At 45.7% G+C, this 139,543-nt stretch overlaps 8 protein-coding genes across 12 annotated transcripts; 2 read left to right on the top strand and 6 right to left on the bottom strand.

The window, feature by feature from the left end:
• The first annotated feature begins 29,039 nt into the window (after positions 1-29,039).
• PAIP2 (poly(A) binding protein interacting protein 2) lies at positions 29,040-54,427 on the top strand. Of its 3 annotated transcripts, XM_055331457.1 has the most exons (5): positions 29,048-29,172; positions 42,278-42,487; positions 49,034-49,197; positions 50,986-51,165; positions 53,405-54,427. In XM_055331457.1, the coding sequence occupies exons 3-5, from the start codon at positions 49,060-49,062 to the stop codon at positions 53,459-53,461; spliced, it is 375 nt and encodes a 124-aa protein (XP_055187432.1). In that variant the 5' UTR covers positions 29,048-29,172; positions 42,278-42,487; positions 49,034-49,059; the 3' UTR covers positions 53,462-54,427. The 3 variants fall into 3 exon arrangements, with proteins under 3 accessions (XP_055187430.1, XP_055187432.1, XP_055187433.1); XM_055331455.1 differs by lacking the exon at positions 42,278-42,487 and having other exon boundaries at positions 29,040-29,172; XM_055331458.1 differs by lacking the exons at positions 29,048-29,172; positions 42,278-42,487 and adding an exon at positions 29,798-30,045.
• SLC23A1 (solute carrier family 23 member 1) lies at positions 52,393-66,558 on the bottom strand. The gene is made up of 16 exons (XM_055331454.1): positions 66,470-66,558; positions 65,095-65,156; positions 64,328-64,462; positions 63,714-63,871; positions 62,917-63,005; positions 62,689-62,756; positions 62,340-62,521; positions 62,107-62,227; positions 61,695-61,851; positions 61,240-61,387; positions 60,593-60,698; positions 60,305-60,434; positions 60,063-60,206; positions 59,528-59,623; positions 57,098-57,364; positions 52,393-52,915 (listed from the first exon to the last, which is right to left on the bottom strand). The coding sequence occupies exons 1-15, from the start codon at positions 66,549-66,551 to the stop codon at positions 57,117-57,119; spliced, it is 1,926 nt and encodes a 641-aa protein (XP_055187429.1). The 5' UTR covers positions 66,552-66,558; the 3' UTR covers positions 52,393-52,915; positions 57,098-57,116.
• Positions 66,559-68,546: 1,988 nt separating this feature from the next.
• Positions 68,547-70,621, bottom strand: MZB1 (marginal zone B and B1 cell specific protein). The gene is made up of 4 exons (XM_055332830.1): positions 70,404-70,621; positions 69,438-69,565; positions 68,957-69,067; positions 68,547-68,857 (listed from the first exon to the last, which is right to left on the bottom strand). The coding sequence occupies exons 1-4, from the start codon at positions 70,605-70,607 to the stop codon at positions 68,701-68,703; spliced, it is 600 nt and encodes a 199-aa protein (XP_055188805.1). The 5' UTR covers positions 70,608-70,621; the 3' UTR covers positions 68,547-68,700.
• A 657-nt stretch (positions 70,622-71,278) lies between these two features.
• On the bottom strand, positions 71,279-75,874 carry PROB1 (proline rich basic protein 1). Its single transcript, XM_055331102.1, has one exon. It carries the CDS (start codon positions 75,774-75,776, stop codon positions 72,702-72,704), a length of 3,075 nt encoding a protein of 1,024 aa, XP_055187077.1. The 5' UTR covers positions 75,777-75,874; the 3' UTR covers positions 71,279-72,701.
• A 151-nt stretch (positions 75,875-76,025) lies between these two features.
• On the bottom strand, positions 76,026-82,868 carry SPATA24 (spermatogenesis associated 24). Its single transcript, XM_055331104.1, has 6 exons — positions 82,710-82,868; positions 81,486-81,551; positions 81,122-81,252; positions 80,967-81,037; positions 77,963-78,065; positions 76,026-77,854 (listed from the first exon to the last, which is right to left on the bottom strand). The coding sequence occupies exons 1-6, from the start codon at positions 82,824-82,826 to the stop codon at positions 77,725-77,727; spliced, it is 618 nt and encodes a 205-aa protein (XP_055187079.1). The 5' UTR covers positions 82,827-82,868; the 3' UTR covers positions 76,026-77,724.
• Positions 82,869-89,335: 6,467 nt separating this feature from the next.
• Positions 89,336-117,316, bottom strand: DNAJC18 (DnaJ heat shock protein family (Hsp40) member C18). Its single transcript, XM_055331103.1, has 8 exons — positions 116,409-117,316; positions 114,568-114,751; positions 106,033-106,178; positions 103,158-103,343; positions 102,122-102,228; positions 101,048-101,157; positions 98,026-98,198; positions 89,336-93,211 (listed from the first exon to the last, which is right to left on the bottom strand). Exons 1-8 carry the CDS (start codon positions 116,446-116,448, stop codon positions 93,087-93,089), a joined length of 1,071 nt encoding a protein of 356 aa, XP_055187078.1. The 5' UTR covers positions 116,449-117,316; the 3' UTR covers positions 89,336-93,086.
• Positions 117,317-122,141: 4,825 nt separating this feature from the next.
• On the bottom strand, positions 122,142-130,443 carry ECSCR (endothelial cell surface expressed chemotaxis and apoptosis regulator). 3 transcript variants are annotated; one of them, XM_055331099.1, is made up of 9 exons: positions 130,325-130,443; positions 127,110-127,154; positions 126,754-126,804; positions 126,556-126,615; positions 124,419-124,532; positions 123,917-124,015; positions 123,653-123,689; positions 122,680-122,776; positions 122,142-122,514 (listed from the first exon to the last, which is right to left on the bottom strand). In XM_055331099.1, exons 1-9 carry the CDS (start codon positions 130,383-130,385, stop codon positions 122,506-122,508), a joined length of 573 nt encoding a protein of 190 aa, XP_055187074.1. In that variant the 5' UTR covers positions 130,386-130,443; the 3' UTR covers positions 122,142-122,505. The 3 variants fall into 3 exon arrangements, with proteins under 3 accessions (XP_055187074.1, XP_055187076.1, XP_055187075.1); XM_055331101.1 differs by lacking the exon at positions 124,419-124,532; XM_055331100.1 differs by lacking the exons at positions 126,754-126,804; positions 127,110-127,154.
• A 6,195-nt stretch (positions 130,444-136,638) lies between these two features.
• On the top strand, positions 136,639-138,300 carry SMIM33 (small integral membrane protein 33). The gene is made up of 2 exons (XM_055332663.1): positions 136,639-136,737; positions 137,911-138,300. Exons 1-2 carry the CDS (start codon positions 136,639-136,641, stop codon positions 138,298-138,300), a joined length of 489 nt encoding a protein of 162 aa, XP_055188638.1.
• Positions 138,301-139,543: the final 1,243 nt, after the last annotated feature.

Raw genomic sequence — 139,543 nt, 5'->3', positions numbered from 1 at the left:
GGGGTTGTTTACCCCGTGAGGCCCCAGGAGGGCAGCCCCAGTGGCTGGGCCAGCTCTGGAAACCTGGATTCAGCCCCTGCAGTAACTACGGAGCTCTCAGCCTGCAGGGCCTGGAGGCTCCGGGGCGGGGCCGCTGATCTGCTCAGCTCGGGGCAGGAGCGTCCTTGCTGTCCTGGGCCCTCCCGGCCTCTGCCTGTCCGAGGCCAGATCCGGGGCTGTGCCCCCGGGGCCCAGTGCTCCCGGACCTGCGCTGTTGGATTCTCGCTCCGGCAGCGCAGCCGCCTCTCTGCGCAGCCGCCGCCCGAGCCCCTCCGAGCTGCTCCCGGGCCGAGCAGCCCCCTCCGCGGAGCCGCCGCCCAAGCCCCGCCCAAGCCCCTCCCAAGCCCCTCCGAGCTGCTCCCATGTCCCGCCGTGCGCGCTGCAGCCCTTTAGGGAGCTCCGCGCACTCTCCTGCGCGCGCAGGTGTCTGTTAGTGTCCCAGGGAGCCCGAGGGCATCCCCGCCCTGCTAAGGTCCTGCTCTAACTCCCTGCGGTCGCCTTTCAGCCCGGGAGGATTGGTGCAGCTCCTGCATCTCCGGACGGGGCTCTCCTGTCCTGGGGACACTCGCCCCGGCCTCAGCCCGGCTCCTCGCGCCCCCCCCCTTGGATGCCTTTTGTTTCTTTATTTCTTTTTCCCCGTCTTCCTACCTTGATAGAAGCGCGAACTCTTCTCACTGTAGCATTCCAGACGTTCTCTCTTTAAATCTCAGGCCGAATTCGTAGATTTTCAGGATGATTTGAAGGTTATCTAGGTAATTTGGTGGGGACAGGTGATTTGGGGACCCTACTCTTACACCATCTTGCCCCTCCTCCCCAGTTGTTTGATCTTGATAGTCTTTTTAATTATGAAATAATGCCCTTCTTCATCTCTTCTTACAGTATTTGTTCTTTCTTTTCTGAAATTTAAATATTTTATGTATTTATTCATGAAAGATACACAGAGAAGCAGAGGCAGAAACATAGGCAGAGGGAGAGGCAGGCTCCCCAAAGGGAGGCCGATGTGGGACTCAATCCTGGGATCCCAGGATCACACCCTGAGCCAAAGGCAGATGCTCAACCACTGAGCCACCAGGTGTCCCCAGGATTTGGTTTCAAATCTCGTTTGTCTGATATTAAGTACGGGTCCTCCTGCTTTCTTTTGATGTCCATTAGCGTGATAGATGATCTTCCATCTCCTGACTTTCAATCTGCTGGTGTCTATAGGTCTAAGGTGAGCATCTTGTAGGCAGCATACAGATGGATCTTGTTTTTTTAATAACGATTTTATTTATGAGAGAGTGAGAGAGAGGCAGAGAATTAGGCAGAGAGAGAAGCAGGCTCCCCACCAGGAGCCCAATATGGGACTCCATCCCAGACTCCAGGATCACACCCTGAGTCAAAGGCAGAGGCTCAACCCTTGAGCCACCCAGGCATCCCGGATCATGTTTTTTAAGCCACTCTGATACCCTATATCTTTTGATTGGAGCATTTAGTCTATCAGCATTCAGAGTGATTATTGAAAGATATGAACTTAGTGCCTTCGTGTTACCGGTAGAGTTGGTGTTTCTGGTGACGTTCTCTGGTCCTTTCTAGTCTTTGTTGCTTTTGGTCTCTTTTTTTCCCCCACTAGAAGAGTCCCTCTTAAAATTCCTTACTGGACTGGTTTAGTGGTCATGAACTCCTTTATATTTTGCCTGTCTGGGAAACTCTTTATCTCTCCTTCTATCCTGAATGACACCCTTGCTGAAGAAAGAATTCATACAAATTGGACTCCAATAAGAAATTTTAAAACAAAAAAAAAGAAATTTTAAAACATAAAATAAATTTTTGCTATTATGATCAAGGAAAATGGCATTTTATGTTCAGAAATTTTTAATTTCTTCCTAGGGAGATTAAATACATTTTGATGGTTATTCTTAAAAAAAAAACAAAAGAAAGAATTCTTGGCTGCATACTTTTCCCATTCAGCATATTGAATATTTCCTTCCACTTCCTTCTGGCTTGCCAAGTTTGTGGACAGATCTGCTGCAAACTGTTTCATCCTCCCTTTTTCGTTAAGGACTACCCCCCCCCCGAAGCCCCACCTCCGCTGCTTTCAGGATTCTTTTCTTGTCTGTGTATTTTGTGACTTTGACTCTGATGTGCCTGGGTGATGGTCAGCTTCTGTTGAATTTATTGGGAGTTCTCTGTGCTCTCGATTTCAGTGTCTGTGTCCATCCTCAGGTTAGAGAAGTTTACATAATATGTTGAAATAAAACTTCTGCCCCCTTTTCTCTCTCTCCATCTTCTGAGTCTCCTATGAAATGAATGTTTTTGTTTTAATAAGTGGCTGGGTTCCCTCAGTCTGCCCCTGTGGTCCATAACCTTTCTTGTCTTTAAGGCTTCCACTTGGGACTGCATCTCAGTTATAGCATTTTTTAACATTGGCCTGACTAGATTTTAGTTCTTTTATTTCTACAGTAAGGGATTCTCTAGTTTTCTTCTGTGCTCTTTTTCCAGCCCAGCTGCTATCTCTATAATCATTGTTTTAAACTCTAGTTAGACATCATATATGTGTATTGATGAACTTCCTGGCTGTGAGTAGTACCTCATGTTATTTTATGGAGGTGAATTTCTCCATCTCATTATTTTTTCCAGAAAAGAAAGAAGGAAGAAAAAGAAAAACCAAGAAAAACAATAACAACTGCCCTCCCAAAAAAACACCAGATTCTGTGTTTATTTTGGCCTTCTTGTTAAAAGATTCTAAATCCCAAAATAAGAAACACAAAGTACCATGAAAGTAAACAAAAATAAGAAATATATAAGGTACATACATAAAAATTAAAAGAAAGCAATTAATAAAAAAGAATCAAAGAAAATAAATGAAAATAAAGCACAAAGTACAAAGGAAGCTAGACTCTACTTTCCCGGCAGAGCTGAAGCTCTGCAGCCTCTGTGGTCCGACCACTTGGTGGCAGCGAGTGGTCTGTCCGGGGTCCCGGGACGGGCCGGTGGCGCTGATTGTCAGGTGCACATCTGCCTGGGAGATGCACCTGCAGGGTCAGAGGCGGGGTGGGCGTCAGCGCCTCTGGCCTCCAGCGGGCGGCGCTGTGCTGCTCCCTGAGACTCGGCGGGATGCGGGTGGGGACGCTGGGTCCTCCGGCTCTGGGGCTGAGCATCCCGCCCCCCAGTCTGCAGGGGCCTCCACAGAAGAGCCCCCAAGCCCCCTGGGTCTCCGCCGCTTCTCTCAGAACCCTGCGTTCACTCTGCCTGCGTCCGAGCTTCTTTTGTTTTTTTTTTGTTTTGTTTTGTTTTGTTTTGTTTTTTAATTTTTTAAAATTTATTTATGATAGTCACAGAGAGAGAGAGAGAGAGAGAGGCAGAGACACAGGCAGAGGGAGAAGCAGGCTCCATGCACCGGGAGCCTGATGTGGGATTTGATCCCGGGTCCCCAGGATCGCGCCCTGGGCCAAAGGCAGGCGCTAAACCGCTGCGCCACCCAGGGATCCCTTGGTTTTGTTTTTTTATCTCAGACTGTTGTGCCCAAGATTGCGAATCCGAGAAACCACCAAGGAGCCGACACGGATGCAAACACACGAGGGTTTATTTACAAGCTCGAGCTTGTGTCCAAGTACACCCGACACAGCGGAGCAGGGACTTGGACCCCGAGGTGGGTTCTAGCTGAGTTTTATGGGCTGGTCTAGGGGGACCTCCAGAAGGGGGGGGAGGAATTTCTCAAGTTCTGTTTACATTCTGATATGGGGCTTTCAAGGGCATTGAGCTCTGTTCTCATTCTAATATGGGGCTTTCTGGGACCTTAAGTTGTAAGCTGTTTTTTTTTTTTTTTTCCAGGACCCGCTGTCTATGAGTCAGGAAGACAGGGGCCACGTCCGCCATGACAGGAGCCCGGCTTCCTCAGGACCCGCTGGAGGACCCTGGAGGCACTGTTTGGAGTCACATCCACATCAGCAGGGGCTACTCAGAACGACAAGGTAAGTGAATGGGGAGAATTGAGAGTAGGGTTAGGGTTTAGGGAGAGCAATAGGTGGTTAGAGTTAGGTGAGATGTTATGGGTTAGTGATCATGGTTATGCGTACGAGTTACTGGTTAGGGTGAGGGATGGGGTAAGGGTCAAGAGTTAGGAGTTAAGGTACGGTATTGGGGATTAGGAAACTGAGTTAGGGTCTAGATTAGGGTTATGTTACAGATAGGTTATAGGGTTGAGGGTTAGGGGATAGGGGGAGGGAATAGAGTTAGAGTGGGGGATGGGGTTAGAGTTTAGGGTTAGGGGTTAAGGCAGGGTTAGGGTTATGGGTTAGGGTTAAGGCTAGGGGTTTGGGCTAGGATTAGGGTTAGGATTAGGGATTAGGGTACTGGTTAGGGTACGGGTTAGGGTACGGGTGAGGGGTTAGGGTTAGGGTACGGTTAGGGTTAGGGTACGGGTTAGGGTACGGGTTAGGGTACGGGTACCAGTTAGTGTATGGGTTAGGGTTAGGGTATGGGTTAGGGTTAGGAGATGGGTTAGTGATAGGGTACGGGTTAGGGTACGGTTTAGGATTAAGGTTAGGGTAGGGGTTAGGTTTAGGGTACAGATTACTGTACGGGTTAGGGTTATGGTACAGGTTAGGGTACCGGTTAGGGTCAGGGGTAGGGTTAGGGTTAGGGGTTAGGGTTGGGTTAGGGTAGGGTTAGGGTTAGGGGTTAGGTTAGGTGTAGAGTTTGGGTTAGGGTAAGGGTTAGTTAGGGTTTGGTGGTTAGGGTAGGGTTAGGGGTTAGATTTAGAGTTAGTGTTAGGGGTTAGGGTTTGGGTTAGTGTTAGGGTTTGGGTTAGGGATTAGGTTTATGGTTAGTGTTAGTGTTTGAGGTTTAGTGTTAAGGTTAGGGGTTAGGGGTAGGGTTAGTGGTTAGGGTTAGGGAAGGGTTAGGGTTAGGTGTTAGGGTTAGTTGTTAGGGTTAGTGTTAGGTGTTAGAGTTAGGTGTTAGGGTTACGGGTTAGGGTTAGGTGTTTGGGATAGCGTTAGGATAGGGTTTAGGGTTAGAGTTTGGGGTTCAGGGTTAGGGTTTATTTAGTGTGAGGTTTAGGGTTAGTGTTAGAGGGTTAGTGTTAGGGTTGGAGGGTTATGCTTAGCGTTAGGGTTTGGTTTTTTGGGTTAGTGTTAGGGTTATGTTTAGGGTTAGGTTTTATGGTAAGCGTTAGAGTTTAGGATTACCTTAAGGGGTTAGGGTTAGGGTTAAGGTTAGGGGTTAGGGTTTGGGTTAGGGTCAGGGTTAGGGTTAGGGTTGTTAGAGTTAGGGTTGTTAGGGTTAGTGTGTTTAGGGTTAGCGTTAGGGTTAGCGTAGGGTTGTTAAGGTTAGGCTTAGGGTTGTTGGGTTTAGGGTTAGGGTTGTTAGAATTAGGGGGTTAGGGTTAGGAGATTAGGGCTAGGGTTAGGGGGTTAGGATTAAGGTTAGGTTTAGGGTAGGGTTGTTAAGGTAAGGCTTAGGGTTGTTAGGGTTAGGGGGAGGGTTGTTAGGGTTAGGTTTAGGGTTAGGGTTAGGGTTGGGTTCGGATTAGGGTTAGGGTTAGGGTTGGGTTAGGATCAGGGTTAGGAGTTAGGGGTAGGATTAGTGTTAGGTGGTTGGGTTTAGGGGTTAGGGCTAGGTTTAGGGTTTAGTGTTTGCGTAAGGGTTAGGGTTAGGGTTAAGTGTTAAGGTTAGCGTTAGGGTTTAGGGTTAGGGTTAGGTTTAGGGTTGTTAGGGTTTGGGTTGTTAGGGTTATTTGTTAGGTTTAGGGTTAGGTTTTCGGGTTAGGGATAGGGGATAGGTAAGGTTAGGTGTCAGGGTTAGGGGTTAGGATCAGGGTGAGAGTTAGGGGTAGAGGGAGGGTTAGGGTTAGGGTTAGGGGTTAGGGTTAGTGGTAGGGTTAGTTTTAGGAGTTAGGGGATAGGGTTAGGTTTAGGGTTGTTAGGGTTAGGGTTAGGGTTGTTAGGTTTAGGGTGTTTAGGGTTACGGTAGGGTTAGGGTTAGGTGTTAGGGTTAGTTGTTAGGGTTAATGTTAGGCGTTAGGGTTAGGTGTTAGGGTTAGGTGTTAGGGTTAGGGTTAAGGGTTAGTGTTAGGGTTTGGGTTAGGTGTTATGGTTAGCGTTAGGGTTTAGGATTACCTTAAGGGGTTAGAGTTAGGTTAGGGTTAAGGTTAGGGGTTAGGGGGATCCCTGGGTGGCGCAGTGGTTTGGTGCCTGCCTTTGGCCCAGGGCGTGATCCTGGAGACCCGGGATCAAATCCCACGTCAGGCTCCCGGTGCATGGAGCCTACTTCTCCCTCTGCCTGTGTCTCTGCCTCTCTCTCTCTCTCTCTGTATGACTATCATAAATAAATAAATAAATAAATAAATATTAAAAAAAAAAGTTAGGGGTTAGGGTTTGGGTTAGGGTCAGGGTTAGGGTTGTTAGGTTTAGGGCGTTTATGGTTAGCATTAGGGTTGTTAGGGTTAGGGTAGGGTTGTTAAGGTTAGGCTAGGGTTGTTAGTTTAGGTTTAGGGGTAGGGTTGTTAGGGTTAGGGTTGTTAGAATTAGGGGATTAGGGTTAGGAGATTAGGGTTAGGGGGTTAGAGTTAAGGTTAGGTTTAGGGTAGGGTTGTTAAGGTTAGGCTTAGGGTTGTTATGGTTAGGGGTAGGGTTGTTAGGGTTAGGTTTAGGGTTAGGTTCGGGTTAGGGGTAGGGATTACGGTAGGGTTAGGTGTTAGGGTTAGGGTTAGGTTTATTTTATTTTATTTTTTTATTTATGATAGTCAAACACAGAGAGAGAGAGGCAGAGAGACAGGCAGAGGGAGAAGCAGGCTCCAGGCACCGGGAGCCCGACATGGGATTCGAACCCGGGTCTCCAGGATCGCGCCCTGGGCCAAAGGCAGGCACCAAACCGCTGCGCCATCCAGGGATCCCAAGGGTTAGGTTTATTTAGCGTGAGAGTTAAGGGTTATGGTTATGGTTATGGTTATGGTTAGGGTTTAGGTTTAGGATTAGGGTTAGGGTTGGGTTAGGATTAGGGTTAGGAATTAGGGGTAGGATTAGTGTTAGGTGGTTAGGTTTAGGGGTTAGGGTTAGGTTTAGGGTTTAGTGTTTGCATAAGGGTTACGGTTAGGGTTAGGTGTTATGGTTAGCGTTAGGGTTTATGATTACTTTAAGGGGTTAGGGTTAGGGTTAAGGTTAGGAGTTAGGGTTTGGGTTAGGGTCAGGGTTAGGGTTAGGGTTGTTAGGGTTAGTGTGTTTAGGGTTAGCATTAGGGTTGTTAGGGTAGGGTTGTTAAGGTTAGGCTTACGGTTGTTAGGTTTAGGGTTAAGGGTAGGGTTGTTAGGGTTCAGGTTCGGGTAGGGTTGTTGTTGGGGTTAGGATTGTTAGGTTTAGGGTGCTTAGGGTTAGATTTAGGGTTGTTAGGGTTAGGGTTAGGGTAGGGTTAGGATTAGGGTTAGGGTTAGGTGTTAGGGTTAGTTGTTAGGGTTAGTGTTAGGCATTAGGGTGTGGTGTTAGGGTTAGGTGTTAGAGTTATGGTTAAGTGTTAGGGTTAGGTTTAGGGTAGGTGTTTGGGATGGCATTAGGATTAGGGTTTAGGGTTAGAGTTTGGGGTTTAGGGTTAGGGTTTAGTGTGAGGGTTAGGATTAGTGTTAGAGGGTTAGTGTTAGGGTTAGAGGGTTATGGTTAGGTTTAGCGTTTCGTTTTAAGGGTTAGTGTTACGGTTATGGTTAGGGTTAGTGTTATGGTTAGCATTACGATTTAGGATTACCTTAAGTGTTTAGGGTTAGGGTTAGGGTTAAGGTTAGTGGTTAGGGTTTGGGTTAGGGTCAGTGTTAGGGTTAGGGTTGTTAGGGTTGGGTGTTTAGGGTTAGGTTTAGGGTAGGGTTAGGGTTAGGGTTAGGTGTTAGGGTTAGTTGTTGGGGTTAGTGTTAGGCGTTAGGGTTTGGTGTTAGGATTAGGGTTAAGTTTAGGGTTAGATGTTAGGGTTAGGGTTAGGCGTTGGGGTTAGGGTTAGGTGTTATGGTTAATGTTAGGCGTTAGGGTTAGGGTGAGAGTTAAGGTTAGGCTTAGGGTTAGGTTTTGTGTTTGGGTTAGGTTTATGGTTAGGGTTATTGTTAGGGTGAGAGTTAAGGTTAGGGTTAGGATTAGGGCTTAGGGGATCCCTGGGTGGTGCAGCGGTTTGGCGCCTGCCTTTGGCCCAGGGCGCGATCCTGGAGACCCGGGGTCGAATCCCACATCGGGCTCCCGGTGCATGGAGCCCGCTTCTCCCTCTGCCTGTGTCTCTGCCTCTCTCTCTCTCTGTGACTATCATAAATAAATAAAAATTTTAAAAAATTTAAAAAAAAAGGACTAGGGCTTAGTGTTAGGGTTAGCATTAGATGTTAAACCATCTTTCAACTAGCTGTGTACTTACAGGTGTGAGAATGTAGGAGCATTCTAAGTGAGGAGGTTCCATGAATACTGCTCTACTGCATCTGGAGACACACCTTCCAAGCCTGTATTTTTCCAGTTGCATCTCACGAGCTTCTGACAAACATCTCTAGTGAGTATGTTCAAAATTCCATCTGCAGAAGAGGGGCAAGTTTGGGGAAGAGAAGGGTCCCCAAATCACCTGTTCCCACCAAATTACTTAGATAACCTTCAAATCATCCTGAAAATCTATGAATTCGGCCTGAGATTTAAATAGAGAATAGCTGGAATGCTACAGTGAGAAGAGTTTGCGCTTCTATCAAGGTAGGAAGACGGGGAAAATAGAAATAAGGAAACAAAAGGCATCTAAGGTGGAGGGGCCCCTCAAGGAGCCGGGCTAAGGCAGGGGCGAGTGCCCCCAGGACCGGAAAGCTCCGTCCCAGAGAAGTAGGAGCTTCACCAATCTTCCCGGGTGGAAAGGAGCTCACAGGGAGTTAGAGCAGGACCCCAGACGGGTGGGGATGCCCTCAGGCTCCCTGGGACACTATCAGACACCTGTGCCCCCGGGAAAGCATGCCACAACCCGCAGCTGAGCTTCCTAACAGGCTGCAGCATGCACACAGCTGGACCCGGGAGCAGCTCGGAGGGGCTCCGGTGGCGGCTCTGCAGAGGAGGCTGCGCAGCCGGGAGCGCAAATCCAACAGCGTAGGCCCTGGAGCCCAGGCCGTGGGGGGACACAGCCCAGGATCCGATCCCCGCCCCCAGGACAGGCAGAGGCCAGGAGGGCCCAGGACAGCAAGGACGCTCCTGTCCCGAGCTGAGCAGATCAGCGGCCCTGCCCCGGAGCATCCAGACCCCTGCAGATGGAGAGCTCTGTAGTTACTACGGGAGCTATATCCAGGGCTCCAGGCTGGCCACCGCCACTGTGGTTGTTCCTCCTGGGGCCTCACGGGGTAAATAACAACCCCCACTGAGCCCTGCACAGGCAGGGGGCTGAGCAGCTCCCCCAAGTGCTAACACCTGAAAATCAGCACAACAGGCCCCTCCCCCAGAAGACCAGCTAGGCGGTCAAGTTCCAGGGGAAGTCAAGGGACTTAGTATACAGAATCAGAAGATATTCCCCGGTGTTTTTTTTTTGTTGTTGTTGTTGTTTTGTTTTGTTTTTGCTTTTTGATTTCTGTTTGCTCTCTCACCCTTTTTTCCCTTTCTTTTTCTTTCTTTTTCTTCTCTCTTTTTTTCTTTTTTTCTTCCTTTTTTCATTTTCTCTTTTCTTTCCTTCTTTCTCTCCTCTCCTTTTCTCCTTTTCCCAATACAACTTGTTTTTGGCCACTCTGCACTGAGCAAAATGACTAGAAGGAAAACCTCACCTCAAAAGAAAGAATCAGAAACAGTCCTCTCTCCCACAGTGTTACAAAATCTAAATTACAATTCAATGTCAGAATGCCAATTCAGAAGCACTATTATAAAGCTACTGTGGCTCTAGAAAAGAGCATAAAGGACTCAAGAGACTTCATGACTGCAGAATTTAGATGTAATCAAGCAGATATTAAAAATCAATTGAATGAGGTGCAATCCAAACTAGAAGTCCTAACGACGAGGGTAAACGAGGTGGAAAACAAGTCAGTGACATAGAAGACAAGTTGATGGCAAAGAGGGAAACTGAGGAAAAAAGAGACAAACAAGTAAAAGACCATGAAGACAGATTAAGGGAAATAAACGACAGCCTGAGGAAGAAAAACCTACGTTTAATTGGGGTTCCCGAGGGCGCCAAAAGGGCCAGAGGGCCAGAATATGTATTTGAACAAATCATAGCTGAAAACTTTCCTAATCTCGGAAGGGAAACAGGCATTAATATCCAGGAGATAGAGAGATCCCCCCCTAAAACAATAAAAAACATTCAACACCTTGACATTTAATAGTGAAGCTAGTAAATTCCAAAGATAAAGAGAAGATCCTTAAAGCAGCAAGAGACAAGAATTCCCTGACTTTTATGGGGAGGAGTATTAGGGTAACAGCAGCCCTCTCCAGAGACCTGGCAGGCCAGAAAGGGCTGGCAGGATATATTCAGGGTCCTAAATGAGAAAAACATGCACCAAGAATACCTTATCCAACAAGGCTCTCATTCAAAATGGAAGGAGAGATAAAGAGCTTCCAAGACAGGCAGGAACTGAAAGAATATGTGACCTCCAAACCAGCTCTGCAAGAAATTTTAAGGGGGACTCTTTAAATTCCCCTTTAAGAAGAAGTACAGTGGAACAATCGACAAAAACAAGGACTATTCATAGATTTCATGATGACACTAAACTCATATCTTTCTATAGTAACTCTGAACGTGAACGGGCTTAATGACCCCATCAAAAGGCGCAGGGTTTCAGACGGGATAAAAAAGCAGGACCCATCTATTTGCTGTCTACAAGAGACTCATTTTAGACAGAAGGACACCTACAGCCTGAACATAAAAGGTTGGAGAACCATTTACCATTCAAATGGTCCTCAAAAGAAAGCAGGGGTAGCCATCCTTATATCAGATAAACTAAAATTTACCCCGAAAACTGTAGTGAGAGATGAAGAGGGACACTATCTCATACTTAAAGGATCTATCCAACAAGAGGACTTAACAATCCTCAATATATATGCCCCGAATGTGGGAGCTGACAAATATTTAAACCAATTAATAACCAAAGTGAAAAATACTTAGATAATAATACACTTATACTTGGTGACTTCAATCTAGCTCTTTCTACCCTCGATAGGTCTTCTAAGCACAACATCTCCAAAGAAACGAGAGCTTTAAATGATACACTGGACCAGACTGATTTCACAGATATCTACAAAACTTTACATCCAAACTCAACTGAATACACATTCTTCTCAAGTGCACATGGAACTTCCTCCAGAATAGACCACATACTGGGTCACAAATCTGGTCTGAACCGATACCAAAAGATTGGGATTGTCCCCTGCATATTCTCAGACCATAATGCCTTGAAATTAGAACTAAATCACAACAAGAAGTTTGGAAGGACTTCAAACACGTGGAGGTGAAGGACCATCTTGCTAAAAGATGAAAGGGTCAACCAGGAAATTAAGGAAGAATTAAAAAGATTCATGGAAACTAATGAGAATGAAGATATAACTGTTCAAAATCTTTGGGATGCAGCAAAAGCAGTCCTAAGGGGGAAATACATCACAATACAAGCATCCATTCAAAAACTGGAAAGAACCCAAATACAAAAGCTAACCTTTCACATAAAGGAGCTACAGAAAAAACAGCAGATAGATCCTACACCCAGCAGAAGAAGAGAGTTAATAAAGATTTGAGCAGAACTCAACGAAATTGAGACCATAACAACTGTGGAACAGATCAACAGAACCAGGAGTTGGTTCTTTGAAAGAATTAATAAGATAGATAAACCATTAGCCAGCCTTATTAAAAAGAAGAGAGAGAAGACTCAAATTAATAAAATCATGAATGAGAAAGGAGAGATCACGACCAACACCAAGGAAATACAAACGATTTTAGAAACATATTTTGAACAGCTCTACGCCAATAAAAAGGGCATCTAGAAGAAATGGACGCATTCCTAGAAAGCCACAAACTACCAAAACTGGAACAGGAAGAAATAGAAAACCTGAACAGGCCAATAACCAGGGAGGAAATTGAAGCAGTCATCAAAAACCTCCCAAGACACAAAAGTCCAGGGCCAGATGGTTTCCCAGGGGAATTCTATCAAACGTTTAAAGAAGAAACCATACTTATTCTATTAAAGCTGTTTGGAAAGATAGAAAGAGATGGAGTACTTCCAAATTCGTTCTATGAGGCCAGCATCACCTTAATTCCAAACCAGACAAAGATCCCACCAAAAAGGAGAATTACAGACCAATATCCCTGATGAACATGGATGCAAAAATTCTCAACAAGATACTAGCCAATAGTTACCAAGAGTACAGTAAGAAAATTATTCACCATGACCAAGTAGGATTTATTCCCGGGACACAAGGGTGGTTCAACACTCGTAAAACAATCAATGTGATTCATCATATCAGCAAGAGAAAAACCAAGAACCATATGATCCTCTCATTAGATGCAGAGAAAACATTTGACAAAATACAGCATCCATTCCTCATCAAAACTCTTCAGAGTGTAGGAATAGAGGGAACATTCCTCAACATCTTAAAAGCCATCTACAAAAAGCCCACAGCAAATATCATTCTCAATGCGGAAGCACTGGGAGCCTTTCCCCTAAGATCAGGAACAAGACAGGGATGTCCACTCTCACCACTGCTATTCAACATAGTATTGGAAGTCCTAGCCTCAGCAATCAGACAACAAAAAGACATTAAAGGCATTCAAATTGGCAAAGAAGAAGTCAAACTGTCCCTCTTCACCGATGACATGATACTCTACATAGAAAACCCAAAAGCCTCCACCCCAAGATTGCTAGAACTCATACAGCAATTTGGTAGCGTGGCTGGATACAAAATCAATGCCCAGAAAGCAGTGGCATCTCTGTACACTAACAATGAAACTGAAGAAAGAGAAATTAAGGAGTCAATCCCATTTACAATTGCACCCAAAAGCATAAGACACCTAGGAATAAACCTAACCAAAGAGGTAAAGGATCTATACCCTAAAAACTGTAGAACACGTCTGAAAGAAATTGAGGAAGACACAAAGAGATGGAAAAATATTCCATGCTTGTGGATTGGCAGAATTAATATTGTGAAAATGTCAATGTTACCCAGGACAATTTACACGTTTAATGCAATCCCTATCAAAATCCCATGGACTTTATTCAGAGAGTTAGAACAAATTATTTTAAGATTTGTGTGGAATCAGAAAAGACCCCGAATAGCCAGGGGAATTTCAAAAAAGAAAACCATATCTGGGGGAAGCACTATGCCAGATTTCAGGTTGTACTAACAAAGCTGTGGTCATCAATACAGTGTGGTACTGGCACAAAAACAGACACATAGATCAATGGAACAGAATCCAGAATCCAGAAGTGGACCCTTAACTTTATGGTCAACTAATATTCGATAAAGGAGGAAAGACTATCCACTGGAAGAAAGACAGTCTCTTCAATATTGGTGCTGGGGAAATTGGACATCCACATGCAGAAGAATGAAACTAGACCCACTCTCTTGCACCACACACAAACATAAACTCAAAATGGATGAAAGATCTAAATGTGAGACAAGATTCCATCAAAATCCTAGAGGAGAACACAGACAACACCCTTTTTGAACTTGGCCACAGTAACTTCTTGCAAGATACATCCATGAAGGCAAAAGAAACAAAAGCAAAAATGAACTATTGGGACTTCATCAAGATAAGAAGCTTTTGCACAGCAAAGAATACAGTCAAAAAACTAAAAGACAACCTACAGAATGGGAGAAGATATTTGAAAATGACGTATCAGATAAAGGGATAGTTTCGAAGATCTATAAAGAACTTATTAAACTCAACAGCAAAGAAACAAACAATCCAATCATGAAATGGGCAAAAGACTTGAACAGAAATCTCACAGAGGAAGACATAGACATGGCCAACACGCACATGAGAAAATGCTCTGCATCACTTGCCATCAGGGAAATACAAATCAAAACCACAATGAGATACCACCTCACACCAGTGAGAATGGGGAAATTAACAAGGTAGGAAACCACAAATGTTGGAGAGGATGCGGAGAAACGGGAACCTTCTTACACTGTTGGTGGGAATGTGAACTGGTGCAGCCACTCTGGAAAACTGTGTGGAGGTTCCTCAAAGAGTTGAAAATAGATCTGCCCTATGACCCAGCAATTGCACTGCTGGGGATTTATCCCAAAGATACAGATGCAATGAAACGCCAGGACACTTCCACCCCGATGTTTCTAGCAGCAATGTCCACAAGAGCCAAACTGTGGAAGGAGCCTCAGTGTCCATCAATAGATGAATGGATAAAGAAGATGTGGTTTATGTATACAATGGAATATTACTCAGCCATTAGAAATGACAAATACCCACCATTTGCTTCAACGTGGATGGAACTGGAGGGTATTATGCTGAGTGAAATAAGTCAATCGGAGAAGGACAAACATTATATGGTCTCATTCATTTGGGGAATATAAATATAGTGAAAGGGAATAGAAGGGAAGGGAGAAGAAATGGGTAGGAAATATCAGAGAGGGATACAGAACATGAAGACTCCTACCTCTGGGAAACGACCTAGGAGTGGTGGAAGGGGAGGAGGGCGGGGCGTTGGGGTGAATGGGTGACGGGCACTGAGGGGGGCACTTGACGGGATGAGCACTGGGTGTTATTCTGTATGTTGGCAAATTGAACAGCAATAAAAAAATAAATTTATTATTAAAAAAAATAGAAAACCCAGAAGACTCCACCCCAAGATTGCTAGAACTCAAACAGCAATTCAGGGGTGTGGCAGGATACAAAATCAATGCCCAGAAATCAGTGGCATTGACACACTAACAATGAGACTGAGGAAAGAGAAATTAAGGAGTCAATCCCCTTTACAATTGCACCCAAAAGCATAAGATACCTAGGAATAATCCTAACCAAAGAGGTAAAGGATCTATAGCCTAAAAACTATAGAACACTTCTGAAGGAAATGAGGAAGACACAAAGAGATGGAAAAATATTCCATGCTGATGGATTGGAAGAATTAATATTGTGAAAATGTCAATGCTACCCAGAGTGATTTACACATTCAATGCAATCCGTATCAAAAACCATGGACTTTCTTCAGAGAGTTGGAACAAATCATCTTAAGATTTGTGTGGAATCAGAAAAGACCCCGAATAGCCAGGGGAATATTGAAAAAGAAAACCAGAGCTGGGAGTATCACAATACCACATTTCAGGTTGTACTACATCAAGACAGTGTGGTACTGGCACAAAAACAACATAGTTCAATGGAACAGAATAGAGAACCCAGAAATGGGACCTCAACTCTATGGTCAACTAATATTTGAAATCAGGAAATACTATCCACTGGAAGAAAGACAGTCTCTGCAATAAATGGTGCTGGGAAAATTGGACATCCACATGCAGAAGAATGAAACTAGACCACTCTCTTTTACCATACACAAACATAAACTCAAAATGCATGAAATATCTAAATGTGAGACAAGATTCCATCAAAATCCTAGAGGAGAACACAGGCAACACCCTTTATGAACTCGGCCACAGTAACTTCTTGGAGGATACATCCACAATGGCAAAAGAAACAAAAGCAAAAATGAACTATTGGGACTTCATCCAGATAAGAAGCTTTTGCACGCAAAGGATACAGTCAACAAAACTAAAAGACAACCTACAGAATGGGAGAAGATATTTGAAAATGACGTATCAGATAAAGGGATAGTTTCGAAGATCTATAAAGAACTTATTAAACTCCACCAAAGAAACAAACAATCCAATCATGAAATGGGCAAAAGACATGAACAGAAATCTCACAGAGGAAGACATAGACATGGCCAACACGCACATGAGAAAATGCTCTGCATCACTTGCCATCAGGGAAATACAAATCAAAACCACAATGAGATACCACCTCACACCAGTGAGAATGGGGAAAATTAACAAGGCAGGAAACCACAAATGTTGGAGAGGATGCGGAGAAACGGGAACCTTCTTACACTGTTGGTGGGAATGTGAACTGGTGCAGCCACTCTGGAAAACTGTGTGGAGGTTCCTCAAAGAGTTAGAAATAGACCTGCCCTACGACCCAGCAATTGCACTGCTGGGGATTTATCCCAAAGATACAGATGCAATGAAACGCCGGGACACTTGCACCCTGATGTTTCTAGCAGCAATGTCCACAATAGCCAAATTGTGGAAGGAGCCTCGGTGTCCATCGAAAGATGAATGGATAAAGAAGCTGTGGTTTATGTATACAATGGAATATTACTCAGCTATTAGAAATGACAAATACCCACCATTTGCTTCAACGTGGATGGAACTGGCGGGTATTACGCTGAGTGAAATAAGTCAATCAGAGAAGGACAAACATTATATGTTCCCATTCATTTGGGGAATATAAATAATAGTGAAGGTGAATAGAGGGGAAGGGAGAATAAATCGGTAGGAAATATCAGAAAGGGAGACAGAACATGAAGACTCCTAACTCTGGGAAATGAACTAGGGGTGGTGGAAGGGGAGGAGGGTGGGGGTTGGGGTGAATGGGTGACGGGCACTGAGGGGGGCACTTGACGGGATGAGCACTGGGTGTTATTCTGTATGTTGGCAAATTGAACACCAATAAAAAATAAGTTTATTATTTAAAAATGTTAGATTTAGCAAGAGCAGACAGGGTATTCATAGGGTAATGTTTAGGGTTAAGAGGAAGACTTGGTGAGAAGTAGGATAGCAGTACATGTAAGTTTAGGGGTAGATGTGGAGTCAGGGTTAGAGTTAGGGGTTAGAGTTAGGTGTAGGGTTATTAGTAAGAGTAGGGTTATGTGTAGAGTTAGAAGTAGGGGTAGGTTTTGGGGGTGCGTTTAAGGCAAGTTAGGAGTAAGTTTAGGTGTATTGTTACGGTTAATGGTACAAGCAGTGTTAGGATTAGGGTATAGGTAGGGTATGTATATGTTTATGGATAGTGTTAGTAGTAGGATTAGGTGTAGGGTAGAGGAAGGTGTAGTAGATGTGTAAGTGTAGGAGTAAGGGTAGGAGTGTTAGGTGGATGGCTAGATGTAAGTGTAGGTGTAGGCTAGTGTGAATTGGCGTGGTAAGGTTACAGTTAGGGTTAAGGTTTGAGGTAAGGGTAGATGTAGGGTTAGCGGTAGTGTTAGGTTTAGGAGTGGGTGTAAGAGTAGGGTTAGCTTTAGGGTAGGGGTAGGTTTAGGTGTAGCCTTACAGATAGTGTTAGGATTAGGTTTATGTGTAAGGTATGGGTAAGTGTAGTAGATGGGAAAAGGTAGGGGTAAGGGGAAGTGTAGGGTTAGGGGTAGTTTTAGGCTTAGCAGTAGGTGTAAGATTAGGGTTAGGGTTTGAATAGTGTAGGGTAGGTTTATTTTTTATTTTTATTTTTTTTCTTTTTGTAGGGTAGGTTTATGCTTAGGTTTTAGGGTATGTGTATTGTTGGAGTTGGGAGTACGGGTAGTGTTAAGGGAGGCATTAGGGTTAGCGCTTGGGTTTGGCATAGGGTAAGGGGACTGGTAGGGTAGGGATAGGTGTAGGGGCATGTGTCAGATAAAGCATAGAGGAAGTAGTATGGGTAGTTATAGGTGTAGGCTTAGGGGTAAAAACAGCATTTAGTGTTAGGTGTAGATGTAGGGTAGGGTTTGGATTAGTATTAGGTGTAGTGTTAGGAATATTATATAGGGGCATGTTGAGGCTTAGGAATACTGTTGGGTAGGGCAGGGATAGGGTTAGTGTTATGAGTAGGAGCAGGGATAGGAGAGAAGTTTGTGGTAGGGAAAGGGTTATAGGTAGGGGTTGGTGTTGGGTTAACATCATTGTAGGCATATGGATAGGGTTATGGGTAGGGTTAGGGTTAGCCATAAGATTAGCCATAGAGACAGGTGTAGTGTAGTGTTAGGTGTAGGGGTTGGGGGGATAGAGATAGGGGTTATTATAGTGATAGGTGTAGGGGTCTGGTTAGCCATATGGTATTCGTAGTGTTAGGTGTAGGGGTAGGGTTTGGTTAGATATGGAGGTACAATGGAAATGTGCTGCACTGAACTCCGAAAATCAAGCATTCCTTGAATGCACCTTTCACCTTGTCCCTATCATAAGTAGAGTCAGAATCTATCTCAAAGCAGTTGCGAAGGCACAATGTAAATTCACCCTACATAGCCCTGTGAAACAAGCATTCCTTAAATGCAGCTTTCAACTACCATCTCACATAAGAGAGTTAGTTAGGACCTCTTCCAAAAGTAGCTGTGGAGGTACATTGGAAATACCCTGTACTTAACTGAGAAACAAGATATCCTTGTATGCTGCTGCTTTCGCTAGCCTCTCACGTAAGGGAATTAAAGCCTATCTCAGGGTAGGTGTGGAGGTGCAATGGAAATGTGCTGTACTGTAGGGAAGGTGTAACCATTTGATTAGGAGTAGGAATAGACACAGTGGTAGGTGTAGAGGTAAGTGTAGGTATAGGGGTAGCGGTAGTCAGAGAGGTAGGGGAAGTGTTGGGTGTATGTGTAGTTGTAGGGTTAGGGGTAGGATTAGGTGTAGGGTTAGGGATAGGGTTAGTAGTTAGGCGTAGGGATAGGGCTAGAGGTAGGACTAGTAGGGTTATGGGTAGAGGTATGAGTAGGTGTGGGGTAAGGGAGGGTTAGGGTAAGGGTAGGGGTAGGGGTATGGGTATGGGTAAGAATAGGGTAAGGGTTAGGGTTAGTGGATGGATTAGACGGGTTAGGGATAGGATTAGGGTTAAGGGTAGATGAAGTGTTAGGGATAGGTTTAGGGCTAGGTGTAGGGGTAGGCTGCTGGTAGAAGTAAGCATGGAGTAAGGGTAGGGGAAAGAGTAGAGGTAGGCCTGGGGCTACAGACAGTGATAGAGGTAGGGGAGTGGTAAGGTTATAGTTAGGGGTAGAGGTTGGAGTAAGAATAGGAATAGGTTTAGAGTTTGAGGAAGAGGTAGGATTAGGGGAAGGAGAAGGTTAAGTATAGGGTCAGGGGAAAGGATAGGGTTAGGGGAAGTAGTAACAAAAGGCATAGGAGTATGGCTAGTTTGAGTTTAGGGATATTGTTTGGAGTTGGGGAAAGGGTAGAGTAGGGTTATGGGTAGGGTTGAGGTAGGGGTCAATGTATCAGTAAGATAAAGTTAGGGGTAGTGGTAGGGGAAGGTTTAGTGGTAGTGGTAGGGGTAGGGGTAGGGTTAGAGGTAGGGTTAGATGTAGGGTTGGGGGAGGGGTAAGACAATGGTTCGGGGTAGGTGTAGGGTTAGAGGTATGGTTAGTTAGATTGGGGAAAATATAGGGCTAGGCATAGGGGTAGTGGTTGATGTGGGGTTAGGGATAAGGGTAGGGGTACAGGTAGGAGTTGGGTTAGCAATAGGGAAGAGTCATGGTTAGTGAAAGAGGTAAGTGTTGGCATAGGGTTGTGGGGAATTTAGTGTGGGGTGAGGTAGGGTTTGGAGTAGGATTGGTGTGAGAAATAAGATTAGGGGCAGGGGTAGGAGTAGGGCTAAAGGAGGGTTAGTCTTAGAGTTTGTGGGAACTTTAGGGATAGCTCAAATGTAAGTGGTAGGGGTAGCTATAGAGGTAATGGTTAGGAGTAGTGGTAGGTGTACACATAGAGGTATAACTAGGGGTAGTCAGCGGTAGGTTTAGGAGTTGGGAGAAGGGTAGGGTAGGTGTAGGCATAGGTGTTGGAGTAGGTTTAGTTGTAGGGGTAGTTAGGGGTTGGTGTATGGGTAGGGATAAAAGTATGGTTAAGGTTAGGTGTAGGATAGGCTAGGGAATGAATAGTGAAGGGTAGGTGTGGGCTTATGGCTGGGGTATGTGTAGGATTAGTGTTAGTGGTAGGGGCAGGTTTAGGGGTAGTGTTAGGGTAGGGCAAGGTTAATGGTAGGGTAGGTTAGGTGGTCTGGTATGGGTAGGGATAGGAAGAGGGTTTGGATTAGGAATAGCAATAGGTTTAGAGGTTAGGAGTAGTGTTAGGTGTAGGGTTAGATTTAGGGGTAGGGGGCAGCATAGGTGTAGGGTTAGGGGTAAAGGTAGGATTTGGTGAGTGGTACAGTTAGTGTTACATGTAAGTTTAGGGGTAAGTTTAGAGTGAGGGCTAGGATTAGGGGTATCAGTAGGGTTAGGAGTAGGTGTAGGGTTATGGGTAAGAGTAGGATTAATTATAGGGGTAGAGGTATGGGTAGGTGTACGGGTATGTGTAAGTATAGATTATGGGTAAGTTTATGTGTATGTTTAATGGTAATGTTAGGAAATGTGTCAGGATTAGGGTAGGGTTAGGTTGAGGTGTAGGTTTATGGATAATGTAAGGAGTAGATTTAGATGTAGGGTAGGGGTAGGTGTAGTAGATTGGTAACAGAGGGGTAAGGGTAAGTTCAGGGTTAGGGGTAGGGCTAGGTGTTGACGAAGGGTTAAGTGTAGTGATGGGTTGGGGCTAATGGTATGATTATGGGTAGGGTTAGGTGTAAGGTTAAGGGTAGGTTTAGGGGTAAGAATAGGGATAGGAGTGGTTTAAGGGTAGGAGTAGGGTTGTGGGTAGGTACAGGCTGTGGTGTAGTGGTAGGGATAGGTATAGAGATAGGTTTAGTGCTAGGGCAATGTCTGGGTGTAGGGTAGGAGTAGGGATAGGGTTAGTTGTAAGTGCAGAGACAGGGGTTGGGCTTGAGGTAGGTGTACGTGTAGGCTAGGGTGAGGTGGAACGATAGGGCTAGCATTCAGGTTAAGGTTTGGGGTAGTGGTAGGTGTTAGTTAGGGGTAGTTTTAGTTTTAGCAGTAGGTGTAAGATTAGGGGTAGGTTTAGGGGTAAGAGTAGGGTAGAGTTACACTTAGGTGTAAGGGTATGTGTAGGAGTAGAAGTAGGGGTAGGGGTAGCATTAGAGTTAGTGTTAGGGGTTGGGGTTGGGGTACTGGTAGAGTAGGGGTAGTTGTAGGGTACGAATAGGGTAATGGGTAGGTTTAGGGTTCAAGGTAGGTGTAGGGGTAATTGTAGGGGTCAGTTTAGGGGTAGAAACAGGGTTTAGGCTTAGGGGTAGGTGTAGGTTAGGGCTTGGAGTGGTGGTAGGTGTAGTGTCAGGGGTATGTGTAAAGGTAAGTTTAGGCATAGGAGTAGTGGTAGGGGTAGGGAATATCAGTTGAAGTAAGGGTAGGGGAGAGAGTATGTATATAAGTTAGGTGTAGGAGTAGGGTTATATGTAGACATAGTCTTTGCAGTAGGGGTAGGGTTAGTGTTTGATGTAGTTGTAGGTCTAGGGTTAGATTTGGGGTTGAAGTAGCGTTAGGTGTGGGGGTGGGCATAGGTGTAGGGGTAGGGTTAGGGTTAGGTGTATTAATGGGGTAGGGATAAGTGTAGGGATATGGTTATGGGTAGGAATAGGTTTAAGGTAGGGTTAAATGTAGGGTGTACGTGTAAGTTTAACGGTGTGTATAGGTGTAAGATTGGGGTTAGGGATAGGGTTCAGCGCTAGGTGTTGGTGTAGGGGTAGGGGTATGAGTAGGGCTAGGGTACAAGTCAGTGTAGGGTTAGGGTTAGGACTATGCAATGTGGTAGGTGTAGGGGACAGGTAAGGTTGGGTTTAGTGGCAGAGGTAGGGGTAAGTGTAGGAGTAGGATTAAGAGTTGAGGTAGCATTATGGTTAGAGATAAGAGAGGGTTAAGTATATAGTCATGGGTAATGGTATGGGTAGAAGGAGTACCCATAGGGGTAGGGGTAGGGCTAGTTCCTGGGTTAATGGTACGGTCAGTAGTCGGGATAGGAGTAGAGTAGGATTATGTGAAGTGTTAAGGGTAGGGGTCAGTATAGCAGTAAGGTAGGGTTAGGGGTAGTAGTAATGGTAGGGTTAGTGGTAGGGGTAGAGTTAGGGGTAGGGGTAGGGTTAGAAGCAGAGTTGGAGTAAGGTTAGGACAACGGTTAGGGGTAGGTGTGAGTTACAGGTATGGTTAGTTGGTAGGGGTAGCAATAGGCATAGGAGTTGGGGAAAATGTATAGTAGGATGTAGGGATGGTGTTGGTGTAGTGTTAGGTTAAAGGGTAGGGGTATGGGTAGGAGTAGGGTTAGGGGTATTGGAAGAGTTACGGGTAGGGGTAGGGGTAGGGGTTGGTGTAGGAGCTGGGAAGTTTTAGGGTTCAGGTGACCAGGGGTTTGAGTATGGTTAGGGTTATAGGTAAGGTTAGGGGTAGGAGGAGGGGTAGGGGAGAGTTAGAGGTAGGGATAGAGGTAGGGTTACGTGTAGGTAAAAGATTAGTGGTAGGGGTAGGCATAGAGGTAAGTTTATTGGTTGTGGTAGCAGTAGGCTTAGGAGTTGGGGGAAGGGTAGTGTTAGGTGTAGGTGTAGGTGTAGGAATAGGGGTAGGCATAGGCATAGAGTTAGGGGTAGGAGTATGGGTAGGGGTAAGGGTATAGTTAGGGTTAGGTATAGGAGTAGGCTAGGGCCAGAAATATGAGAATGGTAGGTGTGGGTTAGGTGTAGGATCACAGATAGGGGTATGTGTAGGGATAATATTAAGATTAGGGGTAAGGTTAGGGGTAAAAGTAGGAGCTGGGTTAGAGTTATGGGTAGGGGTAGGATTAGGGTTAGTGGTAGTTTTACTGTTGGGCTAGTGGTAAGTTAAGGGGTACAGGTAGGGCAGGTTAGGGGCAGATAAATGTGTAGGTGTTTCAGTAAGTATAGAGATAAGGGTTGGGTTATTGGTAGGTGTAAGGATAGGATTAAGTTTAGCAGTAGGGCTAGGGGTACTGGTAGGAGTAGGGGTAGCGGTTGCAATAAGGGTAAGGGATGGAGTAGTGTTAGGTGTAGTTGAGGGTCTAGGGTAGTGGTGGGGCAGAAGTAGTGTTAGGTGTAGGGGTGGCTATAGGGTTAGGGTTAAGTGTATGTGTAGGGGTTGGCATAGGTGTTGGGGGAGGGTTATGGTTGGGGGTAGGGTTAAAGGTAAGGGTAGGTGTAGGGTATGTTCAGTGTGAGTTGTTAGTGTAGGTGAGGGGTAGGTGCAGTCATAGTGGTAGGGGTTGGGGTAGCGGTCGGTATAGGAGTAGTGTTTGGATTTGTGTTAGGCTTACAGATAAGTGTAGGTGTAAGAGTTGTTTTAGAGGTAGGGTTAGTAGTAGGAGTAGTGTTAGGGGTAAGTGTAGGTGTAGGGGTAGGAGTAGTTTAATGTGTAGAGATAGATGTATGAATAGGGATAGAAGCAGGCAGAGAGGTAGGAGCTGGCACAGGGGTAGGTGTGAGGGTAGTGTAGGGTTAGAGTTAGGGTAGGGTAAGGCATAGGGGTAGTGTAGTTGTGGGGTTAGGGATTGAGCTAGGATTAGGTGTATGTTTAGTGTAGAGGTAGGGGTAGGAGTAGGGGTAGGATTAGGTTAGAGGCAGGTTTAGGGTTGGGGTATGGTTAGGCATAGGGGTATGAGTATGGTCAGGGTTATTGTTAGGCATAGGGTAGGTTTTGGGTTAGGTTTTGGGAGGGGTTAGTTTTATGGGTATGTGTAGGGGTAGGTGTTAGAGTAAAGTTATGGGTAGTGGTAGGTGTAGAGTTTGTATAGGGGAACGGTGGGTAGAAATAGGGGTAGGGTAGGGAAAGTGGTAGTGTTACGTGTAGGAGTAGGTATACGAGTAGTATTAGGTATAGTAGTTGGGGTAGGGTTAGGGTTACTTGTAGGTATAGGTATAAGGGGAAGGGAAGGGTAGGTTAATGGTTCAGTGTAGTAGAAAGCATACGGCTATGTGTAGGATTATGTTTAGGGGTTGGAGTAGGGTTAGGAGTAGGTGTAGGTTTTGGGGTCTGGGTTAGGGGGTAGGGCTAGGGTTAGGGGTTGTTATTGGGCAGGGGTAAGAGTAGTTATAGGGTTGATTTAGTAGGTGTGGAATGGTAAGGGGTGGGTTTACAGGTACAGGAAGGGGTAGGGATATGATTAGATGTAGGGGTAGGGACAGAGGTAGGGTTCAGGTGAGGGGAACTTGGAGGAGTAGAGGTAGGTAAAGGTAGTGTTAGGGCTAACTCTAACTAGCTTCTCACCTCACGGAGTGGGAACAGGTGTCTCAGCAGTGGTGACCGCACCAAGGGAAAGCAGGCTACTTTCCTCTGAGGACAAAGCTCTCCCTGATTATCTTTTTTAAAGATTTTATTTATTTATTCAGAGAGAGAGAGAGAGAGAGAGAGAGAGAGAGGGAGAGAGGCAGAGACACAGGCAGAGGGAGAAGCAGGCTCCATGCAGGGATCCCGACGTGGGACTCAATCCCGGGACTCCAGGATCACACCCCCGCCGAAGGTGGTGCTAAACCACCGAGCCACCACCCAGGCTGCCCAGCTCTCCCTGATTATGCTCACCACTAGGCCTCCCTCTCCTGGAGGCCTGTGAGACCCCCCCCCCCCAGCAGCTGTGGAGGCGCAATGGAAATGAGCTGGCCTGAGTTCTGAGTCTCAGGTCTTCCTAGAAGGCTAGCTTCTCGATGAAGGAAGTTCAAACCTGTCTCCCCACAAGGTGCAGAGGGGCTGTCCCAAGCGCTGGAGGGCCTCTGGGACAACACAGTTCCTGAGTGCAGCTCCCCACTGGCCCCTTCTGTGAGGAAAGTCCAACCTCTCAGCCCAGCAGACAAGTCAGGGCAGTGGGAAGGCTGTGGGCTTCAGGCTGAGAACCAAGCCCTTCTGGAGGGAAACTTTCAATGAGCCCTCACACCTGAGGGAGGTGAGCAGCTAGCTCCAGCCTTGGTCATTGAGGGCCAGTGGAGAGGCCAGGTACTTTTCACTGAGAAAGCAGCTTTCCTGGTCTTCAGCTTACACTGAGCCTGTCACCGGGGTGAGTTAGCACACCCTCTCCACAGTTGGTGTGGAGGTGAAATGATAGATGCTGCTCTTCAGGGAGATATTTGCATTTATACCCACATGCTTATTTTTACATATATAATTTTAGAAGATTGTGACATTTTGCAGCCTTTTTTCTTTTTTAAAGATTTATTTATTTGAGAGAGAAAATGAGGGGAGGAGGGGAGAATCTTCATGCAGTTTACCTGCTGAGCACGAAGCCCAATGTGGGGCTCTGTGCAACCCAAAATGGATCTCACATGATGAGATCATGATCCAAGCCAAAACCAAGAGTTGGATGCTCAACCTACTGAGCAACCCAGCTTTAAAAAAATTTTTTTTAAAGTATCAACCCTACCAAAGGCTATACATCTTGTTAGTAACCAATGTTTTATTCTGTTGCATCATAACTCATTTGACAATTCCATATTGATAGATTTTTTTGTTTCTATGACTAGCCTTACATGTTTCTACATATGTCTATTTTCCTTGGGCAAATTCCTGTACGTGGAGTGTTTGAGTCAGAACATCTGCACATTTTACATTTTATTAAAAGCCTGCAGGAGGGCAACTGGGTGGCTCAGTGAGTTAAGTGTTTGCCTTTGGCTCAGGTCATGATCCCAGGGTCCTGGGATTGAGTCCCACATTGGGCTCCCGCTCAGTGAGGAGTCTGCTTCTCCCTCAGACCCTCCCCCCTGCTTGTGCGCTCTCTCTCTCTCTCTCTCTCAAATAAACTATTTTCTTTAAGAATCTGCAGAAATGGTGTGCCTGGCTCAGTTTGTGGAGCATGTAAATCCTGATCTTGGAGTCCTGAGTTCAGACTCCAGATTGGGCATGAAACCTACTTAAATAAATAAAAGTCTGCAGGAAGGTAGTAGTTTACACTGGGAGCTTATTCACAATCATCCTGGACCTTCGTTAGTCATACTCTCTTCTGATTCCTACTTCAACCTCCATCTCAAGTTAGGATTCATTTTACTAACTGAACTAAAGAGAAGGATTTCTGCAGTGTTTTTTTTAATTTTTTTTATTTTTATTTATTTATGATAGTCAGAGAGAGAGAGAGAGGCAGAGACATAGGCAGAGGGAGAAGCAGGCTCCACGCACCGGGAGCCTGATGTGGGATTCGATCCCGGGTCTCCAGGATCGCGCCCTGGGCCAAAGGCAGGCGCTAAACCACTGCGCCACCCAGGGATCCCTCTGCAGTGTTTTTAAACTGGACTTCTAGGAGTCTCATAGAAGTGTCTGTCTTTGTCATTGGCAAATTGTTGTTAGCTCTATAACAGCATTTTCCATTTACAGACCATCACGACCACCATCCAGACATGCCATGAACATTATGAACCCCATTTTGCAAATGAGCAGAGGGATCTTAGAAGGAAGGACAGCCAGAGGATACCAAGTAAGTACTCTGGGCCCATCAAGCTTTTCTCAAGCACAATGGTGAACTCTGTGAGCTGGGAATGGTATTTTTTATTTATTTATTTATTTACGATAGTCACAGAGAGAGAGAGAGAGAGAGGCAGAGACACAGGCAGAGGGAGAAGCAGGCTCCATGCACCGGGAGCCCGACGTGGGATTCGATCCCGGGTCTCCAGGATCGCGCCCTGGGCCAAAGGCAGGCGCCAAACCGCTGCGCCACCCAGGGATCCCTGGGAATGGTATTTGAACTATATACTAAATTTTTTCTTTCATTAAGTTCTGTCTCCAAGGTGGGGCTTGAATTCACAACCCCAAGATCAGGAGTCCCATGCTCTATTGATTGAGCCAGTCAGGTGCCCCAGAAATTGAGATCTTAATCCCTTTGTGTGAGAAAATCAATGCAAGTCTTTGAATGGTTCAGATTAAAACAAACCAGGAGTAGGGCACCTGGTGGCTCGGTTGGTTGGGCATTGGGCTCTTGTTTTTGGCTCAGGTCATGATCTCATGCTTATGGGATCAAGCCTCAAGTTGGGCTCCACCCTTGGTGGGGAGTCTGCTTGAAGATTCTCATCCTCTGCCCCTACCCCTGCACATGTGCATGTTTGCATGCTTGCTTTCGCTCTCACCCTCTCACAAATCTTTTAAAAAAATAAACCAGGATTTATCAATGATATTTTTCAATATTATCAATGTAATCAAGTAGTTTACTAAATCACAAATTCTAATCTTTTCAAGATTGGCTTCTAAGTAAGGGAGTCAAGTACAGATAATGTAAACCCCACTTTTTAAAAAGATTTTTCATTTCTTCATGAGAGACGGAGAGGCAGAGACACAGGCAGAGGGAGAAGCAGGCTCCCTGCGGGAAGCCCAGTGTGGGACCTGATCTCAGGACCCCAAGATCAGGCCCTGAGCCAACGGCAGATGCTCAACTGCTGAGCCACCCAGGCGTCCCTAAACTCCACCTATTTTGATTTTATTTTCCTCCATCTGGTTCATGCCTCTTCCAGTCTCAAGGCTGATAGTTTATTTTTCAGGTTCCTTGTATGAATCATACTCCACAGACCTGTAAAACAGCACTATCTCCTTCCTCCCAGAGCTCTTTGCTCAACAAGCAACAAAGTCAAACCCCTCCTCCCAGTTTGGGCTACAGATATGAAAATGTGGCCAAAGAGGTTCACCTAGGAACTATGGCAGAACAACTTCTTTGGGCCTTTGGAAAACCCCTAAAGCAGACTTTTTTTTTTTTTTTTTAGGCAGACTTTAAATGAATGAAATGGACCTAAAGCTGAGTCTTATGAATCTTATGGATTCCTTCACATGAAGGGAATTTTCCTTAGTAGTCTTATTTTTTCAGATTTTTACATTTCTTTGAGAGCACAAGAAAGAGATAGCATGAATGGGGGATGGGGTGGAGTAAGAGGAGAGGGAGAAACAGACTCCCCAGTGAGCAGGGACTCCATGCCTGAGATCATGACCTGAGCCCAAGGCAGACCCAACTGACCCAGTCAGGCCATCCCTCTTTTCTTAGTTTTAGTAGATACTAAAAGCATTTTTTTAAAAAAGTAAGCTATGCACCCAATGTGGGTCTTGAACTTGGGACCTCAGAATGAAGAGTTGCAAGCTGTAATGATTGACCCAGCCAGAAGCCCCTTATGTGCTTTTTTTTTTTTTAATATTCAAGTTTTACCGGAGCAAAAAGGTAAACCTCAATCCCTCATTTTCCTTCCCCAAAGGTAAGAAATTATTTTGTATGTCCCCTTTCAAATCCAGAGTCTACATATTCAAACATCCAATTTTTTTACACATGCTATACACTGTACTTTGATTAGTATAAATAAAATATTTCGGCTTGCCAGTGATGACTGCAAAGATTAATGTATGGGGGGGGGCAGTGCATCCAGGATGATGGACTAGGAAGCTCTTGGACCCTGAGGTTCCACCCTTCTATACTGTCTCTGGACTGGATATTTCTTCCCATACCCACAAAGAAGCTTCCATAAGCTGCCTGGGAAACAACTATTCCTAATTTGAGACTGTGACAAAGATCTAGCTTCAGAGGGACATAGGGTGGCTCAGCTGTTGAGCGTCTGCCTTAGGCTCAGGTCGGATCCCAGAGTCTTGGGATCGAGTCCCACATCGCGCTCCCCACAGGGAGACTGCTTCTCCCTCTGCCTGTGTCTCTGCCTCTTTCTGTGTGTCTCTCATGAATAAAGAAGTAAAATCTTAAAAAAAAAAAATCTAGCTTCAGAAAGCGCGTGTGCACCTGAACGTGTCTAAATGAAGGTAGTTTTAGAGCTCAGTATCCTCCTGTGAATCGGTCTCATTTACTTCTGTTTATTACATGTCTGGTTCAGGATCTCTGAATGTCACTAGGTGCATGTCACCGTTAGTGTGACACGGTGCATCATTTTGGTGTGGGTATGAGCGTGTGAATGCGCTGTCGTTATCCAGACGTTCCTGTTTGGTGTTAATGTATTTTAGGTAACTGTTGCGGTAAGGTCTATTTTTCAGTCCCCAGCTCCCCCACTCACTGCATGCCAACACTCCTGAAGGATGGGCGGGTGCCGGGGCACAGGCTCGGCCCAACTCCGCTCTCCCAAAGAGAATCCAACAAGACTTCCGGGAGTCCACCAGGAACGCGGAAAAGGCCCCTGCACTCGCACCACGCGTGCAGCCTGGGGTAAGAAGAGAACGCGGGGGTCGCGCGTTCTCTCGCGCGCCCTCTAGTGGTCCCAAAGGGCAGCGGGGACAGAACGAGGGGGCGGAGCCGGCGGCGGCGGAAGTGAAGTCACTTCCGGGCTGGGGTGTTTGTTTGGACTGGAGAAGGGAGGCGGCGGGCGACGCGCGCGTCGAGCGGGGGAGCGGCGCTGCCTGTGGAGATCCGCGGAGGCCGACCGGATTCGTTGGCTGCCGTCCCCGCTGCCGTGCACTGGGTGAGGGGTTCCCTCGGGCAGAGCGGCCAGAAGGGTGCGGCGACCCCGGCGGTCGAGGGACAACACCGCGGCAACGGTTGAGGGACCTGGAGGGTCCCCCGGGTTGTTGGCCGCCAAGTCTCGTATGGCTTTCCTTATTCCTTGCACCTTTAGTCGCGTCCGAGCGATGAGCTGGGACTGACTTAGGCTCTTCTCTGAGAAATGGCCGTCGCTTTTTTTCTCATTGTCATTATTATTTATGATCTGGATCTCGCAGCACTCTATCCGGGTCTTCGATGGCGCGCGAGGGTTGCCGGGATAGCACTTTCTCGTGCCTTCCCCCCCTCCACTTCTTCACCTCCTCGCTAGTACCCTTTTCCCCTGCCCCACTCACCCCCCCCCCCGCCGCTACGGCAACAAAGCTCATTGTTTCTCCCCTGTTTACGCCTGCGCGTCGCCACGCGGAGCCCCTACTTGCTGCGCTTGCGCACTGCTCCCGTAGCTGGGGCCGGGGAAGAGAAGGGGCGGAGGGACTGGCGGGCTGACGAGCGCTCTAGGGGAGCCTTCTGCGGTCGTCCTCGGGCCAGTGCCGTTCTGATCCGCTTTCTCCCGCTTCTTCACCTTCACTCATTCTTTATTCTTTCTTTTATTTTTAGTTTATTTTTATTTTATTTTCGTTTCCCATGCTCAGGATAGGAGGGCTGGACCTTTACTCCGGGAGGGTTGTGAGCCAGATGAACTTTAAGGCCCATCCGATTCATATTTTTGGATTCCCGTCCTCTTCATTTCTCTTCCACTATGTGCCTACTCCCCACTGCCACTAAAATTACGTGGCCTGTGGTGAAATTTGTCTTTTCAAGACATTATTGAAACAGCCAGCAGTTTGGTTTTCTGGTGAGTCAAAAAGGGGCCTTTTCTGCTTCCTTTTGTTGCCTTGTTTGCCCAGATTTTGCAGCCCCATCACCTCACCGAAACCTCAAACTCAGGAAGGGATTTGGCTTCTGATCTTCCGTGGGGAAAAGTCTAACAGCTGACAGGTTTTGACATTTATTTCAAGAGAAGATAACTTCCCGTTTTCGTGTGCTGCCAAATACTGTAGTTTCATGGCATGATTTTTCACAAATTGCTGTTGAGCAGGTGGTGTTTGCATTTTCTTCAGAATAGCCTTTGATATTCCAACCGCTACACGGTTATGTTAGGAAATAAGAAAAGGATCTAAGGATTTTTAATGTGTTTGCTGGTTTGTGCTTCTGACTCCGGTTTGTGAAAGGCTATTTGGGACAAATTAGCTTGTTTATGCTACTTGTTAATTGTGAATTTGTACAAGACTAATCTTTTCTCACAAATAAGTGTCTACAACAAATAAAGATAGGTGACTTTCCAAAAATGACAGCCTATTCATCTCTTCAAGGGTTGGGTGTTAGGCAGTGGAAGCTCCCTGGGATGGTTAAAGGCTTGGGAGCTGGGAGGGTTTTATTATATATATGTTGCTACTGATGAGCTTGAATTGAGGTAGATGATCTCTACCCTCTTCAGAACAGAGTAAGTTTATAGGAGGCTCTTCCTTCAGTAAGCACTGTACACCTTATTCAGGTTTATCCCTTTATGACTCTAGTGAATGATGCTCCAATTTCAATAGAAAATATAAACATTTGTAAAATGTTGTTAGCGTAGCAATTTCATGGATGTTGTGAGCGGTGAAAGAAGGTAGAAAATAAGGCCTCAGGCCCCTTCCTTTGGTGCTTTTACATATTTTTGTAATTTACAGAGTTACTCATTATCATAACCTTATGATACAGGCAGAGCAAGTTTTATCTTGCCCATTTTGAAATGGAGGAAATAAAAGTTTGAGAGATTATTTTATTAGGTACGTATTTTTATTCTAATTTAGATATTTAAAAAAAGATTTATTTATTCGTGAGAGACAGAGAGGGAGAGGGGGAGAGAGGCAGAGGGAGAAGCAGGCTCCATGCAGGGAGCCTGATGTGGGACTCGATCCTGGGACTCCAGGATCACGCCCTTGGCTGAAGGCAGGTGCTAAACACTGAGCCACTCAGGGATCCCCTCTAATTTAGATTTAAATAGCCGTATGTAGTTATTGGCCACCGCATTGGATAGTGCAGACTTAGAGGTTTGAATTGTTTCAGCTTATTTTTTAACCTTCTATATTTTTACATTTATTGATTTGTAGAGTGAGTGGGGCAGTAGGGGGAGAGGAGAATGGTGGAGAGAAAGGAAAAGAATCTTAATTAAGCAGGCTCTACACCCAAGTGCAGAGCCCCACACAGGGCTCATTCTTAATGACCCTGAGATCATGACCCGAGCCGAAATTAAGAGTCAGATGCTTAACCGACTGAGCCATCTAGGTGTACCCCCATCTGCTTATTTTTTGTATCAGTTTTTATGACTAAGGATGGCGTTTCTGATGTGCTTTGAGCTTTTGTCAGTAGGGATGTGATACGCAGTGCTGAGCCATCCTTACTCTCACCGGATCACCTTTGTTACACCTAGTTGAGATTAGGGCTAAAGTCCTCGTTTTTTGATGTTTGACTCCTACGGGTTTTTGAAATTTTATATTTTTTACCTTATACCTTGCTACAGCAACCTTTGATCTAAATGTTTAATAAGCACCAAAATAGATAATAGTGTCATGGGCCAGGCTCTGTGCTTAGATTCTGTAATTATTATCCACTTAATAGATGGGGAATCTGAGACATGAAGGGGTTAAATAACTTGCCCTTGGATTCTAGAGCCCCTGCTTTTAATCATTAATGTATACTGCCAAACATTAAAACGAAAAATTCAGTACTGCTTACAAATTTCAGTGGAAAACAAGCTGAAGTAGAAATTTCTTTATCCTTTCTCACTAGCTGCTAGAGAGATAACTAATTATGATAATAATGTGTCTGCAGTTAAGGTTAAGAAATCACAGTACTTCAGAAGAGAGCCTGGTGGAATAAGAAAAGGTGCCTGTGGAGTCAGATTAAGGAAAGAAGAGAGGACTCTATTTGAATTTTTTAAAAATTTTATTTATCTGAGAGCATGAGCAGGAGGAGGGGCAGAGGGAGAGGGACAAGCAGACTCCCCACTGAGTGTTGACCCTGACAAAGGGCTCCATCCCAGTACCCTGTGATGATGATCTGAGCCAAAATCAAGAGTTGGCATTTAATGAACTGAGAGCCACCCAGGTACACTTCTATTTGAATTTTAATGAAAATTCTTTAGAGGTGAAACAAGGGGGAAAAGTTTGTAAGACTTAAAAGATTTCCATATTTAAATTTTTTCTAGAGGGATCCCTGGGCGGCGCAGCGGTTTGGTGCCTGCCTTTGGCCCAGGGCCTGATCCTGGAGACCCCGGATCGAATCCCACGTCAGGCTCCGGTGCATGGGGGCCTGCTTCTCCCTCTGCCTGTGTCTCTGCCTCTCTCTCTCTCTCTCTCTCTCTCTCTCTCTGTCGTGTGTGACTATCATAAATAAATTTAAAAAAATTTTTAAATTTTTTCTAGAAACCATTAGGTGAAAGAGGCATTTTGGGAGGGAAGAAACAGCAGAATATGTGAGTTAGTAGATTGAAAGCATTAATGGCATTAATAGGAAAAAACTGCTCTCACCTAACCAAAATCTGGTGAGATTTCTTCATGTGTTAAGCTCTCATGTTAGACTCTCACCAGAACAGGATCTTTATAAAAGAAAGAATACAACACTGAAAGCTGGAATATTTGCAGATGATAGAAAGGACAAGTGTAAATCTGTCTCATGTAAAATTACTATTCAAACATGAAAGCAAAAGCCATTTTCAGACATGCAGTGGCTTAGAAATAAATACCTTCAGGTAACCTTTTGAGGAAATATTAAGCCAAAACTAACATGTCAGGTTAGGGGAAGATAAGGAATAAAAGAAACAATGACAAGCAATGATTCTAACACACTGTAAACAGACAATGTGAATTTTAAGTGTTTGGTTCAGAAATTCTTCTAAAAGATCTATACCTAAGGGAAAACGAAATAGTATGAAATTAACACTGCTTAAATTAAACACGGAGATAGGGAGGAAGGAAATGGGGTTAAGTAGAATCATAGTAAAGGTTCTTGTCTGGGAGCAGGAATTGGGTTGGATAGCCTGAACAAGGGAAAGCACTCTCAGTGTCTTAAATTGGGGCACCGGGTGACTCAGTCGCTTAGGCCTTCAGTTCAGGTCATAATTGCGGGGTCCTGGGATTGAGCCCCTCATTAGGCTCAGCAGAGAGTCTGCTTCTCCCTCTGCCTCTCTCCCTGGCTTGTGCTCGCTGGCTCTCACTCACTCTCTGAAAAAAAAATTTTTTTTTTTTTTTTTAAATTCATGAGAGAGCAGGAGACGCAGGCTCCATGCAGGAAGCCCAATGTGGGTCTCGATTTCAGGACTCCATCCCAGGACCCAGGCATCACAACCCTAGCCAAAGGCAGACACTCAACTGCTGAGCCACCCAGGTATCCCTCAAATAAATAAAATCTTTAAAAGAAAATGTCTTGAATTAGTTGGGGGTATATAGAGCCTGGTTTTAATTCATAGAGATCTATGTAAATCTATCCTAATTTCACAATAGATATGTCACATTATTCTCCTGTACACCTTAAACGTTACGGTGCTGATATCAATTATATCAGACTTGGGGGAGAAAACTGATACTCCTCAGTAGTTTGTAAGTCACAGAAAATAAATGCAGTATCTTAAAACCTCTATTAAAAAATGGGAAAATAGGGGCACCTGGGTAGCTCAGTCAGTTAAGCATGTGCCTTCAGCTCAGGTCATGATCACAGGGTCCTGGGATCAAGCTCCGAGTCGCACTTCCTGTTCAATGAGGAGTCTGCTTCTCCCTCTCCCTCTGCCCCTCCTGCTCGCATATGCACATACTCTCTCTTCTGAAATAACATCTTTTTTAAAAAGTAAAAAATAGGAATGCCTGGCTGGCTCAGTTGGTAAAGCATGTGACTTGGTCTTGGGATTGTGAGTTTGAGCCCCACGTTGGGTGTAGACATCACTTATATGTAAAATTTGGGTGTGGGAGGGAAGTACAGGAATAGAATGTAAGAAACTCTAAGAAAGGGGTGCTTAGGTGGCTAAGCATCTGCCTTCAGCACAGGTCATGTTTCTGGGGTCCTGGGATCCAGCCCTGAGATCCTCACTTTGGCTCCTTGCTCAGCAGGGAGCCTGCTTCTACCCTCTCTCCCATGCTCAAGCTCACTTGCTCTGGCTAACTCTGTCAAATAAGTAAATAAAAATAAAATCCTTTAACAGAAAAAGAAACTAGGAAAAATAAACATGAACTTATGATGGAAGACATTAAACCAAACATCAGTTTTCAAAAAATGATAAATTTCTATGAGCTGGGTCAAATAATCTCTCAACACCACTTTCAGAATTTAACAGATAAAGTAAATATTGTGTGTGTGTGTACCTTAAAGTAGAAATCACATATTTTTCTCTTCAGGCCCAAAGGACATTTTGCAAAAACCATAGCTGTCTGCAAACAAAATTGTAATAAGTCCCAAAAAATGAAGATTCTTTTGGCAACATTTTATAACATAATGAAATAAAACTAGAAGTCAGGGACCAAAGTGTAACCAAAAGAACCTTAACCATGTGGAAATTTATTTATTTTTATTGGAGTTCAATTTGCCAACATATAGCATAACACCCAGTGCTCATCCCACGTGCCCCCCTCAGTGCCCATCACCCAGTCACCCCAAACCCCCACCCACCTCCCTTTCCACTACCCCTTGTTCGTTTCCCAGAGTTAGGTGTCTGTCATGTTTTGTCACCCTCACTGATATTTTCACTCATTTTCTCTCCTTTCCCTTTATTCCCTTTCACTATTTTTTATATTCCCCAAATGAATGAGACCATATAATGTTTGTCATTTTCCAATTGACTTATTTCACTCAGCATAATACCCTCCAGGTCCCTCCACGTCAAAGCAAATGGTGGGTATTTGTCGTTTCTAATGGCTGAGTAATATTCCATTGTATACATAGACCACAGCTTCTTTATCCATTCATCTTTCGATGGACGCCGAGGCTCCTTCCACAGTTTGGCTATTGTGGATATTGCTGCTATAAACATTGGGGTGCAGGTGTCCCGGTGTTTCACTGCATCTGTATCTTTGGGGTAAATCCCCAGCAGTGCAATTGCTGGGTCGTAGGGCAGATCTATTTTTAACTCTTTGAGGAACCTCCACACAGTTTTCCACAGTGGCTGTACCAGGTCACATTCCAACCAACAGTGCAAGAGGGTTCCCCTTCTCCACATCCTCTCCAGCATTTGTTGTTTCCTGTCTTGTTAATTTTCACCATTCTCACAACACTTGGAACTTTTAAAAATATTCTTCCATATAATCTGTGGTTCATTATAAATTAAATAATTTGTAATTAGCTAAGATTGATGAGAACTACGTTCTGTATAGGAGATTTATAGATTAAAATTTTTTATTAAATGAAAGGTTGAAAAACATTTGTCAGCTTGAAAAACAGTAAATTGGCTGAAATTAAGTAGAGAGGAAAGGAAAATAGAGTGAAAAAACAAGTTAAGGGCAGCCCTGGTGGCGCAGCGGTTTGGTGCCGCCTGCAGCCCGGGGCGTGATCCTGGAGACCCTGGATCGAGTCCCGCGTCAGGCTTTCTGCATGGAGCCTGCTTCTCCCTCTGCCTGTGTCTCTGCCTCTCATTCTCTCTCTATGAATAAATAGAAATCTTAAAAAAAAAAATTAAAAAATAAGTAGAAAAAAATCAATGGAATTAAAGTACGGGCTTATTGAAGTTGAATTTTTAATAGATAATCCATTTTAAACTCAAAAGATGTAACAAAACATCTCTTGCCACCTACTAATCCCTGTAGGTAATGAGTATTTTTTTTAACAGCTCTCATGAGCTAGAAGTCACTCATTTAAAGTACAGGGCAGGGATGCCTGGGTGGCTCAAGTGGTTGAGCGGTTGCTTGAGCTCAGGGCGTGGTCCCAGGGTTCGTGCTTCTGGTATTATATTTTGAGTACATACTTTAATTAATTCGCTCAGGACCATATGTGCTGTCAATCTTAATCCAAGTGTGCATTGTTTCACGAACTCTTACTTGTATCCATTAATAGTGTTAGTCTGAAAAGCATTCTAATAAAGTTGGGAAACACTAGATATGAGGAAGGAAGAGATCAATTTATCAGAAGCTAAGGGAGGGACACCTGGGTGGCTCAGTAGATAAGCGGCTGCCTTCAGCTCCTGGTGCAATCCCAGAGTCCCAGGATCAAGTCCTGCATCAGGGAGCCTGCTTCTCCCTCTGCCTCTCTCTCTGTCTCATGAATAAATAAATGAAATCTTTAAAAAATAAAGTATACGGCAGAGTGATTTTTAGGATATTCATAGAATTGTATATCCATCACCACAATCAATTTTAGAAGCTTGTTACCCTTTAGCTTTCATATAATACGTGGCACTTTGTGATGGACTCCTTTCACTTACTGTTATGTTTTCAATGTTTATTTAAGATATAGCATGTATCAAGTATTTAACTTTTTTTTTTAAGATTTTATTGATTTATTTATGAGAGACACAGAGAGAGAGGCAGAGACACAGGCAGAAGGAGAAGCGGGCTCCCTGTAGGGAGCCTTATGTGGGACTAGACCCCGGGACTACGGGATCACACCCTGAGCCAAAGGCAGACACTCAACCATTAAGCCACCCAGGCATCCCTGTTTTTTTAATTATCGAGTAAAATTCTGTAGTATGGACATAGATAGTATTTATATAGTTGGTGGACCACTGGGTTTTAATAACTTTTTGGCTATTATGAATAATAACTGCTGTAAACATTTGTGTACAAGTTTTGTGTAGGCATGTATTTTCATATTTCTTGGGTATATATTTAGGAGTATAATTGCTGGGTTCCATGTTTAATCTTTTGAGGAACTGCCATACTATTTCAAAGCAGCTGCATCATTTTAGCGTTCTATCTGCAGTAAATGAGGGATTTCTCCACATTCACCCCGATACTTGTTAGTATCTATTTTTTTATTACAGTCACTTTAGTGTAAAGTGGGATCTCATTGTGATTTTGATTTGCGATTCCCCTATTGTTGATAATATTGAGCCTCTTTTCGTGTATTTATTGGCCATTTGTATGGTTTTTTTTTTAAGATTTTTCTTTTATCAGAGTACATATACATGCTCTCTTAAGTAAATAAATCTTTAAAATTCCACCATGTTCTCTGAATTCCCATTTTACTTTCATGTCAACACTTGAGGGCTTTTATTTATTTATTTTTTAAAGATTTTATTTATTCATGAGAGACACAGACAGGCAGAGACACAGGCAGAGGGAGGAGCAGGCTTCATGCATGGAGCCTGACGTGGGACTCGATCCTGGGTCTCCAGGATCACGCCCTGGACTGAAGGCGGTGCTAAACCGCTGAGCCACCCGGGCTGCCCCACTTGAGGGCTTTTAAAGGTTTCTTTGAAAATATGTCATTCAGGGACGCCTGAATAGCTCAGTCAGTTAATCATCCACCTTTGGTGCAAGTCATGGTCCCAGCTTAGCAGGGAGGCTGCCTCTCTCACTCCCTCCTGCTCATACTCTCTTTCTTGCTATCACACTGTCAAGTAAATTTTTTTAAAGTCATCTAACACCTTAATTTTTATTTTTTTAGATTAATTTATTTCAGAGAAAATATGCAAGTATAGGGAGGGGCAGAGGGAAAGGAGAAGCAGACTCCTTGCTGAGCAGAGAGCCTGACGTGGAGCTCACTCTCTACCTTGAGATCTTGACCTAAGCCAAAACCAAAAGTTGGCCACTAAACCAACTCAGCCACCCATGCACCCCTCCTCCAGCATTTTTTAGTGTTCATTGGAAAGACTGGTATCAATCCTGATTAAGTTGTAAAATTTAATAAAATTCCAGTCAGACTATTATGGACAAAAAGTTTATATGAAGAGGTGCCTGGGTAGCTTAGTCAATTAAGCATCCAACTCTAGATTTTGGCTCAGGCTATGATGTTCATGGTAGGATCAAGCCCCATGTTGGGCTCCAGGCTTAGGGCAGAGTCTGCTTGAGATTCTCTCTCTGCCCCTACCTCTGCTCGTGTTCTCTCTCTTTCTCTCTGTCCCCCCCAAAATCCTTAAAGTTAGTATGAAGAATATATGAAGATTTTCACTGCCCCTGCCCCAAAGAAAGAAACCAGGAGGTGGGAGTTGTACTACTAAGTATTAAAACTAAAAAAAAAAAAAAAAAAAAAAAACTTACTGAAAAGCTACTGTAATCAAAACAATAAGATACTGTGCTGAAATATTTAACAATGAATGATCACGATGTTTGTAACTTACATTTGGATTTTTTTTTAGGTACTTATCTATTGGGGTGCATGGGTGGCTCAGTTGAGCGGCTGCCATCCTCTCAGGTCATGGTCTCAGAGTCCTAGGATTGAGCTCCGCATTGGGCTCCCTGCTCAGCAGGGAGTCTGTTTCTCTTCCTCTGTCCCTCTCCCTGCTCTAGCTCTTGCTCTCATTCTCTTTCAAATAAATAAAACCTTAAAAAGAAAATTTTAAAAATAATAAAAATAAAAAAATTTTTAAAGAAAATAAAGATTTATTTATTTTAGAAAGAGAACAAGAGCGTGGATAGAGAGAGGGAGGACAGAGGGTGAGAAAGAATTTCAAGCAGACTCCGTGCTAAGCTCAGAGCCTGACGGGGACCAAACTCTTTGACCCCCCAAGGTCATAACTGTAGCTGAAATTGAGTCGGGTGCCCAACCACCTAAGCCCCTGCAACTTAGGTTTAAGCAAAAGAAAAATTCTGTAAAGAAAACGACCGGGGATCCCTGGGTGGCGCAGCGGTTTAGCGCCTGCCTTTGGCCCAGGGCGCGATCCTGGAGGCCCAGGATCGAATCCCACGTCGGGCTTCTGGTGCATGGAGCCTGCTTCTCCCTCTGCCTATGTCTCTGCCTCTCTCTCTCTCTCTCTCTCTCTCTCTCTCTCTGTGTGTGTGACTATCATAAATAAATTAAAAAAAAATTAAAAAAAAAAGAAAATGACCATTGGCAGTTGGTGAATGTAGACGAAAGGTACAAAGCATTCATTGTACTATGGCTTAAAATTCTCAAGGTAGTTGAAGATAAAGCAGTATACATTTTACAATTACAGAATAAATATTCTAGAAACATAGTACAAGTGGGAATTTAATTATAAATATGGGGAATAAGCCTTGGTTAAATAATGGTGTGTGATGTATTCATGGGAAAATATAGATCCTTAACACCATACTTAGTCTCATGCGAATTAAAGATTTAAATGTAAAAAAAAAAAGTGAAACTAACGAGATAAAATATAAAAATAAAACCTCAGAGTAGGAAAAGACTTCCTAAGCAAGTAAGCAAATCCCAGAGGGTGTAAAGGAAAAAACAGTGAGATTCTACTTTGAGTCTGATTGCAAAACTGAAATATATTAGTTGCATGTAAACAAACAAAATGAGAAAAAGAACAATGAGTTGTAATAAATGTGAAAAGTTCAAAAAAATAAAAAATAAAATAAAATATATTAGTTATGTCCAGAACTGTTAAGGATAGAGAAGTGGGAGCACTCAGTGTATTTCAAGATTGTACATTACCACATTTGGGCTAATAATCAGTCTTAAAGTTACAAATGCTCATGGCTTTTGGCTTTTGACTCCTATTCCCACTTAAAGTGTATTATACAGATAGCATAAATAGAAAAGGATATGTGTGCAAGGGTGATCAGAGTAGGATTGTTTGTAACAACAACAAAAAGCTGGGAATGTAGATGTGCATCGGAGGGGAGAAGTAGTTAAGTAATTATTAGTAATTATTAGTGCTGCTTCATCCATTAAAAAGTGAGATATAAACACCTGGGTGGCTCAGTGGTTGAGCATCTGCCTTTGGCTCTGGTTGGGATCGAGTCCCACATCAGGCTCCCTGCATGGAGCCTGCTTCTCTCTCTGCCTGTGTCTCTGCCTCTCTGTGTGTTTCTCATTAATAAATAAATAAAATCTTAAAAAAAAAGTGAGGTATACCTGTACATGTTGACTAGTATGGATCTTTATTTACAGCATGATTCTTTTTATTTATTTATTTATTTATTTATTTTTTATTTATGATAGTCACAGAGAGAGAGAGAGAGAGGCAGAGACATAGGCAGAGGAAGAAGCAGGCTCCATGCACCGGGAGCCTGATGTGGGATTCGATCCCGGGCCTCCAGGATCGCGCCCCGGGCCTCCAGGATCGCGCCCCGGGCCAAAGGCAGGTGCCAAACCACTGCGCCACCCAGGGATCCTACAGCATGATTCTATTAAAATATAAAAATCCTCTGTGTCTGTTTCTATAAGCAAAAAGATATGAAAGGATACATACTAAGCTCTTAACACTGATTGCCTCTGGATAGGAGTGGAGATGGAGAGGAAAAAATGTATATTTGTTAGACCTGGGGTTTTGGTTTGGTTTGGTTTGGTTTTCTTTTGTTTTGTTTTGAAGTAGGCTCCACACTGGATATAGAGTCCAATACAGGGCTTGAACTCACGACTCTGAGATCAAGACCTGAGCTGAGAATAAGTGTTGGACAGTTAACCCAATGAGCCATCCAGGTGCCCAGTATTAGACCTGTTTTGTACGTCTACCTTGTATTTGTTTCTTCTCTAAATAGTGTATGGTTTATATATACATTCTTTCACTTTGATGGTTTCTTTTCCAACAAAATTTCCTGTATACGAACACCTGCTGTCTAAACATTTTGTAATGGGCCAGCCCCGGTGGCGCAGCGGTTTAATGCCGCCTACAGCCCGGAGTGTGATCCTGGAGACGAGGGATAGAGTCCCGCGTTGGGCTACCTGCATGGAGCCTGCGTCTCCCTCTGCCTGTGTCTCTTCCTCTATCTCTCTCTCTGTGTCTCTATGAATGAATGAATGAATAAATAATTAAATATCTTTAAAAAATGAAAATTTTTTAATGATTCTTGAAAACAAAGCAAGTATAAGGTGATACACTACTGTTTTTACTATTTTGTGGTTTTCATTTAGGGAAATCTTATTACAAACAACTACTAGATATATTAAACTAGTTCTGAGTTAGTATTACTGTTTTTTTTAAGGTTTATTTTTTTATTTATTTAATTTATTTATTTATTTTTAAGATTTTACTTATTTATTCATGATAGACATAGACAGAGACACAGGCAGAGGGAGAAGCAGGCTCCATGCCGGGAGCCCGACGCAGGACTCGATCCCGGGACTCCAGGATCATGCCCTGGGCCAAAGGCAGGCACTAAACTGCTGAGCCACCCAGGGATCCCCAAGAGTTATTTTAGAGAGTGAGAGAGGGTAAGTAGAGGGAGGGGCAGAGGGAGAGGAAGAAAGAGAATCCTCAAGCAGACTCCCAGCTGAGCATGTGTCATAACCTGAGCCAAAACCAACAGTCAGCCACTTAACCACTCAGGCACCCCAGGATATTATTTTAAAAATTGTTTGCATGAGGGGCACCTGGCTGGCTTAGTTGATAGAGCATATGACTCTTAATCTCGAAGTCCTGAGTTCAAGAATAATAAATCTTTGCGTGAGATTAAGGATGAAAATTATAATTTCTCAAATTATAATTTTTGAGTTATTTTCTGATAATTTGAGAATTTTATAGCATGATCATGGTTTTGAAGTAAATAGTGAACTTTTAAAAATTGGGAAATTACTGGCTTTCTTAGTTCATTTCCACCAGTTTTGTTTTTAAGATCTTATTTATTTCTTAAGATTGATTGATTGGAGAGACAGCTAGGGTGTGCTTGTGGGAGGAGTCTTCAAGCCCCACTCCCTGCTGAACCTGGAGCCCCACACAAGGCTCCATCCCATTACTCATGAAATCTTGACCTGAGCTGAAACCAAGAGTCTGACATCTAACCAACTGAGCCACCCAGGCACACCTAAGATTTTATTTTTAAGTAAACTCTGCACCCAACATGGGGCTCAAATTTATAACCCTAAGATTGAGAGTTTCACCCTCCACTGACTGAGCCAGCCAGGTGCCCCATCTCTGCCAGTTTTAAAGGGTCTGATTGAACCTAGCAACAGATCGGTATGATTTAGTTCCCAGTTGTGTTATTTTTATTTTTTTAAAGATCTTATTTATTCACGAGAGAGACAGAGAGAGGCAGAGCAGGCTCCATGCAAGGAGCCCCTCGTGGTACTCTATCCTGGGACTGCGGGATCACGCCCCAAGCTGAAGGCAGACACGCTCAACCGCTGAGCCACCTAGGTGTCCTTCCAGTTGTGTGATTTGTCAAGTCATAATCTGCTTTGTGTTCTCAGACATCACTCAAGCAAATCAGGTACTTCTCTTTTATTTCCAGCATTTCTTATATGTTTTTGTTTTGTTTTAAAGAAAAACTTTTTCCTAGTTAGAGAAGCTGGGAGCTCGCAGACTCTTTGGAATCTTGAAGCTGCTGCTTTCTGGCTGCCTCCAGATAGGATGATGATAGGCCCCAGCTATATACCCTTTACTGTATATTTTTAAGGTTATATTTGGGATGCCTGGGTGAATCAGCGATTGAGTGTTTGCCTTCAGCTCAGGGCTTGATCCCCGGATCTGGAATCGAGTCCCATATGGGGCTCCTTGCAGGAAGCCTGCTTCTCCCTCTGCCTATGTCTCTGCCTCACTCTGTCTTTCTCTGTCTCTCATGAATAAATAAAAATGTTTTTTAAAAAGTTATTTCCCTAGTAATCACCTTAGTTTGTGACATCAAGCTTAAATTAATACCAGTTTAGTTTCAGGAGTACACAAAAACTTAGCTCCTTTATAGCACTGTACACCCCTCATGTTATTGTCAAAAATTATACATTGTGTGCCCATTAACATGCATAATAATTACTGTTTTATGCATTTGTCTTTTAAGAGAAAAGGGAGTTAAAAGCCAAAAATACATTATTACTAATTTCTGTATTTGTGTCGTTACCTTTTTCATTGTTCTTTATTTCTTCAGACGGATTCAGGTTAATATTGCTGTGTCCTTGTTTTATTTAGCCTGAAGGACTCAGGCTTATAGGACAGGTGTACCGGTAATGTGTGCTTTCTCCGCCCCCCCCCCCCTTTTTTTTAAAGACTATTTATTCATGAGAGAGAGAAGCAGACACAGGCAGAGGGAGAAGCAGGCTCCATGCAGGGAGCCCAATGTGGGACTCAGTCCCGGAACTCTGGGATCATTCCCTGGGCCAAAGGCAGCACTAAACTGCTGAGCCACCCAGGGTTCTCCACCCTCCACCCCCCCGCTTTTTATTAAAGATTTTACATATTTATTTGAGAGCATGAGTCGGGAGGGGAGGCACGGCAAAGGGGGGGTCAACAGACTCCTTGCTGAGCAGGGACCCCTTCTCCCCACATGGGGCTGGATCCCAGGACCCTGACATTGTGACCTGAGCCGAAGGCAAATGCTAACCCACTAAGCCAGTGAGGTGCCCCTCTCATTTTTTAAATTTATCTGGAGATGTCTTAATTTCTGCTTAATTTTTGAAAAATAGTTTTGTTTTGAATGTCTTTCAGCACTTTGTCTTCTGACCTCTGTGGTTTCTGATGTGAAATCAACTGTTAATCTTATTTTGGAGATTTCGAAGTGTCGCTTCCTTTTGTCTTTCAATAATTTCATTATAATATGCCTTGATGTGGATCACTTTGAGTTTATCTTAGTTGGAGTTTGTTGAACTTCTTGGATGTGTAGAGTAACACATACAGATTTCATCAAATTGGAGGAGTTTGGGGCTGTTGGGTTTTTTTGGCTTTTGGGTTTATTTTTTTTTTAGGATTTTTTTTCTATTTTTTAAAATTTTACTTATCAGGGGAAGAGGGGCAGAGGGAAAGAGAATCTGAAGTCTGATGAGCCACCCAGGCACCCCTAAGATTTATTTTTAAGCAGTCTCTACACCCAACATGCGGCTCGAATTCACAACCCTGAGATCAAGAGTCACATGCTCTACTGACTGAGCCAGCCAAGTGCCCCAAGGAGCCATGTCTTCTGGCCCTTTGTCTTCTCCTTCCAAGATTTTCATTATGTGTATGTTGTTACATTGGATGATTTCCCATTGGTCTCTAAGGTTCTTTTTTTTTTCTTCATTGTTTTCTTTCTTTCCTCAAGCTCAACAACCTCAATTGACTTAATCTTCAAGTTTGCTGATTTCTTTTTCCTCCTTTTTTTTTTAAATTTTTTTATTTATGATAGTTACACACACAGAGAGAGAGAGAGAGGCAGAGACATAGGCAGAGGGAGAAGCAGGCTCCATGCACTGGGAGCCCTATGTGGAATTCGATCCTGGGTCTCCAGGATCGCGCCCTGGGCCAAAGGCAGGCGCCAAACCGCTGCGCCACCCAGGGTTCCCTCTTTTTCCTCCTTGAGCAAATTTGTTGTAATCCATCTAGTAAATTTTCCATTTCGGTTATTGTACTTTTCAACTGAGAAATTCTTTGTTGTTGTTTTTTATAATTCCTCTGTATTAGTATGCTCTATTTGATGAGACCTCATTTTTATGGCTTTTTGTACCTAATTTAAAGTTTAAAAAGTCCAGTTATTAAAGCTACAAGGAGCACATAGGTGGCGCAGTTGGTTAAATGTCCATTTCTTGGTTGTCCTGGGATGGAGCCCCATTGGTCAGGCTCAGCACAGAATTTACTTAAGGCTCTCTTTCCCTTTCCCCTCCCCACTGCGCATGTGCTCTCTCACTTGTGCACTCTCTCTTTCTCTAAAATAAATCTTAAAAAAAAAAGAAGAGTCATGTGCTCTACAGACTGAGCCAGCCAAGTGACCCCATACCCAATTTTTTAAAAACAGGAGGACACACAGAAGATGAAATATAAAGAGTGTGGTCCAAAAAGGGTCAAGAATAAGAAAATTAAAAATTTAATACATTGCATTAGAACACCTTGTGTTCAATGATTGTAGGTCTATCAGAGTTTTGAAAGTAAGTGATCCTTATCACCCTGATTTTCACTTTGCTTGGCTGTAGACAGAAATGTGGTCTGGTAAGGAGTTGTTCCTTCCCTTGGCTCTCTAAGGTATATGGTCAGTGTCCAGGTTTCAGTTCTTTTTTCTTGATTTCAGTTATGATTTGTTTTCCAAATATTGCTTGATAAGGTAATTTTACCTATGGTCCTTTATGGACTCTTTCACTAGGATCTATACCAAAGCCACAACTTGTTTGATAAGGGGATAATGCGCAGAAAGCTGACTTACGCCTTGTCAAACAGAGATTAGGCCCTTTTTTTCTAAACTCTGTTTATATTCTGTTAATGGTTGGCATCAAACAAAGGGGGAAGGGAATCCCCTGGGATTCTCAAACTATAGAATTTGCTGAGGCAGATTTTTCTTGTTTACACAAGGCTTGTGCTCATAAATTATATGGAAAATTATTTTTCTTTAAAAACATAGTTTGCACTTCTGTGTAGATGTACGTTCAGTCACTGAGGCTTATTTCAAAACAAGTTAGAAGTACTTCTAAATGGACGTGTCTCAAACATATGGTTGCTACTTAACTACACAATTCCATTTGAATATTGAATATCCCATAGTCTGGTAAATTTTTTTTTTTTTAAGCTATAAGTCTCTTGTTAATATTGTGGTCTTCTGAAAGGAAGTATTTAAGGGGTATAAGTTGGGATAGGATACATGTTGGGAACATAACAAAAGCTGTTATTAATTGCAGTGTCTTTGAACCTGCTGATCAGCTCATGCAAAGTAAACAGTTCATTCAGTGCAAAACAGGATTGACTCCTGCTTTTCATAATATTTGAGGCTAATCTAAAATGTAATGCCTAACATAGGAGAATGAGTAATTTTCTTCAGAGGAACTGATTGCTCTTTAGTAAGAACTTGTTATCAAAATAAAGGATTTTATTTCATACAAGATTAATGATAAATAAATCAAAGATATCCATTGTCTGTTTTCTGTCCTGCTTTTATAGTGCCACTTTTTCTTAACCCAAGTCATGTTTTCATCCTACCCACTCATAAATCTCAGTCTGTCTCTGCCTCTCTTTCACATGTATACAATAATAAGTAGAGCAGAAGTTGAGTAATTTTTAGCTGAGGACCTCTTACCTAAAAATGTCACTGCCATGATGGTATTGTCAGTAGTGTTCAGGATTTCAGAATATGCGAGTGTGTGTTAGGCTAGAAGCCACCCCCCTCCACTCCCACCTTAAACTAAATTCACATTATATGAACAGAATGAGGTTATATTTTACATACTTTTAAGGATAAGTCCATAAAATGAATCCCAGGAGGGGTAACTGACTGGCTGAGTCAGTAAGCTCTTACTGCTCTTACTAGTCAGTAAGCTCTTACTCAAACTCTGACTCTTGATCTCAGGGTTGTGAGTTACATCCCTACGTTGGGCTTGGAGCCTACTTGAAAAAAAAAATCTAAAGGACCAGCAGTACACATAGGGCTGGTGCTTTCTGAACCTTAAACCCAAGGGAAAAACTACTTGTAGTAGGAGGTTTTAGTTTTAGTGTTTTACTTCATTATGGTAACTTTGGAGTAAAAAGGCCTGAAGTTTGTTTTTGTTTGGAGGGTGGAGGAGAAGGGGAGAGAGAGAGAGAGAAGCTTAAGCAGGCTCCACACCCAGGACAGAGACCAACTTGGGGCTCAATATCATGACCCTGAAATCATTACCTAAGCCAAAATCAAGAGTTGGACACTTAACCAAGTGAGCCAACCAGGTGCCCCAAACCTGAAGATTTCAAAACTCTGTTCTCATATTAGGTATGCTGATTTCTCCCTTTGGCGCAAGTCACTCTGCTGTTTGATTTTATGTACAAGTGACTCCTATTATATGTAAATATAATTTTAGGAATTTCATACTTAATGAATTAGTAGAATATTGTAGAATCTAAACCTTATGCTTCAGACTTTGAGCCAGCAATGTATCAGCTGGGTTAGACCATGTCATCACCTATTGAGTAGTATATAAGAAACCAGACCTACTATATTTAGATACTGCTCTGCTTTTACTCACATAAAAAGAGATTAAGTGCTTGAGCTAGTTGGAGTTTGGTAGTCATTTGTGGGTACGGATTTGCTAATGCCTGGAAGATGAGTGAGCCTATAGCCCAGGTAAGGAGGAAGTTACAGGTCTTTAGGTCAATTGATGCCCCAGATTTCAAGGCTAAGAGAGGAAGACTGCTTCTGATTCCTGCAGGAAGAGGAAGCAGGAGAAAAATCCAAACATGGAAAATGTTCCCCATGAAAGTAAAGAAGAAGAGCTTACTCCAGTGCAGAATGAAAAAACCTACCCCTTTGGGAGGTGGTAAAGGCCAAGAGCCTGGAGGAAATATTAGAGTGGATTGCGCCCTACCTGCCCATGATGTTAGGATATGTCCAATAGGCTTGTCACTAACCTTGACGTGATAGATGGAGATGCTGATGATATGGAATGGTTCATAGAGAAGAGAGCATTAAGGAGGAAAATTAGGAAGCTTCATATGAGGTATAGCTTTCACATTGTTTAAGATTTTATTTATTCATGAGAGACACAGAATGGCAGAGACACAGGCAGAAGGAGAAGCAGGCTCCATGCAGGAAGCCCAATATGGGACTCGATCCCGGGATCATGCCCTGGGCCAAAGGCAGGTGCCAAACCGCTGAGCCACCCAGGGATTCCCTTACATTTTTTTTAAAGATTTTATTTATTTATTCATGAGAGAGAGGCAGAGACACAGGCAGAGGGAGAAGCAGACTCCTGTGGGAAGTCCAATGTGGGACTCAATCCTGGAACTCTGGGATCATGCCCTGAGCTGAAGGCAGATGCTCAACTGCAGAGCCACCCGGGCGTCCCTAGTTTTCACTTTTTTTTTTTTTCTTAGTTTTCACATTCTTAGAGGAGATCCCTCCTCACCATGACAGTCATGATGAGTTTTACCTTGAATGCTGTCCCTACTTCCCAAAGTTGCATTTTCTTAATGTACCCTCTACTGTGAACCTGAGATGTTAATGTCATTTTTCTTATTGGAGATTTCATTTGGACTTAGTCTAGAAGTTTTTCTGTCAGCAGGGTAGTTTGATCAACTTGGATGGAAAGATATTGATTATATACTGTGAATGAAATAAAACAATTTAAAAAGCAGTCTGGAGATACACTATCTCATTTAAAAGCATGCATATTACGTAGATTAGATGCCTGAAATTCATTGTATAGTGGACAAATCCAGACATGGAACTTGACATGGACCCAGATTGAAAGCAAATAGAGACTGTGCTATGAGGTCAAAAGATCTGAGGGGTTATTAAGAAGTCTGTTTTCATTTGTAGTCTCTGGGCTTTTTAGTACCAGTACCAGTTTTTAAAAGTAGAATTTTGCTTTTCATAAAGTCACTTGATGACTTAAGTCTTCCAGACCATGCTTGTTTTATAAAGCAAGGCATAGGGAGTATTTTATTTTATTTTATTTTTATTTATGAGAGAGAGAGAGAGAGAGAGAGAGGCAGAGACACAGGAGGAGGAAGAAGCGGGCTCCATGCTGGGAGCCCGACGTGGGACTCGATCCGGGACTCCAGGATCCTGCCCTGGGCCAAAGGCAGGCGCCAAACCGCAGAGCCACCCAAGGATCCCCATAGGGAGTATTTTAAACATCAGATGATTTAGGAATTCCATTCAAGCAGTTGATTACCATCATTGACTGTTATCAGAAAACATCACTAAATGAATCTAGGCTGTTCTTGGCTATTTCTTAAACATGAAGATCATTTGAGAAAGAAACAAACTTTCCAATTGCTTGATTTCTCATGTTCATTAATATATCATGTGTAACTGGTACCTAATCATGATGCCTAGTGGTATTAGGTGCTAAGAACTGAAAGAATGACTGACAAAATATACTATTCTTCTTTTAAGGTTAAAAACGACAACTAACGCCAACCATGAAAGATCCAAGTCGCAGCAGTACCAGCCCAAGCATCATCAATGAAGATGTGATTATTAATGGTCATTCTCATGAAGATGACAATCCATTTGCAGAGTACATGTGGATGGAAAATGAAGAAGAATTCAACAGACAAGTTAGTTTTTGTTTTTTTTTTTTTTAATTTATGATAGTTACAGAGAGAGAGAGAGAGAGAGAGAGAGGCAGAGACACAGGCAGAGGGAGAAGCAGGCTCCATGCACTGGGAGCCCGATGTGGGATTCGATCCCGGGTCTCCAGGATCGCGCCCTGGGCCAAAGGCAGGCACCAAACCGCTGCGCCACCCAGGGATCCCCGACAAGATCATGTTTGTATACAAAACTAACTTGTCGGGGGATCCCTGGGTGGCGCAGCGGTTTGGTGCCTGCCTTTGGCCCAGGGCGCGATCCTGGAGACCCGGGATCGAATCCCACATCGGGCTCCCAGTGCATGGAGCCTGCTTCTCCCTCTGCCTGTGTCTCTGCCTCTCTCTCTCTCTCTCTCTCTCTCTGTGACTATCATAAATAAATAAATAAATAAATAAATAAATAAATAAATAAATAAATAAATAAATAAATAACAAAAAAAAAAAAAAACATGATCTTTCTCATAGCCCCTGACAGCCCTCAGTGTAATTGTACTTATCCCTGAAATGTGTTTATCTGGTCCCTTATATGTGAAATATATGGATTTATGTGCCACCACTCCTATTTTATTTGTATACTGATTACAACCAAGTTTGTATGCTCACTGAAATAACTAACCTTAAAGAGCTTTTTTTCACGGTCCCTCCCCAGATATTCTCATTCAGGAAGACTAGGGTGGAGCTGGGGAAACTTGTTTTTTAAAAGCCCCTAGATCGGGGGTCCCTGCCTGGCTCAGTTGGTGGAGTAGGTCACTTTTGATCTCAGGTTTGTGAGTTCAAGCCCATGTTGAGTGTAGAGATTACTTTAAAATAAAACCATTAAAAAAAAAAAAAAAAAAAAACCTTCCCAAATGGTTCCAGTGTGCAGTTAGGTTTAGAAACTACTGCTTGCACCAATCAGATTGCTCTTAAGAGAATATAAGTTTAGGAGCAGACAGACATAGGTGTACTAGGGTATAGAATTGTGCTGTTTTCACCTGAGGTTCTCAATCTGATAAGCCTGAAAACCTGACACCACTGTTCTCTTTAGAGAATGCTCATACGTTGATGAATGTTGTCTTTTATTGCCATATTTCTGTCATCTGTTTCCATCTTGTGTCCAGTTTCTCTCTGATCATGGCTTTGGTAATCAGTAGCCAATTTGATTTTGCCATATCCAGTGATGGATATTCAAGAATAAAACAATGTAGTCTTATTTCAAATGAGAATGATTTGGGCTGTTTTGGGTTTATTTTTTAATTTTTTTTTAAGATTTTATGTATTTATTCATGAGAGAGAGGGGCAAAGAAGCAGGCTCCCCGCAGGGATACCAATGTGAGACTCGATCCCAGGACCCCAGGATCATGACCTGAGCCAAAGGCAGACGCTCAACCACTGAGCCACCCAGGTATCCCTGTTTTTGATTTAATTATCCATGCCCATGCCCTGACAGAATTTTAGTCATTTTTGGGTGGGTTTAGGGTTTGTATAGTTTTAAAGTATCACAGGTAATTCTGACAAATTCCTCAATGAAAACACTCCTTTGTTACTTTCCCACCACCCTCATTGGAAAAAAGAATATTCTGCTAAGAAAGATAGCAAAACCCTAAACAGATCTTCCCTAGTCTTATGGTAGACACTTTTTTTTTTTTGGCATAGAAGCAAAGTAGAAAGTTACAATATTGTGGTTTTAAATACTTTAATTCAAGATATTTTAAGCCATTCCTAGTGATGTCCTATCAAAACGTGCTATAAGTTATTGTTTGCATATTATAAATCTAGATAGAAGAGGAGTTATGGGAAGAAGAATTTATTGAACGCTGTTTCCAAGAAATGCTGGAAGAAGAAGAAGAACATGAGTGGTTTATTCCAGCTCGAGATCTCCCACAAACTATGGACCAAATCCAAGACCAATTTAATGACCTTGTTATCAATGATGGCTCTTCTCTGGAAGATCTTGTGGTAAAGTTATTTTTCATCTTATTAAAACTAGCTCATCTTTCCCATAAGATGGGAAAGCCAGCAATCATCTGTTTAAGAAGAATTATACATTCTTCCCCTTCGGAAATTGTACTGCTTACTATGGACACAGGGGCCCCCCAGTCTCACTTATGACATGGAATGACTTCCGACAACACTCTGGGGCTAGTTTCAGACTAACAGACTTCTTGCCACTGCTTTTAGTTTTAAGAACTGTGTTGCCCTAGAATATGAGGATGTCTTAAAGCATTAATCCAAAGGAAGTACACAGTATGTTCATGTGACTTGCCTATACAAAAGTAGCATGATGAAGAAGTTTTGCTCTTCATTTTGCCTTAAACATTTGGCAAAGTTTGCAGATTTTTATCTGAAAGGTGATAATTTGGAGTGTTGTTTTTTTTTCTGACCCAAGATTTTCATTGAGTTTGCCTAATAATTTCCTTTTGAACTGGGATTTAACGGACTTCCACAAGCTCTTGACAGAAAAAGAACACAAACCTATTTGCATTTTTAGCTACTCTCCGTGTCTCATTGTTGGGGTGGTATATTTGCAGTAAAAGGTTTTTTAGGAATTATGATAAACATCAGCACTAGAGTAGAACCTAATGAGTTGTTTACTAAAATTAAGATAAATGATTTGAAGTCATAATGTTGACCTTTCTGTCCATATTGACAATCTCTAATTGTTTATACAGGATAGTTCTCTAGAATTTACTCCTAGACTCCGAAGTATTTTTTGCAGTTCTCTTTCACTGTGTAGTGATTTCCTACCCTGGCGATAAAAACAAAAATTAGTCCTTCAGCTACATCCCAGACTTGCAGAATCAGTTGTCTAGGCATGTAAATTTTTAAAAAAACTTCATAGAGCGTACTGCCAGCTTGCCCATCAGGCATTTGGGAACCATTCTTCTAAAAGGCTATGTGGAGAACACTGAAATTTACATTGTAGTATAGACTTGTTGCAGTAAATTACAGTCCAGTTGAGCAGATGTGTGATCTGAATAGTCTTTTGAGATAAACTTACTTATGGCTGCATTAGTCATTCCACAATAATCCTGCTTGCTCTGATAAGTAAAATCCTTTGCTGGTCATAATGTATAACTTTAATGTGGACCCAGTATAATTGTCTAGAAAGGGATTTATTCAACTCAGTCTATTTGAGATTGTTCTTTCCTTCTCATTATTTTGTAGCTGACAAAAGATAACACATTCAAGAACGCTGCTTTTTTATTTAAACCTCACACTTTTAAAGTTTAGATACAATTCCCTTGAGAAAAGTGAGAATATGTCCTGTCCATGGAAACAGTTGTATATATATTAGGAAACTAAAGTTAAATTATTGCCCCAACATGTTACTTAATATGCTTTAGTCTTGAAGTAAGTGATATAGGGGTACAGATTTTATCTAAAAGCTTATTAGCATTCCTACATTTCAGGGCCTGGAATACATCTTGATTTCTTTTCATCTTTTATCAACTATGGTGGAGTCAAATCTCCAGCTATTCTCAGTATGGTGACATATCTGCCTAGCAAAGTAAAGATTTAGAGGTATAGAAGAGTGGTTCTTAGAGACTTTGACCCATTCTTCCCCTAACTTAGACAAAAATAAAGTCCCAGAGAGAGTGACTTATCCAGGCTTTCATAGGAAATTAGTTAGGAGCAGAACTGGAATTCCATCTTAGGTCTTCTGATTCCACATGTAGTTTTCTTTTCCTGTTATAAACCTTGCTTCCTGTGGGAATTAGAATACAGCAATCTTATGAAGACAACTCCATATTTTGAATGAGGATCTTGAACAAAACTCTAATGCATAAACAGTTCCCCAATCTACTTTGTCATTTCAACGTTAAGTATTTTTGCATAGTATGAAACAGTTAAAATCAAACATCATACTTAAATGAACAGAATTCATTATTCTATGACTCCTTTTTAACTTGTGTAAAGTTAGTGGGTTTCTGGTTACACTTGAGCAAGTTTAATTTCAATTCCTGTTTTACCTATAGAAGGTGATAAGTTTTCATATAAATATATAATTTATATCTGGTTCCTTCTTTCCTTGCTATAGATAGATTTTTGGGGGTTAAGTTTAACCTTACAAGCTGAGTTCTTTTATCTTACATTCTTTGGAAGATATTTTTGCATGTGGATCTGGGTTGAATGCTTCTGAGTATCTGAAACCATCTGTTAATGAACTTGCTTTTTTTATGTACTTATTTTCCAGGTCAAGAGCAATCTGAATCCAAATGCAAAGGAGTTTGTTCCTGGGGTGAAGTACTAAAATATTTGAGTAGACGGGGCCCTCTTTTGGTGGATGTAGCACAATTTCCACACTGTGAAGGCAGTATTAGAAGACTTAATTGTAAAAGCTCTCTCTTGTCACTGTGTTACACTTATGCATTGCCAAAGTTTTGTTAGTCTTGCATGCTTAATAAAAGTGCTGAGACTGTTATTAAGTAATAAGCTGTCAAACATTTACTGAAAGTAGAATTGGCCCCATGGCTTGATGTGAAGACAGCGAGGAAAGAAGCACCAGTCAAGTTGTGACAAAGCCCAAATTAAAATGACCTCTAAATCTTAGTGAATTGTCTTTTTTTGAGGATAAACTAGTCCCTTAGGGTTAGCAAAAACTTGTTAATAATGTCTAAACCTTTTTTAAATGAGTACATTTAAATTAAGTTTTAGTTAGGCATATTTCTCAGTTTAGACTTAAATTTGCATTTGTAACTATCAAAAACAATCTCCTTTTTCTGAAGAAGGCCTTGTTAGTTAATTTGAAATAATTCAGTATAGACGAGTATGTCTGGTTACTGAGGTTATAAGGTAGTAATGAGATGAGAACTAGTCCTGGCTTCAATGGTATATAATCACATAAGACATAGTGAATTCTTCTAGTGTTACAACTGAGGAAGTATGTAATTTGAGAATTGCATCTTCTAAGCAGTCACTGCATCATAGCTATGCCTTTGTGAAGTGTAACATTTGACCCACCACAATCCAACCGAACAAAGTAATGGTAACATGATTTGAGTGGTGCTTTTCCTTGCTTTGTTAACCATCACTACAATAGTCTACAGCACAACTTTTCTTTTAACAAAGCTAGAACAGTTTTGGCTTCTTAAACTTCATACTTGAGTAGGTTAAGCTGCCATACGTGTTCAGTGTGAATAGTGTTTAAGTTGAAAATATTGTAAAAAAATTATATTTTTTCAAAAATATTTAAAAAAATAAATAATAGTAGAACTCAGCTGATGCTTGTGTTTATTGGTGCTGGAATGCAGACTCTCCTGTGGTGATTGATACTCACTTTAATGTGGGCTCAGTACTTCAGGACAACCCTGCTGGCAAGATTTGCTAAGAGAGCAGGCTTTATTCGATTCCATAGTGTCAAGTAGGTCATTATGCATGTATCTGTCCAAAATACAGTAGTAAAATAAACCCCATATCCCATTCCATAACCCACTTTGATTGCCTCAGGCTGTAGTGTCAGGGCAGTTGTAGATACCCGTGTTAGGAAACTTTTTGGTTGATCAATATAATGGTAACCTTACTCTGGTATAATTTCCATTGGGTTCTGCCCTTTACAAGCCATTGCTGGACTGATTTGATATTTTGATTCACCTGGGTCATCTCTGTTTTCCCCTCACACAAGCTTATTTATAATACGATTGTGGCTAGTCTTTATTTTGGGATAGGCTGTCAACCAACTAGCAATTCCCTGGTTCTACATAAAATTCTGCCTCATGGCCCTTCTCAGTTCTTGATACTGTCCTCTGTGCTTTTCTTGAGTTTGTTGGGCTCAAAATTAAAAAGGCCATGTAGTCTATTCTGGCTCACATTCTCCATGGGGGTGGGGGGGAGCTTTAGTATGCCCAGGTGCCCCAGTGTTTTTTAATAGCTCCCTTAAAAGACGATAAACAGGTAGGGTTTTTGTTGTTTTAGTCATCTTGGAGTGCCTAGCTAGCTCAGTCAGTAGAGCATGTGACTCTTGATCTTGGGGTCATCAGTTCAGGCTTCAGGCTAATGACCCCAAGATCAAGAATCTAATGCTCTATTGACTGAGCCAGCCAGGCACCCCAAAATAGGTAGATTTTTAGGAAACTCTAAAGCAGAGATAATCCTACTTGGCTCTCTTTCTTTTTGGAGCCATGATACAGCCAGTCAGTCCCCTCTGTCTCTAACAACTAAGTACCACAAGTGGCAGAGCAGGGTGCCAAATGTGTGAAGCTTACAGATCCTCTAAGTTCAGATAGGGATAAATGAGTTAATTTCCACATACTGCCAAATTACCATAATGTAGTATAATTGGAGATTATAAATTTGAATTAAAGAGGCATTGTAACCTAATGATAAAGAGCATAGGCTAGCCAGACTTCTTAGTTGTGAGTCCAGTGATCATGGACAAGTCACTTAATCTCTCTGTGCCTTAGTTTTCACCTGTTTAAGATGGTAGTATTAATAGGGGCACCTGGCTGGCTCAGTCAGAAGAGCGTGTGTCTCTTGATCTCAGGGTCGTGAGTTTGAGCCCCAGGCTGGGTGTAGAGATGACTAAAAAAAATAAAAATTTAAAAATAAAATAAAATGGCAATACTAATTGTCTCAGGATTGTGTGATTAGTTAATACACATCAATGGGACGCCTGGGTGGCTCAGCGGTTGAGCGTCTGCCTTCAGCTCAGGGCATGATTCCAGAGTCTTGGGATCGAGTCCCACATCGGGCTTCCTGCATGGAGCCTGCTTCTCTCTCTGCCTGTGTCTCTCATGAATAAATAAGTAAAATCTTTAAAAAAAAATTAATAATTAATACACATCAAGCACTTAAGACAGTCCTTGACACATAGAAAGTTCTGTTTAAGTGATTGTTCTAGGTTTGGCTTTCATTTTGTTGGAACCTTGGTTGTCAGGGAAACTGCATATTACAACTGCTTAGTTGTTTAACTGGAGAGTCAGGCATCTGCATTACAGGTAGAGATGGCACGTTTCAGAGCATCAGCTATTGCTTTTTTTTTTTTTTTATCTGTTATTCTTTGGGGACACCTGGGTGGCTCAGTGGTTGAGCATCTGCCTTTGGCTCAGGTCGTGATCCCAGGGTCCTGGAATTGAGTTCTGCATCAGGCTCCCCGTGGGGAGCCTGCTTCTCCCTCTGCGTGTCTCTGCCTCTCTGTTTCTTTCACGTATAAATAAATAAATAAAATCTTTTTAAAAAACAATAGGTTTTTTTTTAACGACTTTATTTATTTGACAGAGAGGGAGAGAGCAAAAAAAGCAAAGGGAGTAGCAGAGGAAAAGGGAGCTTGATGCAGGGCTCAATCCCATGACCCTAGGATCAGGACCTGAGCCGAAGCTAGATGCTTAACCTGACTCAGCCATCCGGGTGCCCCAGCTATTCAATTTTGATGTCATTTAAACAGATCCTCCCATCAGGGCCTATGTCGCACAACTTACGGTAATCGAAGTCATCCTGTTTTGCTTTTAGGAGTTTTTGTTACCACTATTGAAACAAGGCAGCATATGTAAGAGAATTTTCCCTGTTTTTGTGCAGTGTCAGTAATTCTCAATCTATTTCATGTCATAAAGTGTGAGGTTTTGGGGAGGGGGGCTTATTTTTAGCATACTGAATTGCAAAGATAGGGCTACCTATGGCTAGAGTTTGTCTCATATGGGCTACAATTTCATGCCTAGATACTCGGAAAGCTGAAGGGATCCATATGTCAGCATACTTGTAACCTCAGTGACACACAACAGTTGAAAAGTTCTACCCTCATTATGAAATAGCTAAGGAGTTACACTCACACCTTTCCCTTGAAGAGTCAAATAAGTCACAAAAATGGAAACTGAGTGGTTTTGATTTTCTTTGTTTAAAGAATATTGTGACTTTTCAACCCTTCCACAAAAGACAGTCTTAACGTATGTCCTACCTTTCCTAGGAGTAATTTTTCAGACTTTGGTGCATGCAGATCCAGTTTGTATATTTTCTGGAGGGTCTTCTGGAACTGGAAGCTGGGCTTTTGACCTTGAGGAAAATCCTTTGAAGATGGGGCAGATAGGAATGTATTTCAGAAAGGCAGTCCTTTTTACTATGCTCATCCCAATGGGGAAGTCATAGCTCTTGAGGCTCGTAGACATCTCACTGTTGGCATGGGCCCCAGCCTTCCACTGTATCAGACCTCGTTCCTCTAGGCTTCCTGCAATAGGACAGTGAGATTAGCAGGGCCAGCAGCCCTCCACTACCTCCCCTCCATACCTCTATAACCTTGTCCTGAAACAGATTTCTGGAATCCATTGTCTTCATTCTCAAGTATTTTCTGGGACTGAGAGGTTACTGAATCCATGATATCTCGGCTCTTAACTTGGCCAGAGCTCTAGGAAACCCTAAAAGTTGCTGGTTATAATTAGTATCTGTTGTGTATCTAGAGTGTGCCAGGCTCTGTGCTAAGTGCTTTAATTTCATTATTTCATTTCTTCAAAAAATATGAAGAAACTGGCAGAAAGGTTAAGTAATTGTCAGCTTACATCTTTAGTATCGGGGTAACATGCTAAGCTGATGAGGGAGGACCTAACTGTGTCCAGTCTCTGCTTTGGGAGCAGGGAGAAATATTTAGAAACACTGTAATCAGTACTAATATTTGAATATTAGGGTTCCATATTAGGAAAATAAACTTTTTGTAATACAGACCGCAAGAAGTCAAGCCAAGTAAAATCTTTGTTGGAAGTATGGATATACAAAATATATTTACATCTAGGGGAATGTTCCCTCGGGAGGTGGAGGGGTGCGTGAGGTCTCAGGATCTCACAAGAGGGCTGGGGTGAAAGAAGACTGATGGAGCATTTGCTAAACTAATTTGCCCTTCTGTGTTTGGGCTGTAGATGAGGAAAGAGCAAATGCAAAGCACCCTGTTAGCAAAATGCCCATCACACAGAAGAAAGTGTGATTGCATGGATAAGGAGTTAGCTAGACCTGAGTGTGAATTCAGGTTGTATGACCTTAGGCAAGTGATTTGACCACTCTGAACTTCAGATTCCTCATCAATGTACATTGAAGGACTACTGAGGATTATGTAGCATAACATACATGATTCCTAGCAGAGATGGTTGCTGATAGGTAGTTGGGTTGAAGGACAGGGGTGTGAGGAACTCAGGACAGTCTGAGGTTGTTAACATCTGGGTAGCTTAATCCAGCTTTCCAAATCACAAGCCCCTGTATATACAGCTGTCCACCTGATGCCCTCCATCTCCCCAAGTTCCCTGGGTATTGTGGCTGCCATTTGTCTGGTCCACAACCTGGTTTCCTCTAAGCAGAGAGGGGCGGGTACCTCCCATTTGCCCAAGGGGTAGCTGGTACCAAGAGTTCTCTCATCGTCTGATGCTAAAATCCCTAAAAGGACCATGGCACCTAGGCCCTTCCTGCCCATGCTTCAACCCTGCAGCTGTATTTGGTGGGGGGTGGAGGGCCATCATCCTGCTGCTTCCATCCCTAATTGCCCTGGACTGATGCAGTCTTTAACCTCTGCCTCCACAGAGCTTTCCCTGATCTCCCAGGTCCTCTGAAAACCTCCAACAGGCTGTATGGTACAGTGGCTGGGACACAAACCATAGACTGCATCCAATGGACTTTGTTAAAATCCCAGATTTGCGACCTTTTAAATCCGCAAATGTTGTGAACTTTAGTGAGTCAGCCTCTCTGATTCTGTTTCCTTGTGAAATGGGGTTGATAGTCTCTGCCTAACAGGATACTTGTTGAGACTGAAGTGAGACATAGTGTCATGCCTGACCCACAGTAGATCTTTGGTAAATGTTAACTATGCTTGTTACTTGTTAGAGCAACTGGTGGCATTTAGTTTCTGTATTTTACAGGGCATGGGCCTGTCAGGTTCTCAAGGACCCATACAAAGTATCTTCCACAATCCCTGCAAAAAGCCGTTATACCAAAGGGAAATATTAGGGGCTCTCCTAGTAGCCAGTGTGACAGGTTGGTTGGCAAAACCCACTCCAAATATGCCAGCAAACTGATGCTTCATTTGTATCTGCCCTAATGTAAGAAAACAAAGGCTTCCAAAGGCACCACTCAACTTGATGACTATCAAGAAATAGGAAACAAGTCATGGGGCCCAAGGCCTGGGAATAACTCCTAGACTTGCTCTCTTGGAGACCTATGAGGCATGTCTGTGCTTCTGTCTAGCCAGTGGTCTCCTTCCAGCCTGTGGGCACTCTGCCAGCCCAACTGTTCCTGCTTCTTGCAGGGCCTGCATTGCGTGGGTCCTGGCCACACTTCTGACTGAGGGGCCATCTGTTGGAATGCATATGAGCCCAGCCTAGTTCTGTGTTTCCCTCCCAGGGCTTACCCATACCTGGCACTGTGTTGTCCAGTATGAAAGCGAGGCACCCACCCACGAACATCTCTGTGGTCAGCAGCACAGTCAGAATCTGGTCTACTTCAGGAATGCCTGTGGAATAGGACAAGGCCAATGGGCATGTTGGCAAGTAGACATGCGATGAAAGCATACAAATCCCAACTTTCACACCTATTTGGACCTCTGCCTTTCTCATCCTTACATTCAAATCCCAGTTTTGTTGTCTTGGGACAAATAATTTAATTCTCTGAGCCTCACTTTCCTCCTGTCATGTGGAGAAGGACAGTGGTATCTGTTTCCTGAGCTGTTGTACCTAATAAGTGAGCACATGTAAAGCTCCATGCCTGTCCATAAAAAGTGTATTAGTAAAGAACAGCTGCTCAGTAGCTTCTCAGCTTCCGCTTCACATCCAGAGTTGGGCAAGATTTGGGATTCTGTAATATGGTACCTTGGGGGGGTGGGGAGCCATGCCCTGAGTTGAGTCCACCACACCTCCTCCCTCCAACCCACACGTTCTGACTGGCTTAGGTACCTGTGTTGATGGCACCAGGGTTGGACTCCAGGTAATTGGGCAGCGTGAGCCCAAAGAACATGGAAAATCCGAGCACGAACAGGTTACGGGAGGAGTTCATGTCCACGAACTGCAAGTTGGACAGCCCCACAGCCGTAATCATGCCTGAGGGCACAGGATAACTGCTGGGGTTGCCATGTGGGCAGGGTGGGCTCCACCATACCAAGACTGCGAGGCGATGCCCGGCCACACGCAGCACTCACCAAAAAGGGTGCAGAACATGCCCCCCAGTATAGGGTCGGGAAGCGAAGCAAAAAGGGCAGTGAATTTGCCAATCGTGCCCAGGACTAGCATGATCGCTGCGCCATACTGCACCACGCGCCGGCTGCCTACCTGCAAAGGAGCCAGGGGCAGCTTAGGCCCTGGGGCCAGGCTGGGCAGGGTGAGTTCCAGGAGGGGGGAAGGCCTGTTATAACAGCCAGCACAGAGGGGCCTGGGCTTGTTTGCACCAAAGACAGGGTAGGGCTTTGTGCCACTCTGTTCTGGGGCACCTTGGTAATCCCCAGAACGCCAATGTTGGGGCTGGACGAGGTAGACCCGTTGCCTGTGCCCAACAGCCCTGCAATAATGCAGCAGATGCCTTCAGTGAAGATGCCCCTGTAAGGAAAAGGCGAGTTGAGAGCTTAGTCCAGGCTCTGCCCTGGGTTGTGTCTTCCCCTCACCCTGGGCGGGCAGCTCGCCTTCTTGCGACTGTGCCAAGCTGCAGTTCTCTGTCCATAATACTCCCCACTCCAAGCCAGAGGTAGATCTGGGAGCCAAGAGCCCATGTCCAGAGTGCTAGTCCCAGTGCCCTGAATTTAATCCCTCTGGTGACCCTGGGCATCAATTTCCTCATCTGTAAAATGGGGATGATAAGGGTACCTGTCTCACAGTCATTAGTATATTGCAAAAGAGAATGCATGTGGACAGGGCTAGCTAGGCACATGAAAGCTTGTCGATGACCATAGTTTCCCTTAGGCTTCATTATCTCAGCTATTCAAAACACTTGGTGAGGAGAGCATCCGCATTTCATAAATAGAACAAGGTCTGGAAAGTACTACTTGATCAAGTCCACACTTGGTTTTCAACCCTGTCTCTATGATTGCTTCCTGAGTGGCCCCTGAGAGGATCAGATGTGGGAGAGGGCAGGTGGCTGTACCTGTTGATGGCATGTACTGGAGGGGGCGGTGCGCCAGCCAGGCGGGCACAAGCATAGTAATCTCCGATGGACTCAATGATGCCCGCCAGCGTGGCACTGAACATTCCCAGAACAGCAGCCGCTGTCACTGTGGGCAGGCCCCACTGACCTGGATCAGAGGGAGATTGGAGGGTGGGTACAGTGCTGCTGGCTGGGTCAGGGAGGGGACTAGGCTAGGCAGTACATGGGAGGGGGAGTGGAGTTTAGGGACCTCCAGCTGGGGCGGGAGCTATACAGTTGTGGGAGCTTATTTGGGATCACTCGGAGTTATGAAGCTGGAGTGCAGCTTTGGGGAAACAGCCTGCCTAGTATCCTATAAATGGACAGCTAATGCTAATTACATCATCAACTGGATTGTTATCAGGGGCCTCATAGGTAATCTGACTGGAAGCAGAAGGGCCAGTAGGGTGGCTCACAGGGGTAGGGGATGCGGATCCAGGGTGCGATAGTCATGATGTCCCCTCGTGCATCTGTTCGTGCCTGGAAGCCATAAGCTGTAGGGTCTGAGGGCAGCACATTCGTCAGGGTCAGGATATAGCAGAGCAGCCACACGCTCATGATGGCCAGCACAATCTGAAGTGGGGTAGTGTGAGGGGAGCACTGAGGGCCCTGCAGGTCTTGGTCCAGGCTCACCAGCCCCTAACTCAGGCCTAGCCCCAGCCCTTACCCTGCTCTAGCTCAGACCTGGGCCCCTATACCTTCTCTAGGACCTTATCTGTGCTCTGGCTCTAGCTCCTCTGCTGTCCCGGGCCTGCCCCCAACCTTTGCCCTGGACACAGGTTCAGTCCCTGCCCTAGTCCCAGCCCCAGCTGCCTGTCAGCTCCTCACTGGAAACATCTTGAAGATCTGGACACGGAAGAGAGTGAGACCCTTGCCCCAGCGGTAGACAGGCAGCAGGAAGGTGAGGTTACGCAGGTACTGGGAGAAGAGGACGATCAGAAGAATGGAACTAGGGGCAGAAGACACAAAGGAATGATGGCTGGTAGGCTGGGCTGGGTCCAGGACATGAAAAGGGTGAAAGTGCTGGGGCTGGGCAAAGATCAGGCCTGGTGGCCGCTCACCAAGCTGAGATGCCCCAGTGGGAGCCAGCTCGGTCACCAGCGGCTTGGAAGACAGAGAGGCCAATGAGGGAGACGGTGGGGGTGACCGTGAGAGGTCCTATGTAGCTGAGAAGGGCCCCAGGCAGCCCCATCAGCCCGATCACCACCTCCACCATGCTGGACACCATGATTGCACCCTGGACCTAGAAGAGCAAAGATTAGTGTAAACCACTATGTAGAGGCTCTGACTTCTACATTTTAAAGAAAGCTCCTGGACCACCTCTTTGAATCCTCCAACTCAGCAATGGCCCTCACTCCCATCTAGCTCCCTCCTCAGGTCCAGCCTCTAACATCCCAGGTGCAAACCCACCTCTCGTATCCGCGGGTGCCAGATATGAGAGGTGTTCAGGGGAAGACTCCAGTTACCGTAGATCTCCTCTGGGAGCAGAGACAGGGACACACACATGGCCAGGGAACAGAGAGAGGAAGAGAAGGTGCTCCATGAATGTACCCCACGGTCTAGACTCGGGACAGTTGTCCACACTTCCGGGCTCCTGGGCCTCCCCTCTCCATCACAGCCCCCGAAAAGTGTGCCCACCTTCTGGGGGGCATTTCCATCTCTCCAGGGCTAGGATGGCTTTGGCTGGGACCAGAAATGCAAAGGCGCTGGCCTGGAACAGCGGCAGTCTAGAAGGAGAGGCACAGAACGGCGGGGGCGTTGGGTGGGGTGGGCAGGGACACAGAGACAGGGGAGATGGGGAGAGAGGCGCACAGAGAGAAGAGAAAAATCACACCCAGAGGCCAAGACACAGAGGGACAAGGGCCAGGGCAGAGCTGAGAAAAGTCACTGTGGCCCTAGGCAGGACTCGAACATTTTGGAGGCCCGAGGAAGAAAACAAATGGAGTCTTTGGCCCACAACCTTCCCTTTTACCTTCTCAACCCCAGCTCCTGACGGTTGAGGAGCCACATGCAGGGAGATGGACAGCTCAGCTCTTGTATCCAAGCTCCACTCACAACCTTCCTCCATCCTCCCACCACACAACTATCTTTTGGCCACCCAGGGGCAGGGTACCCTCAGGAGGATGGGCCATTGAAGGGGCCCACACAGAACCTAAAAGCCAGGATTGGGTGGGTTCTGATTATCCAGAGTGGGGCTTAACGGGGAGAGCCCAGCTAGGGTACATTCCCTTAAGCCCACCGACTCCCTTCCTCTGAGGAGCCTCAGGGGCCCAGGGTAGGATCCCAGCTGCCTGCCTCTAAGGATGGCTGGGGTAGCAAGTGAGAGCAGATAGCGACTTTTCTCTCCCTAAAAAGAGCCCTCAGAGAAACCACCTGCTCCTGCTGTGTGGACCACTATATATTGGGGGTGGGGAGGCCAGGGGAGGGCAGCTTACCGGATTCCCAGTGTGGTCTGGATAAGGGTGGTAATGCCCACGCAGGTGAAGATGGTACCGATGAGCTGGCTGACCATGTATTGGTCACGGCCCACACACAGCGCCTCAGCCAGAAGGAAGGGCACAGCAATGGTACCGCTGAAGCATGTCAGGTAATGCTAGGGGATGGGGGAGAGTGCATGGAGCAGGGCCCATCGGGATCACAGGGACACCCTCAAATTCTCATGTCTGCCTCAGTGGACCTGACCCCCTGCTAACCCTAGCAGTGTGTTCACCTGGGACTGAGATTCCTACGTGGGATTCCCAGAGAGCTACTGGTCACACCTCTTTCTGGTTTACTAATCTGCCCCTAGGTTATTCCTGTGGCTTTGTAGAGTGGGTCCTCCTCCCTGTGACTGACGTTCTATTCCGTCTGGCTGGTGACACCTGTTCCCAGAGATAATCTCTCAGGCCCCATCAGACCCCTCTCCCCACCCCAGCTCCATGACAGTTCACTATTGTTGACGTTAGGTTTCTTTTGCTCTTACCCAAGTTAAACTTGTTGGCCAGGAACAGGGCTGGGATCCTGGGGAGAGTGCAGAGTCAGGGTGGGGAAACCCTATGAGAAAACCCACCTGGAAGCCCAGTAGAATGCACAGGTACCAGGGTGGCACATCCTCGATCTTGTATAACATATCAAACTTGGGTTCTGTGGGCAGGGACATTGTGGGATCCCTCGAGGAGGTCCCTGCTGAGCCCACGGATTCATGCTAGGGTAGCAGGGAGAAGTAACTCAGGGTGGAGTGATGGGGACCAGCAGAGTCCATTCTGCCCCAGAATCAATCAGGTAGCCTGAGTGGCCTGTAGGATCCTCAGAATGGGGTCCAAGCCCCACCCTCCCTCTTGGTTCATCCAACCAGCTGTCTCTTGACCTGGCTACCTGTGGCTCCCTCCTCACATTCTTTTGTGCAGGGATGAGTCCACTTTGCTGGCTGCTGGAGGCCTTGGGAACAGGGCATTCTGGCCAAGGGGATGGCCTCTAAGAAGGCCCCAAGGGGCAACAGGAGAGGGGGACAAAGGGCTGAAGTCTGTGGACAGGCCCTCTTGGACAGCCTCTGGTCCCACCCTTGCCACTTGGAGGTCCTTGGGGTTTCCCTGGAGGTGGGTAGGTTGGGTCCCTGCTGGTCTTCAAGCAGGAGTCAGCCAGTCCCAAGCTGACCACTCCTGCACCCTCATGGCCACCCGCACCCCATCCCCCAGTTGCTACTTTCTGCCTGGGATAGTCACTCTCAGTCGAGTTTGTCGGAACGTTTGTCTCTGCCTTCCCAGGGGGAAAGCACTAGCAGGCTCTCTAGCCACCACCCAAGCCTGTGCCCACCCAGGTCCCACCCATTCCCAGCACCTGTGTCCGGCTCTCCAGGTTCTCCTGGGCCCTCATCTTTGGGGCACAGGTGTGAGCGGTTCCTGAGGAAGAGAGAGGATGGCTTTACGAAGGCCAAGGAGGACTTTAGTCCACACATCAGACATCGTTTGAAGTAAATCTGTAACCAGATCTCCAGCTCTGATTGCGAAAGGCAGGCCTGGGCGGAGGTAACGTATTAACTACGGCCATTGTGGTAAAGGCCACCCAAGCCTCTGCCACATTTACCTTCTGTGCACTTGCCCATCCCAGCCTGCACCTGAGCCTGGGCAAGGACCCTGTTCTTATTTCTAAGAGAGGGCAGGGTGGAGGTGAGGAGTGGACAGTTCACCAAGCCCTGGGTGGTGCAGAAGAGAATGGCAGTGGACACTTAATTAGGTCACACTCTGAATAAAACTCTTCCCCACTTTTTAATATCAAGTTAATAATTATCATCATCATAGTCATTCTCCATAATGAGGAATCACTGCCTGCCAAGCAACTGCTATGTATTGCTGTGTTCAACCCCAGGCGTTAGGTGGTGTTAACCTCATTTACCGCTGAGGAAACAGATCTAGGAGATGTGATCTGACTGAGGTAGCAAGATTTTAGACACCATTCCAAAAACTCAGGTTGGCCTCAACCCCTGAGTTCAAGCTATAAATTAGCCATTAAATCCAATAAAGGGCGCCTGGGTAGCTCAGTGGTTGAGCGTCTGCCTTTGGCTCAGGGTGTGATCTTGGGGTCCTGGGATCAAGTCCCACATTGGGCTCCCTGCAGGGAGCCTGCTTCTCCCTCTCCCTGTGTCTCTGCTTCTCTCTATGTGTCTCTCATGAATAAATAAAATATTTTTTAAAATAAAAAAATAAATTCAATAAAGGGCTGCCTTCCCCACACATGGCCACTTACCCCTCAGCATCACAGAGGCACAAAACAGATGGGCCTCTGGAGGAGAAGCTGCCCAAGCTGGTCCAGCTTTGCCTGTACCCTATGTCAGGACAATTCCCTTCCCCTCCCAGTCAGGACTGGCTGTATAATCTGCAGTGCAAAATGAAGATTTGGGGCCCCCATTCCAAAAGTATTATGAGTTTTCTTTTTTAGTATTATGAATTTTAACACAACAACAACAGAGTATTAAATAAAATTAAACCAAACCTTTCTAAGCACTGGGCCCTGTGTGAGTGCATGTCACCCAGCCACTGAAACCTGCCTTGGACTCAGCCTGTCCTCTCTTCCAGTCACAGGCCTGGAGCTGCCTGAAGGGACTTGGGGAGGGTCCGAGGAGCTAGGGCTCCTCAGCCATGAGGACAGGGCCTAAGGTTCCTGGTTCTGCCTCTCTCTGTGCTGCCCCAGGGCAAGCCCCCCAGGGTCCACCTACTTCTGGGTTGTTGGGCCCATGGCCAGGCCCTGCTCCAAGGGCCCGTAGGCAGCTGTGCTCTCCAGCTAGGCAGCAGCTTCATGCCACAGCTATGAATCTGGCAGCCTGTCCAGCCTCCAGCTCTTCCTCTGTCTGCCTATCTCCTTGTCTCCTTCCTTGGTTCCTGCTCCCAGGTGTCCCAAAGTTGTCTGACCAGTTTGAAGCTTTGAAACTGCTCCTTAGCACCTTCTTCCCCGCCTCTCTCCACTCCAGTACTCCCCAGTGGGCTGTGGAGACAGAGCCCCACCCCTTACATTCTGGTGCACAGTCCCATGGACATTCAGTTCAACCCAAACTACACACGCCATATACACAGAGACAAAGCAGGCAAGTTGCACATGGTTTCTTTCTTATTTTTTAAAAGATTTTATCCATTTATTCATGACAGACATAGAGAGAGAGAGAGAAAGAGAGAGAGAGAGACAGGCAGAGGGAAAAGCAGCCTCCATGCAAGGAGCCCGACATGGGACTCGATCCTGGGACCCCAGGATCATGCCCTGGGCCAAAGGCAGGCACCAAACCACTGAGCCACCCAGGGATCCCCCACACATGGTTTAAGATACACAAACAAATGGACCCATAACACCCAGACTGTGCTGCAGAGTGTGTCTAAATGACTCCATAGGAACACAGAGCCACCCAGGTCCTTGTCACAGGCTCCCATCTCCACACCCAGTACTACTGACAACTCAGCTGGCTCCGTGGGTACTGGCTCTCTTCCCGTAACTAGGGGTTCTCTCCTGGGGTGAAGGCCAGGGAGGAGGGGCCTCAGGCAGATAGGGAGCAGCAAGTAATGGAATGCAAGGGACCAGGCTGCAGTATAAATCATGCAGGCTGGGGAGGTCAGGGCCTCTCCAGAGCACACCCACTTCTCCAGCAGTGACCTTCCTCCACCCCCAGAATCAGAATCCCCTATCAGCCCTGGCACTACTCAGCTTGGGACTTGGTCTGAGCCTCTTTTCTTTTCTTTTTTCCTTCCCTTCCCTTCCCTTCCCTTCCCTTCCCTTCCCTTCCCTTCCCTTCCCTTCCCTTCCCTTCCCTTCCCTTCCCTTTCCTCTTTCCTTTCCTTCTTTTCTTTCTTTTTTTTTGTGAGAGAGAGAGAGAGCGTGTGTATGCACATACATACATACACACAAGTTGGGGGGCAGGGTAGGAAGAGAGGGAGATAATTTTTTTTTTTTTTGAGGGAGAGAATCTTAAGCAGACTGTGCTCTTACGTGGAGTCTGTTGAGGGCCTCGATCTCACCACTCTGAGTCATGACCTGAGCCAAAATCAAGAGTCAGGTGCTTAACTGACTAAGCCAACCCAGGTGCCCCCTCCTTGACTTTCTAAGCCTCAGTTTCTGTGTCTCTCAACTGGGGATTAGAGTATTTGTTCTGTCCACCTCCCAGGGCTGCTTGCCCACAGGTTCCCATTCTTAGGCGGGGCCCAAGTGGGGTGTTTTCCTCCAGTGCTAAGGAAAGGTTCCAGGTCCAAGGAATTTCTGGGGAGAGCAGGACTTAGAGCCAAGATACTGAATCCAGCTCGATCCAGAAACTCTGCCCTGCCTAGTCCCAGGCAGACACATAGGGCCCAACCTTGTCAGCTGGGGTCAGAGGGAAAGTCCAGACGTTGAGCAGCTCCTGGGCATAGACCCAACTATACTAGTGTTCAGGGAGGGGCCCCAAACAGTACAGAGTGGCTGAGTAGGTATGCCTGCCAGGCAGCCTGCTCATGGAGTTTTCACTGGTTTTTCTCTTCTTTTGTGATGGATTTGCAGTTTCACCATCCATGCAACTAGGTCCATCCTTTGACAGCTCGCTCACATTTCTAGCCATGACACACCTCACCTACCTCTGGGAAATTGTGGGGAAGCAAGTATATTTGGCCCTCCCTAGGTACAACATCAGCAGAAATGCCAATGTCTGTCCTCCCAGCCCTACAAGAGCCTTTTGCAGAGAAGGAATCAAGAAATCTAGGTCATTGGGTTTTATTTGAGTCCAGAGGGGAAGGCCTCTCCCCTACCCACCCTCTCCTGCCCCCAACATATACCTGGCCCCAATGTCCTAAAGCTGGAAGGAGGGAGGGGGCATGGCAGCATGGAAAAGCATGGCCCCCCTGCCCTCCAGGTAGCCTGCAGAGAGGAGTGGGGCAAATCCAGAGGGCACCGCAGCTCTCCTCAGGGCCTGACCAGGAAGGGGAAGGAGTTGAACTAGAGCTCCGTCCTTGTGACAGGTGCCTCTTCTGAGCAGGCCCCTTGCAGTCCTCCACACAGCAATGCCTCCAGAGCCCCTTGGCCTTGTTGGTGGGCTTCATAGATCTGGTCTTCTCCAAACTCGCCCAGGTAGTGCAAACATGTCATGGAGAGCCTAGGGGAACCCAACAGGAGCTTCAGACCCCTGCCTGCCCCTCAGGGGGCTGATCAAGGCTCCAAGGTCTCCATCCCACCCCACCCTCACTCCTGTCACCTGGTGGGCCAGGGGCCCCCTGTGATCATCACACTGATGCTTGGCTCTGGCCCCTTACTGAGTCCTGGGCCTGTGAGACGTTTCACCTGGTTCACTTCTCGAACCCCATAGCTGGAAGCAGCAGGAAGGAGAAGCATATAGCATTAATGGGAGCCCTGCCAGCAAGGGATAATATCTCTGCATGAAGCTGGGCACACTGGGCATTTGCTGAATTCAGAGCCCAGATTCTGATCCTCCCTGATGGGAAACAGAACCAAAGAGGGAAAGCCCCTGGCCTGAGGTCACACAGCAACCTTGTCCCCAAGCCACGTAGCATTCTACTTGCCCCCAGGTCTAGATCTCAGACTTCATCCCAACCAGCCCCCTACCTTGGACTAAAGCCCTAGTGGACTATGTGTCTGGTGTGAGTGGGAGAGTGGGAATCTCTACCCATCAGCCCTACTGCTAGAGGAGGGTGGTAGGGGCCAGATTCTTGACTCACCCCTGCCAGCTCTGGGAACAGCTCTTGTCCAGGACATCTATGTATACCGACTCACTCAGCTCCCACCGCCGCCCGCCTGAGTCAGGGGTGGGAAGTTTGGCCTCTGCCTTTGCCAAATGTTGCCACATCTAGAACAAGGAGGGGTTAAGAGCCAGGGTTTCAAGACTGCTCAGTGGTGGGGGAGGGTCAGGCAGGAGCCTGGGTCTCTGGGAGAGAGTGAGGTGGCAAGGGAGACTTTTAAGCAAGAAGCTCTTATCAGGTAGCCTCACAGCCCTCCCCCAGGTTCTGAAAGCTGGGACTGGGTCTGCTGAGGTAGGATCCACTTCCCAGGGTTGGAGTGTGTGGGTAGGAAACACTGAAGTAGGAAGTTAGGCCTGAGCACTGGGGCTCCTTCCCCAGTGCACACCTGCCCATCAGCCATGCTATTTTAAACCATGAGAACAAGGAAAGGAAAAAAAAAAAAAAACCCAAAATAGAGCCCAGTCTTCAATGACACGTGTACTCATAGGCTTGCCTTGCTCCACAGAGTTACTTAGGCATGCTGGATAGGTTTCTGTGTGAACTCAAGACACACACATACTCATATTCATGCATTCAACCCATGTGCATACATGCACAAATACACCAGTACTCCCCAGTCATGTTTTGGGAAGGAGTCTAGACCTGAGGATAAGCCTGGAAACGGAGGAGTCTGAGAGGATAGGCTGGTGACTCCCTGGGGTCTCAAGATACTGTGGGGTGTCCCAGATTATTTCCTTTCTGTTGGGCAGAGAGATGGGTAAACTGAGGCACGGGGGTTTGGGTGAGGTGCAGTTGGCAGTATCATGGAAAGCTGAGTCTAACTCAGGGCTCAGGGTGGGGGTTTGGAAATCAAAGCCAGTGGTAGAATCTGAGGTAGATGGAGGGGACTGGCTTCAGGAGGGACCTGGACAGGGGCAGGGGAACTGTATGGGGGGAGGTACTCACCTGGTAGGCCACTGCCCTGCAGGCATCACAGCGCAGGTGAGCAGGCATATGAGCTGAGTACTTCTCTTCATCGTCCAGCTGTGGGGCAGTGGCTGTGAGTGGGGCCCTGTCCTCAGAGCCCCCCGGGATGGCCCAGGCTCCCAGCAGCAGCAGTGTCAGTGGCAGTGACAGCCTCATGGTCAGTGGAGATGGCTCAGTGAGCATGTGGCTGGGGTGCAGGTGTGCATGTGCATGTGTACAGAGGAAGCCACCCCGGAAAGCCTGACCCAGACCAATGGGGAACCAACACCTCACCCCTCCCATTTTCTTCCTTCCTCCAGGGGCCTAGAGATGCCACGTGTGCATCTCCTCTCCTGGGATCCCCACTGCAGCCAACTGGGCTCCATTTCACAGATAGGGAGCAGTGACATAGGGGGCAGCTGGGCCTGGGCAAGGGCACTTGGGGGTGGATCCCTCCCCTGAAGTCTGGCCACTCAGTGGGCACTGAACTGAGTACCTTGAGGGAAGAGGTGATTTGTGTCATTTTTATGAGCATAGGAAAGCTTAGACAGAAGTGATGAATCCAACACCATACACTAGAAGGGCCATACTGAAATGAGGCCCCAAGCCTGAGTAACTAAAGCCCATTGGCCACCCAGACACCAGGATGAATGAGGTTGCCAGGTATGGTTGCCAGCCTAGGGCTTCCTCCCTGGGAGGTGAGTTTGCTGAGGCCAGGATGTCACATCCATGAAAGATACACGTGGGCTCCTTCCCTGAGCCCTAGGGCCGCCTCCACCCAGACCATACCCAGGCAGAGAAGAGTGTTAAAGGGGGTGTTAGAAGTCGCAGCAGTAAATTAGAAATCAGACAACTTACACCAGTTGTTCCAAGCATCGTGGCTCATTGGATCAGTGATTTATTGCACACCAGGATGAGGTGAGGGGACCAGGGCCCTCCATGCCATCAGAACCAGCATCCCTGGCCATGAGAAGTTGTTCAGGTTATTCTGACTCATAGCTCTCCCAGTCAACTTTCAGCTGAAGGCAGGGAGTCTGGGACTTCAAGGGACCCAGACCGCCTAGGGGCCTGGAATTTAAGTAAGGCATCAATCTCCATCCCTAACAACTGCTCCTAATGGGAACTGTTCTTCCCCAAACTCATCTTATCACATATCAGTCAACAAAGCCCTGACACTTCAAGCTCAGAACTACACACAGACTCACATGTCCTACCCCATGCATCTCTCTCAGCCCTCCTCAGACGCTCCTATCTCAAGGCAATTAGCACACAGGCTCTGGGTCCTGTTCCCTCCTTGCTGTGACCAGTCTGCCGAGCCAGGCCCTCTCTGGGCATGGTTGCCACATCTGTTACTGAGGGAGTGCAATCAGCAGAGGGCTCCAAGTCTCCCTGCCCTGCTCCCCACCCCCATGGCATCCCTTTTACTGGCAGCCCTAACCCACCCTCCACTACTCCCAGAGGGGTCAAGAGGCTGAAACATCCTCCCTGTTTGTAAGTCCTTTCTGATGAGTCACTGCATCTGGCCCCCAACTTGGGTGGGAATGGCTTAAACCTCCACTCCTGGCCCCAGGATGAGCCAGCTCAGCTCTGATGACTTTGAGAAGCCAAGTCAGATGCTGAGGTTGAGGGGAGGATGAGAAGTGGGGCTCCCAGCTGGAGACTATAGCTGCCTCCCTACCCAATCCCCATCTCCAGGCTGACCCTCCATAGCCCCTTCCATATAACTTCCCTGCTCTACCTCCACCTGCCGTCCCCACAGCTCCCTTCCTCAGATCCAGCCTGACCCAGGGGCTGCACTAGCCTTTCCCACACGACCTCCCAGGCCAAGGCTCAGATCCTCTTCCAAAGAACAAGAGTTGCTAGCCACAGTCCTCCCTCCATCGCACCAGCGCCCACTAGCCTACTCCACCGCAGCTGGATCCACCTTCAGGGAGGGACACATCCGCCCTCTGCTGATCCTATTTCTTGTTGCTCCTGGTGAACTCCGACACCCCCTCAAGTCAGTTCCTAGGAACAACTCCAGAGACTCCTCACAAACACACAAACACACCACACTCTGGGGATGCCTGGGAAAGGAGTATACAATTTTGTTGGGGGAGAAAGTAGGCAGCCACTTTCTGAGTTCCAGCTCCATCAGTCCCAAAGTCTCCGATATACCCTCTGGAGGTGACTTCCAGTGTGAAGACTGGGTGGGCTGGGTAAAAGAAAGAGGTGATAGAAGGAACGGGCAGGGGACTAGATGCCAGAACCCCCAAGGCTATCAAACAGGCCCCAATGCCCAGGATAGGCCCTGGGGCCTCACCCTGAGAACAAGGACCCCTTGCCGGGCTGGGCCGAACTCGAACTGTTGGGCGGAGCACAGAGGAGCAGAGGGGGTGCGGGGCTGGGGGTTCCACTCACTGGCAGGTAGTACATCCCGTCCAGGGGGCCCGCCTCGGAGGCCCAGGGTACCTGGGGGCCGCTGAAGCCCGGTGGGGCCAGGGACGGTGGCCCTGAGAGGCCCGGGAGAGGCCCATAGGCGGGCGGGTAGAGGCCAGAGCCCAGGGCCAGCGGGGTGTAGACGCGGCGTGGTGGCACCTGGGGCGATGGCGGCAGCAGCACCTCTACGTATTGCCCGCTTTCGGGGTCGAAGAGTAGCCGCAGCCGAGGCTGCCGCGGCGCCTCCACAAAGTAGCAACGGCCGCTCTCGGGGTCCACCAGGACCTTCCCCGGGTTCGCAGTCCCTGGGGGCCTGCGTGCCCCGTGGAAGGGGCCTTCGAGGGGCCGGTCCGTCGGAGGCGCTGAGGCAGCACGGGGTTGGGGCGGGCCGGTTCTGCCGGCCGACGCCTGGGACTCCCGCAGGAGAGACGACTGGATCGCAGTCGCCGGCTCGGGAGCTACAGGAGACGTCTCCGGTTTGGGTGCTGTCCCGGCGCTCGAGCTGGGGTGCGCCTGAGGCGAGCGGGGGCACGGTGGTCGGGGTGGCTGGGGCCCTCCGGGGCCCGTGGGCGGCGGCTGGGGTGGCGCGCGCGCGCCGCCTACGGGGCTGGTTCGCCCCTCGCCGTCGGGGACCAGGCGCCGCGCCTCAGCCTCCCGGTTCTCCCCGCCAGGACCGCGCACAACTCCCCCGGCTCCCTCCGGCCGGCGGCCCACGGCCAGTGCCGCAGGCAGGCGGATCTCCGTGCGTGCGAAGGGTTTGGCCGTGCTGTTCTCCGCTCTCCGCCTCAGGACCCCGTTGGGCCGCGGAGCGTCCCGGGGGACTGCGTCAGGGGACGGCTCTGGGGGCTCGTAGGGGTGCGTCACGACCGGAAGAAAGTCTTTGAGGTAAACCGAAGTGTAGTGCGCTGGGGCTGGCGACGCCAGCGCCGGCAACGCTTCCGTCCTGGGCGCGCCGCCCTCCTCCGCGCGGGCTTCCACAGGAGGCGCAGGCAGCCGCAAAGCCGCGGTTCCCGCGGGGAAGCTCGGCGCGTACGTGGTCTTCACCATCTTGCGTACGTCGCGGGGCCGCGGGATGGCCACGCGAGGCCGTCCCGAGGCGGCCTCTCCGGGGCCCAAGGCTTCCCGGGGCACATGGGCATCCACAGGGCCCACAAGGCGACTGAGGGTCAGCTCAGGTGCGGCCGCCTCTGGCGACGGCTGACTGCCTCGGAAAGCAAGATCCTGCACCTCCCGCAGGGACTGACCTTGCGCCTCCGTGAGTTCCAGGGCCCCAGGTGTGGACGGCCTAGGCAGCTCCAGCTCTTCCATTCCTATCCCATTCAGAGCTTTAGACGTAGATACTATGGATGAGCCCTGTGGTGTGGGACCCCACGTGTCTTGGGGAGATGGATTCCACGTCCCATTAGTACGATCTGGAGCCTCCCACGAGGAGGACAAGGCCGGTGGATACGCGCTCCTACCGCCCTCTGCGGTATTCCCAACTGCCGGTTGAGGAACCTCCCATAGGGAAGGAGCTTCAGGGGACGGGCTTCTTGTCCTGGCGACGACACCCTGATTCCACTGGGAAACAGTCGGTGGGGAGGGGCTTCTTCTGCTGACAGTTTCCTCGACAGCGGGATCCTGATTTCCCCATGCACGGGATGCTTCGGGGAACGACGGGCTACTCACCCTCCGAATAGCCCGATTCCACGGGGGCTGCTGATTCTGGGGGGACGGGCAGTGAGGACCCCGTACGGTCCCATTTGGAGCCTGCCACAGCGGGGACGAGCTCCATGGCCTCGCAGCCTTACTCGGAACTTCCCGAGGGCCCCTCGACTCGAAAGGCGGACTCTGTGCTCTCAGAATGGCTCGATCCGGAGTCTGTCGCGGGGACCGAGTCTTAAGTTCCTGACTTTGTGCCTCCCGAGTCTTCTCCCCTGACTGCAGGAAGATGCTGGAACTAACCGGACCCAGCGGCTCGGTGCCCGGCGCGGGCTTGTCGCGCCGAATCGCGCGCTCTCGGAGGCTGGGCCACGGCCGCGGTGCCTTGGCGGGTGCTGAACCATAGTGCACGCGCGGTGGCCGAGACCTGGCCTCCTCCGGGACCTTTCGGGTACTGCGGGCCGTTTCTCGGCTCGCACACTCTGGCCGCCCCGTGGGCCCGAAGGTGGCGCTGCTTGGGGCAGGGGCTGCAGGGCTCAGTTTTCTGGCCAGTGCTGTCTGCACCAGGCCAGCGGCTTCCTGCAGGCGGCCCAGCGACTCGTCCAGGGAGCCAGTGCGCAGGAGCAGCCGGGGGCGCGGTGGTGCTCCCGCCTCCCGCGGCGGACTCTGGGGCCGGGGGCGCAGCTCGATCTGACGCTTGGGCACCGTGCGGGACCTGGCGGGAGCCTCACGCTCCTCCAGCGCCACCTCCACACACTCGAACTGCGCTGGGGTCCCAGGACTCGGCCCGCGGGGCCGTACCTCTAGGTAAGTGGCCCAGCGGGAGCCACCGTCGGGGGCCTGGGGCGTCGGTGTTGCGGGAGCCGGAGTCGCGGGCCCGGGCGGAGAGAGGCTGCGGAAGGCGCGGGCAGTGAGTTGTTGCACCTCGCTATCCGCCGCGTCGGAGCGGCCGAACAGGGCCCCTGCGCCGAAGATGACTTCCATCTCCCCCGACGGCAGCATGCGCAGCTGCGGCTGGGGCGGCCGCGGGCTGGAGCCCCGGCCTCGCGGGAAACCCGAGCCGGGCCCGGGCTGCTGGCGGCTATTCTGGGCGCTGACGGACAGGCGAGGCTGCGCGCCCGCCCCCAGCGCAGGGGCCACCCCGGGCCAATGCGCCCGGCACTCTGCGTCCGGCCCAACGTCCGGGGGCCCTGGAGAACCCGGAGCCGTGTGGTAGGAGCCTGACGAACCAGAGGAGTCCTGACGCCGGGCGGGGGCCGCAGGCAGCTGCGCCGGGAGCCCAGGCCGGGCTGGCCGGGCGAGCGCGGTCAGCATGGCGGGGCTGGGCGCCGCGCACTACCTCCCTCACGTTTGCCTCCGCCGGTGCTGCGGCTGCCCACATTGTCCCCGCCCCGCCCGCGGATGTCGTGGGGTCACCGCGCCTTAAAGCGGCCGCGGCTGCGGTCGATCGCGAATCAGTGGCGTCGCCCACAGGACAGCCTTGGGTCCTGGGCTTTACTTTTCCGACGTTCCCCTCTGGCGCGGGCCAGAGGCCTAGGATGGCTCTCCAGTCTTGGGCTGACAGGAAGGTGAGGGAAGGGCAGGTTTGAAGCCAGGAGCTAGGCCTAACTCTGCTCACAGGCTAAGAAACAGGCAGAGCAGGGCCCAGCCTGACGTCAAGCACCATGGCACGTGGGTCAGAATGGGAGCCAGGGGACCAGGACCAGACTTTCGGGGTCTTCTGAGCAATTTCATCTTCCAGTTAGCCCCCCAGTGTCTTCCTACCACCGGAGCACACCCCTTCTCTCTGGCCCTCTCATCACTTGTCCCAGCTAGAGTATGTAAGGGTTCACCCACCACCTTCCTTGACCCATCACCCCATGATCTTTGATGGAGCTTTGCTTGCAGGGATCCCCCAAGTCCCCAGGTTGTACTAGGGCCTCGGGAAGCTGTACCTGGCTGGACCCATTGCCTTTAGTGGGACCATACTGGAAGGGCCTGGGGTGGCTAGCTCTAGCTTTCACAGATGGCCTTGGCACCTAAAACAAGACACTGATGTGGGGTCTCTTAGGAACCTTTGGGGTAGCCATGACCCCTCTCTGAAGCCCTTCTGAGGCAGAAAGAGCTCTGGCACTTGCAAGGCCCTCACTCCAGCCCCCACCACCTCAGGATTCACCCCAGGGACAGGTGCTGGTGGGGAAGCAGTCACCACTTGTCACTGCCCTGGGATAATGACAGTGAGCACCATTTGCCCTTAAACTTCCGGCTTTAAGTTCCTGCTATGTTTCGGGCCCTAGCTGGCCTTGGGGCAAAAACACAGCAACCCCCCACCCCATGCACTCACACTGACTCAGGTTAGGCTAGATTGACAAATCTGACTCAGCCTCTGAGTGGGTCCCCTGACTGGGTGTGTCCCCATGATCATCTAGCCATCAGTGATGGCTTGTGAAAGGATCAAGCCTGCCTATCATCTGGTGCTGCACATGCAACTTTAACAAGTCATAGGCCCTTCAGAGACTGTTCCCCACCTTAAAAAAAGACATAACATTGTCCTTTTCCCTTCCTTCCCCTTGTGAAGATTCAAGCCTCTGTTTGGGGGAAGTGTAAGAGGATACAAGTATGATTCACAGGTGTAACATTCTTGTTATATGATGGTAATGGATTTCCCAAATTCACTGTGGTCTTGGAACCCACTGCCTGTTGTCTCCAGTCAGGGCTTATCACATACTCAAACACACACACAGCCTTTCCTGCTCTATAGCCAAGTTGGGAGAGTTAAATTTACCAGGGCACTGGGAGTAGGGTGGGGTGTTTACAGGTAACCAGGGGTAACCAGAGCTGTTTACATAGGGAGAGATTAAATACCAAGAGTAGGAAGAACAGTGCCTATTAGACAACAGAGTTGTCCTCCTGTAGGCTAGACCTCCACACCTCTCCTCCCCCTAGGACCCAGGGGAGGGAGGGAAGTGGCAGGGACTGGGGACTTGAGCAGCATCCTTTTCTGAGTGGCCTGGAAGGCGGTGGCCCAAGGCCTGCTCCCCACTCAGTCCCTGGTAACTTGATTCTCCCTTCTGTTACCAAGGCCCTCCAGAAGGCAGGCAGGGAGGGGGAAAAAAAAAAAAAAGAGTGCCTTCTGCCTCTTCCCTGGGAATCAGGCCAGGTGAAGTCTGTTTTGGCAGGGGCCAGGACCCACAGGGACAGGAAGGGCAGGGGTGGGGATCCCCACAGCAGGGAAGGCAGAGGTCGGGCATTACAGCCAGAGAATAGGAAGGCGACGACCATTTTATTTTTCCCTGGGACGCTGGTGGCTCCGGGCCTGACGCATCCCTGAGGCTTTCTTATGCTTCTGGTCCAGCACTTGGGCCATGTAGTTCTCCTGCTGCTTCTGGATCCGGTAGTCAGACACGTGATTCCTGCAATGGAGCCGTCTGGGCATGGGCTGGGGGCAGTCTAGGATAGGGGCCAGAGAGCTGGCTCCCCACTTCCATCAACAATCCCCAGGCCTGGCCCAGACCCCTCACCTGAAGATCTGTTTCTGCTGGCTGATAACTTGCTGCAACTCCTTAATCTCATTCTCTTTGCCATTAAGTATATCTTCTTGCTTTATAATGTGAGACTCAATTTCTGTGGGGGAGAGAGGCAGGGAGGAGGGGTGGTTCCCATCCTACAGGCTTCTTCCTGAGATAAGGCATTCATTCCCTAACAGGTATTTTAAGAAGTTGGCTCCCCCCACCCAGGGGTGCTCCATAAGTAGCTGCTAACACCTTAGTAAGAATGAGTTTATTATGGAGTTTTGACAGGATGGTGGCTAAGGGGCGCAATGTCTGATGTGTGTCAGTGATTTCACAACTCTGTTCTGGACCAGGTGACCCACATGAGGGCAGGCGAAGGCCCCTGCAGAGAGGTGGACAGTGCTGCCCAAAGGCAGGAGGATGAATGGCTCCTGCCCTTAACTCCTGCCAATCTTCACAAATATCGCCTCCTTGGTAAGACCCTTACCAATCTAAAAGTATCAACCCCTCTCAGTAGTTTCTATCCCTTTATCCTGCTTTCTTTTTCTTCTTAGCACTTATAGCTAACATACCATATATTTTACTCACCTATCTTCTTCCCAAGTTGGATTTATATCCATGAAATCCACAAGGATAAAGATTTTTTCAATTTACTGCTTTAACCCTAAGGCCTAAAATAGTACCTGGTACATGGATGGGACACAATGAATTTATTTGGGGAATGAATGGACAGGATACACTCTGGGGGTTTAGGACTTAAAAACATCACTTAGTTTCATCATCTCAATCCAACCAGACCTACTGAGGACCAGCTAGGTATCCAGTCCTGTGCTAGGGCTTCACAAGGGGAAAAGACAGGGTCCCCTACCTTCAAGGAGGCAGCTCCTGAAAGAGAGTTAAAACTCAGGAACTGAACAGAATAAGGCAATGTTTCAACGGTGTTAATATCGATGAGACAGTATTACTATTTTTGGCAAGTTACCTCCTTTTCTAGACCCATTTCCTCATCTGTGATGGGGACAGGAACAGCCCCTGTCCCACAGGGGTGTGAGGAGCACCCAGGGAGATAGTGTGGCAAAGCTTGCCCCCTACATTAAGTGCTCATTAGATGCAAAGATGATTTTTGTGTCTTGAATCAAAATTGAAAGTGGTTGTAGGAATCTCAGGGTGGGGGCGGGGGGGGGTGCTTCATTTATATGAACTGTCCCTTGGGGAGTCCTGGAAAATTCTTATCCTCATAGGAAGAAAATCCCACTGCCTTTAAAGGCTGGACAAACATTAACTACAACACAAACTCTAAAAATTCAGAAATGCTGAAGCAATTTAAGGTTTCAGAAGAAAAGATTTGATAAAAAATTAAGACGCGACATACAAAAGAGGAGACAAAGATGCAAGGGAAGGAAGAGAAGGAAAATGAGTTCCGTGGGTCATAGGACCAGAACTATTGAACCTTCTTCTCAAGGTCACCCAGATTGATTGACTGTGAAGTTCTTTTGGGAAAAAGCATCAGAAATTTCTGTGAATTTTTAAAATAAATGAGAGATAAATTTAAAATAAATAGCAGCCAAATGAGAGAATGGTTAGAAAAATCCCTTTGAGAAAAATAAGAAACTGTGTAAGTGTAAAAACCAAACTAAACCCACATAAAGGGAGATTGAGGGGTCGGGAGGGCATAGGCCAGGGGAAGGCTTGTGTCCCACTGGAGGTGCTTAGGACATTCTACGGGGAGGCAGCCAGGTTCCATCCCCACACACACACCTTGCACAAGTAGACACAGAGCCCTGCAGCTGTGGCTGATCTCTAGGAAATGCTTGGGCACCACCAGGAAAGAACTCTAGGTTCCTTTTAGGAAAGTTGGGGGCGTGGGGGGGGATAGGTACACGGGGAGGAAGGACTGGAGCCCAGTGGCCTTGGATGTGGAGGCAGTGAGGGGACCCCTGCCCTCACTTGGACCCCTGGGGGCCCCCACGGGAGCCCTTGCTCATACTGCCATAAGGCCTGTCAGCCCACCTAGTGAGATCAAGGTATCAGCCTGCTGGCATCTTACCAGTGAGAGTACTCACCCAGGGAGAGAGGGATGGATTGGTGGGTACAGGGTACCCAAGACTCTAGATGACACCCATCAGGAGGGACCCTGAATCTCTTTTGGACTTGGGCTCTGATCTGTGGCCTATCTAAAATCGCCTGCAATCTGTGAAGCAAATGTTCCATATGGAATTCATGTCTATTTCTTAGACTAGCTAAGGGGAATTTAGTGTTCTGGGAAACTAAAAGGGGGTTCCTGAGATCTAGGGACACTGGGTGGCTGACAGAAAATACCCCCAAACTCACAGCACCACCTTGAGCCAACAAGTGGCCATAGGCATCTGCACAGAGTGGAGATGAAAATTAATGGCCTACAGACACATGTTACTTGGCCCATACAATAGTTTTAAAATTTCTAAGTCAGTTGCCAACACTAAAAAAATCAGAAAAATTTCCATTAGAACCTGGTTTCTGGTTTCTTTTTTTAAGGATCTGCCAATACTCGGCCCCCATTCCCACGGCAGAGGCACTAAGCCCTTGAGAGGTGGCGTGGCTCTTCCTGTCACCACAGTCCCCTCTCCTCCCTGCTGGGTCCTCAACCCTGACAGTAGGGGTCAGCTCCCAAAGACGACTGTGCTTATCCTGCTGTTCGTCCTGTAACAGTTACAGGTAAAGTACGCTATTTCTGATACCCATCAAAAGTGGGAAAACAAAAGGTGGACTAAGAAGGTCTTATGTTTCAAGAAAAATGGGAGCGAGCCCGTTCCTTTATGGCCATGAAGAATATTGTACACCGACTGCTTCCCTCATTTCCGTGGCCTGCCTGGTCCCTGAAGGCCTTTGCGAAGGTGTGGCCCGCCTGGGCCTGCCTGTATCCTCAGCCGGGGGCAGAAGTTGGGGTGAAACCCTGCCCTGGATACGGGCACTGGGCTGTTAGAGAAGAGCCCATGCATGTAAGCGTGGGGGGGAGCACGGGCCTCCCGCCTACCATTGCACTTGGTGATAAGCTGGTCCTTCTTACTGGTTTCCTGCAGGGCTCTGCTCTTGACACTGGAGAGCCTGAGTGGAGAAGATAAACAGTGGGAAGGCTGACAGGCAGACTGGACCACCAACCCTTCACCCCCCCTACCAAGGCCCACTCACGCCTTTTCAAAAGCCAGCTTCTCTTTCTCCAGCTGTTTAGACAGCACCTCAACCTCTCCGAGGGCAAACTGCAACTTCTCCTCTTCCTTGGCCAGGAGGGCCTTAGTCTTGGCATGAGCAGCTTTCTCTTCCTGCAGGGGCAGCAGCAGCAGTGACCTCATTACCCCCAAGCCACCCTGGGTCTCCTAGGTTCCCTTAACCAGCTCCATTTCTCGGAGAGGCACATGGAAGCCAGGACCCAAGAAGATTTTGTCCTCACTACTGGGGCTGGAGGCTCTCAGAGCCAATACTGAATAACTGTACCCATCCAGAGGGATCCCAGAAAATGGGGGAAGATCAGGAACCTACAGAGACCATTACTTACCACCAGCTTCTTTTCCACTGCCTGGAACTCTTCTTTACTGACAAAATTTTCATCCTGGAGAACCATCTGCAACAGAGCCTGGCTCAGGGAGGGCCTGGGGCTGGAGTGGGAGGGGTGCTTTCTAGGAACCAGGACCAAGGTTAGACAGTGGGATGATACCTAGGATGAGACTTGGGCTCTGAGAAGGGAGAATTTGGTTCCACAAGATCCAGAGTCTCAGCTCTAGGTCCTACCCTCAAGGAGCAACCAGTCTGATATAGAAGATAGCTCCTGGCCAGCCCTTCTAACACGAGTGTGCTACAATGGAGAAGCACAAAGGGCTGTTGGTGCCCAGAGGCAGCCCCTAGCCTGGGGAAAGGTCAGCACTGCTTCCAGAGAAGGGGTCATCAGACAGGACATCTGACTGCTAAACAGGCGCTGGCCTGCCGGAGGAGGAACAGGGGTGGAACAGAAGTGTTCCAGACGGGAGAACATACATGGGAAGGCCAGCTTCAAAGAAAAAGAGCTGGGGTACCCTCAGGGAATTGCAGGTCATTCAGTGCCTAGAGCTGCATTCACCCATCAGAGTGAGAAACAGATGTTAGGTCATTTTTGTTTCTGAGATAGAGATATCTCAAGACCTTCTTATCAAGACAGAAAACAAAAACAGGAAAAGCATGAACCCCAGCTGCACAGGATTTTACCGTGCCCGTCCAGGTAATCTGTGGCTCCAGGGGCTTTGAACTCATGAACTAGGGTTTGATTGAGAAGGCAAACGCAAGGGGACATCAAGGGGTCGGAAGCCTTAAGTTAACATGTGCAAGGGACAAACCTGTGCTTACTGCATTCAGCATGGCGCTGCCTTAGACGCTGGGGGGTAAGAGGTGAAAGTCCATAATAGAAAAGATAGTTATAGTTTCAGTGCCTGCACCTGAGGGCCCTGGGAAGCCAGTGAGTCCAATTAGAAATGCGGAAAGTGAAGCCCAGTGAATAGACCGGGGCATAACTCCCAGGCCTTACACAACCAGGCAAAGAGGAGAAAACAACCTGACTTTGATTTAAATTCCCCAGTAAATATTCGTGAAGACCGTGCGGTTTTGGCTCGAGTGCCACCCGCCGGGACACAGCCGCGCCCCGCCTCCGCCCCACGAGAGTCTCCGTCCCGAGAGTCCGGCCCCGCCCCGCCCCGCCCCCTCCATATCGGTGTCCAGTCTGGCCTCTCCCCCAGCTTTTCTTGCTGCGTACCACGTTCCTCAGCTGATGGATCAGTTCCTCCTGAGATTCGATCACGTCCCGCAGTTGATCGAAGGCGAGACACACCGACCCCGACCCCCCCTGCGACCACCCAAGGGGCGTCGCCATCTTCTGCCCCCGCCGGCTTGTTGGAAATGGCAGCCTCTAGGCGCCTCGCTAACCGCCGCCCACCAATGAGAATGCGACGCCATAGAGCACCCTGGCAACCGGGGGGCGGAGACTCCTTGGTTAACAGGGATGGGGCCCGCCTCTTAAAGGAGCCGCTCTCGGAAAGCGCCTCTACCCTTAGGAATTTGTTTATTTTGCACACCTGTTTTATCTTGTGTTTGTCACGCAGACCTGAGGGGCAGGCGGCGCCCGGCTTATACTTCCTTAAGGAAGTGGACGGGCCTCACTTAGACAACGACTCTCTCAGCCTTCTCCCAGTGCCTGTTAAAAGCAAGATCTGCGGAGCGGTCTGTGGGAGCCTAAGGCAACCCCAGCATCTTTAACTTGACAGGCTTCCTTCTTCCGCCCTAATCTCTAGATTTCCCCCAGAGTATGAAACTCCAGCCTCTTGTGATCTCTCTTCCAAGTATGAATACACTCAGTACTTAGGTGGCCTGAACCCAAGCAATGAAGGGAAGCCCAGGAACAGGAAGGGAAAGTGATGCCACCCAAGATGAGTCCTCATACTCTGGTACCAGGCTGTTGACAGCCACACTGAACCCATATGGGACCATATCAAGGTACTGGAGAGGACCCTGGAGAGATCAGGAGAGCAGAGGAGGGGCATGAAAGTGACGGGGAACAGAGAGATAACAGAAGGATACAGTGATCTAAAGTGACCACACATCGTCACCAAATCTCTTTGGAGGGCTTTTTTTTTTTTTTTTTTTTGAAACCCAAATAAGGTTAAATAACCTTAGGAAAAATCAGAACTAATATTTACTCAGTATTATTTTGTGGCATTTATGCCTTGTTACCACTATTTCATGTGATCTTTACAATGATCTTGGGAAGTAGGATATCCTTATTTTGCAGATGAGGAAATGCACGTTCTATGAGAATCAGTAACTTGCCAAGGTCACCCAAGCTAAGAAGCTTTGGAACAGGGTTTTAACATGGGAGGTTTGATTCCAGAGTCCATGTTCTCTCTCTCTCTCTCTCTCTCTCTTTTTAAGACTAATTTATTTATTTATTTATTTTAGAGAGAAAGAGAGAGTGAGAGCACAAGCAGGAGGGGCAGAGAAGGAGAGAATCTCAAGCAAACTCTGCACCAAGTGTGGAGCCTGATGTGGGGCTCATTCTCACAACCCTGAGATCATGGTCTGAGCAAAACCAAGAGTCTGACACTTAACCAACTATACCACCCAGGTGCCCCCCAGAGTCCATATTCTTTTTTTTTTTTTAAAGACTTTAACCATTTATTCCTGAGAGACACAGAGAAACAGAGACACAGGCAGAGGTAGAAGCAGGCTCCCTGCGGGGAACTCAATGTGGGACTTGATCCCAGCACCCCAGGATCACAATCTGAGCCAAAGGCAGATGCTCAACCACTGAGCCACCCAGGTGCTCCAGAGTCCATGTTCTTAACCATGATGCTGTGTTTCATTTTTGTTAAACATAATGGATATTGAGGTTGTGGAATTTGATACCCTAAAGCAAGAAATGACTCTATTAAGAAGTTTGGAAAAAAGTATTATCAGTGACCAGGAAGGGGAACTGAAAGTTCAGGTAGGCCACTCACGCTGCTCTGCAAACTTCCTCAACGTGCCTATTTCAGGGTTGAAATCTGTGGCCTGATAAATGTGGCCATTTCTCCCAGTAGTAGCCTTTGTTTCATTTTTCTGTGTTTCATCTATCTATTCTCACATCCTTGAGAGCAAGGCTCTTTCTTTCCCTTCCTTCCTTCCTTCCTTCCTTCCTTCCTTCCTTCCTTCCTTCCTCCCTCCCTCCCTCCCTCCCTCCCTTCCTTCCTTCCTTCCTTCTTTCCTTCTTTGCTTTTGAAAGATCTATCCGTCTATTTGAGAGAGAGAGATTGAGCACGTGAGTATGGTAAGGGGCAGAGGGAGAGAGAGACACACAGTCCAGCTGACTCTGTGCTGTGGGTGGAGCCCCACGTGGGGCGGCAAGGAGCCTACTGGAGGCTGTATCTCACCACCTGGAGATCACAACCCCAGCTGAAGCCAACACTTGGACCCTCAACCGACTGTGCCACCCAGGGCCCCAAGAGAGCAAGGCTATTTCTGTTTACCAATCATAAAGGGCCTATAGGAGTACAGTCCAGTAAAATTTATGTAATGGAAATAGTCTACATCTGCACTGTCCAGTATTGCAGCCACTAGCCACATCTAGCTAGTTGTTCAGCACTTGAAACATCGCTTGTGTGACTTGAGGAATTGTTTTAAATTTTAAAGATTTTTAATTAGTTAACATTTAAAAAATTTTTTTAAGTCATGAGAACACAGAGAGAGGCAGAAACATAAGCAGAGGGAGAAGCAGGCTCCATGCAGGGAGCCTGATGTAGGACTCGATCCTGGGACTCCAGGATCACACCCTGAGCCAAAGGCAGATATTTAGCTGCTGAGCCACCCAGGCATCCCTAAAATTAAAATTTCTTAAAGATTTTTTATTTAATCATTTGAGAGAGAGAGCACAGTGGGAAAGGCAGAGGGAGAGGGAGAAGCAGACTCCCTGCTGAGCTGGGAGCCCAGCTCAGGGCTCTATCCCAGGACCCCAAGATCACGACCTGAATCATAGGCAGATGCTCAACCATCTGAGCCACCCAGGTGCCCCTAAAATTAAAATTTAAATAGCCATAGTAATTAGTGGTACTGTGTTGGACAGCATGAGCCTAGAAGGTGCTGTGTGGCTTGTGTGCCTCAGCATGGAGCTGCCTTGAAATTTTGTCTATCAAATAGGAGTATTCATCTGAATCAGTCTGGACAAAGCTGGACATTCCTATGGGGCAGATCACTGGATTTTCCCCTTGACCTGTGTCCTCTCTGTTAAGTCTTTCATGCAGTGCTACTTGGATGTCCCTTGCCATTCATGTTCACCTCCGGAAGCTGGAATAGACTGCCCTCCAGGGCAAAACTCTGGAATGTAGTAGTTTCCACCAGCCAGTTCCCTGGGGATAGGAGATTATGAGCAAGGGAGAACCTTTGGTCTGCATCCTGCATACCAGCATGAAGGATGGTCACCCTGGTTGGGGACTGCCACAGACTCCCACTCTTTATGTCAGCAAATACTACAGGCTCCTGGCCTGAGTCAGGGTTCAGTGAGGGTCAGCATAACATGACATCACAAACAGCTCTGTGATCCTGACCGGGGAAGTGTTGCCTTTCTGCACAGGGTTGTCATTCTGATTGATGTTCCCATTATCTACTGCTGTATAATGACCCACCCAAAATTTACAGCTTAAAAAAAAAATCATTTTGCTCAAGAATCTACAATTTGGGCAGAGTTCAGTAGTAAAAGCTCATCTCTGCTCCATATTGTTTCATCTGGGATTTTTGGTGGGGAGGAGGAGAGGAAAGGTGCTGAGGCTAGAAATTCTACTTCCAAGATGGCTCACTTACATAACTGGCAAGCTGGGAGCTCATTTGAGGCTGAGAACCAAGGTTCTTATTCCTCTCCGTGGGCTATTTGGATTTTCTTATAACGTGGTGATTAGGCTTAAGAGAAAACATCCGAAGTGATGGGAAATGGAAGATGGCCATTTTCTTGAGGTTTGGGCCTAAACACTGGCACAGTGTAATTTCTTCTATATTCTACTTGTTAGGGAGCCTCGGAGTTCAGATTCAAGAAGGAACACCTGTTGAAACTAGTTTCAAAGAATTTGGGCTGCACTTCCAGTGGAAGTCCTGGCAGATGACATCATTTCCTCAAGGTTCAGCTCAGATAAGACCAGAATGAAACTCAGTCTAGTGGGGTTCCATCAAATAAATACCCACTTACATCCCAAAGTAAGCCATTGTTTAAATGACATTATAGCTGTGGCAGGTGCTAAGAAAGAGAGGAATGGTGGGTTTTTGTTTTTTTAAATAGGCTTCATGCCCAACATGGGGTTGAATAGATGACCCTGTGATTAAGAGCCACATTCTCTGTCTACAAGCCAGCCAAATGCCCTAGAATGAGAGTATTTTAAAGGGAGATTTTTGCCAAATCTGGGGTGTCGAGGAAGGCTTCTATGAGGAAGTGGGACGTTTGTGCTGAAACCTATTAAGATTACCCAGAGGTACTTAACAAAAAAGGTAGAGGCAGGTGAGTTGGAAAGGGTTCCAGAAAGGTCTCTGGGCAAAAGGGGTTAGCAGAATGTAGTCATTAAAAGGTTAGTATGGAGCAAAGAAAAGGATGTACAGTGCAAGAAGGGTCCATGGCCAGAAACTTGGTAAATCTTAAGTGTTAGGCCATGCTAAGAACTTTATGGTTTGGGATCCCTGGGTGGCGCAGCAGTTTGGCGCCTGCCTTTGGCCCAGGGCGCCATCCTGGAGACCTGGGATCGAATCCCACGTCGGGCTCCCGGTGCATGGAGTCTGCCTGTGTCTCTGCCTCTCTCTCTCTCCCTGTGACTATCATAAATAAATAAAAATTAAAAAAAAAAGAACTTTATGGTTTTTATTCTGGGAGCAAAAGAAACCTACTCAATATTTTAGGCAAGAGGATGACATAAATTTATGCTCTGAAAAGATCTCTCTGGTTGCAATAAGGTGTACAGACTGGGGGTGGCCCTGAATAGATGCATAGAAACTACTTATACTTGAGAAGCTATTATAGTTTTGGAGCACCTGGCTGGCTCAGTCAGCAGAGCATGCAGCTCTTGGTCTCAGGGTTGTGAATCTGAGCCCCATAATGGGTGTATAGATTACTTAAACTTTTTTTTTTAAGATTTTATTTATTCCTTCATGAGAGAGACAGAGACAGAAACACAGGCAGAGGGATGAGAAGCAGGCTCCATGCAGGGAGCCCAATGTGGGACTGATCCTGGGAATCCGGGATCAATCCCTGAGCCAAAGGCAAACGCTCAACTGCTGAGCCACCCAGGCGCCCCTACTTAAATAAACTTAAAAAAAAAAAAAAAAAAGGAAACTATTGCAGGGTTTTTTTTTTTAAGATTTATTTAATTGAGAGAGCCAGTGCAGGGGGGAGGGGCAGAGGGAGAGAGTCACAAGCAGACTCAGTGCTAAGTGCAGAGCTCTAAAACGGGCTTGATATCACAACCCTAAGATAAAACCTGAATGGAAGGGATCCCTGGGTGGCGCAGTGGTTTGGCGCCTGCCATTGGCCCAGGGCGTGATCCTGGAGACCCGGGATCGAATTCCACGTCGGGCATCCCGGTGCATGGAGCCTGCTTCTCCCTCTGCCTGTGTCTCTGCCCACCCCCCCCCCCCCGTGTGTGTGACAATCATAAATAAATAAAAATTTAAAAAAAAAACCCTGAATGGAAACCAAGAGTCAGGGGCTTGACCAGCTGTGCCCTCCAGGCATCTGGAAGCTATTGCAGTTTTTATCAGAAAAAGTGGCTGGTAGTTTTGGAGTCAGAAGGTCAGAGGAGATGAAGAGACTAGTTGGACTTAGGATGTTCTGGAGGTCAAAATGATAGGATTTAATGAAGGAGGGGGATACGGGAAAAAGAGAGCCAGCATGTTCTTGTTGTCTACTGCTGCAAACAAACAACCATAAAATGTCATGACTTAAAACAGTAACCATAATTGGGAGGCTGGGTAACTATGTGATGGGCACTAAGGAGGGCCTTTGATGGGATGAGTACTGGGTGTTATACTATAGGTTGGCAAATTGAATTTAAGTAGTAAGGAAAAACCAGTAACCATATTATCATTTGCTCATGATTCTGCAGCTTGAACAGGGCTTGGACAGATCATTTCCATCCTGCTTGTCAGCTTGGGTGGCCTATGCAGCTCGGCTTGGATTTTCTGTCTGGGTTCTCAGTTCTTGCTACCAGCTCAGTTGTTTGGTTCTCCTCTGCATGGTTTCTCCATGTGCTTAGCTTATTGCTCTCAGGATGGTTGGACTTACATGGCAGCTGGCTTCCCCTAAGGGCAAAAATGGAAGCTGCTAGTTTTGCACATTCTGTTGGTTAAAGATCAAAGGCCAGTCCAGATTAGAAAGGGGACTACACCAGGGCACAAATATTATGTGTGGCCCTTTGGGGGGATACCAAAAGAAGTCTAGCATGCAGAGTTTCCTAGCTTTCTGACTCACACTTGGATGGATGGTGATGCTATTCACAGAAATGGGAGCATCGAGTGTGGCTTCCTTTTTCTGTTGAAAAAAAAAAAAAAGGACTGCCTTCTGTAAGAAGGGTGGTTATATTTCAAGTCTCTATTCCTCAAAATTGCTTTCACTGAATCCTCATTCTGAATGAAAGTCCTCTGTTATAGCTCCCCAAGCTTTCCTCGGTTTCCCCTTTGACACTCATCCCACTGGGGAGCATTGTCTAAAGTTAGCTTCCATCTCAGACATGAGCTGCAGGAGTCTGGGTCTCACTTGTTCCCCATTCCCCAGCCCAAAACTCAGCCCACCTGACACACAGTACATTCTCCATCTTTGATGAACTGAATCTCATCTCCATCTTTTCCCAAATGAAAGGTATTATTTTGAACCATGTACTCTATGTTTAAAGTCTTTTATTCATTTATTTATTTTTAGTAATCTCTACATCCACCGTGGGGCTCGAGCTCATGACCGTGAGATCTAAAGTCGCATGTTCTGACTGTTGTTCTCAGTCAGGCGCCCCCATATACTGTTTATTTAAACCAAGACTTTCCTAAACAGGGGTCACTGAGAACAAAGCCATTAGGGAACTGGGATAACACCTGATTTTTGGGTGCTAAGTAGTTTAGCTCCGTATGTTGGCTATAATATGCTGCAAATGCTGTCACCTGATAGAAAAAAAATATAGACTTGGTGATGCCACCAGTTATCTACTCTAAACACCAACGGTTCCAGTGATGGATGTGGGAAGACTAGAGCAGAGGAGAGACACTGGGCCTTCTCTAGTCCTAAGTGGCTCCAAGGGAGTGAGGCTGTATGTGGTCCCCAAGGATGACAGGAGCAAGGGTAAAAGAACAAAGGAAAAATATAGACCCATTCTTTTTATATAAAATCGTTTGATTTCTTTCTGTTAAAATACACTCAATCCAGATGCAGTGGATCAGGTGACCAGGGTTTTCAGGATTCATATTCCACCAGGAGCTGATTCCACCTGTGTCAAACCCGGCTCTGGTCACAGAACATTCACATCTTTAATTCCAAATACTGAGTGTGATGCAAATGATGTAATCAATATCAAACACATGGATATATAGTTACTTGGAGGTCACTGCACGAGCTATCAACAATGCAGGCTCAAAAAATATGATGTAGAGTAACTTGGCCTTCTGGAAAGGTCCAAAAATAAATATATTAGAACACTAAGCTTATACCATAAATGAGTCCAAAATAAATACTAATTAAGAGCTAGCTTCTGTGAGGAAAAGAGCAGAGACAATGAACTAGCAAGTGTGGCCAGTTGTAACAGAAAACTTCTGGAATCCCAACAGTGCCTCCTCACAAAGCCAGTCCTGAGCGTGAGGATGAAAATGAGAACAACACAAGGCTTGGCCAGGCTGCTGGATCCTGTGTTCTATTGGGGTTTGGAGTTCGGTGTAATTTCTAATAGTTTCCAACAGGAAGCACAGCAATGGCATTTTCTTACTGGTTACCATCCCAAGCTCTGAGACCTGGAGATGATCAAGGAAGTTCAGAAGTTTTCTGGTTTGAACAGATGAACGCCAGGGTTGCTAATGGATTTCTTGAAGCTGTAGTGTCCTCTGTGTGGGAAGGGTTTTCACCCTCCCCTCCTCACTGCTGACCAAGCAGTGCAGAGAGTGCTTTTATCCTGATGAATGGGAGCTTCACCTTCTGCTTGAGCGGCTAGCCCTGCCTCTTAGCCCTACTCCCATCTCATACATCTCCATTCTGCATTAATACTCACAGAAATGTATAGAGCTACATGGTGAAACAGCAAGAAAAAGCCAAAAGAGTTTATACATAATCAGGAAACCTTCCAAAAGATGTAGACAAGAGGAAGACGCTTATGTTACCACCATACAAACAACCCATCTAAAATAGAACCCAGGAAATTATAGTTTAGCCATATTTCAGACAGTACAACATAGATTTAAACTATTCTTCAACAAAGGCAAATACCATCCTATTGAGGAAAGCTAGATGTGTTGTAGTCTCTTAGGTAATAAACACAACAGTATCATCAGTGCTATGAAAACAGATAGAGACCTGACATTTAATGGACTTAGTTTTACCTCTATTTAGTATCATCACAGATAACTCATCTCTGCTATGAAATCCATGTCAAGTCAATCTAACTATGGCTCATTCTTTTCTAACAGGGTTGGAGTTGGGTAGAGGAGAGCTTTGATTTTTGGGTGTATAGGGGAACTTTCCATAAGCCTGTTTGGCTCACAGGCAAATTTTATAATGTAAATTCCCTCAGTTACTCAGAAAGGATCAAGGAAGTCCCCCAAACCAGGAAGACAGACCTAGTTCAGCAGAAAAATCTGGCTATTTCTGGAGCTGCCCTCTCCTCACAGCTGAGCAGTTGTCCCCTACCAGCCACCAAGATCCACTCTTTACCTCCCATCACCTGACCCTGGGGAATATCCATGTTGAACCATGCTAGACATGTCTGCCGAATTCATGGCTATGCATCTGAAAGGAAAAACTCTACTTTAGAAATCAGTCTTGACATAGGAACTTTTCTTCCATCCTGAAGGAAACATGGAGTGTAGACTACAGTCACCTATTGATCTTCCAGGTTCTGATTCATGCCTATCTAGGTAGCTCAATTCTGGTAGTTCACCTGCACAAGAGGGCCCAGGACCGTGGGGCCTAGACAGTAACTTACCTCTTCCTTGTCACCAGTGGGAACGGCTAGCTGCCTTTGAGGGACGTCTTGCTTTGAATACAGGATTGTTACAGAGAGGGTCTTGCTTCCTCAAGACCAGGGAGGAAGGTGTCTGCAGTGAATGCAGGACTGCTATTAAAAAGGGATTCAGAGTCATGGGGCCAGGAGGGACCAAGGCTTCCTTGGGAAATGCCTTATCAATCTGGCTAGAACCACCAGAAAAATAGGAATGACCGCACAGTTTCTACCTGATGATCAGCCTACCACCTAGCTCTGCCACTACCAATTGTATAACTGTATCATCCTCTCTGAGCCAATGTTCTCCTCCATTAAAAAAAAAAAAAAAAAAAAACACCTTCACACATCACAAATTCACAGAGTTGTGAGGAGGCTAAAGTAAAAAAAAAAAAAATTGTGAGAGTTCCTGCTTCATACTAGGTACTCAATAAATGTTGACTACATGAAAAAGCATCTCATATCACAAGCTATGGGGCACTGGGTTAAACAACACTGACCTCCAAAGCCATGCAAAGAGGGTCTTTCCCCTCCAGCTCTAGGCTTGAGCAAATAGCCTCTTTGGCTGGCAAGGCCTGCTCTTAGGTCTCACCACTGTACTTCTATGGGGTGGAGGGACTCCGGTCAAGTGCGGTCCTACAAGAGGAAATGACAAAAAAAACCCACTCATATTCTCCAGGTTCTGTGATGGACAGGGGGACCTGCACCAAGTTGAGACTCAGTCTTGCATTTTACTTTCATCCCCAGGTCCCTGCTTTCTGCTGCTGGGCTGACCACAGAACTGTTTCTTTCACCCAGTGGCTTTTACTTTCTGGACCCTCTACAAGAGAGAGGGTCAAGGAAGTAAAAGAAACTCAAATCAGGCAGACTGCTAATGCTACTAACTCTGAAGAGAGACAGGCAAATGGAAAACTATTGACTGTAATAGTTTACATCTCCCTACATTCCCCTTAGAAAATGCAAAGTTGGGTGGGCACATGTTTCAAGGGCTGAATGCTGGGGGCCTTGATGACTCACAGGAAGGGGGAGGTCTCATCCTTGTTGTACACTATAAACAACTAATATCAAGCTGCTCTGGCTATGCCTAGTAATGACTGGGTATCAAGACTCAAGAAGGGAAGGAGGAAGAAAATGTAGATCTGTTCTGGGATGCCTGAACTACAGTCCTAGAGGCAGGGTGGGCATGGAACAGTAGGGCTGCATCAAACGCTCTGCCTTTAATTCAATTTAGATGAACTGTTCGTGGCCCCTGGAGCCAATCCCCAGGAAGGAGTCTGTGATGACAAGTCTGGCTCCATGCTCAAGTGCCTTCAACGCTGCCCACCAAAGTTAGCAAGTTGTAAAATGTTCATCATTTCCTAATTTTGTATTATAAAATGGAATTAGGAACATAAATAGTAACAAGTAGCAAAACCCCAACCCTATATAGGACTATCATCCTCTCAGCCACCTTTGCGCAGGCCAATAAGTTTGGAGAGTTTTTCACAGTTTTCAAGTTTCAGTGACTCTGCCTTCTGTTTCAATCGTTCATCTCTGTACAATCCTGCCAAATTTGTCAACTCCGACTCTGAAAGATAAAGAGGTAACCAATTCATCAAGAGGGTTGAGCTCCTTTGTTTTGTTTCAATATTTCTGGACTCAAAGCTCCTTTTACCTTAATGCTTTTTCTTTTAATTACATTTAAGAAATGCTTACTTATTTATTTGAGAAATGTGAATCTGGCCGATACTCTACACCAGGTGCTGTGGATTAAAGGCCACCTGTGATCTTGGAGTCTTACAGTATCCGTGCTCTATTATAAAAGCCCTGGACTTAGTTCTTATCAATAGAACATTTGGCACCAGACTTAGGAAATGTGCACGTGTGCAGTAAGAGGAGACTCCGTTTCATGGCTTTCCTACGAATGGTATTCAGATGGCAGTTGGGAGAGAATGGAGTCCAGTCGCCTGTTCCTGTCATCTGAAACAAAGACAGCTGCTTCAGTCTGTCCCCTGCATTGCTGGATCATAACTCATACATGCTAACTGACACGGAGCCTCCCTCCAGTGGGTATGCCTTCTATAGAAGGCCAGGCTGCTGGTAGCTCGCTTCATTCCCTCACCACATGTGGGGTCCCTAACTCAAAGGCCAAAGGCAGCTGGGATCTTTTAAAAATGAAATCATCTGGATCCGGTGACCTTTGTCTCCTTGACTAAATGAATTTCATTTTCTCTTCATGGTGGAGAAGGTCATTCTATTTTTAACCAGAATATAATCTCCACTGTCTTTCCCAACTCCACAGTGGTTTGGCTGCCTCTGTTTTTCATTCTTTTGTCAAGTTCCAGAGACATTCTTAGGAAGGAAAGCCTGAAAAGCAACCCCAGAGACGTGTTGTGTATTAACAGGATGGCATGCTTGGATGGGCCGTGTGGCTTCTGAAAGCCTCCGACAGCAGGCAGCTACTCAGTGTTTAAAGGACCATACTTGTGAAAATGCTATTTTAATCATTTTGAAATATGTCTATCCATTCTTAATCATCCTGCCAACAGATTTTGTTTTTCTTGCTGGAACGAGAGGCACCTGTCTGATTAATCAGCAAACTGACTCGAAACAGGAATTAATACTCAGCCAAGGGCGGAACAATGGGCATGGTTTCCGAATAAGTTTCTATCAACACAAAACACTGTCTGGCATTTCTGCTCACAATGATTCTATTTACACCAAGTAAGGCCCAAAGTGCAGATTAAGTGCAGGACTCCAGGGTGAGGGGTGGCCATGCATGAAAACCCTCCTTCTACAAAGAAGGCTTGGAGCCCGGGCCCTAGCCCAGCAGTTGCCTGGCAAGCAGTGTTGTCTCCTGGGCCCCAGAACACTGTGCTCTCACCCGCTGGCTCGAGGGCCGGCAGTGCCTGCTAGCCAGGGCTTGCCACAGCACAATCATCCTGGTGGCCGGTGGGGCTTCCTGGAGGACCACGTGGCACGCCCAAGTGAAAGCCCTCCGCTCTGGGGGCCTGCCTGCAGCACAGACTCCATTTCTCTGGCATGTGGGAGAGCTGTTCAGGAGGCCTCTGTAAAATTAGTCTGTGTCTCCGGTCCTCTGGAGACAGTTACGCCCACACATGGAACAGATTCTGTGGCATTGCTTTTCCTTGCACTGATTTCCTTAGGTGTTTTGTGTGCTGAGCTCATCTAAATGCCTCATTACTTGAAAGCTCATTCTAGAAAAAATTAAGGGCTAGTGATTCTTACTATTTTTTTTTTGATTCTTACTATTTTCTACATTGAAGTCCACTCTAACAAGCTGATGAGGGATGAGTGCACTTACGTGAATGCTTTTCTCAAAATACCACATAGCTTTTCATCAAGCTCCTTAAAACCAGGTTTCAGTGCTCCAGACTTTGAGAGCCCTGCTCCAGATCAATGACTTTGCAACAATGTCAGTGTTTCAAGGAACCATGTCTCAAGTGCCCACTACCAGGCTTGGAGAACCTTCTCTCCAGACTGCCAGTGAATGCTTTTGCCCTTCAATGAGTAAAAAGTCAACTCAATTAACATGTTCCTTTTAACATATTTTAACTGTTAATATTCAGTTACTTCTAAGTAAAAAGAAGAAAAAAAAATCCTTGGAAAGGGGATCAAGAGAATAGCTTTTCTTCTTTGCAAAACGTTTCACTTGGCCTGAATGCCTGTGGACATCCACAGGCCTGTGGATAGATGGACAGTACGCTGAGCCTTCCAGGTAAACTGAGACAAATTGCTAAAGCAGCAAGTCTCAGAGCCCCTCCACAGAACACTCTGTACTCTTGTGGTCTGGAATACCACAACAGATCCCAACCACCCTCAGGATCCAGCTCCTTGGGACAGTACTGCATCCAGTCCAGCAAACCACACAAGGCCTGGACTCCACTGGGAACCAGGCACTTAGTATGTGCCAGACACCATGCTAAGTATTATACGCATACCATCTCCTATAACCCATACAGCATCTCTAGAAGGAAGTACATTTTATCCCCATTTCAAAGCCTAAGCTTCTACCCACTGTGCTACCCTGCTCCGGGGCATGGAAAAAAGTGCTCCTCTGCCAGGCAGGACCAGGATCTCAGCTCAGCTCTGCCAGGCTAGGAGGCAGATCCTGCCTGTTACTTTTGTCCATCCCAGCCTAGTGGCCTGGCCACTTCATCTGGCATTGGGTTTATTATCTAGATGCAGCTGTGAAGGAGTAAACAGGGCAATCAGTGTTCATAGTAAGGGATTACTCATAGGCGTTCACTCATATTAAGCATTCTAAGGGAAAACAGAAAAGAAATGAACAAAAGATTAAAAAGACAATGGCTAACTTTGCTAAGAACAGTTTCCATTCGGTATTTTGCCAAGAGTGAACTTTGTTCTCAAGTGGATTTATTTTTACAACCTCCAAGTGCTATATTTAACCTTATTGGCTGCATTTGCTACTGGATCCGGAGGGCAGATGCTGCTCATTCTCAAGTGGCATTTGGGTCATGTAAAGTCTGGACGGCCACCATCCTTCAATGCCAGAAATAGACTTTTAAGCGGTGTGTGCTGATAACCCCCTCTTTGGAACCTGTGGGTACATTCATCATCCTTACCCACTGGATTTTTATTTATACCTAGAGAGTACCAAAGCCCTGAAACTAGGTTTCATGAGATCAGGAGAGAAGCCTAAAAGCCATTTTAGAGGTGAACTGTTTGCATAGTTGCAGCTGGGGAGTGTATGTGGGTGGGTGGGTGTTTGAAGAATGTGAAATGCAGATTTTCATCCAGTTCTTGCAGAAAGCAACAAATTCAAAACCCTCCCAGGGTTGAATACAATGAGGACTTTTAGGACACACACTGTGGCCTATACCTGGTTTAGATCCATGGATAAAATGCCTTTCTGTCAAAAGCCTCATCGTGCTCCAAATTCTTTCCTGATTTTTGAAACTTGCAACAATTTAACATAAGGTAGGGTATTTCCTGATCTCAGTTTTTTCAATATTTATCAATAAATTTTAAAAAGCAACTTCCTCCTGCTTACTTTCCCCTTATATCTTAGAGTCTTTGCCCATCAAGCTCCTAATGTGCCTGAGAGTGGAGGTGGACTGTGCCTTATAGGAGAGGGCAGGGACAAGGTCCCTAAGGGTTAGGGTAAGGACATTAACCCTGCTCTGTGATTCTTAATCCATAAACATTTTTATTATTTTCCAGGCCTGAGAATCCTCTCTTCAAAAGCTATTTGTTGAGCACCTGTTCTAAAGCAAGGACTGTGCCAGGGACCGTGACATGAGATTGGTAAGATATGGCTCTTATCTTCAGAGAGCCCACAGTCCAGCAGGGAGATTGACACGTACCTACAGAGCACCAACACGGAGAGCAGTACTGTGTTGGCAGGATGAACACAGTGTTTTAAGAACACATAGGAAGGAGAGATTAACTTGGGGGTGGGGTTGGGATGCATGATGGGTCAGCAAGGGCTTAGCAGCACTGTGACTGAAGAGCTAATTTTATCAGGCACTGTTAGACATTTAATAATATCCAGTAATACCATTTTAAAAATGAGTCAGTTTGCTTTTTAAGTATCAGAACCAAGTTTTGTAAGATACATTATTAAGGGTGTGTGGTGGGGTGGTGCATAGGTGTGCATGTGCATGTGTGTGTATGTGTGTGTGGAATCCAAATGGGATGAAAAGTGAATCTTCTGGCTGCTACCAGCGCTCCCCACTGATACTCAGCTGGAGTTGTAAGCCAGCTGGCAGACACAGACACTCCCAATGTCTCCAGAGAGAGAACAGAGTGGAAGGCCTGCTGTAACCCATCCTTACTGAAGGGGCAGACCGAGTAGGGTCACTTGTGATCTAGCTGGTCTCAGCTGGCTACAGCTGGCTTTTGGCCTGGCTCAAAGAAAATGAGGCTGGATCAATCAGATTTTCCTATAGAGAATGTGGAATTAGGAAACTGGACCAATCCAGCTAGCACTGGATTACACAGGAGGCTTGTGAGGTAGAAAGGGGCCAATAACTAGAGGGGTTGCAGAAGCTAGGAGAGAGACAAGGAGGGTAGCAACCAAAACCAAGCAGGGCAAAACCAGGTTATGAAGAAGAAAACTCGAAGAAGCAAAGGCAGGCAGTTGGCAGAGAGGAGAGAGGGGCAGATGGGCAGAGAGAAGTAGAGACAGACAGGCAACTAGTACTGCCTGCCTAAGTTCCTAAGGTTTCCAAATTCTCGCCACATGTATCCTGTCGATTAACTTCACTTTTTTTGTAGTGTCCTGAATGGGCCTCTGTCCTGTTTCTGTTCACATAAACATGTGCCACTCAAACTAGGAAAGAGGAGGGATAGGGAAGCTGGGAATGCCTCAGTTTGGAAGCATGACTACCAGTTAAAGTCCCTTTCAGAACATCTTACTTTGTTGTTTCTCCTTCCAACAACTTGTCTGGACATAATCAATGTAATCCTTCTCTATCGTCTTCTCCAGGTCACGGAGAGATGCTCCTCTGTAGGCCTTCTCAAAGTTTTTATCCACAAAATAAGGCACCTGCAGGTTCTGTGTTTCTCTAGAGATGGTGTAGCCCAAGGTCCTGAGACAAGGAGAGAAAGGCTCAGGTAAGCTGGTTATATTTGGCAATCTCACTCTAAGCGCTGGCTACACAGATATCATGACCATAATCACCTCATCAGAGGGCAGATGCAAGTACCACTGTCTAATACACCGAACATTTATTATTTCCCCAGCAAAGTAGTAACTGTAATGTCATCATTATGTGAGCATATTCATATTGTGACTTCAGCCTCAATATAGTTCATTTATTCTCTTCAGGGATTTGCCTCTCTTATATTGCTTTCTGTGCTAAAATCTGAATGCTGAATGCTTAAAAAAAATATTGTACATCATGGAGGACCTAGCATGGTACCTGGCACAGAACAGGTTATTGGTAAATGTTGAATGAATGCACTGATTATTACACTAACTATTCACAAATAACCAGATAACTTACACCAACCTAGTATCAGTTTTTAGGACCGGAGAGAAAATACTTCACACACAGCTGCTAAGTGAGAACTGCAAAAAGACAAAAGACTTCAGTGATGCTTCGGCACTCTCTGTGGGTCTAATATATCCAATGGTATATGGCACTCAGAAACATCAGTAGGTCTGGATAAACTAAATCCTAACTATAAGGAAATACAGAAGGAAACTCAAATTCAAGTTAAAACAATGTGATAGCAATGTGCATAATCCAGGCTAGTTTTATTCAAGCAAGTTCCGCCTCAACTGAGTTATATTTTGACCTTTTCCTAGCTTTTTCCTTTGATCTCTCTACTTAACTAGTAAGATGCTAGTTAAGTAGCTTTTTCCTTTGATCTCTCTACTTAACTTGATCTCTCTACTTATCTAGTAAGATGCTAAAAGCATCTTACTAGATGTCTCAGGGTTCAGGCCTAGACTGCTCCAACCTCTGTCTGGGAAGGTGTTAGCAGGGCAAGTTCCTCTCTGTCCAACTGGCTGGGCAAGAAAGGAGATAGAAGTAGCAAATGGAGAAACATGGGTGGTCGGGAAATAGTGGGAATCTAGAGTGACGATAGTAATAGCCCTTGAGACTCAGCTTTCCTTTCTGTAAAATGAAGATACTGATCTAGAATATAGTCTTTAGTCTATAGTCTATAGACTCTTCCTTTTATGTACTGCCCCATGGGTTCCTCATTTTGTTAAGGTTTTTTTTTTTTTAAGATTTTATTTTTAAGTAACCTCTACACCCAATGTGGGGCTTGAATTCACAACCCCGAGATTAAGAGGTGCACTCTCTACTGACTGAGCCAGGTCCCCCCATCTTGTCAGGTTTTTGTCTGCTAAACCATAATGGGTAACGACTCATTTCTCATCTAACTTAAAATAATTAATCCAGTGGGGTGCCTGGGTAGCTCAGTCAGTTTAAGTGTCTGGCAATTAATTTCAGCTCAGGTCTTGAACTCACGACCTGAGTTCAAGCTCCATGTTGGGCTCCACGCTAGATGTGGAACGTACTTTAAAAATAATAATAATAATCATCATCATCATCATCATCATCCAGTAAAGGGGCAGCCTGGGTGGCTCAGTGGTTTAGCGCCACCTTCGGCTCAGGGTGTGATCCTGGAGACCCGGGATTGAGTCCCACGTCGGGCTCCCTGCATGGAGCCTGCTTCTCCCTCTGCCTGTGTCTCTGCCTCTCTCTCTCTCTGTGTCTCTCATGAATAAATAAATAAAATCGTTAAAAAAAATAATAATAATCCAGTAATCCTTAGACTATGAACCAGAGTTATTTAAAGATCTTTTTACTTTTTAAAAAAGATTTTACTCATTTATTTGAGAGAGAGAGAGCACAAGCAGGAGAGGGAGAGAGGCAGAGGGAGAAGCAGACTACCCACTGAGCAGGAAGCCCAACCCAGGACTTGATCCCAGAACCCTGGGATCATAACCTGAGCCAAAGGCACACACTTAACCAACTGAGCCACCCAGGCGCCCTTGGAGAGCTTTTTAAAACTCAGATTGCTAGTTCTCATCCTGAGAGTTTCTGATTCAGTATGTATGGAGTGAGGCTTACGAGTTCACATTTCTAACACGTTATCAGTTAATGATGATGCTGGTCTGGGGACCAAACTTTGAAGACTGAATTAATTGAAATAATTAATTGAATAAATAAAGAAATTCCTATCAGAGTTCATTATTTGCATGCTATGCAAACATTACAATGAATTTCTATATTTTTCAGCAAAAGCAAAGAAATGTGATACTATGGTTTGACTATGTAGTCTCATCATGAATAAATGTACCATTCTTGCAATTATTTAAATTGAAAATAATCGGGATCCCTGGGTGGCTCAGCGGTTTGGTGCCTGCCTTCAGCCCAGGGTGTGATCCTGGAGTCCCGGGATCAAGTCCCACATCGGGCTCCGGGCATGGAGCCTGCTTCTCCCTCTGCCTGTGTCTCTGCCTCTCTCTCTCTCTCTCTCATGAATAAATAAAATAAAATAAAATAAAATATTAAATTGAAAATAATCACTAGATTTCAGATACTATGTTCCCAATCCAGAGGGGTCCAGCGATCTAGTCACAAGCTTAATAGGGTCCATTCTAATGCTAACCTGATGTGATAAGGATTTAATCTGAAACTGGAGTTAGTCTATTAATTCTTCAGAAACCAGTTGCTGCTGTTCTGCAGCTGATCAGATGATGTCGCTGTAGAACAAAATAATCCATGTCCTGAGCACACAGGAAACTGCCTACATTATTTTTACACTATCACTATCCTTAACAAGGATAGTGTTCCTTTAAACAAAATATCAAGGTTTTCTACAAAGATAAAATGAAATGTTAGCAGTCCCAGCAAAATGTTCAAGTATTTCACCCTCCAAACTGTCATTAAGAAACACTTATAAATATTTGACTTACGATTTATAGAATAGACTATATGGGGGATTAGCAGCTAGCAGCTGAGTAATGACAGATATAATCACAATCACAAGAACAGGAAGTAACTGAATAAATGCAGAATATGTAGTCTGAAAAAGAAAAAAATATTTGGTTTAAGTGTTCATCATCAATAGAAAGCTTACAGAAAATAGGATACTTTTCCCAAAGAAAATAGAAATTCCTGCAATGTACTGCACAAAGCCTACGGCTTTTCTAGGAATGCTGTCTCTCTGCTGAGAAGACTAAAGGAGACCCACCCACAACCTGTATTGACACCCAGTAATGCTCATGCAGCCCCCTTTTTTAAGACCAATGAAGTGGACACCTCTGGGTGAGTCTGCCCAGACTATGACTCTCACAGGGCCATGTTAGTATTATGCAGCTCTGTTGCCTTGGCCACAGCTGAATGAACTGGGAGATATCTAACCATTGCAGGGATAATCACATTCTCCTTCCTAGGAATTTGGAATTGAGATCCATCTTTGTTCCCTGCTAGACAGTCACCCAAAGAAAGGACACATACTCTTAGGCAGTATGGATTGGCTATTTGCAAGAGGAAGTAGAACGAGAATCAAGCAAATGCACAGAGGCAGGAAAAGTGGAGACAATCTGGCCACAAAGAGTCATGGAAAGATAGCTGCATGAGTGCCTGACTGTACCTTAGTTCCTGGTTTCCATCTGTCGTGAGGCCCACCTGTGCTTCCTGACCTTGAGCTCCATCAGACTCCCTAGATCCCCTACTTTAAACTCCCTTTAGTTCTGAATATTTTGAGAGGAGTTCCTATTCTCTGCAATGAAGAAAAGCTTGATCAAGATAGCCCCACAGGGGAACTGATTCCCTAGAACAGCTACCAAAGAACAGGTAGGGAAGGAGGTACCATTCTGGCCTACTTGGGCCAATTATTCACTCCTTCCTACCACTGCCTCTGCTTTCCAAAAACACATGTTAATAACATCACTCAAGCTGAACTTCCAAAACCCAATCATATACACCATAAAAGTCAGCTCAGTATAATGTTGATGAGCAGCAGTTCAGCCATGATTCTGTGGTACCTGAGGCTTATCTTCTTCTTCCTTCCGTGTCTGCATCCTCTCACGTCCATGCTGCCGGCGGTAATAGTGGGTATCATCTGTCACATTTGAAAACATATGAATATTTCCTGGAAGAGAAAGGATATGGGATATGGAAGACACTCCTTCCTGGCTTTTTTCAAGGTCCTTGTTCCCAGCCAGGTTCTCTAAGGGTAGAGCACTGTCCCACTTTACTCAGTAGAAAAATAAAACGGTAGGTAAGCCAAGTGAATCAGGTGCAGATGGAATGTGCTTAGCTCTCCTGCTTTTATTTAAACAGTCCTTTGTAACTAGTGAGTGAGAGATCCCAAAAGGCTAGTAGATAAAGAACATCTTTAGGTCATGCATCCTCTCTGACATGCTCCTATCTGCTTCCTTGTCCAATATCAGATTATGTCACTAGTATCTTTTTTATTTTTTTTAAGTAAGCTCCACACCCATTGTGCAGCCCAATGTGGGGCCTGCATTCACAACCCCAAGATCAAGGCCTGAGCTGAGATCAAGAGTCAGACATCCAACTGACTGAGCCACCAGGCGCCCCAACATTAGTATCTTTAAGAGCAACTCATAAAACTCAGTTTACTACCTTCTCTGAGGGTATTTTTCTAACTTTTATCTTTATATAGTTGCTATTTTGCAATAATCATAATAGGCATCTTGCTACTTTTATTTATATTTATTATATTATTATATTATTATATTTATTATATTTACTTTATTTATAAAGCACTTAAAAATATATAATCCTCACAGCAGCCCTGTGAGGTAGATATTATCAGTCCCATTTCTCAGGTGAGGAAACAGGATCAGAGAGACTAAGTGATTTGGTTAAAATCATGTACAGTTGGAGGCTGGAGGCTTGCCTCAAGCCCTAGCTCATCTGATTCCAAATTCTTGCTGTTTCCACCATTCCACAGTCCCTCTATTCAGATCCTCAAAGAGGAGCTAGCTGAGATACAGAAATATAGACAGAGAGAGATATATATAAATTTTTAAGTGATAATTTTGAAATACTCACCTGTAGGAAAATGTCCTCCAAAGAAGACATTGAATAACTCTTCTGGAGTGATATCAGCTTCAAAGTCCCTGTAATAATTATAAGGTCTGCCTCGAGGGGCAGTGAAAGTCACCTGTTCGTCTCCATATTCATCATAGCGGAGTCGCTTGTCAGGATTGCTCAGGACTGCAAAGGCATTTCCTATCGCTGCAACCAAAACCAAAAAATACCTGAGTATACAGTCTTTGCTGTAGCTGAGGGTGATCATCAGAGCAGCAATGATGAGCCTAGAGTCATTTCACAAGAGCCTAAAGAAAGGTGCTTGGCTGCTGGGGATTTACCCCAAAGATACAGACACAGTGAAACGCTGGGACACCTGCACCCCGATGTTTATAGCAGCAATGTCCACAATAGCCAAACTGCGGAAGGAGCCTCGGTGTCCATCGAAAGATGAATGGATAAAGAAGCTGTGGTCTATGTATACAATGGAATATTCCTCAGCCATTAGACATGACCAATACCCACCATTTGCTTCGACGTGGATGGAACTGGAGGGTATTATGCTGAGTGAAGTAAGTCAATCGGAGAAGGACACACATTATATGGTCTCATTCATTTGGGGAATATAAAAAATAGTGAAAGGGAATAAAGGGGAAAGGAGAAAAAATGAGTGGGAAATATCAGAGATGGAGACAGAACATGAGAGACTCCTAACTCTGGGAAACGAACAAGGGGTGGTGGAAAGGGAGGTGGGCGGGGGGTGGGATTGACTGGGTGATGGGCACTGAGGTGGGCACTTGATGGGATGAGCACTGGGTGTTATGCTATATGCCGGCAAATTGAACTCCAATAAAAAGAAAGAAAAGAAAGAAAAGAAAAGAAAAGAAAAGAGAAAAAAAAAAGAAAAGAAAGAAAGAAAGGAAAGAAAGAAAGAAGAAAGAAAGAAAGAAAAGAAAGAAAGAAAGAAAGAAAGGAAAGAAAGAAAGAAAGAAAGAAAGAAAGAAAGAAAGATAGATAGATGGATGCTTGGGCCTAGAAAGTTCACCAGAGTTCTTGCCCTTGACATTTTCCATGATCTAAAGTTGATAAGCCAGAAGCACTACTGTACTCAAGATGAACTAAGAACCACTGCTTTCATTCATCAAAAATGTGTCCTTATTTCTCTTGAGAGCAATTAGTTTATGGTTGGAAATAGCTCATACATAAACAGTGGTATTCTAACTTGAAGTCAGAAACAATCTTCTAAATAAAATAATCAGTAAAATGATTGCTGGGCTAAAAACAAAGTCCACACAAGTCAGTCACATTGTTCCAGCTTACTTTAGAAAGTGGGCTTTAGAAATTGAAAAACACATCTCCAGTGTCTCAATGAGTGAAATCTTATCAAAGACTGGATAGATTACACATGCTTACTATCACTTCTCCCTATGCATAAATGTGCAAATGTTGTCCAATTTCATTTTAACACACAATCAGTGCCACTAATCAAACCTTGAAAAAAAATCTTTAAGACAGTCCCACTCCCCACCTCTGATTGAGTCAACACCAACAGAAACACAGTCAGAAAGAGCATTTCTTTATGATTCTTCTGGTGAGGGAATTATATTAAATGTTTATAGTAATAAAACAGCTAAGCAAAAAAAACTAACAAAAAAAGCCAAATAGTTGCTTCAATATCACATCCCTTGAAATCCGGCCGGTTTCTCATAGAAATGGCATTAGGTCTGTCAGATACTTTACATGAAGATGTAAAGAGTATGTGGGTTATCTAGTTGTTTCCTTGTAGAAACTGTGGGGAGAAGATTCACAATGGCACATCAACAAAGGGAGATTGTCCTTTGAGGGAAATATTGACTTTTAAAATGTTTTCAGAGCTATCATTTTTTAGTTTTTCTTTAGAAAAATTCCAAATCTACAAAAACATTGAAAAAATAGTAAATAAACACATGTATATTCTTTATTTGATTCATCAATTGTTAGCATTTTGCCACATTGCTTCCCTTAACTCTCCATACACACGTATATGTAATATGTAGAAATTTCTTTTGTTGAAGGCTTTGAAAGTAGGCTGCAGATATTATGGCACTTTATCCCTAAATATTTCAGCATCTATCTCCTAGAAGAATCCCCTGCATGATCACAGTACCATTTTCATTGCTCAGAAAATGAACAATCCATGCAATTCATGCAAGGTTCTTGTAATATATTTGCTTTTATATTCCCTTAGTTTCATTTAATCTAGAAGAGTCTCCTTGCCTTTTCTGCTTTTCATTATATTGACTTTTTTGAAGAGCAGGTCAGTGTTCTTCGTAGAATGCTCCATATTTTTATGGTTTACTCATTACTAGATTCAGATCGAACATTTTGCAAGAATAGCCCACAGGTGCCATATCATATAATGTGAGGTGGGTCCAGCATTAGTGATGACAAGTTGGACCACGTGGTTAAAGTGGTGACAGCTAGATCTCTCCATTATAAAGGAATTTTTTCCCGTTTGTAATCAGTAGGTATTCTGGGGGATGATGCTCTGACATCATGTGAATATCCTTTTCAACAAAAACCTATCACCCAACAGTTTTAGCATCCAGTGATAATCCTTGACTGAATCAGTGGCTTCACTGGGGCTGAAGCTCTTAAGTAAGATTTTTATTTATGTGTCAAATCTACAAAATTACCATTCCAGAGAAATGGAAAAAAAATTTTTTTTTTCCCGAGGAAATTAAGGTAAATGAATGAAGACAGGAGGGAGCTGTGCTGATAATGACTATTTAAGGGATATGGCAGGAAAAAAAGGCCTCACTTGTGGCCTTATAAAATTATTACAGGGGAGGCTGAAAACAGCTTGTGGCCAAACATCACAAGAAGGGCAGAATTAAACATTAATTCCAGCTCAGACCTTTGAAAGCATCAGTTGCTCCAGGAGCACAATTCTTGTCAGGGTGAAATTTCAGGGCAAGTTTTCGATAAGCTTTCTTAAGCTCTTCATCACTGGCATTTCGAGAAACTCCCAGAATTTCATAGTAATTTCTGCATTTCTTGATCCTAAAAACACACATCAGAAACACATATGTCTACAAAGGCCCCTTTTGTACAACTAACTGTAAAATAGTACATTTTTTACATTTACATTTGGTCCTCTAATCTGTAAGTCCCAAAACAAACCTAAAAGAAAATTGGTGAACACATTCATGAAATTTTCAAATTGATTAAGTGTCCCCCCCACCAAGAGCTTAATGCTTTTAAAAGTATTTTTTTTAAGATTTTATTTATTTATTCATGAAAGACACACACAGAGAGGCGGAGACATAGGCAGAGAGAGAAGCAGGCTGCCTGCAAGGAGCCTGATGTGGGATCACGACCTGAACCAAAGGCAGAATGCTCAACCACTAAGCCACCCAGGCGTCCCGAAAACAAGAAATTTTAAAACAGAGTGATGATATAACTACATTATCAGGTAGCCTCTCAAAAATTTTAGTGTACAATCATGAGAGAATGAGAGTGAAAAAGGCAGATAATGTGTTTGTCTTATTATGAAAATTGTTTTAAACTTGCAGACCCCCTAAGGGCTCAGGGTTTCAAGCCACACTCTGAGAAATGTTGTGCTAGAGCATGAACTCTGGAGTCAAAATGCCTTGGTCAGGATCTTATCTTGCTGAGTACTTAGCTCCTGTACCTTAGTGTCATCTTCTGAAATGGGCTAATAATTCCAAGTAACATTTCACGAGCTGTTATAATTTAAATGAAGTAATTTAAATGAAGTATTCATCAAAGCGCTTGATAGCATGTGACGCTATATAAATATTGACTATGGGAACCCTGGGTGGCGCAGCGGTTTAGCGCCTGCCTTTGGCCCAGGGCGCGATCCTGGAGACCCGGGATCGAATCCCACGTCGGGCTCCCGGTGCATGGAGCCTGCTTCTTCCTCTGCCTGTGTCTCTGCCTCTCTCTCTCTCTCTCTGTGTGACTATCATAAATAAATAAAAATTTAAAAAAATTAAATATTGGCTATTATATAACTATTATTCTTTTCAAAAGCTGCATGTTATTGCATTTTATGGATTATATATATATCCTCTCCTGATAGGCACTTACAGAACATCTCCGGTCTTTTGCAACTACACAACCCAGTTAGGCAGAGAGGCTGAGTCTTGCTGAAGAGATCAAAGTAAGTCAGTAACACAGGCTGGACTGTAAACCAAGGTCTGGAATGTCAATCATGGTCCTTCCCCAGTTGCCCATGGGGATCCTTTGGATCCCCAGCCCAGTTTCTAATCCCTGTTTCCAAGGCAGATACTCCTCTGCCTCTTTCTCTCTTTTGTATAAATTTGTGGGTTTTTTTTTTTAAGATTTTATTTATTTATTTGAGAGAAAGGGAGACAGAGCATGAGCAGCGGGGAGGAGACAGAGGGAGAGGGAGAAGCAGGCTCCTTGCAGGGAACCTGGTGCGGGGCTGGATCCCCGGCTCCTGAGATTAAGACCTGAGCCAAAGGCAGAGGCTTAATAAAGTGGGCCGCCCAGGCACCCCTAAATTTGTTATTTGTTTAATAACAGTTTTCTTGAACTACACATATCACAAAGTTCACTCTTCTAAAATGCACAATGAATTGATTTTTTCTAAGTATATTCAGAATTGTGCACCCATCACCACTACCTAATTCCGGAACATCTTCATTACCCCAGAAAGAAACTCCATACTCATCAGCAGTCATTCCTCATTCCCAACCCCTGGCAACCACGAATGTACTGTCTCTATAAATTTGCCATTCTGGACATTTCATATAAAAGGAATTATACAATCTATACACTTTTGTGTCTTGCTTCTTTGACTAGCATGATGTTCAAGGTTCATTCATGTTGTAGCATATATCAATACTTCATTCTTTGGTTACCAAAGTATTCATTGTATGCATATTCCCCATTTTGTTTATCCATTCATCAGTTAATTGGCCTACAGGCTGTTTTCATTTGGGCATTATTATGGATGATGCCATACAAACATTCATGTATACGTTTTTGCGTGGAAGTATGTTTTTATTTCTCTTGGTATATACCTGGGAGTGGATTGCTAAGTTATATGCTATGTTTAAACTTCTCAGGAACTGGCAATCTGTTTTCCAAACTGGCCACACTGTTTTCCATTCCTACAAGCAGTATACAAGGGTTCCCATTTCTCCACATTCTTATTAACACTTGCTATTATCCATCTTTTTGATTATTGCCATCCTAGTGGGTGTGAGGTAGTGTTTTGGCTTTGGCTTGTATTTTTCTAATAACTAATGATACTGAGCAACTTTTCATATGTTTATTGGCCATTTACAGATCTTTTTCTTTTTTCTTTTTTTAAGAGCCATTTGTATATATTCTTTGGAGGAATGCTTATTCAGATCCTTTGCCCATTTTTCAATTGGGCTATTTGACTTTTTATTATTGTCTTGTAAGAGTACTTTATATATTCTAAATAGAAGTCCCTTATCGGATACATAAGTTGAAAACATTTTCTCCTGTACTGTGAATTGATTTTTCACTTTCTTGATGGTATCTTTTGAATACAAAAGCTTAAATTCTAATGAAATCCAATTCACCTATTTTTTCTTTTGTCATTTGTGCTTTAGATGTCATGTCATGAAAATGTACATTTTTGTCTTCTAAGAGTGTTATAGTTGTAGCTTTTACATTTAGGCCTTACATTAGGTCTTTAGTTAACTTTTGCGTTTGTGTGAGAAAGAAGTCCAAGTGCATTGTTTTGCATATGGATATCCAGTTTTCCAACACATTTATTATAGACAATTCTTTACCCTATTACATTGTCTTGCACTCCTTTTTTTTTTTTTAAAGTAAGCTGTATGCCCAATGTGGGGTCTGAATTCAAGACCCTGAGTTCAAGAATTGCATACTCCACTGACTGAGACAGCCAGGTGCCCCTGCCTTAGTATTCTTGTCAAAAAAATTAATTGGCTCATGGTGTTGTGTTTCGGTGTTACAGTATGTTGGACATCTGATCCTTTTTTCTTTCTTTTCTTTCTTTAAAAGATTTATTTATTTATTTATTCATGATAGATACATAGAGAGAAAGAGAGAGGCAGAGACACAGGAGGAGGGAGAAGCAGGCTCCATGCTGGGAGCCCGACGCGGGACTCAATCCCCGGACTCCAGGACCGCACCCTGGGCCAAAGTCAGGCACCACACCGCTGAGCCACCCGGGGATCCCCTGACCCTTTTTTTTCTTTTAAAGATTGTAAAGAGAGAATCCAAGTACAGGGAGGGGCAGAGGGAAAGAGAGAGGAAGAAAAGCAGTCAGTGCTGAGTGCAGACCCCAATGCCAGGCTCAATCTCAGGACCGAGCTGAAACCAAGAGTCAGATGCTTAACTAACTGAGCCACCCAAGCGCCCCAGGGTGTCCAACTCTTGATCTAGGCTCAGGTCTTGATCTAAGGGTCATAAGTTCAAGCCCTGGATTGGGCTCCATGCTGAGTGTGGAGCCTACTTAAAAAAAAAAAAAAAAAAAAAAAAAAGAATCAATCGACCATAAATATTAAGGTTTACTTCTAGACTCTAAAGTCTATTCCATTAATCTACATGTCTATCCTACGCTAGTCTACACTGTCTTCATAACTGTAGCTTTTTTTTTAAGATTTTATTTATTCATTTAAGAGAGAGAGAGAACACAAGCACAGGGGAGGGGCAGAGGGAGAGGGAGAAGCAGGCTCCTGGCTGAGCAGGGAGCCCCACTTGGGGCTTGATCTCAGGACCCTAGGATCATGACCTGAGCTGAAGGCAAGATGCTTAATCAACTGAGCCACCAGGTGCCCCTGTAACTGTAGCTTTGTAATAAGTTTTTCAAATTGGGAAATGTGAGTCCTCCAACTTTGTTCTTTTTCAAGACTGTTCTGGTATTCTGGATCCCCTTGCATTACCATATGAATTTTAGGATTGGCTTTGTCAATTTTTTTAAATTTTATTTATTTATTCATGAGAGACAGAGAGAGAGAGAGAGAGAGAGAGAGAGAGGCAGAGACACAGGCAGAGGGAGAAGCAGGCTCCATGTAGGAAGCCCAGTGTGAGACTCAATCCCAGGACCCCGGGATCATGACCTGAGCCAAAGGCAGACACTTAACCCCTGGCTTGTCAATTTCTGCAAAAATGGCAGCAAATATTTTGATAGGGATATGTTGAATCTATTGATCGATTTGAGTAGTAGTAGTATTACCATATTTCCATTACCATACACCTTATAATCCATGAACACAGGCAATTTTCCCATTTATTTAGACCTTCTTTAATTTCCTTAAATGAAGTTTTATAGTTTTCAATGTACATTTTATACTTCTCTTGTTAAATTTATTCCTAAGCAGTTTATACTTTTTTGGACAGTGTTATAAATGAAGTCTTCCTTCCTTCCTTCCTTCCTTCCTTCCTTCCTTCCTTCCTTCCTTCCTTCCTTCCTTCCTTCCTTCCTTCCTTCCTTCTCTTTCAAGATTTTATTTACTTGAGAGAGAAAGCGAGAGAGAGCACAGAGGGAGAGGGAGAAGCAGACTCCCCCGAGCAGGGAGCCAGACGTGGGCTCCATCCCAGGACCCTGGGATCATGACCTGAGCTAAAGGCAGATGCTTAACTGACTGAGCCACCCAGGTGCCTCTGAAACTGTTTTATTTTCCATTTTTGGATTGTTCATTGCTAGGGTACAGAAAAACAATGATTTTTGTATACTGATCTTATATTTTGCAACTTTGTTAAACTCATTTATTAGTTCTAACACTGTGTGTGTATTTCTTAGGATTTTCTATATTATATCATATCACTGTGAATACAGTTTTACTTCTTTCCAATCTGGATGACTTCTTTTTTAAAAATTTTTAAAAAGATTTACTTCTTTATTTTAGAGAGCAGGAGCTAGAGAGAGCGCACACAGCCAGGGAAGGGGCAAAGGGAGAGGGAGAAGCAGACTCCCAGCTGAGCAGGGAGCCCAACTAGGGGCTCGATCCCAGGACCTGGGATCATGACCTGAGCTGAAGGCAGACATTAACCAACCGAGCCAACCAGGTACCCCTAATTTTCTCATTTTTAAAAAAAGATTTAATGGGGTGCCTGGGTGGCTCAGTTGATTGAGCATATGCCTTCGGCTTAGGTCATGACCCAAGAGTCCTGGGATTGAATGCCACACCAGGCTTTTTGCTCAGCAGGAAGCTGCTTCTCCTTCTCCCTCTTCCTGCCATTCCCCATGCTTGTACTCATGCTCTCTCTCTACCAAATAAATAAATATAAACTCTTTTAAAAAATTAAAAAGATTTACTTACTTATGTGAGAGAGAGAAAGAGAAACAGCACACAAGCAGGGGGAGGAGCAGAGGGAGAGGGAGAGACTCAAGCAGACTCCCTGCTGACTACAGACCCAAAACATGGGGCTTGATTCCAGACCCTGAGATCATGACCTGAGCCAAAAACTAAGAGTCTGAAGCTTAGCCAACTGAGCCACCCAGGTGTCCCCAATCTGGATGATTTCTCTATTTCTTTTTTTTTTGCCCAAATGCCCTGGTTTGAACATCTAGTACAATGTTGAATAGAAGTGGCTAGAGTGAACATACTTGTCTTTTTCTTGATCTTGGAAAGCATCCAGTTGTTCACCATTAAGTATGATAATGTTAATTGTGGGGTTTTTGTAGATGGCCTTTATCAGTTGAGGAGGTTCTCTTCTACTCCTATTGTGTTGAGTATTGTTATCATGAAACAGTGTTGGATTTTGTCAAAAGCTTTTTCTGCACCTATTAAAATTATCATGTGGCCTTGTCCTTTATTCTATTAATATAGTGTATTACACTGATTAATTTTCATGTGTTAAACAACGTTGCATTCTTGGGATAAATATCATTTGGTCAAAGTATATAATCCTTTTTTAAAAAGATTTATTCATTTTTTTTACTTGAGAAAAAGAGAGAGGTGGGGGGCACATAAGCAGGGGGAGGGGCAGAAGCAGAAGGAGAAGGAGGGGCAGAAGCAGAGGGAGAAGAGCAGACTCCCCACTGAGCACAGAGCCTAACACAGGGCTTGATCCCACAAACTGGAGAACATGACCGGAGTATAAACCAAGAGTCAGATGCTTAATTGACTAAGCTACCCAGGCACCCCAAGCTATATAATCCTTTTTATGTTTTTCTATGTTGCTAGAATCTATATCCATAAAGGATATTGATTGATAATTTAGTTTTCTTATAACATTTTTGAAAAAAAAAAAAAAAACTTTTTTTTTTCATAAAAAAAAAAAACATTTTTGACTGGTTTTAGTTATAGAGTAATACTGGCCACACAGAATGAGTTGAGTAGTGCTCCCCTCTCTTGTATTTTTTGTAATAGTTTATAATGGGTTAGTTAATTCTTCTAAAAACATTTGGTAGAATTCACCAGTGAAGTCTTCTGGGCCTAGGTTTTTCTTAGTGGGAATTTTTTATTTTATTTTATTTAAATTCAATTAATCAACATGTAGTGTATTATTAGTTTCAGAGGTAGAGTTCAGTGATTGATCAGTTGCACAGAATACCCAGTGCTCACTATACTACATCCCCTACTTAATGGCCATCACCCAGTTACTCCATCCCCCCACCCACTTCCCCTCCAGCAACCCTGTTTGTTTCCTATCTCTGTCTCTCTGTCAGGGTTTCCTATCAACCCTGTCTCTGTCTCTCATGAATAAATAAATAATTTTTTTTATTTTTTTTATTTTTTATGATAGTCACACAGAGAGAGAGAGAGGCAGAGACATAGGCAGAGAGAGAAGCAGGCTCCATGCACCGGGAGCCTGACGTGGGATTCCATCCCCGGTCTCCAGGATCGTGCCCTGGGCCAAAGGCAGGCGCCAAACCGCTGCGCCACCCAGGGATCCCTAAATAAATAAAATCTTAACAAAAAAATTTGTTGGCATACAATTATTCATAGTATCCTTTCAGAATCTTTATTATCATTATAAGATTGGTAGTGATGATTTTAGTTATTTGAGTCTTCTCTCTTTTTCTTGGTTAGCCTAGCTAAAAGTTTGTCAATTGTGTTAATATTTTCAAAAAACCAACTTTTGGTTTTGTTAATTTTCTGTTGTTTTTCTAACCTCTATTTCATTTATTTCCATTCTATACTTTTTCCTTCATTCTGCTTGCCTGGGTTTAGTGTACTCTTTCTGCACTTTTTTTTTTTCCTAGTTTGTTAAGGTGGAAGATTAGATTACTGATTTTAGATTTTTAAATATATATATTTAAATATTTACAGCTATAAATGTCCTAATATTGCTTTAGCTGCATCCTATACACTTTGGTATGCTATGTTTTCATTTTCATTCATCTCAAAGTATTCTCTAATTTTTCTTATGATTTCTTCTGTGACAATTTGTTCTTTAGGAATATATATTTATTATATATATGTATACATATGTATATATATGTACATGCATATATATATGCACATATATATATGTTTTAAAGATTTTATTTATTTATTTGAGAAGGGGAGAGAGAGAACATGAGCAGGGGAGAGCGGCAGAGGGAGAGGGAGAAGCAGACTCCTCACTGAGTAGAGAACCCAATGTGGGGCTTGATCCCAGGACCCTGAGATAGGACCTGAGCTGAAGGCAGATGCTTAACTGATTGAGCCACCCAGGCATCCCTCTTTAGGAACATATATTGTTGGGACGCCTACATGGCTCAGCGGTTGAGCATCTGCCTTCAGGTCTTCAATTCAGGGCATGATCCTGGAGTCCTGGAATCGAGCCTGCTCCTCCCTCAGCCTGTGTCTCTGCTTCTCTCTCTGTGTCTCTCATGAATAAATAAATAAAATCTTTAAAAAAAAGGAATATTGTTTAATTTTCACATATTTGTGAATTTCCTAAATTTGTTTCTGTGGTCGATTTCAGAGACCATACACTGTATGATTTTAATCCTTTTAAATTTATTGACACTTGTTTTGTGGCCTAACATCTGATCTGTCTTGGAGAATGATGAGACACCTGGGTGGCTCAGCAGTTGAGTGTCTGCCTTTGGCTCAGGGCGTGATCCCGGGGTCCTGGGATCGAGTTCCTCATCAAGCTCCCTGCATGGAGCCTACTTCTTCCTCTGCCTGTGTCTCTGCCTCTCTCTGTGTGTCACTCATAAATAAATAAAATCTTTTAAAAGAGAGAGAGAGAATGTTTCACGTATATTTGAAAAGAATGTATATTCTCCTGTTGTTGGCGAGGATGTTGTATAGATGTCCATTATGTCTAGTTGCGTTTCCCTGCTTCTCCTTTCCAGCCGGAAAGTAACCTCAGATTACACCCTAACAGTACACTTCCACTAGTCTTGCCTCTGAATTGTGCTTCAATAATAAAAGTACTAATAGCCATCAATATATATATATAACATATCTGCCCGGAACTCTACATTAAAATCACTCATGTCATTCTACCACAGACTCACCTTTGTACCCCAAGCAGCTGTTCCTCAGTGTAAGTAGCACTCCCCTCACCCTGCCGGGTTTGATTCCACTCATGCTCAGATTTTTTTTCCTTTTGTACTTTCATGCAGTTACAGCAGCCACATGGGTCATGACTTTCAGGTCTGTCTTCTGGGTATTTGTTTCTTCTAACTGCATCAATGTAAGCTGCAAAGCAATAGTGCCTCCATTAGGCCTCCATCTGGTCGGCAATCAACTTTGCTATCTGCCCTACCTATCAGGGAGGACATAAGTATGAGGGCCAAACTACTGACATCATACAGATTTTTAAGCATCCATATAAAACTGAACGAACATCTTCCTTGAGAAAACAATGTAGTAAATACAGAGGCAATCATGAAAAACATATAATGCTAGAAATATGAAGCACAATAATGTCCACCATAACGACAGTGGTCATTCAGCAAATAATTCTGGATCAGAGCCAGAAAAGGGGCTTAGAAGGCACATCCTCAATACCTTGCCTTTCAAGAGGTGTCTACCTTTAGTGCAATGCAGGGGAAGTCTTTATTTTTCTGTGATCCATGGTCAGAAGTGACATTGCTCATAAAAAAATTTTTGTTGTTGTTGCAGTGCCTCCCACCACTAAGATTTAAACTAGGGGTTTGTTCAGTTCTACAAGACACTTGGCTAGACAGATCATGGAAATGTATGGATAAGACCTATTTTGACCACAAAGGTGCTATAGTTTAAAGGGAGAAGATTCGATTTATCATAACACCTGGAGAATGTAAAGAAGGCCACAGCAATCCAGTCAAAGAAGATAGAGGACTCATGTCCTGTCTGAAGGATTCAGGAAACACTTTAAAGATGTCTCTCTCCTGCCTAAAGTCCCTTAGCGACTACCAACTGCTCCTTGTCCAAATTTCTTATCATAGGCCCAGCCTACCTCTGCAGCCGCCTCCCTCACCACAAACTCTTTTGCTGTCTAAGCTCTACACACACCAAACATCTTTCAGATCAGCAATGCTTTCTCTTCTCTCTTGTGCCTTTTCACATGCTGTTCCCTCTGCTTGCAACATTCTTCCTCTGTTAGCCTAACTCCAAGGCATCCTTCATGTCATCATATGTAACACTTTCTTCCTGAGGCCTCTTCTAAGAGTCAGGCTGGCTGTCAGTTTGCTTCCCAAACCTAAGACCTTGCTGTATAGCTCAGGACTTAGAGGCTCTGTTTCATAACTGTTTACCTGTTAAACTCCCTCAATGGACTGAGAGTTCTGTGGTCTCAGGGGCCCAAGTCTGTCAGATCCCTGCTGCAGGATCAGCATAATGCAGGGTACATAACACATATTGAATCAATACTCTTTGCTTGACTGCAGGATGGAAAAGGCCAGCCTATCGGTCCTGATGCGGGCTGCAGAAGCAAGACCAAGTGGAGACGGAGAGTCAGGCGGCCTAGTTGGGCGGAGCGGGGATAAGAGCCGGGCAAGCAAGCTGTGGGAATCCACATCATCCTACTGACTTCCCAGGCAGGCAGGGCCTGACCACTGCTGGACCTAAACTGGGCACGGGCCGAGGAGGGATGGGGCAGGGCTGGAGGCCGGAGGCAAAAAAGTCATCACGGGTGACTCTGGGTTCCTGGCCGGTTCCTTAGATTGAGCCAGGTATCCTGATTTCCAGATTCGGACCTCTTCCATAGGCAGTCCCCCACCTAATACGGAACCCTACCTACTCAGGCTCAGCATCTCCTCATAGGCTTCCATCCTTCACCTCAGGCCGAGAATCTCAGCCCTTAGGAATCTCAAGGAGCCCCATCCTTCTCCTGAACTCTGCCCTATCCCACCCTCCCGCAAGGACCTGGTACCTTCGGTCCAGCGCTCCCCGCTGCTCAGAGTCGCAGCCATTTCGGTTCCCAATCAGCAGGTCTGCGGAGCCTCCCCGGAGCCAGAGGCTGAAAAGGGTAAGAAGCGCGGGGCATGCTGGTCATTGTAGTCCAACTCATAGGAGCTGCGGGACTTTGGACTACAACTCCCGGCAGGCTCCGCGCGAGGGGCCTTGGGAGTTGTAGTTTTGTATGGGGCTCGACCTTGGGGCGAGGTCCGCGGAGGTTTCTTGCTGCTGGTTGATTGCTGGGTGACTGGGGCCCACACTTTTCCTCATCTGTAGACTAAGAATAGTGGCTTCGGCCTCGCCTAACACTAGGGGCATTCAGGGAGACGCGATGAGATCCTGCCTGGGAAAGGTTTTGCAAACTAGTCCAGAGGGTGACAGTGTGACTGTTTATCTCAAGGATGTCCTTTTAAAATATATGCTAATGCCTTGTTAATTTTCCCCATTCTCATTGGAGTTAAAAATAGACCTGCCCTGCGACCCAGCAATTGCACTGTTGGGGATTTACCCCAAAGATACAGATGTAATGAAACGCCGGGACACCTGCACCCTGATGTTTCTAGCAGCAATGTCCACAATAGCCAAACTGTGGAAGGAGCCTCGGTGTCCATCGAAAGATGAATGGATAAAGATGTGGTTTATGTATACGATGGAATATTACTCAGCCATTAGAAATGACAAATACCCACCATTTGCTTCAACGTGGGTGGAACTGGAGGGTATTATGCTGAGTGAATAAGTCAATTGAAGAAGGACAAACATTATATGTTCTCATTCATTTGGGAAATATAAACAATAGTGAAAGGGAATAGAAGGGAAGGGAGAAGAAATGGGTAGGAAATAGCAGAAAGGGAGACAGAACATGAAGACTCCTAACTCTGGGAAACGAACTAGGGGTGGTGGAAGGGGAGGAGGGCGGGGGTTGTGGGTGAATGGGTGACGGGCACTGAGGGGGGCACTTGACGGGATGAGCACTGGGTGTTATTCAGTATGTTGGCAAATTGAACACCAATAAAAAATAAATTTATTATTTAAAAAAATAAAATAAATAAAATAAAATATATACTAATGCCCGTCCTGTGCAAAATGTATGTTAGGTCCTGGAGGCTGAGAGGGTTTGGGGTTTGCAAACTCAATCCTGAAATTTTAAGAACCAAGAAAATAGAAAAGTGAAGTAGATTTGTGTAGTCAGAGGACAGCCTGGGTATGTCCCTATTTGTCTAGCTGCTCTGGCACAAACATCATTAGAGGGATCTCTAGGATTCAGGGGTAGAGAAAGAAGAGAGGGACAGGCATTGGAGCCAGCATTAAAGTCCCTATCTTAAAAAAAATAAAATAAATAAAGTCACTATCTTTGCTATTCCTTACCCTTCATCCATCCCATCATCCATCCCATCCTACTCCAGGGCACCTCTGAGACTTTTCTCTTCCATTCCACCCCACTCATTTCTGTAGCCCATTCCCTTGTTTTCTGAAGGTCCTACAAAATTAGTAAAAGGGAAGTGAAATATTCCTGCATTTTCCCACTCAGGTCTGCATGGGGCCTAGCAAAGAATAAAAGATTTTCATAATGTTCTTACTGACTCATGCTTGCGGGTGAATTGGGATGGCCAAAGATCAGTTTCATAAGTGAAAAATGATCAATTCATCCCAAAATGAAAAATTACTTGGGATCTTACCGGAAAACCAAATCAGTATGCCAACAATGGTATCAAGAAGCAGTTACTTAGGCATTTGGGGCAGGACTGGGAGATGATCAGCCCAAGACACAAATTGAAAGAGTAAAACCCTCCAGTTGCATGCAGTTCTATCCCTTCCCTGCAGTCAGTGGTGGTCGTAGGATATATGAGCACAGAAAGCTGGATCCTAAAGAAGTCACTTGTGTTCAATAGACAAGGGACCTGATCAGGGATATACATTAGGTGATTGAATATAAGAAGGCAGTTTATTCAGTTTGGGAAAACTAGACAGACTGCTCTAAAGTATGGACCAAGGAAGGTGGGGTATGCCTTAGAGTCTAGGGGCACAGGCTAAGGTCTAGAGGTACTCAGAGATGTCAGAGTACTATTGAAGTTAGAGGTATCTGGTTGAGAGTAGGGGCACTAGAGCACTGTGGAGAGTAATAGGATTGAGAAGGGATACTATGAATTCTGGAGCTACTTAGGAGTACAGTCCAAGTTAAGAATGCTGAAAAGAATGGGGGAAGCTGCAGCCCTTTGGAAATGTCTGGTACCTCAACAACCTTTTCCATCATCCTCACTCCTCACTTTTTTTTTTTTTAGAAGACTCATTCACTCTTAGATCTGTAAAAAATGTCTCATCATGGCAACCTTCTCAGATATGCCAGCAAATATATCCTTTAGCTCATTTACACCTCAACACTACTAGATGAATGTTTCTATGACTGTATCACTAGGACTTACTTAGAACTCCAAACCTCAACATTTAGAACACTTTTGTGCCAGTTTTGGCTTGAGTATACCAACTACTCAACAAAACAATTCCCACTATCAAATTCAGTCTCTGTATTTGGTAAAAGAGGAAGCTTTGGGTTCAGAAGGTTCAGGATGGAGGTGCCTGGAGAAAGTAACCAGGTGAGGAAGCATCTGGGAAGGAAATAAGGCAAGAGAACTTGGAATCTCTGAGGTGGTTCTCAAGGAGAAGGAGGTAAGTGTAGAAAGAAGTTCAAAGAGGTGATAAAGGATGTCCACAAATCCAGAGGGAGACCGCTAAGCAGCGTCACACAATGTTTTCCAACAGATCTAATAGAGTTGATTAGTACTAGTCTAGCTTTAGGAAATTAAGTGCATGAACTAAGCCAAAAAGCCTGCAATGATCCTTCATCTGCTAAACCATTTTACTGAGAGCTGGCCTCAAATTTCTATCAGTTTTCTCTACTTACTTTTAGAAATATTTGTTGAACTGTAGTAAATTTTTGCTGGTGACACCGAGGTTTGCCTTGTGCTCTATATGATTGAGATGCTGCACCATCTACTCCTGGAAGAAAGATACTGAGTAAATGATCCCTCTGTCCCACTGGGCCTGTGTGCCTGAGCTGATTTGTTGGTTGCTCTCCCATAAGATGGGGGAAGAAGCAAAAGAAGGATACTCTATAGGAACCACCCCACACCACCACCTGTTCCTGCGTTGGGGCCTGTGTAAGAATAGGGAAGAAGTTGTCTTGTAAATGGCCACCATCCTGTTGTCTAGACATCAAGGAAGAGATGTCTCAGGGAAGTTGCAAAAGCTGCTGAAGGCTACACTCAGATTTCCTACAAGAGGTGGGTTCTTGTATTTGCATAAATAGTAAGATCCTCTAGCAGAACTCCTTCTAATATAGTTTGCTAGAGAATTAAGTTAATCCATCCTTGACCCCTTCTCAAAGGATAGCTGTTTAACAATAGGAAAACCAACATGGCTAGTGTAGAACTGCAATGCTGGTTTCTGGGTAAAATCCATTTAATCTCATATTACTACCAGTTCACACCCTTTTTCCCACATATAAATACCTTATGACTAACAGCTCATATTTGCAGGACATTGTCCAGAGTCAGGGGGAAGCTTGTGGCCTTAGAATGGAGATATCAACTGAGTTATCTAGAGTGAACCTCATGTTCTTGACCTAATTAGTCCAGTATGATAAGCAGATGAACTAAGTACCCATGGCACCCAGAATAACAAGAAAATTCAAATAGAATCCAGTACTTCTAGACATTGTTATGTCACCTGAAGAGTTCTATCCCAATGATGGAATTTTTTTTTTTTTTGTACTGGAACTGACTAGGAAATCATGTGCTTTTTGCAGTGTGGCTTGAATAAATGTATCTGAAATATATATATATTTTTTAATGCTATAGAATTTTAGTGGTACCCGGGTGGCTCAGTCTATTAAGCATCTGTCTTTGGCTTAAGTCATGATTCCAGGGTCCTGAGATCAAGACCACATTGGGCTCCCTGCTCAGCGGGGAGATTGCTTCTCCCTCTCCCTCTGCCCTTCCCCCCTACTTGTGCTCTCTCACTCACTCAAATAAATAAATTCTTTTTAAAAATGCTATAGTAGGTGTCTAGATGGTTTGGTCGGTTGGGCATCTGCCTTTGGCTCGGGTCATGATCTTGGGGTCCTGGGATCAAGCCCCATATTGGATTCCTTGCTTGGTGGGTAGCCTGCTTCTCCTTCTCCCTCTGTAGCTCCCTCTGCTTGTGCTAGTTCTCTCTCTCTCAAATGAATAAATAAAATCTTAAAAAAAAAAACAAATAGATTTTAAAATGCTGTAATATTTTTTTAGTGCTGTAGTATTGCTATTATAGGTTGGAAATAGACTCTGAGACTCTGAGATTTGCATGCTGAAAGTTTATTTGGTGAATGCTCCTGGAACAAGAGCTGTGAGAGTAAGGGAAGCAGGATTGGGGAAAGGGGAAATTGAGGCAAGAGGTCCAGGTCTTTATCCCATCCCCATCAACCAGTCATCAACCAGCTACGAGCCCTCAGGAGACAATGCTCCTTTTTTTTTTCCTTCCTTCCTTCCTTCCTTCCTTCCTTCCTTCCTTCCTTCCTTCCTTCCTTTCTCTCTCTCTCTCTCTCTCTCTCTCTCTCTCTCTCTCTCTCTCTCTTAAACTTTAGCAGCCAACACTCCTAACAGCTGGGGAAACAGTGAGTTGACCTTGAAGTGGAATCTGAGTGGGGATATTCGACATTATCTGCTGCAATTGCCAACTAGTACTTTTACTTCCCAAGTTTTTATGGCCTCTGATGTGCTGGGCACCGTGTACCAAATAGAGCTACAGACATCTAATCACAACTAGATTTTAAGCCTTGTCCTAGAAGATTTTAGAATCCAGTAGGTTTCTTCAGTCCACTTGAATAGTTACAATGAAACGGAGAGGGTAAAGTTTTTTGTCCTAGGCTTTCTCTATCATATCACCTTGCAAAGTCTAAATCCAGAAGCAAATAGCATGTTGTCACACATTGTTTTAGAATGGGTCATCTCCTTATAATCTGAACTGCCAGCTAGCAGGTATTTATAAAGTTAACCCCTCTGTGCAGACACACATAGATCACTCTTCCACCGAATTTTCCCCAACCAAGATTCACTTCCAAACCAGTGTCATAATGGAGATTTCTAAGAAAACTGGTAACTGCTTTCTTTTCCTCTTTCCCTTTAAAAGACTTTACAGTGTTTGTCCCCCTTTGTTCTATCTCTAGGACACAAAGATTATAGCTGTATGGGGTAAAGGGGGTGGGTTCTGCCTTATGAAATTACAGACCTACCCTTGTTCCAAACCTTCCCAGTGTTATTCTCACAGCTAGGACCAAAGTGAGGCATGTCAACCCTGGGGCAGAGAGAAGACATTTGCCTTCATATTACTCAGCCCTCACCGCTGGACTTCCCTAGTCAGAATGCATCATGCCTCTCATGTTCTCACTCTTCAGGTTCAAAACTTCTTTACTGGTGAAGATTGGTTAGTGTTTACAGCTCCCTTTCTCTCTCTTCTCTTGAAGTGATTAGTCACTCAGGACCACATTCCTCCTTAAAAATCCAGGTGAACTGAGGCAGACCTGACAAAATGTTTAGTCTACCTCACAGGTTTCTCAGAGAGCTCCCTCAGAGGCAGAAACTTTGATCCATGCCTTGCCCAGGAAAGGAGGCCCCACAGCTCCTAGAACACTGTTAACAAATATGTACAAGAGCACAGACCTTAAAAGAAATTAGACTGTCGGCCAGAAAATAATTTTAATGCAAAGTAGCAAGGGCCACTCCATTTTATCATTTCCTTGCTCTTGCTCTACAGACTCTTCCTTCCTGTGACTGTGAGCAGGTGAGAGGAACAGGCTGTGTTTCTCGAGTGGCTGCCCATATGGGAAGGAGTCTCTCAGAGTCTCTCAGAGTCTCAGAGTCTGTAGCTTGCTCCTAGATCTGGGGTAATGCTAGTGTCCTTTAGATCTTGGAGTAAATGTGAAATAATAAAATAATTTATATGTGGCTCGTGCGTCTACTGATCCCATCGCCTTCCTCTTTATAGTCACAGGGCAGCTGCATCATCCTTGGATCCATGGGGACCCAACATTGCTTCTAAAGAACCTGCAAAATAAATACATCATGAAAAAGGGTGAACTTCTTAGCAGTAGTAGGCTAGAGAAGATGAGAGCAGAGCCTGGGTCTTTGACAGTATCACCTTTCTGGTTAAGGGATTAGAATCTGAAGATAAGAGGAGGAGAAAGTAGAAAGGAACTAGGAAAAAATGACCTTCTCTGTGGTGGGGCATCCTTTGCTGTTATTCATGTTGATATTCTTCATAGAGATCAGGGTGATGCTGTCTTTCTCTCCGTTGGCTGTGGAGCAGCTAGGGGAAGGATAGGAACATGGTTGAACAATGAAGAACAGGAGTCAATATAGTGGTTAAATAACTGTGGGGCAAAGTGTTGGAACCTCGAACTTTGTTTCTATTAAACCTGTAATTTGGCGATAGACCCTAATGAAATGGGAGTGTGCTTTGAAGCCCAAAAAACTTCTATTTAAATCTTAGTTTTACTATTTGCTACTTATGTGATCTTGCCCAAGTTACAACCTCTTCCAAATCTCAATTTTTTCAAATGTACAGAATGCAGTATATCTGCCTGGAAGGATTGCTGTAAGGATTTGAGATAATATTATAAAATACTTGCCATAGTAACTGGCATATATAAGATGCTCCTTAGCTAAGTGTTTTCTTATTTAATGGGGTATAATAGAGGGGATCCTGGGTAGTTCAGTTGATTAAGTGTCTGACTCTTGGTTTCAGCTCAGGTCACGATCTCAGGATTGTGGTATCAAGCCCTGCCTCAGGCTCTGCACTCAGAGGGGAGACTGCTTAGGTTTTCCTCTTTCTCTCTCCCTCCCTCAGCCCCTTTCTCTTTCTCTAAAATAAATCAATAAAATCTTTTTTAAAAAAGAGGGGCTTATTAGCATCTGAATTCCTACACTTTTCAAGAGGGGGTTATAGAGGCTTAGCCCTCAGGCTGAAGAGTTCCATTCATCTCCTGTCACTTGATTGTTTCCTGTTAGGGTCACCCCTGTCCCACCCATCCCTAACCCTGGCCTTGCTGGTGGCTGTCAAGATTCCATGCATGCTTATGCAAGCTTGTGTGTGCGCAGAAGGCAGGAAGTAGCAGTTCTTTCTTGGAGTAGGGGCTGAGAGGTCAGAGAGATGATTTCTCCCTTATGCCTCTGACAGTCTTACCTTTCAGATAACCCCGAACTCCCAGGTTTCTGGGGATCTGTAAAACATCCAAAGACACAGACTGGGGGGAAGGTCACATGCTATAACTCAGAAGACCAACCTGTTCCTCAAAGCCCACCCAAGTGGACTACCCTCCCATTTCATCAGTGGTGCTTATGAGCCATTCTTTTCCTGCACTCCAGGCTGGGTGTCAGTCCCAAAATCTAGCTCTTGGTCTCTTAGCAAAGAGGGACAATGTGGGACCCCAAGTGGAAGGGCATGTACCTTCAGACTCCTTGTTCTTCCGACACTTAAACCTTAGACTGACCACACTGACTAGGATGATCACCACAACCACTAGGATGACAATGAAGCTGATAACACCTGGACGGGGAGAATGGGGTAAGGGAGAGGCAAAGGAGGGGTCAGAGAGGGGCCAGAAGAGTCCAAATTCCCTTCCCAGCCAAGTGCCGTGTAGATAGACTCTGAGAGCAGAGTGAATTCCCCTTCTCTCCTGGATGAATGAATTCTCAGCCTGCTACCCCTGGTGAGAGCAAGCTCCACAGCCCTGTCCCACCCTCCTATAAGAGCATGGAACCCGGCAGAGCCCAAAGAGTTGACTGGAGGGCCAGTGGAAGCTCCTTCCTACCAGGGCCTTCTTCATCAACCAAGCCCTCCTACAACAAATAAATAGGTGAGATTTAAACTCGTGTTTCCGGAGCCAGAGTCTAAGTTAGTTCAGGGGTGGGGTCTCCTGCCACTCTCCCCATCTTCTCCTCTCTCTTACCAAATGCAGCCACAGTGAGCACCGTCTCTGACGTGGGGCTGGGCAAAATGGTTGAGTCTTCTCTTATCCTCAGGCTCATGGTGGTTGATATGGGAGTAATATTTTGAGAAGTGTCTGAAGTGGAGTGGGGATGGGTATGTCAATGAAGGGACTGGCATAGCCCACCAGAGACATGGCTAGCTCCCTCCCACTTCCCCGGGTAAAGAACTACAGAAGGAGGGCACCTGGGTGGCTCAGTGGTTAAGCATGAGCCTTTGACTCAGGTCGTGATCCCAGGGTCCTGGGATCGAGTCCCACATTGGGCTCCCCACAGGGAGTCTGCTTCTCCCTCTGCCTATGTCTCTGCCTCTCTCTCTGTGTCTCTCATGAGAAAACAAAATCTTAAAAAAAAAAAAAAAAAAAAAAAAAAGAACTGCAGAAGGAGCTAATGCCCTACAAAAAGGACTTCCTCCTTGCCACTCAGACCAGATCTCATTAGGACGGAGGTTGGAACTGGGTGATGTGGGATGAGGTGAATTGCATTGCTGGTTGCTCATGTTATTAGCTTCAGGGTACTCCAAAAAGTTCAAAATGCTTCTCCTATTATTCTCTTCTCACCATCCCCTTGGGGCTCTTTTATGCTCTAGAGATAGGGAGCCAGACTGGGCAAGGTAGAGCCATCTGTGTTTTGCCAAGGGTAGAAGTGGGAGGAAAAAAGCCCCTGGATGTTTATCCCTAGGCACTGATTTAATAAGCCAGGCTGCCAGTTAAGGGGCACCAGTTTCTAGCCCTCTTAAAAAGTAGTATGATTACCCATCTCTTCCCTTCTTCAACTCTTTTTTTTTTTTTTTAAGATTTTGTTTTTAAGTAATCTCAACACCCAACACAGGGCTTGAACTTGTAACCCTGAGATCAAAAGTCACAGCTCCACCGACTGAGTCAGCCAGGCACCCCCTCTTCCACTCATTGTACTGCAAGTTTGATTGCTATCCATTTCCTTATCTGTACCTGCACTGCCAAATAAGTCTTCGAGTCTAAAAAAAATCTCAGAGCCAAGGGGTAGGATAAGAGGAAGGGTCAGGGTGCTCTTCACTGAGAGTACAGGCAGGACATACCACTGCTCCTTGGGATAGCTTGACCTATGCCATGAAACAGCAGGGCTAGGATGGAAGTGGCCACTCCCTCCCAGCTCTCTCCCCACACTGGCACATGAAGGTCAGCCTGCCCCGAAAAGCATATAGTCCTGGCCAAACCCCTTCTGCCTCCCTTTCCATCATTTTGGGTTCTCCCTCTCCCTTCCCCCTCCGTGATTTTATCAGTCCCGAGTCTAGGCTGCTTTTACCTTCACTGTGACCAGGCCCAAGGCTGTGTCTCTACTTCCTACCAACCTTCTCTCATTCCCAAACCAGGCTGCCACTGATGTGGATCCTGGCCCTGAGACGCCTCACTGTAGGACAGAATCTGGGCCTCCTGATGAGGTGGAGAAGGACCCCAACCACAAATGACCTAGTGCTCTTGATCCTCAGCCCCACATATTCACTAGGTTGTTCTGTGTCCTTCTGTGGCTGGGGCTGAGTCATGCCCACCAGGGACTGGGGGTGACCATCCGTGGTGCTTGTGCTCAGTGTCCCGGGTTTAATGGTTACCGCGAGGACCTGTGAGGCCCTCTCTGGAGCTGCTGTGGATTAGGAAGCAAGGGTGGGCCTGCTCAGGGCTTCAGCCAGTATTTACACGGGGGCTCTCTTTAGTCCAAAATCTTCCTTTTCTGTACTGCTTTCAATTCCAGAAGGAGCCATCTTTTCTTTTCCCTTTGGGACCTTACCGATACAGTTACATCTGCCTAGAATATACGCGCTACCACCCTCCAACCCACAGTCTTCATCTGGTTAACTCTTGGGCCTCCACTTCCAAGGTCACTCACTCTAACATGTCTTCCCTGACTCCCAAGTCTGAAGTGGCCTGCGTCAGTCTCTGCTCCTCCGGCACCTTCTCTTCATGCTTATCACATCCCTTCCCACCCTGCTTTGTAGTTGGCAATGTGAGGTCCCATTTACTTGTGTGTTTCCCTACTAGTCTATATTCTTCTGTAGGGCAGAAACTGTGCCTGCTTCCCACTGGGCCCTCCTCAGAGGGCATCTGGATCTGAGCAGCAGAGTACCTGGGGTCCCAGCACTGGCCGGAGAGCTTGAGCTTCTGGGCTCTGAGGAAGAGTTATTTCCTGTAAGGACAGAGGCAGGAAGAGGTAGAGGGGGGGAAGCTTTGGTGACACCACACTCCCTCATCCAACTGAGAACCCTTGGGTTCCAAGCAGATCTGAAGGGCTAGGTGGGGGCAGGGACTGGCCATACTCACTCACCTGTATTGGAAGAAAGTGGTTCTGTGATCAGACTTGGTTTGCCAAAGGCTCCTGAAACAAATCATCTGAGGCTTTCTATCTGAGGGTCACTGCTTTCTATTACTCTGTCTCCTTCTCTTCTTCCCTTGTAACTAGAGTTTTCTAGTCTTTCCCCTGCCACCCCCACCCTCAGCCATTCATCTTACTCCTCTTTGAAGGCATGTGAGACAGGGTCAAGCTGAAATAGTCCTGAGAAGAGCTCAGCCTTCCATGTCCTGAGAGCTCAGGCCCCAGCCCTAATCACCTGAGATCTGGTCTCGCCCTTCCTAAGCTGCCAGGTCACCATACCAGAGTAGGCGCTATGTGTTTGCTCTTACCCTGAAACCGAGATGTCTGCATCGTCATGGGCTGGGAGTGGTGGCCTGCCAGAGAAAGCAGAACACTTTGACTAGCTTGGTGAGTCTCTTGTCCAGTGCAGAGTCCACAGAAGATCCTAGGCTCTCCAAACCTTCCATGTTGGAAGGCAGACACACTTGGCAGAGGGCTGAAGAATGTGGCTCTGGCTCACAGTGCTAGCTTCCTCTGAAACTAGCACTCAATAGTACCATCACCACCACCTCGTGGTTCAGTGTGCCAGAGTCCTCTCCTGACTCTTTAGTCCCATGTGTATTTTATATCAACCTGCCTTGAGGTCAGGGGAAGGTTATTTCAAACTAGTGATTTGTCCAAGGACAGAGGGCCAGTAACCTGCGACGTCTAGATAAGGACCTTGGACTCCAGGTTCTTGCTATCCTACCACTGAGCCCTTCATTTTTCCCTGTGAATATTGTCATCTTGGTTCTGCCCCAAGGGAAGAGGATGGAAAGATGTGGTGAATAAAATGAGGTTATGGATTGGGGTAGGTATCTGGGCTGTCTCTCTGCCCCCCCTCCAGCTGGAAGTACGGGTGCACACAGCAAGTAAGTTCTGAGGAGTGTAGGAGCTCCTCAGGGAAGCTCTAGAACAAGCAGCCAATCTTATTTTCATAGGCAGAGGCTGCTTCCGAAATGGCCGTGGTTGGCCAAACCCAGGGAGGAGCCAGTTACGGGGAGGCCCCTATCAGAAGCCCTCATTGGCTTTTTTGTACATCCACGTATGTGCATGTGGGTCTCTGTGCAGATGTGTATGTGTGCTTGTGTGCCTGTATGTGTGGCCCCTGTGTGTGTGGGACCTGAAAGGTCAGGTTGTGTTTGCTCATTTTCCACAATGAAATCATTCTTGAAACCTGTGAACAATGTGAAAGGAAAACAACGTGGGGAAGTGGAGCCGCCCAGCTGGGTTCCCGTCCCTCTGCCACTGCTGAGACTGTAGCCTCTGGCCTGGCGCTTGGGCTCCCAGGCTCCCATCAACACGGAGGTCCCAAGCCTGGGCAAGGGTGAGCAGAGGTGGTTGGGGCCAGGGCCCTCCCAGCCTGTGTTAGCCTGGCGGCCTGTTTATTTTCCTTAACTACTGCCTTCCTCCATGGGGCTATCACTTGGATGGGGTATAATTAACGGTTTCCAAACCCAAGCTCGCCTAAACCCTGGAAAAACCCTGTGTTTTTCCAAGTCACCCTGTCTCTGGTAGCCCCACCCTCTCACTGGGTGGGGCATCAGAGGGGGATTAAAACTAGTAGGGACCCAAGGCTAGAGAGCAATCTGCCCAGCTGAAAATGACCCTGAAAGAACATTTCAAGGCACATCCTGACAACACCTCTCAGTAATTGATGAAGCATGTCTTAGGTACCGTCTGAGCTCTATCAGGTTGTCACATTAGCTCTTCATGGATGAACACAATGCACTGCCTTCTGGCAGGTGTGGAAACAAAACCAGTGTTTTAGAAAGAGTTCCAAAGCCACAGGCTCTAAGCTCCAGTACCCTGTTCTCTGTCTTCTGGCCCTATACCCCTACCAGAAATTTCTGTTAGCAGTAGATTCTTCTGTGAGTAGATGAGGGACTTTGGGAATATCTGTTTCTGCAAGCCAGGGTTCTTCTGACCCCTGGGCCTGTAGACACTCCAAGAACCCTGGCCACATGAGATTTCTGATTTTCCTGTCTCCTCTCCCTAATCCCTACCTGCTTCATTACCTTCCAGCCTCTCCCTTCTTCCTCTCTACCACCTCTGTCCCTTATTTTCCTCAGCAGCAGAATTTAGTAGTTTAAAAATCACAGCTTTTGGAGTCTGACAGGTATGAGTTCAAGTCCTGACTCTACCACTTACGTTCTGACTTGGGCCTTAGTTTTTCCTCTTCTTTAAAACACAAATGACTTACATACCTCATAAGTGGTTGCGAGGATAAGAAAATTCGTATAAAGCACTTAACTCAGTGCCTGACAGTCCATGCTCAATAAATGCTAGACATCCTCCAAGTCTCTGTGTATCCAAGTCAAGTCACCTTGTGGGCCTGAATCACCTCAAAAAGGGTTCCTCAAGGGAGACAGTAAGCGTGCTGAGATCTCAGGATGAGAGATGAGGAAATTCAAAGGGTAACTGTGGCTTATGTAGAGTTTATACAGGGCACCGTGAGCCCTGCCACTTGCTTGGTTCAGTGCCCCCTCATGAGGCTCCCCTTTAATGTCCTTCTCTGCCGCTTCTGAGGTTTCTACCACAGCCTAGTCCCCCAGCCCCGGATCAAACCTGTGACTCTGTCCTCCGGGGGTGGGGTAGGGATGGGAATGGGGTGGGCAATCAGAGTTTTACTCCCAGCCCATGGGCTTCTAGAGAAAGGTCTGACCTCTCCAAGGGACAGAGTATTAGAACTCAGGCTTTCTACCCCCACCAAGGGAGGGCCTTCCTCTGTCCCCATCCAAGTACTTGGTATGAGCAGGCTCCTAAGTCTCCAGCAGAGGACTGCTGGAGAGTGACATGGGAGTAGGGAAGGGATGAGCAAACGGAAGTTGCTGCCCTGTGAGTCAGAATCTCCTGGATTTCTCATGGTTCCCAGCAACTGCTCCCTAATTAGAGGACTCCTGAGCTGCTTCACCCTTCCTTGGCTCCCGGAATCCGGTCTCAGAGGGGCTGTTTCCAGGCATCTCCTCTGGATGCCTTCTCATCCAGCCCCTCAGGTGAGGATGCTGTATACATCCTCTCTGGTAGATAGTTCTTTGTGCCTAACCTGAGTCTCTCTTGCTGTGATTTGAGCTTCAAGTCAACATTTGGAATTCCCAGGTTGTTACTCCTCATATGAAAGAAGAGTCAGGATCATCTGTAAAGCCCAAGGAGCAGACAATTTTGTGCCAGAACACCCTGGAAGGAGCTCTCTGGCCTCAGTCTCACACCAAGATGGTGGCTTCCCACATTTCAGGAGGTCAGACTGTGGAGGCCCCAGTTCACCCTGGAAATGTTCCCACAAAAGGGTTTAGCCACATCTCAACTTCACCTTCTCTCAGTAATGGCCACCCTTCCCCCCACACCATTTCAAATGGTTCTCTTCATCAGAAGGCTCTGGAATTTCCCTTGGGCACAGGCCTGGATGAAGAGCATGTGCCTCCTACTCTGTGAAGGAAGGACAGGCGCCCAGGACCGCCAGTGGCGGGAGAGGAAGTGCTGAAGCAGGGTGGCAAGTGCCTCTTACCTTGGAGCAGGAGGAAGCCAAGGATCGCCCCGCACAGCCGCGCCGCTCTGACGGTGCCCATGTCAGCTGGGTCTGTGGCGGGCAGGCAGCTGCTCCACGGTGGCTCTGTCCATAGTGGAGAAGAGAGAGGGAGTGCTGGGGCGGGGTGTGGGGTGGGGGCTCACTCTCCAGGAGCTTCCTGTCAAAGAATAGAAGGAAACAGATTGGGCCTGGCTCTAGGGGCCCTGCTCAGCCAGCAGCCCAGATGAGGATGTAAAGCTGGAGCAGTGTGACTGTGCCTGGGGCTCTGCCCTGCCTGGGCTAGCGCCACAGTGGGGTCCTCCAGAGCCTTTCCACAAAGACCAGTGATGGCAACGGGGTCCATGCCCCCCTCTCTGCCCCTCTGAGGGGTCCATCAGCTTCCTCCACACACTGTTTGGAGGCTTTTGGAAATTTACCTGGAGTCGAACTCCAATCTCTCCCCATACTGTTTCAGACCAGGTCCTCGTCTCCCAAGACGAACTCTAAAGCTCAGCCCACCAGCCATCCATGCTCTGTAGACTCTGAATGCTTCACATTCCTCTCCACTCCCAGGGTCCCAATGCAGATGGGACTTCCAGCATTTTTCAGGGAGGCCTTGTTTTTGTTTGCTTGTTTTTAAGTAATCTCTACAAACACATGGGTCCGGGCTCGAATTTACAAGCTTGAGATCAAGAGTCGCAAGCTCCAATGACTGAGCCCACCAGGCACCCCTATTGTTATTCTTAACAATTCTTAATGTTAGCAGGGCCATATTCCCTCCCAAGGCTCTAGAGGACAATCTGTTCCTTGTCCTTTCCAGCTTCCAGTGTCTGTTGGACATTCCTTGGCTTGTGGCCACATCACTTCAATCTTTGCCTCTATCTGCACATCACCTTCTCCTCTGTGTGTCTCTTACAAGGACACTTGTCACTGAATCTAGTGACCATCTGGATAATCCAGGATGACCTCCTTGTCCCTAAATCCTTAGCTTAGTTACATCTGAGAAGACTGGTTTTCCACATAAGGTTAATATTCACAGGTTCTGGGGACTAAGATATGGACATACTTTGTGGGGGCCACCGTTCAGCCACTATGGCTAGTTTTCCCCACTTTAAAGTTCCTCTTTTCACCTTTATAATTAAGTACTTATTTGCAAATAAGTACTTTGAATTCTGTAAATATTACACATTACAATAATTTATTATTTTGATGCACAAATTGTCCCCATTTTGGTCACTGGGAGTCCCTTTGAGCTGGCTTTTGTGTCCTGTTGACATGGCTCCATCATTCTTTGAGGATTTTCTTACTTTCTGGAGTAACAAGATGTTCCATGTTCATCCCATGCCAACTTTGAGATTGGCTGTTTCTCCAAAGGAGCCCCAGTTCCTTTTAGTGGCAAATGGCATTGAGAAATGGAGATCCAGGCAGTGGAGGTGCTCATTGCTACTATGACGTAGCTTCTCTAAGGCCCCTTTTTCTCTTTTTAAATTTTATTTTATGAAAAAAAATTTATTTTATGTTTTTATTTTTAAAAGATTTTATTTTATTTTTAAAATATTTTATTTATTTATTTGACAGAGAGAGAGAGAGAGAGCACAAACAGAGGACTGGTGGGCAGAGAGAGGAGAAGCAGACCCCTCGAGGAGCAGGGAGCCAGATGTGGCACTTGATCCCAGGACCCTGGAATCATGACCTGAGCAGAAGGCAGATGCTAAACCGACTGAGCCACCCAGGTGCCCCTCTGTCCTTCTCTCTCTTTTTTAAAGATTTTATTTATTTATTCCTGAGAGACAGAGAGAGAGAGAGAGAGAGTCAGAGACACAGGCAGAGGGACAAACAGGCTCCATGCAGGGAGCCCGACGAGGGACTGGAACCCAGGACCCCAGGATCACGCCCTGGGCTGAAGGCAGTGCTAAACCGCTGAGCCACCCGGGCTGCCCAATAAAATTTATTTTTTTAAAGATTTTTTTTGAAATTTATTTATTCATGAGAGACACACAGAGAGAGAGGCAGAGACACAGGCAGAGGGAGAAACAGGATTCCTTCAGGGAGCCCAATGTGGTACTCGATCCCAGGACCCCGGGATCACGACCTGAGCCGAAGGCAAATGCTCAACTGCTGAACCACCCAGGTGTCCCTATTTATTTTAGAAAGAGAATGCATATGGTGGGGTGAAGTGGGGGAGGAGAGAGACAAGCTGACTCCACACTGGGAGCTTCATCCTAGGATTCTGAGTTCATGAACTGAGCCAAAACCAAAAGTCAGACGCTCAACCCATTGTGCCACCTAGGCGCTCCTCATGGTGATCATTTTTAACGGCAATGTTTTTACTGTTCTGTGGTCTATTTAACCACTACCCACCCACCTTGGGAATTGGAAAAGAGAAATGACCCCAGTGCTCATAACTGAGTCAGGGCCCTCCATCCCGGAAGGCTAAATGTGGGGAGGACCCCAGAGTCTTTTCATCTGTGGTTCCCACGCCTAAACATTGAAAGCCAGGGCTTCTTCTCTGAAATAAGAGTAGATTTTTTTAAAGATTTTATTTATTTATTCGTGAGAGACAGAGAGAGAGAGAGAGAGAGAGAGAGAGAGAGGCAGAGACACAGGCAGAGGCAGAGGCAGGCGCCATGCAGGGAGCACAACGTGGGACTCCATCCTGGGACTTCAGGATCAGGCCCTGAGCTGAAGGTGGCGCTAAACCACTGAGCCACCAGGCTGCCCAAGAGCAGATTTTGTATCATTTTAGAACCTGAACCCCTCCAAGAGGCTCCATTACAACAAAAAGCCAAAAAGAGACTGAGAGGATAAGTCACTGAACATTTGTCATGGCTCGAAGTGCCATCCCCACAGGTGAAGGTTATGGCTTACAAACCTAAGGACCGGGTTGGGGTGGAGAGATTCTTTCAGTTTCCAGTTTGATTCAGCAACCTTTGTCTAGCACCTGCTGTGTGGTACCAAGCCCCATGATGGACTCCGGAACACAGACAGGAGTACTTTGATGGGGTTCTGAGGCTAGGAAGAAAAATGAGCACTCACCCACCTGTATATAAGACAAAGTGTGGCAAATGTCAGGAACGAGGTAAAAAACATCCTGGTATAGCGTTTCAGCAAAAGAGAGCAAGCTACCTCAGTCTAGTGGGCTGAAGAATATATTCCTGGCAGAGGTGACACTTGAACTAAGCCATAAAAGATGGTTAAGGTTTAGATGGTGGGAATAGGGGAAGGGCAGCTCAGAAGAGTGAGCATAGAGATGGAAAAGTAAAGGAAGGCTGGAATAATAGTCTAGTCCCCAAAGTTCCACCCACTTATCCTTTCTGAGGCCTTGTAGGAGATAGATCCAAGATTTATGAGGGAAGGAAAGGGGAGATTTCCATCAGCAGGAGCAGGAATTGGGCTTTTGGACTCAGGGACTGGAGCTTCAGTGGTGGTGCTTATGAGAGCAATGGGACATGTGTCTTTAGGGGCAGGAACCAAACAGCAGTGACTAAAGCTTTTCACTGTGGCAGAACCCATATTACCTCTGGCTGAAGTCTAAGTGAACCATTGTGGGACGTCCAGAGCCTTGGGTATCATTGACAGGTAGGGGATCAGCCTCCTAGCTGGATTCAAGGCCAGCCAGCCTACAAGGCCAGGTCAGCAGCCCAGTAACCTGGGCCTAAGTGAGCTTGGAGATCTGAGTGAAGTCCCTGAACGTCAGAGTGTGGAGCAGCTTGGCTGATGGACAAGGAATCAAAGGGCTACATGTTGCCTCCTGAGATCAAGCTACTGGATGAGTGAAGTTCCCAGAGGTCTCCGGGTCTCTAGACTAGAATGGAGGGTGGTACACGCAGAGCAAGGGACAAAATGAGGGATGGCTGGTTGCATGGAGTTAGTTGAGACCAAAAATTATAAATTTATAAAATTTATAAAACCCTGGAGGGTATTATGCTGAGTGAAGTAAGTCAATCGGAGAAGGACAAACAGTGTATGTTCTCATTCATTTGGGGAATATGAATAATAGTGAAAGGGAATATAAGGGAAGGGAGAAGAAATGTGTGGGAAATATCAGAAAGGGAGACAGAACGTAAAGACTCCTAACTCTGGGAAACGAACTAGGGGTGGTGGAAGGGGAGGAGGGTGGGGGGTGGGGGTGAATGGGTGACAGGCACTGAGGGGACACTTGACGGGATGAGCACTGGGTGTTATTCTGTACGTTGGTAAATTGAACACCAATAAAAATTAATTTATTAAAAAAAATTTATAAAACCAAAAATTATCCTTTATGAACTCCCCAGTTAGAGGAGAAACTGCTGGGTGCTTTTTTTTTTAAAAGGTTGTATTTATTTATTCATGAGACAGAGAGAGAGAGAGAGAGAGAGAGAGAGAGAGAGAGGCAGAGATATAGGCAGAGGGAGAAGCAGGCTCCCTATGGGAGCCTGACGCAGGACTTGATCCTAGGATCCCAGGATCAGGACCTAGCCAAAGGCAAACGCTCAGCCACTGAGCCACCCAGGTGCCCCTGGTGAGAGCTTTTTAAAAAGATTTTATTTTTAAGTAATCTCTACACCCAACATGGGGCTCAAACTTACAACCCTGAGATCAAGAGCCACATGCTGTATTGATAGAACCAGCTAGGTGCTCCTGGTGGGCACTTTTTGTGACTTTAACACATTGAAGCACACACATTCTCAAATGAAGCTACCTTCAGACAAATGCAAAGAGACATATAAAATTAATATTTAGGGATCCCTGGGTGGCGCAGCGGTTTGGCGCCTGCCTTTGGCCCAGGGCGCAATCCTGGAGACCCAGGATCGAATCCCATGTCGGGCTCCCGGTGCATGGAGCCTGCTTCTCCCTCTGCCTGTGTCTCTGCCTCTCTCTCTCTCTCTCTCTGTTACTATCATAAATAAATAAAAATTAAAAAAAATAAAAAAAATAAAATTAATATTTATAATAACCAAAGAGGAAAAAATCCAAAGAGAAAAAAATATACCTTGCATGGGAATGATAAATGTCATATTCAACAAAATGGTTAGAAGGAGAGGAGAGGTCAAAAAATGGGGCTCCTATTTTATTTGTAATATTTCATTTCTTAAAATTTTTGAAATAGGGCACCTGGGTGGCTCAGCCAGTTAAGCATCTGCCTTCAACTCAGGTCATGATCCCAGAGTCCTGGGATGGAGCAGGGAGCCTGCTTCTCCCTCTCCCTCTGCCTGCCACTCTCCCTGCTTGCATGCGCTCTGTCAAGTAAATAAATAAAATCTTTAAAAAAAAAAATTTTTTTTAAATAAGTGTGACAAACTATTAAGATGGACAGAGCTGGTGGCTGGGCCAAACAGATTTAGTATATTATAGTCTACACTTCCAATGTGTTTGAGAAACTACACTAATAAAGAAACAGTAACTTCAGGAAATCAGTTGGGGTGAGGAGTCATCATGTCATGGTAGAGAGTAGGGCGGGGTGAGATGGCTCACAAGGTGTGTAGGATCTGCTGGAGGAGGAGTAGGCAGGCAGACTCAGGCTTCTGAAGCTAGCAGGAAGCATAACAGGAGGTGCCATATCAAGGTCCAAACACATTTAAGGGAGAGCTAGGCCCAGGGGAGTCCCAGTACTCACGGAAGTGAAAGTGCGGGGAGAGACATTGAGTGTGTGTGCAGAGGGTGTGTGCCTGGTAGAGCCCCATAGACGTGGCAGCTCCCGGTAGGGCCCATGCTGGGGCAGCAGGCTCTTCTTCACTGGCTGGCCACCTGTCCCCGGGGAGCCTTGCACCAGGCGGAGGATGCACCAGGTAGACTCTTGGCTCACCCCCCTCCTGATAGGCTGTCTGACTCTGCAGGGACCCCAAGCCTTTCACCAGCCTGAGCTTCCTTTTTTCCCCTGCTCATCTGGAGCTGCTTCCCCACCCCTGCCCCAGGAGCTCTGTGACCTGGGCCCCAGAGAGCCTTAGACTTTTAACTGGGGGTGGCTTTCTACATTCAAAAGGACAGTGGGGTTGGGATGGGGTAGATAGTGTGACTGAGAAAACTAAAGGGAGAGTTTTCTGGATAGCCTTCCTTGGACCCTAGTTGTTTTCTTTTGGGGAGGGCCAGGCTGATGGCTCCAGGTTAGGGGAGAGGTTCCACCCCTGGTGGTCCAGCTGGGGAAGGGAAGGCTAGAGAGAAAAGCTTTCTTGAGCCTGTGGTGACCTCCTCAGCCAGCTCTGGCATTTACACTTTGGAGGTTTGCTACCTTCATTGGCAATCCATCCCACCCCTACTCAACAGTTAGCAGAGTGGAGACAGACAGATGTTACCCCCAGCTTCTGGCTGGGACCCCGAAAGAGGCAGAGACTGGCATGGGTTCTCCTCAATCCAGCCAGGAATCAGCACTGGGCACCCCCTTTCCTCCAGGTCCAGATCCTGGGACCCCGAAAAAGATCATCTTTTGGGATGAGGTATCCCTTTGTTTCACCGCAAGCTTTGCGAGTTCCTGCCCCATTTTTCTTTCTCCCTCCCCCAGGGTACCACCCCTCCACCTTCTGTGGAGTTGAGGGTGGTTGGAACCTCAGATGCTCCACACAATGATTCCCTTTCCCCAGGACTTGAAAAGACAGCGGCTCACTGCCCACTGGCCAAGACGCGGGACAGCAGCCCCTAGTGTGCTCAGATTCCTGACCTAGGATATATTCTCTATTTAGGAATTTTACTGGAGGTCTGGGAAGACAGAGCAGTGGGAGGGGACAGGCTTGGATGGGGGAGTCTATATGCCAGACTGGAAGGAAGCCTTTCTCCGTTGCTTTCTGAATGACTTTGTTTCCTTTGTTTCTTTTTTCTCTGTCTCTCTGTACCTATTTCACTCCTGGCTCTTTCTTTTCTTTTTTAATTTTATTTATTTATTCATAAGAGACACAGAGAGAGAGGCAGAGACACCGGCAGAGGGAGAAGGAGGCTCCCTGCAGGGAGCCCAATGCGTGACTTGATCCCAGGACACCAGGATCATGCCCTGAGCTGAAGGCAGATAGATGTTCAACCGCTGAGCCACTCAGGCGTCCCTCCTGGCTCTTTCTTTATCTCTCTCTTTTTCTTTCTATTCTTGGCTTTGTTTTTGTTTTTCTTTAAAATTTTATTTATTTATTTATTTATTTATTTATTTATTTATTTATTTGAAAGAGAGATAGCAAGAGAGAGCAGGAGCAGGGGGGAGGTGGAAGGGGAGTCAGGCTCCCCGCTGAGCCGACCTTCTCCATCTCAGAACAGGACCACAACCTGAGCTGAAGGCAGACACTTAACCAATTCAGCCACCCAGGTGCCCCTTGGCTTTGTGTTTTTCTCCATCTCTCTGTATCCCCCACCGGCCCCCAACCATGTCTGTCTTTTTCTTTTATTCTTTCTTCCTACATGCAGGTATTGGGGGGAGGGGTAATGGGTTTTTTGCTATGTTTGTGTTAATCTGTATGTTTCTCTGTCTCTCCATCTCTTCGCTCTGTCTCTCTCTCTTTTTTGTCTATGTTTCTCTCTCTCTCAGTTCCCTTTGGGCATCTGTCTCCATCTTGCTCTTTTTCTATGTGTACATAACAGACCATGTACATTCTATGTCACCCTCTCTCTCTCTGCCACTCTCTTACCAGGCTGGCCACCATCCCTGGTCTTCTCCAGCTGTGAACAGCTCAGCAGGGCAGGAGCCCCAGAAGCAACTCCCAGAGGTGCTTGGTGGGGCCTGGGGACCACCTCTAGGGGACGGGCTGCCCCTGCTCACCATCATTGTTGCTGCCTTTGTCCTGCTGGCAGTCTGTATTGTGGTGGCTGTCCACTTTGGGCCAAGACTACATCAGGGCCATGCCACTCTCCCCACAGAGCCACCAGCCCCAAAGCCGGAGGACGGCATCTACCTCATCCACTGGCGAATACTGGGTCCCCAGGACAATCATGAAGATGCCCAGCAGGAACCTCCTGCCTCTGGCTCCTGCCTTGTGCCAGATGGACCTAGGCTCAGCGTGGATGAAGTCACTTATCTGTAGGAGGGAGACTTTGAAAAGTTGGACTGACCTGTCCAAGAACAAGAAAACAGACAGAGAATTAGGGCAAAAGCAAATTAGGATCTGGACATCAGAGCTTTGGAAGCTCATACATGGACTCAGCTGGAGCTGCTCTCTCTGCAGAGTATTTATAGAGAAAGCCCTGATGTGGACAGGAGAAATAAAAGAAGTGTGAAGGCTTTGCCTGGAAACATGCTACTGTGAGCATTCCCAGTGCCCAAAGCTGCCCTAACAAAGCTACTCCCTCCTTTTTAGGGACCATCAGATCCCTGACCCTCCTTTACCAAGTCCTTACCTCCTCCTCTTCTCACCCCTAATCTCCTTTGCTTTTGTTGTCAACATGAGTCCAGCTTGCAAGATCCCACCACCCACCCCACCCCTGTGCGTGGATGTCAGTATCCTTGTAGACGTCCTACCCCAAAAGCCCCCAGGTCCTGTGAGGGAGAGCCAAAGCAAAGAACCCAGGGGGTCTGCCTTCTCCACTACTCAGGGAGAGAAGGAAAATCTGTTGCCTTTCACCGATTGAAAGACATCCCTTTGACTATTGGGGTCTATGCCTCATCAGCAACTTCCAAGGCCCAAGCACCAATCATAATCATAATCATAACTAAATTGCTTTTGAATGCCTCCTTCTATGTTGAGGAAAGACTTTGTCTTGCCTTCCCCAGATGAAATGGGGGGAATTTGGAGGCTTTCATTACCCGGAGGTAATTACACCCCCCCCCATTTCAGTGTGTATGTGCTGGTTGGAACTATCCTAAAAATTATCCCATGACATTTCCCAAATCCAGAGCCTCCTAACTGGTGGGAAAACATGAAAGGAAAAGAAGCTCCAAGAAGCTTGTCTAAGGGAAGGAAAGAGTAAGGAGAAGGTTTACCGGGGCGGGGGGGTGGGGGTGGGCATGGAGGTTGGTAAGATGCAGGAAGGCAGAGCTGAGCCTCCCGGTGGCTCTCTGGAAAGGCACCCTTTCCCTGACACCTGATGTGTAGTCAAAAATGTGCAGACTGGCATTTCTGGAGGGGTCTCTGGGTTCTTCACCCTGGGGAGCACCTGAGAACAATAGATGCACCCTGGTACTGCCCTTGGTGACACCCTGGCACAGTCAGGAAGGCAAGGATAACAGACCATGAAGAGGAACACAGGTGGAGATTATAATGTATACGCAGGACTGGCCTGCCTGCTCTGGGACTGGTGAGAGGCAACTGTAATGTTAATGGCTACTCC

The sequence above is a fragment of the Nyctereutes procyonoides genome, unplaced genomic scaffold (genome assembly GCF_905146905.1).
Source record: "Nyctereutes procyonoides isolate TBG_1078 unplaced genomic scaffold, NYPRO_anot_genome, whole genome shotgun sequence".
In the NCBI taxonomy this organism is placed as follows: domain Eukaryota; kingdom Metazoa; phylum Chordata; class Mammalia; order Carnivora; family Canidae; genus Nyctereutes; species Nyctereutes procyonoides.
The sequence above is the reverse complement of the archived record's forward strand: the minus strand, read 5'-3'. Positions and strand labels throughout refer to the sequence as shown.

Coding starts and splice junctions, on each gene's coding strand:
- PAIP2 (XM_055331455.1), top strand. CDS start 49,060: ATGAAAGATCCAAGTCGCAGCAGTACCAGCCCAAGCATCATCAATGAA. Junction 49,198..50,985: donor AAGAAGAATTCAACAGACAA/GTTAGTTTTTGT, acceptor TTATAAATCTAG/ATAGAAGAGGAGTTATGGGA. Junction 51,166..53,404: donor CTTCTCTGGAAGATCTTGTG/GTAAAGTTATTT, acceptor CTTATTTTCCAG/GTCAAGAGCAATCTGAATCC.
- SLC23A1 (XM_055331454.1), bottom strand. CDS start 66,551: ATGAAGCTGCTGCCTAGCTGGAGAGCACAGCTGCCTACGGGCCCTTGG. Junction 63,872..64,327: donor GCATTCTACTGGGCTTCCAG/GTGGGTTTTCTC, acceptor CCCATCCCCTAG/CATTACCTGACATGCTTCAG. Junction 62,522..62,688: donor GGCACCCGCGGATACGAGAG/GTGGGTTTGCAC, acceptor TTGCTCTTCTAG/GTCCAGGGTGCAATCATGGT.
- MZB1 (XM_055332830.1), bottom strand. CDS start 70,607: ATGCTCACTGAGCCATCTCCACTGACCATGAGGCTGTCACTGCCACTG. Junction 69,566..70,403: donor GCAGGGCAGTGGCCTACCAG/GTGAGTACCTCC, acceptor TCCTTGTTCTAG/ATGTGGCAACATTTGGCAAA. Junction 68,858..68,956: donor GGGGGCCCCTGGCCCACCAG/GTGACAGGAGTG, acceptor GGGTTCCCCTAG/GCTCTCCATGACATGTTTGC.
- PROB1 (XM_055331102.1), bottom strand. CDS start 75,776: ATGCTGACCGCGCTCGCCCGGCCAGCCCGGCCTGGGCTCCCGGCGCAG.
- SPATA24 (XM_055331104.1), bottom strand. CDS start 82,826: ATGGCGACGCCCCTTGGGTGGTCGCAGGGGGGGTCGGGGTCGGTGTGT. Junction 81,552..82,709: donor TCCATCAGCTGAGGAACGTG/GTACGCAGCAAG, acceptor GCTCTGTTGCAG/ATGGTTCTCCAGGATGAAAA. Junction 81,038..81,121: donor AAGCTGGCTTTTGAAAAGGC/GTGAGTGGGCCT, acceptor TTCTCCACTCAG/GCTCTCCAGTGTCAAGAGCA.
- DNAJC18 (XM_055331103.1), bottom strand. CDS start 116,448: ATGGCTGCGACTCTGAGCAGCGGGGAGCGCTGGACCGAAG. Junction 102,229..103,157: donor TGGAGGACATTTTCCTACAG/GTGAGTATTTCA, acceptor TTTCTCTTCCAG/GAAATATTCATATGTTTTCA. Junction 98,199..101,047: donor TATAGTCTATTCTATAAATC/GTAAGTCAAATA, acceptor TCCTTGTCTCAG/GACCTTGGGCTACACCATCT.
- ECSCR (XM_055331099.1), bottom strand. CDS start 130,385: ATGGGCACCGTCAGAGCGGCGCGGCTGTGCGGGGCGATCCTTGGCTTC. Junction 126,616..126,753: donor ACCACTTTCTTCCAATACAG/GTGAGTGAGTAT, acceptor CTGTCCTTACAG/GAAATAACTCTTCCTCAGAG. Junction 124,016..124,418: donor GCTCACTGTGGCTGCATTTG/GTAAGAGAGAGG, acceptor CTCCCCGTCCAG/GTGTTATCAGCTTCATTGTC.
- SMIM33 (XM_055332663.1), top strand. CDS start 136,639: ATGGGTTCTCCTCAATCCAGCCAGGAATCAGCACTGGGCACCCCCTTT. Junction 136,738..137,910: donor AGATCATCTTTTGGGATGAG/GTATCCCTTTGT, acceptor CTCTCTTACCAG/GCTGGCCACCATCCCTGGTC.